Genomic DNA, 143,606 nt, shown 5'->3' with positions numbered 1-143,606 from the left:
TCCAGAGGACAGACCATGGCTGTGAGATACGTACTGAATGTTGGGGATGTACATGCTCCACCCCCAGCAAACACATGGGGGCTCCCAACCTCAGTCTGCTGGACTCAAGACAGCTCTGGCAGCTGAGCTGCTTTTCCCAGAAACTGACTGAACGAGCAAAGGCGATTACTGCAGGTTCATTGCCCAACAAGAAGGTAGCCAGGGATAACAAGCCATCCAGATCAAACATACCCTGCTCATCTGCATATAATTTGCATAGAGTCCTCAGTCATCTCTCCTCCCCTCCCTTCTCTGAGCCCAGCTAAAGGCGATTATTTATCTCTCATCTGAGTCTAGGTAGGCCAGAGACTGTACCACAAACCAAAAAAAGTGGTTTCAGGAATTGTGGTATCTAGAAGGGAACAAGCCTACACTTGAACTACTTCCTGCCTTAGGGCTGTCCCTAATAGTATCAGGGGCAGAGGAGGTTCCTAGGCTGTGCATATCCAGACTCCTCTGTGTGCTCTTCTAGAACTTGGCCTTGGGCTCTGCCTGCTAAGTTCATGATTAGGACTTGCCATCCCTGGTATTGGTTAAGCCCAAGAGCATCTTGGTGAACAATATGAGAGATTCAGAAAGCTCCTTCTTCCAGGGCCCACAAGGATGCCTAGGGAGCTTGGAGACAACCACAAAGCCCAGATGTACCAGATGGAGTCCATGAGTCCTAAAGGTGTGGACCATCCCTGGAGTCTTACTGATCAGTCTCTGGGGGATCAACAGCTTCACAGGGAACCTGTGGGATACAGAGCTCACCTTGATCTGCTAAACCTGCAGCAAAGAGTCACTGGTGACTGGATGAGAGGCTGGAGTTGCCCACAGAACAGACCATAGCCATGGGCACCTTCAGGATTGCAGAGGGTAGGGGGCACTGGGATCCTGATGGGCATCCCAGACAGAGCTGGGCAAGTGAGACAGTGACAGTCAAAGACAGGATCCCTTGAGCTCCCCACGAGGCTTCAGGCAGCTCCACGTTGGATGTTAGCTAAAGTCACATCTGGACCCTGAGCAATGAGGAGGAACACAGCCCAGGAACAAACATACAAACCCATGGCAGGCTGCAAAGCACACAGAGACCACTCCGAGCCCCCGTCTGTCTATTTGCAGAATGGCAGAGAGATTCCGGAAGGCTCTTCCCAGGGCAACATGCAAATCTGAGAGTTAATAATGCAAGTATAGGGGCTGGAGAGACAGCTCAGTGGTTAAGAACACTAACTGCTCTTCCAAAGGTCCCGAGTTCAATTCCCAACACCCATATGGTGGCTCATAACCATATGCAATGAGATATAATGCCCTCTTCTGGTGCATGTGAAGACAGAGTACTCATATATGTTAAATAAATAAATAAATAAATAAATAAATAAATAAATAAATAAATAAATGATATAGACATAGAATAACACAGACAGATGTGGAGGCTGGGCCATGTCAAGCCTCAAGGGTGCCCCTGTTGAGGCTACTGTGACTATTTTACTGAGCACAGTTGAGTTGGCTGCCTACTTGAGTGTTGGATTGAAGATGAAATTCTAGCTTACAGATCCCCTGCTCTGCCACGAACCAGCCCATGTCAGGACGAAGTCCTCTCTCCCCCACTTCCTGTGACAAAGGTGTCCACTGCAAGGCAGAGAAAGAAGGGAGAGAGAGCTACCCAGTCACATCATTCACAGCTTGGTATGGAGGCCCAGCTCAGATGGCATTCTGCCAGTGGCGGAGAACAGGGATCGAGCAGTGGAGTGGAACAGGAAGCAAGAACTCGGTCTGCATGGCCCTGAGTCAGTTCTCAAACTTGCAGGTCAGCCAAGCCATTTGCTTCTTCTAGAGAGAACCATTCCTGTCATTGCTAAACCCCCAGGGGTTGGAATCATCTTCTTGTTTGTTTGCTATTAATGTCACACTGGGCCTTGAACACCAGCATCCTTACAGAGTCCTGGTAGCTATAAAGTCTTAGTGGGTTGTTGTCAATGTTGTCAGAACAGAAGTAGTATTGACCAGCCATGTATCACCCTGGCTTCTTAAAAAATTTTCAGTTATTTTATTACAAAATGTAGCTTTTCTTTCTTTATTCACTTTACATCTCAATCCCCTCGGCCTCCTCCCAGTCCTACCCATACAAGTCCCTCTTCCCATTACCAGAGAAGGGGGAGTCCCCCTTGGGTACCACTCTACCCTGGCACATCAAGTTGCAGCAGGAGTAAATGCATCTTCTCCCGCTGAGGCCCAACCAAGCAGTCCAGTTAGGATAATAGGATCCAATGGCAGACAACAAAGTCAGAGACAGCCTCTGCTGTAATTGTTACGGAACCCACATGAAAACCAAGTGGCATAGGGACCCAGGTTTGGCCCCTGTGTGCTTTTTGGTTGGTGGTTCAGAAGAGTGGGGGATAGAGTTGAGTGAAAGGAGGGGCCAAGGAAGACCTACAGAGTCAGCCTGGCTTTTTAACTTGAAGAAACAGCAACTGGATCCCTAAATATATGTAAATCAGTAGAGTGGTGAGTATTTGTCAGCAAACATATTCTTCAGGAAAAGAGAAGGGGGACAAACATGGGATGCTGTCATAGAAGGTGTCCAGGGAGCTGGGAATGGAGCTGGGAAGACATTGCTGCATACAGGGGACTGAGATATGCGAAAGAGGTCTGGATCTAGAACCTTCCGGAGAGGTAGGTCTTCATTTCAGGGCCTTCTCTACAACACCCTGCTGACCTTCCTGATAGCAACACTCGCAGTATCATAGACCCCGCACGCAGATTTGAGAGAGCTGTCTGGGTTAGGGCAGCGACCCCAGTGTAGATGGGGCTCTGTGTGATCCCAGCTATGTTGTCCCTCTGGGTGTTCAGAATGAGCCAGCCTCTGGACATGGACAGCAGGGAACGCTACCTGAGGTAACTTCTCAATCTTTTCTTCCTCAGCATCCTCTCTGTCCTTCCCCACCACTTCCAAGTCCAACACACACACAAACACATACACACACACACACACATACACACACACACACACCAGACAAATACCACATACACAAACACAAACATGCACACAGCACACACATACCACACATCATATAAATACCACATACACACACACCAAAGATATCACACAAACAAACATACCACAAACACACCACAAACACCACAACACACATACCATATACACCACACACACACACATATATATCACATACACCTCATACAAACCCTACATACACAAATATATACAAACGTACACACTCACCATATACATCACACACACACACCACACATACATACACACACAAACACAACACACATACTATATACATCACACATATACATATCACACACACATCAACATTGTACACACAAACATCACATACCACATATATCACACACCATACACACCACACATACACATAACACACAGAAACACACCACACACACACACACACACACACACACACACAAAGCATACAGACTCCTCTTTTCCTTTCCTCTTCCTTTTAGATGACCAGTTTCAAACATCTCTCACATACACAAAATATACACAAACACACACATACCAAACACAAGCATACAGACTCCTCTTTTCCTCTCTTCTTCCTTTTAGATGACCAGTTTCAAACATCTCTCTCACACACAAATATACACAAACACACACACACACACACACACACACACACACACACCACACACAGAGACACACAGACACACAGACACACACACACACACACACACACACAAACCTACAGATTCCTTTCTTCCTCTCCTCTTCCTTTTGGATGACCTTGAACAGCCTGAGGAGGTCTAAGTCTCCTCATGACAGACCATGTGACCATAGCCTTCTTTAGGATGCTGAAACCAGTTGTGATTTCCTAGATGGGGATTGGGACTCTGCCCCTGATGAGCAGTGCCTGGGACACAATGTGAACACTGGAGATACACAGTGGTGCCCACCTAGAAGATGCTTCCAGTCAGAGGCTGGGAAACGTGACTTTAACCTGAGTGTGTGGCACCTCTACCACCCACAAACTTGACACCATTGAGATCTGCAGACTGAGGCTGGTCACAGGAGGTCCATGAGATGGGGTTATGGATAAGTTTACCGCATGTCTGTCAAACCTGTATGAGTACAGCCTTGCACGGGGTCCTGGGGTCCTCAGAGGGCTAGGCCTTGCCTGGAGAGTGAGGCCAAGGAGTGGGTCTAACATATTCCATAGAGGCCAAGAATACACACTCTAAACCTACTTGACCAGTCTGGGTGAACTTGTCCAGCATTCTTTTCTCATCACTAGAAACTGCGTGTGGCTTTTAAAACTTTGTGTGACGGTAAGTGTAAATGAATTCCAGGGCATCGTCAGTGTGTGACGTTCACACAGCCGGAGAGAGTCAGTCACATAGCAGGTCATCAGAGGCACCGCTGAAGTTGGGGACACAGCAAAGGTGCCAGGTGTCGTGGTCAGGGACATTGGGTGAAAGCTCTGAAAACTGCCTAAGACAAGAAGTAAATAGCACGAACTCAACTGGAAGAAACACATTCATCAGCGTTTGCAGAAGACAGGGCTATCTACATAGGAAAGCTGAATGGACCAACATCACAGTCACAGAGGCAAAAATTATCTTTCTTATTAGAAATAGCCAACTCAAGAATTAACTAAGATTTCACTTAAACAAGCAACAAGACTCCACAAAGCCACCCAGCCCTTAAACCTCACTGTGCATTTGGGTGTAGTGCTTGGTCTCCAGTTAACTTATTTGTCAGCTTAATTCACATGTCTCCAGACACTGAACCTGAGACAGTGGAATAATGCTTCTCTTCCCACGGTGCTTAGAAATGAGTTTTCTCTCCTGTCTCTTCATCGGCCCACCCACAACCAGTGGAGATTTCTCCACTAACATAGTTCTTGGCGTGGGCTTGTTAAAATGAATGCAGAGAGGCAATCTAAGTAAGCCATTGTCCTAGCAATTTCCATTTTAATGTCTTTCCCCCAGAATGCTTTGAGCTGGAGTGTTTTGGGCCTGGCAGATCTAAGGTCAAAAGGAGCCTCTCTGTCAGTAGAGCTCTTGACACAACTCAGGCACCTCCAGAAAATTAGCTCTGCACATTGGCAGGGTCTGAGAGTGGTCTGTAAACTCCAGATCCACAGCAGATTCCAGCGAGAGCCCACTTGCCTTATGCTCCCTGGAACCTGCTGGATTCTTTGGGAGCGGACTTAACACATGATGGTACTGAAGATGCTACCCACCAGCTCCTGGATTCCTACAGACCCCAGGCCACACAGCCTCCTGTTTTTCCCAGCCTGGGTCACCATCTCCTCCTCAGACAAGTCAGCCTCATAGTGATGTCTGCGATGGCTGTGAATACAGCATGTGCTGGTGATGTGGACTGACATCTGAGCGCTCAGCAGCGGCCCTCACTGAACATCTCTGAGCTGGCTTGCTTGGGGTGCTGGAAAGGTAGGAAGGCAGAGGGTCCAGGTCTTAGAGAGGAGGCTAAGGTTGTGATTAGTATGCTTACAATCATACTCTCTCTCCCTATACGGCTTTCCTCACCTCACCCATACCCCATAACCTGAGGGCACCTATTCCATGTCACAGTCTGTCTGCTGATCTCCAGTCACCCTCCAGGAGAACCAAGGGTCTCCTAGGTGACTTATCATGTGAGGGAAATGATCTTATATCTGCATCTAGACTGCATTTGTCCAATATGGCTAGGTGGTGGTGATGGCACACGCCTTTCATCTCAGCACTTGGGAGGCAGAGGCAGATGGATCTGGTTCCAGGACAGCCAGGGCTGCACAGAAAAACCCCGTCTCAAGAAAAGAAAGCAGAACTGTTCTGGGAGGTCAGGTGCCATGGAGAAGATGATGAAGCTCTTGAAACCTGGAGTTAGGGTGTCTCAGAGTATCTGAGTCCCCTCTCTGCTTCAGGCTCTGGATCCCAGAACTATGACCTCAAACCAGAAAGACACTGCAGGAGGCTGGAGAAGCACCTCTGTCCTTAACAGGTGGCCCTACCCCTGTTAAAGACCACCTCTTCTCCAAGGCCATGACAGCCAAGGGCAGTGCAGGGCTGAGGTCTGAAGACCCGGGTGATGAGCGACACCTGACCGCCCTGCTGGCTCTCTGTGTGGGGCAGGGCGTCCCAACTGCAGGACAGAAGCACAAGGACAGAAGGACCTCCCATGTCCATCTCAGAAACGTCATCCTCTCCTTCCCTGCCCATCACATGTATCCCAAAAACAAGTTCAGGAATCAAAACTCTCCGACAAGGAAAGGAGAGACGTACGGGGCGCCTGATGAACCTGAGCAGCCGCATGGAAACGCCGCACCCGACTCCATCCAGGCACAAGATGAATGAGCTTCTCGGGCTTGTGGTTTCTGAGGAAGGAAGTTTTTAAAGAGATCAAGAGCTTCGGAAATGTCCTGTCTCCTGCCTGAGAAACAAAACACACTCTCCTTAAACCAGGACAAGGCCAGCCCTGCCTCTCAGACCCTCTTGTCATCCACTGGGCAGTGAAGTCATTGCTCACGAGGAAACTCGGGATGTGCTGACCCTTACACCCACAGCCATTTCAGGAGCACTGCTGACCCCGCTGTTGTATGTGGTGTAAATGACTGTCCCGTGCTGTCCTCCTGTCTGTCCCCACAGTTCCATCTGATAGCTGAGGCCATTGGCTCAGGGGAAGGTGGTATGTATCAGTCAGGGTGGGCCGCTCTGCGCTGTAGTAACAAGTAAGCCAGTGGACTCAGTATGTCTCCTAGGCAAGGTCTCACCGACCCCCACATAGCAACTCCGTCTGCTGTCTACTCACATGGGACCCTGACAACAGCACAAGGGGAGGAGAGAGCCTGGGGTGACCCTGACTCTAACCCTAAAGTCTCTCTCCCCGACTTCACTGCCCAATCTGAAGCTCTTAATGGGTTGGACATGGTGTTTCCTCTCACCCTCTCAGAGCTGGTGATGACCTTCAGGGGACACGTAGGAATGAGGGATAGTAACAAATGACCAGTCTCCTACAGAGAAGAGCAGGGATCTTATGGAGTCAGACAGGGTTGGGCAAGCCCTGCTAGAGATGGATATAGGGAGATTCAGCACCATCCATCCTGTCCTCCCCTGCTGTGGGAACAGGTCCTCTCCCAGATGGCAGAACCCAAGAGAGCAGGGACAGCCGTGGGGGGAACATGGAACAGGAGCCCATGTGCCCAGTGCCCCATGAAAGATTCATCCCAGAGCCCCAGGGCCTCTATGGCAGCTGTGCAGCCTCCTTGACTAAATGGGACACATATCTGCCTCCCTAAAACTGTACTTGTTCCCAGCATAGCATAAGAGGGAGGTGGCTCCCTCTGGCAGCGTCAAGTAAGTGTCCCTGTGCTGCATATCAACATCTGCCAAGCCCAAGCCATGTGGTTTTTCCGTTTCTCTACTGACAAGCTTGCCTCGTAAAATCTAACATTCGGAGTCAGGACAGCCTGCCTTCCCCCAAAGGCCCCAGCCAGATCCAAGGAGGCATCCAGCCTCCTGCAAGGGACTCGAAAAGAGACAGCCAGGAAAGGAGAGAGCAAGAGCAGCAGGGTGACCCGGACTGACACCAATGCAGCTGAGCTCCCCTGCCGTCAGGTTGACCCAGGTCCCCAATGCAGGGGAGGAGTCACACAGTTGTGGTTCTTCTAGAAAGCATACCGCCCCTGACATCCTAGATCGACTTGGTCCAGCCTCCTAACCTGCCTGTGCCTAAGATTCCTCAACCCTAAACCAAGAGAGACTGTCCCATCCTGAGACATGTTCCTGACTGACCACAAAGGGTGAAAAAGCTCAGCTGACACTTGGTCCTCCATGGTGGTCATCTCAGAAGGTTCCACCTGGAGCCCATAAACATCGTCTTCAAATTGCCTGTGACTCAGAACTCAGTGTATACACTCACATCCTAGAAGCCCAGTGAATAAAGTAGTGTGATCGAGATTCCTGGTTGTCAGCTTGACTTTATCTGGAATGAGCTGCAGTCCAGAAATGGAGGGCAGACCTCTAAGAGATTTTCATCTTGGTTTGAAATGAATGAATCCGTAGTCCTGACTTCATAGGTAGGAATACACACCTCTGACCCGGATCTTGACAGAAGACACACCTTTAACCTGGGTCACACCTGCCAGAAGCCTACACAAGGACATGAAGAAGGAAGGTTTTGCTCTCTGTCTGTCCTCGTCTTGCTAGCACATCCATTCCTTCACTGGCATTAGAATCTACTTCTTCAGGATTCCAGCATCTACAGAAGACCAGCTGAGATACCCACCTCGTGGGACTGAGAAACTACTGGATTCGTGGACTTTCCATTCACCGCTAGCCATTGTTGGATTAGTTGAAGACATTTCCTGTTCATATATACATAGACCCATTCCATAAGTCCTGTGATGGTAGAAAACCTTGAGTAATACTAGGAAGGATGCCCTTGTCCCATGTGCCTAAGCTACAGCCATGTCCACTGTGGTTGGCCATCCGTCCATCACCCTTCCTGAGCAGACAAAGAAAAGAAACATGGGTGAGTTGGAACCCTGGAACATCTTTCTGAGGGAGATTCTGGATGGAATTCAGAAGAACCTCCCTCCCCAGACTGCAGATAGCAGCTCCTAAGGAATTCATCTCACTGAGCTGGAACTAAGACCCCACATATCATATCCTGGGCATTCCTGACACTGCCCACCCATCATTTTAGGGTAATCTGGCACTTTTGGTTTTACGAGGCACTATATCAGAGCAGCTTAAAGCAGAACAGTTTAGGGGCTGACAGGATGGCTTAGTGAATAAAGATGCTTGCTGCTGAGCCTGGCGAGGTGAGTTTACTCCCTCTGGAACCTACGGAGTAGACAGAACCCATTCCCAGTTGTTCTCTGACCTCCACTGGCATGCTGTGGTGTATGCACATATACATGGGGAGGTGGTGTTGGGAGACCCTAAAGCTGAATAATTCAAAGTCCATTACAGATGTGGAAATTAAGATAATTGCCCCTTACGATGAGGAGATGGTAATCTAAAATTGGCTCTAATCACCCAGGGAACAAGCAAGGACTGTCGTGATTTGTAACAAAGACACAAGAGAAGATCTCAGTGTCTGTGGGCAGCTGTCCTACAGGCTCTATGACAGTTTGCCTCCCCGTGGCTGCCAAAGTCACTCAGGCACGTGACTTATGAGTCTGAAAGTTGCGTGTGGGGATGGCAGGAATGGTGTGTGTGCACTGAGGTGTTAGGCAGTTCTCAGTAATTATAGGGTCCCTTTCACTGTGACGGTCAGCAGCTCAGGTTTTGTGACACACGTTGAGTAGGTGAGAATGGGGAAGGGGAAGGATGGTTGCCTCCCCACCTACTATCAAACAACTACTAGGTAGCCTTCACTCTTGAATCTGTAACTGCTGAGTGAGAAGGGACAGAGTTCTTAGGTATGCAGGGTGGAGTGAATGCCTAGCACCTCCTCTGCTGCCTCCTCTCTTATGCTGGCTGAGGACCCTGAGTCTCCACCCTTTCTTATGCCCATGGTGTCCCATTTTGTCCTTTTTCTCTTCCTATAGAGGTGCACAGAGAGGCTAGACCATCTGGTTCCAGCCTCCAGCTCTATTTCTGCCTCCTGATGACCCTGGAACCCGAAATATACCTCATTTCTTCATTCATTTGTACAATGGCCTATGTTTCTTTTCTCACAAAGGGGAGCCCCGGGAGAAAGGGAATGGTGGGGAAGGGAAGTTTTTCTGATAGACTTTAGACTCAGAGCAGCTCCTAGAGTGTAGGAGCAACTCAAGCCTTGTTGAAAAAATGGATGGGTGGGTGAATGGATGGAAGGATGGATGGGTGGGTGGGTGGGTGGATGGATGGATGGATGGATGGATGGAAGTTTGGATTGTGAATGGATGGTTGGATGGATAGTTGATTGGGTGCAGATGGATGGTTGGGTAGATGAATGGATAGATGGATAGATGGATGGATGGATGGATGGATGGATGGATGGATGGTCAAATAGTAGATCGATAAGTAGGAAATTATGGATGGGTGATTATAGATGACTTAAAGCCATGGAGGTCTGAGGGAGGACTGTGACCCTGAGGACAAAGACAAGCTAGGAACCAGGAAGAACAGGGATGAAGGTCGGGGTAGTGGTGAGTACTATGGATGCAGATAGTGTGCGGCCGAACAAGCTGACGGAATTGTGTAGCAAGTAGTCCATAGTGCTCTTAGGTAGTGATCTTGAGTGTGTAGCTGAATTATCCTTATGCCAATCCAAGTAATCAGCCTTGGTGGTCACCATCATCAGAACCTCCATGTTTCGAGTCCCATCAGAAGGACTAAAGGGGAGCCAGAGCCCAGATCTCAACTCATCCCTGTCCATTCCCCAAATCTGTTATACTCTGTTCATCCTTGAGCACAGTTCAACCAGTCAGGGACCTGAGGAAGGCAAGACATGAGATCCCTGTGTCCTGCTTTCCTCCGGGCCCTGGCTTGATTTGCTTGCATCGAGAGTGCAGTGGACTCCCACAGAAATGCCCTGTGTCAGTAAGGATCACGCTAACCTGTACCAACTGTACTGTTCATCACAATAGGCTGCCAAGACGTGAGCTGCAGTTGGCATAGCTCTGCTGGACACAGGTGGGGTCTTTTCCTATCTGAACCTTCAACCCTAGTTGCCATGAAGACTGTGATGCTTCAGCAAGGCTCTTGTGCCTGAGCCCACTATCATCTTCTCTATGTTCAATGAGATGGTTTTAGAAGAGCTGCCCTGTACAGAGTAATGTACAGATCTGTCAATCAATGTGACTTCAGTAAGCCCTGACTTCCCTGGGAACACTCAGTCCTTGACCTACTCTAGGGGGTACTGCCAACATCCTGACCCTTATATCTGTTGTGCTCTTGTCCTTCAGATGCAGCCCTCTCTATTGCTTATGTCTGGGAATCTGCTGCCCCCAGCATATTGATGGTCCCTAGTGACATCTGAGACCACAATCCCAGGCTGAAGGGACCTGAAGGATGAACACTGTGGCTGAATGAAAACTACAGAGGTGAATGTATGGATGAGTGAGTGAGTGAGTGAGTGAATGAATGACACTTTCTCACAATCATCATTCTGAGCCTCAAGCTTCTTGTTGATCTATCCACTATGAGAAACCACTTCTAGGTACAGGGCAGAGACAGTGATACTGCCAGACACAGCTTGCAAGACAGGATTGAGTAAGGTGTCCCATTAATATGTAAAGAATACACCGGTGCTGACGGGTGCCAGCGACAATCAAGCATCAAGAAGTGTGGGGTTGAATGGATACTGGGTCTATAAGCAGTGAGTGATTGGGAGATAGCAGTCTCCCAAAGAGGAAAACTCAGCCTCCTCACCTCATCCAGTGAGTCCTCATCACCTAGTTCCCCAAATGACCCGGGGACCTTGTGTCTGCATCAGAACCCTGGAAGGTCTGTTCACTGTATAAAGCATTGTCCTGTAAGAACGGGGGATGGTGTTGGGATCCCCAGGACTCTCATGAAAGCTGGGCGGACATGGCAGGCACTTGTTAATCCCATCCCTCAGGAGGCAGAGACAGGAGACACCTAAAGCAAGTCAGCTATCTAAGACCAGCAGGGGTAGCAAGTTATCGGCTGGGAGAGACCCTACCTTGGAGAATAGAATAGAGAGGGACCCAAAATGATGCTCCAAAAGAGAGTGACACCAGTGTCAGGCCTCCACATGCATTTGTAGACATAGAAGCTATACATGTACATATCTACATACCTATACATACATGAGCATTAATCTGCCCACGTATAACACACACACACACACACACACACACACACACACACACACACCAAAAAAATAAAAGAATAAAAGAGGGGGCTGGAGAGATGGCTCAGTGGTTAAGAGCACTGACTGCTCTTCCAGAGGTCCTGAGTTCAAATCCTAGCAACCCCATGGCAGCTCACAACCATCTGTAATGGGATCCAATGCCATTTTCTGGTGTGTCTGAAGACAGCTACAGTGTACTCATATACATGAGATAAATAAATAAATCTTTAAAAAAAGAAAGAATAAAAGAAAGGCACTGGTCCTGCCTTTGAGAGGCCACCATGCCTCTGTGTTAAAGGACATAAAAAACAAAGAGCTGTAACCTGTGATGAGCTGATATAAAGCCGAAGGGACATGAGAGAGCAGAGTAACTGAAGTCAGGCTGCTAGTGGTTTAAGACCAGGTGTTACAACTCTGAAGTGCTTTATGAGGTTCCCACAGTAAACGTGAGAGGTGCTACTGAAGACGCTGGGAAGGGATGCCATGGGATGTCCTGCAAAATCAACCAGACAGCAAGAAAGGATGCAAGAGGGGAGGGGTGGGACAAAGGGACAAGGCAGAAGGTTAAGCAGCCAGTGACTGTGCACAGCTGGTGTGTTTCTGTCTGAATTTCTTTTGAGACATAAAAGGACCAGACTCTTTAGCTAAAGGCAGAGCAGCTGAACAGAAATAAAATAAAAGACAAAGCTACAGGCTGCCTAAAACTCACTCTATAGACAAGGCAAACTCAGAGACCCACCTGCCTCTGTCTCCTGGGTGCTGGGTTTAAAGGCATGCACCACAGCTGCCTGACTTATTTATTTTTTTAATTTTTATTTACATTTAAATTTACTTATAATTATTTTGTCGTGTGTGTGTGTGTGTGTGTGTGTGTGTGTGTGTGTGTGTGTGTGTCCCAGTGCATGTGTGGAGGTCAGAGAACAACCTTGGGTGTAAGTCCTCACTGTCCACCTGTTGGAGGCAGGGTCTCTTATTTGTTGCTGTGTGCACTAGGCTATAGCTGGTCCACAAGTTTCCAGGGAGTCTCCTGATTCCCATCATGCTCTAGGAGCATTGGGAACACAGGTGCCCTACTGTGTCTGGCTTTTATATGGGTTACGTATAGATTTGAATTCAGATCCCCATGCTCGTACAGCAAACACTTTACCTACTGAGCCATATCCCATCTCTTTTTGAAAAGTCTTTGTGTGTGTGTATGAGTGAAGACACTCACTGTATTTATTTGAGGCAGGAGAAGAAAATGTCGACTTTATCTGGCAGCAGGTGGTCCCTCAGAAACCTAAGGCAGGAACATAGACCACTGCTGCTCGTTTGCTCAGCCTGCCTTTTATTATATTATTATTATTATTATTATTATTATTATTATTATTATTATTATTAAATTGTTTTGTTTATTTATATTTCAAAAGTTGCCCCCTTCTAGGTTTTCCCTTCCCCTTCACCCCATTTTTCCTCCACCCCACCTCTGAGAGAGTGCTCCCACACCCACCCACCCACGTCTACCAGCATCCCTCTTTCCTAGGCATCAATTTTCCTCAGGATTAGGCACAATCTGTGCAGCCAGACAAGGCAGTCCTCTGCTACACATGTGCCCAGTGCCAGGGACCAGCTTATGTATGATCTTTGGTTGGTGGCTTAATCTCTGGGAGCTCTGAGGGGCCTGGGTTAGTTGACACTGATATTTCTTCCTATAGGGTTGCAATCTCCCTCAGCTCCCTCAGTCCTTCTCCTAACACTTCTATAGGGGTCTCTAACCTCAACCCAATGGTTGACTGTAAATATCTGCATTTGTCTCAGTCAGCTGCTGGTAGAGCCTCTGAGAGGACAGCCATGCCAGGTTCCTGTCTGCAAGCATAGCATGGCATCAGTAATAGTATCAGGGTTTGGTGTGTGCACATGGGATGGATCCCAAGTTAGACTGGTCACTGGGTGGCCTTTCTTTCAGTCTCTGCTTCATTTTTGTCCCTCCATTTCCTTTAGATAGGACCAATTCTGGGGTGAAGACAATCACTTTAGACACAAGGACATTAGCAGATTTAAAAGGGAAAGGCAGAACGATGTATTCCATACAGATGGTGACCAAGAGGACAGCAGAGGTGACCACAGGTATGTCAGACAAAACAGGCACCCGGGAAAAGCGTGCCACAGGAGGCAGGAAGGACCTGGTGTGAGAGCATTGGGCAGGAGATGCAGTGTGTGACTATGTCAGCACCTGCCAGGTGAGCCCTGATGGGTGAAGCCTCTTTGGCACGAGTGAGGGCATCTCATGGCTGCTTACCCCAGCAGCAGATTGAAGAAGCCAAGAGCAGGTGGGTCAGCCAGAGAGGCTGCAGGAAACAGAAGATCTGGAAGAACCTGTTGTCCAAGTGGACACAGTGCCACCCACAGCCCCGGAGCACATCTTCTTCCTGAAGCAACAGACCTTCCCCAGGATTCATCCCCAAATAACCCACAGAACAAAGCCTTGCACAAGGGAGAGGTGTTACCATGTTCCCAGCAGCAGAGGGGACTGGGAGTAAGATGCATCTACCCATGACATGATCTTACATGGGGAAAACTCCAAATACAACCATAAATGTCAGGATGGGTGACCGAGGTCAGCAAGGCAGTGGAACAAACAGAACATGACAACCAGCCTTGTTCTGAGACGGCGACATGACCAATCCCCAAAGGAAATTAAGCAAAATTCAACTTTCAATAGCGGCAGAGACAACGACACGCCTAGAAAGGGACTTGGCCAGAGAGACTGTATTTAACCCTGAAGTATTTAACCCTGAAGGCTGCAAACACAGCAGAGAGAAAATATAAACATGTGGAAAGATGTGTGGTGTTGGGAGACTGGTGCTGATAAATGTCTTTGTTACCCAACACAATCTGCCTAGCCATCCCTGCCAACATCATGAGACCTCCTTCTCCCCCTTGCAGAATTAGAAAATAAAATTCATACAGAATTTCCAAGGACCCATGAAGCTCTTGGCGGGGGGGTGACTATAGGCTCAGATTTTTCAAAATCCTACTTTAATAAGGGTCCTTCAAGGCTTTACAATCCCTTCTAGCCCACCACCCACCAGAGGTAGTGGAAAAGAAGGGATAATAAGAAGCAGGGGTTTTTTGGACCTGTTTAGAAATTGTTCTCTGGGGCTATTCCAATCCTTGCTGTCAGCAATTCAATCCTCTAGCAAAACACCAGCACAAATCAGCAGTGGCAGTTCAGTCCACTCAGCCATCACCACTCACAGAATCAGCAACAGCACTTGAATCCAGAGGAAGCTGTGAGGCTCCATTAATGGGCTCCAATCTGTAGAATCATCAAGAAGCCACCAGAATATCACAAGAAGTTCTTTCGTGAGCTACTCTCTATGACATCAGGACAAACTAAGATCAGCAACGCGATGCAAGGCAAAGCAAGGCCAGAGCTTCATCCCACTGTCTGTGGGGTGGTATTTATACTCTTTCTAAACATCAGAAATCCTCTCGTGTGTCTGCTTCAGCAAAACATCCTTTTACTTGTCTGCCACATCAAAACATAAGACATAACTGAGTTTCCAGAGAGACCATAAGTTTCACTTTGGTGACAATTAACAAATCAGACAACACCCTCAAAGCTTCTCTAAGAATAGAAAAGGTTGGGGAGTTATCAGAGGGAATGACCCACCCCCAGAATGGAGTAGATGTGCCTGCAGACCATGTAAGTTATCAGTGCTAATTCCAAAATGTTTAAATGACTTCTGTCACTCCACAGAAAAGTAAAACAAACCACTCCAGTGAAAATGGGTAAAAGACTTAAGTAGATGTGCCTCTGAAGCTACGTAAATGGGCAGCAGTCACTCAAGACCACCAGTCACTAGGAAAGGGAAAATCAGAACCACAGTGAGCCATTGTCTTACCCCATTGGAGTGGCCATCATGGAAAAGTAAAACCAGAAAGTAACAAAAGTTAGCAAGGACCTGGAGAAATTTAAAAGTAAATTAGTGCAGCTGCCCTGAAATACAGTGTTCCCCAGACATCTATCAGCAGGCCTGCCTGGGACCCTGTCATTCCACTGCTGGGCGAGTGTATCCAGTGGCAGCCTCTGGAGTTCTTTTGAATGCAGCCCAATTATCCTGAAATTTGAATGTGTGAAGAAAACAATATGGTATGTCTATTCAGTGGAATATTATTCACCCTTAAAGAAGAAGGAACTGAGCAATTATGCTTACATGATTTGTTTAAAGTAGCCCAGACACAGAGAGACAATAAAATGTTGTTGCCAAAGACAGAAGGTGTCAGCTGCCCCATGGAAACAATGATTGTTGACGGCATGAACATATCCGAGTTAGATCTCACACTCCAGTGTGCGCACGGTTATCACTACTGTGCCTCACAGTAACAAATATTTAATATAAATCTATGTGTCTCAGGCACTGTGTTATACAGAGAGAAAGGTTAGGCAGGAGTCATGACATGAAGGCTTCAGCCAATGGCCTGGGGCAATCACAGTCCCTCACCCCCACCTAATTGTTAAAAGGGGGTGATTCTATCACTGTCAGCCACCCTCTTCAGATTCGCATAGCCCCTCCAGATATTTCAGGGTGTTCAGCATCACCTAGACCTTCTGCTAGGAGCCTTAGGTCCCTGTTGCCTAACAGGCTCTGTCCTTGCAGGACCTGGGACCCATTTCAATTAGCACAAGAGGCTAACATGTGGGGAGACACCACCCTTCCCTGGAAAATCTCAGGGCCCCATTTCTGTGAACTCGGTACTAATCAGGGTCATGATTGCTATGACTGAGACACAGCCTGTGGGTCAGGGAGGATCACTCCTGTCCTATGATGATTAGACCCAATATAATCCAAGAGCTAGACCAGGATAGCTCCCTGCCCAGTATCTGTGGAGCAGGCAGTCCCAAAGAGCATGAATTCTCACTGTGCCTGAGTGAGTACACTGTGAGCCATGGGGGACATATCAACTGTTCCAGGATCCAAAACTCCTGTCCCTTCCTAGCCATGCCAAGCTGAGTGGTCTTTGACTTTCTGAAATTGTAGTCCATGACAGAGCTTGGTGGCCAAGATCTTCAAAGACCCCTGTGCTGTGACTCACTCTGCCTCTTTTTCCCTCCACCAGAAGCCCCAGGGCTTTTGCACATGTTGTTCCCTCTGCCAGGAAAACCCTCCATGCAGCCTGCTTCCTTAACATGTCTAGGAGCATGTCACTCCCATGACCCTGTGGCTACAGCGAGGTTCACAGAAGAGCCCTGGATGAAAGGCTGGTTTCTCATTTGTCTTAAAGTCTCTGGAAGTGGAAAACTGGGTGATGAGTAACCTAGCAACCCATCCACAGCATCACACACTGGCTCAGGTAGAGTCCTGAGCTCGGCCTGGTTTGATAACACACTTAACACCACTAAGTCACCTTCAACACAAGGCCAGACTGTCAAGGCCTGGAACCCTAGTCCCCAAGGACTGCAGAGAGACAGGGATCACACAAAAACAAGACACCCTGTAGAGCTCCATCAACATCTGCATTCATGGCTACCTCTGTCCACACACTGGGGAAGGAGAGTGGTCAGAGGAGCAGATGTGTGGGAACTTATGAGTGACAGGCTGGCACAGTGGGCTGCTCAAATTTAAAACACACACACACAATCAGTAGGGGCTGAGAGAGGAGGAAGGGTTGCCATGAGTTCAAATCCAGCCTGGGTTATTGAGTGAAACACTCCAAAATTAAAGAGGGTGTCGAAGAGACAGCTCAATAGGTGAAAGACTCATGTAAACGAGAGAACCTATGTTCAGATCCCCAGTACTCATGTCTGGTGTGGGAAAAGGCTAGCATGTACTTGTAATCTCTGCCCTTATGTGACAGGGAGACAGATTCCTGAGATTCGCTGAACAGTCAGTCTAGTCACATCAGTGAGTTGCAGATCCAACAATGGTCCTGTCTCAGAAAAAAATGGTGTTAAGCAATAAGGGAGATACCCAACATTGACCTTTGTCAATGTACATGTGACAAATGTGCAGGTGGCTAGAGAAAAGGGAGAACGAGGAGCCTGGTACATGTCCTGAACACTGTCCTATCAAAGCTGGCCCAACCCTAGAACAATGTTTCTGCCTCCCACCCCAACCTGGCCTGACTCACTCTAGGACAGTGGTTCCCAACCTGTGGGTCAAAACCCTCTGGGTGTCAGGGGCGTCGAATGACTCACAGGGTTCACCTAAGACCATCAGAAAACACAAATATTTACAATATGATTCATAACAGCAGCAAAATTACAGTTGTGAAGTAGCAACAAAAATAACGTTATGGTTGGGGGTCAGCACAACATGAACTGTGTCAAATGGCCTCAGCATTAGGACGGTTGAGGACCACTGCTCTAGGCTCTCCAAGTGGGTGGAAGGAGAAGACAGTGGGAGGAGGGAACAGTCCCAGACAGCCTCAGAATAAACAACAGCACTGTCATCAAGGGCATAGGCAGCCATGCCAGCAGCTTTCTGCCATATACTCAGAGCCGAGACAGGTCCACAATTGCCGACATGGGACCACCAAACTCCCTCCTAAAAGGCCATAGTGATGCCCTGATAACAGTATTTCAGGAGGAAAAAACTGGGTCTGAGCAATACAGTAGTGCCCTTCTGAGCTCTGCGATTTCTGCAGCTCTGGAGATGGTGATTGGTGCTCTCTCCTCAACCCTCCAGTGTGCAAAGACCAAGGTCCAGTCCAGCCAGCCACAGGACTTTTCCTTCCCACCCCCCAGAACATAGTTAGACTCCATTGCTGAAGGAAAGTCATTATTGTGTCATGAACACATGGCCCCACTGAGCCACCGTGCTCGCTGTAAATCAAAGAGGAAATGGTACAGCATCAATCAGGGGCGATAATTGCTGCGAACCCTGCTGTGGGAGAGATGCAGGCACTGCTGCAGAGCCTCTGGTCTCAGCCGAAGTGATGGAAGCTCTATTCGAGCCTCATCAGGAACCCACAGCCTAAGCCAGTACTGCACAGCTGGAGTCCCCACGGCCAGAGGCTTAAAGTGTCACTCAGGTGAAACAGCCCATGGCTTTCATCATTTCCTTGTGTGCACACATGGAAGCAAGCCCATGGTCTCCGAGAAACATGCCTCACTTAGGCACCTGGAACTCCCAGGACCAGCGGTGGTGATGGTTAACCCTTTCTTCCTCTAACTATCACTCCTTCCCAGAATTCTTCCCCCCATCTCCCTGAAACCAAGGCAACCATCACTTCTGCATCTCCATCCCCAGACAGTGCTACTCCGATAAAGAGTCTGGTTGAGGATGTTAGAAACCCAAGGAGAATCCCCTCTTAAGGGAGATGCTGAAGGATGAGTTCTGGAAGCAGGAAGGGTCAAAAACAAAGATGATGAGTGGGTGGCTGTTGGGAATAAACCACATCTGGCAGGGAGAGCTGGTGTGATGGCTAATCTCGGCTGTCAATCTGACAGGCTTGGGAAAGAGGGAACCTCAACTGAGGAGCTGTCTCCGTAGGACTGGCCTGTAGATATATCTAGACAGGTAGATGGTCCTGGGCAGAATGAGAAAGGTCTCTGAATATGAGCCTGGAGCAAACCAGTAAGCTGCATTCCTTGGTGGTCTCTGCCTCAGTCCTTGCTTCCACATTCCTGCCTTCAGTTCCTGCCCTGGCTTCCATCGGTGATCAACTGTGACATGGTCAAACAAACCCATTCCTTCCCCCAGGTTGGTTTTGGTCACAGTGTTTATCATAGCAAGAGTCAGGGCTAGAGCCAGTGCCAGGAGACCCTGCACTGTTCAGAGCTGGCCCTTTGTCCCTATCCTTCCATTTGGGGGACAGTTGGAACATGAAGTATAAAGACAGATAGGTATCTCCTAGCAGGGTTTCTATGTATCCGATAAGGAAGAGTCATCCCCACGGCTCAGTGGGCCTCATTTCTACCCTGGGAGATTACCAGGTCTCTGCATTTGTCTTATGTCTGTCCTCGAAAGGAAAAGATAGTAACACAACTTCAGCAGGTTTCTTCCAACAGTACCACCTAGCCTTTAAACTCTTAAAACAGAAGGAATGCCTCCAGCCACATAGGAACTTGGGACACTTCCAGAACATCCCACTGAGTGCTGGAGATGCTCCAGGATGAGGTACCAACTAAGCCGCCTCATCAGGACCGACTGGGAAGGCTGAAACGCTACACCCCTTCGGGCTGCCACACCCCTTCAGGTTGCACATGTGGTGGGGGGGGGTAATAAGAGAACGGAAATTGGGTTGGGGCGTGATGCTGACCACTGGTGTCTTCTCAGGCTGAAAGTATTGTTTTGGGGGTGAGATGGGAGTCCCTGAAAGGCTGTTATTAAAACCCCCAACTGGTAGCTACTTAGGATGGTTCACTCCAGGCCACTTTCAGATGAGTGATCAATGAAATGGAATCCAGTAACAAGAAGGTCTCTCGTGAGTCATCACCCCAACTTACCCAGTCTCCCCATTTGACCTTGACCCTGTTCCCTATTCAACCTTTCCTGGCCCAGCACAGACAAGAACATGGCACTGACCATCCACCCGCACCCCGACTCCCAAGGGGACAAGGATTTGGAACTGCACCTCTTGGCTTCTCTAACCTGCCAGAATCTTTGAACATAAGGATCATGGGGACAGTCACAGCCAAGAGGGTAGCAGAATCTGCACTGTACAAGGAGCAGTGGGGGACCCTGGACAGTAAAGAGGCTTGAGGGGCTACTGATGAACTATTGATGGGTAATGTGGGGTAAGCAGCCAATAGCATGGAGATTGGACCATGAGCTTTAACCTAGCATCATGGTAATAGGTGGAGTCAGTAAGGGAGCATTGATGGGTGGCCTCTATGTGCACACTGCATTCCTGGGTCCAGCAACCCAGGGAACCCAGACTATTTTCAACAGTTACAGCTTCCTGGAGATATGGTGTATTGATGCTAGCTCATGCCTGTAATCCAAGGCAGGAGGATTGCCATGAGTTTGAGGCCAACTTGTGCTACACAGTGAGGCCCAAACCAACCTGGGCTACAGAGGGAGACCTAGTCTCAAAAAAATAAAAAAATAAAAAAATAAAAAAACCCAACAACCTATCCGTGAGAGGACTAAAGATTTGGAGATGACATACTGTAGACCATGAGCAACATTCTCAGCTTGGGGGTGACACTGGAGGGGACATCTGGGCCCAGAACTGGTAGTCTTCCACCACAACTAAGGTACTTCACCAAGGACCTTGCAGGAACTTTTTGGCTCTGCAATGGTCACACTTTTATTTATTGCTTTTATCCCTACCCCCAACCCCAAAAAATAGGCCCAAGGCTCAAAAGGGTGAATGGTTGAAACAAGGAGGGGAAAACATCCTTCATTGCTTTGCAAGAGGGTTCTTTTTCATTTCTTTGAGACAGGATGGCATATAGCACAGGCTGGCCTCCAACTTACTGTAGAGCTAAGGCTGGTCTTGGACTCCAAATCCTCCTGTCCCTACCTCCAGAGTGCTAGGATTGCAGGCCTGACCACCATGCTCACTTGGTACAGGGCTGAGGGCTGAACCCAGTGCCTCTGTCAGCTGAGCTACATTTTAAATAAAGTGCACTTGTTCATCTATAGGAGTCCTGTGGGGGGATGGGAGGATGCCTACGGAGGCTTAAATAGGGGGCCAGATTCCTCAGAGCTGGAGATTCCGGTGGTTGTGTGTAGATTGTTCTGAAGCTGTTATATTTTAATGTTAATTCCACTTCCCCGAGAATGGCTGCCTAGACTCAAGATTCCAACTGAACCTTCCCATTTCAATTAGTAAAATAAAGGAAAGCCAGTGACTGGGTGGGGTGAGGGAAGTAGAGAGGGCTGAGAGTGGAGGACCCAGGCTGAAGGTCATCATGGCGACATGGAATTTCCCAAGGACCAGCTAGGCCCAGGTGATATTAACTGGCGTTAAATAGCTATGAACATTAAGGATTTTATAAGTCTAGCATCTTATATGAAGGGCAGTTTGAATCTTTGTGTGTGGGATTTTGGGGTACAGAAATACCCCAGGACAGAAGCGGAGAACAGGCGGTAATAAACCACCAAGGAAAGGGAGTTGTGCGGATGAGTTGGGCCATGTTAGCTCAGACCAGGCTCCAGAGGTGTGCGAGGCTCCGTATCAGGGTCAGGCCTGAGGAGTGAGACCTCAGGGCCGGTAAAGAGATAAAGCGGTTTTTATTTTTAATATTTACTGCAACAGTTGTGAGCACCTGCTATAGGGCTAGGAGCCACACTTGGATCTTCTGGAAGAGCAGTAAGTGTTCTTAATAACCATTAGCCTTCCCTGCAGCCCTCTGCTATGCTGCTGCTGCTGTTGTTTTGACCTAACTGCCTATCTGAACCTTGCTGGCCTATCTGAAGACAGCATTGATTACCCTGTCTGTAAGGCCCATCCCAGAGAGATTGTTTATGTAAACAAGTACACACAAACCTGCCCCTCCCCCACACGCACGTGTTCATACCCCCCCCCCGCACCCCCCTACCCCGCACATGCACACACAAAATAGCAGCATCTTTAGTGCATTTTTATATATTGCATGATCCTAAATGGCTACATTTCGGCGCCCTCATTATTTTTAATGGCGCTGCGTCTCATTGTCAGATGTTTCATAACTTACTTAAGCAATTTCCCATCTCCAAACATTCATCTCCATCTTTTATTCCACACAGCACCATAATGAGTGTCTTTGTTCCAGGGTCTCTGTATACATTACAGGCTTTTTAATGCCTGCTTGGTATTCGGAGAGCATGATGTACAATCTCCTACAAACTACATCCTCTGTTTCCCACACTTACCTTGCCTCCTGAGTTGCCACCATTCTAAATAAAATGTTGCTGCCATGTATCTCTGTGAGTACTCTTGTTCCCTTTTGGGGATGAGTTTCTACAAGGGTAGTGCTGGGGAAACTTATTTTAACTTTAGCTGGTTTGAGCCCATTTCCTGAAACCTAAGGCCACCCTTCGAGGTGCTGAGGTTGTACATACACTATCTAAAAGGGAGACCAGGTGAAAGGGAGCCCATTGTTCCTTCACAAAGGAAGCAAGTGTCACATACAGTAAGTGGTCTTTCTAGATTGCATAAAGGCAGTGTGGTCGCTTAAGAACTTTATCGTTCAATTTTCACGATGATTGTGTAAGGAAGACTGATACAGATGTCTCTCTCTCCTGGACCATGTTGATGACACTTACGATGTATTTTTGTTCCACATCACATTGTCCCCAATGACCTTTGACCCTTTCCAGGCACATTTTGTGTGTGTGTGTTGTTGTTGTTGCAGTTTTCCCTTTGCATTGTATTGCTTTGACAACTGTAATTTGAATCAGATCTGAAAGAGGTCCAGAATAAAATATATTTTGATATTAAAAAAAAAATAAAATAAAAGCAGTGTGGTTGGTAGCAGGGTCCAGGCTGAGCAATCAAAGGAAGTTTCTGATGAAAGGAACCCAGGAGAAGCTGAAGACCCATACGGTGTATCTGTCATATGGATAAGGACAGTGTCCTGTTTGCCTCTCTGTCCTCACTCAGGACTGGAGAAGGTGCAGCTGATGATGAGGACTCTCCTCGTTGTCCTCTCACAGCCCAGAGGGGCTAGTTTGGGGTCTTCCTTCCTGTAGCTTTAGCTGTTATCAGGTATCATGGTCTGGATCTGTCAGAGTTTTTGTCACCCTGGGAAGAGAAAATCGCAACTGAGAAACTGCCTCCACTGGACTGGCTTATGGGCATGTGGGTGGGCATTGTCCCGACCGATTATTGATGGAGGAGGGTCTATACACTGTGGGTCGTGTCATCCCTGAGCATGAGGATGTAACTAACCTGTATAATAAAGGTAGTTGAACTTGAACTAGGCATCCAGCCAGAAAGCAGTATTTCTCCATCATCTCTGTTTCCATTACCTGCCTGGCTTGAGTTCTTGCCTCGGCTTCCCTCAGTGATAGACTCTGCCCCGTAAGCCTAGAATGGGATCTGAAGTGCTGCCTCGAAGCTCATGTGCTGGCGTGTTGGTCCCCACCATAGCAATGGTCTTAGGTAGGGTTCTAGCCCTACTGTTAGACTAATCCATCAGTGGATTATTCATAGCTTAACTGTGGGCTACTGGGAGATGGAAGATGCTTTGGGAAGTAAGGCCTGGTTGGAGAAAGTAGGCCATATGGATTAAGGGATATAGTTTGTTTCCACTCCATCACTCTGTGTTCCTCCCTATTCCTCCCTCCCTCCATCCCAAACAACAGGAAGTGAGCAGCTCTGCCCGTTCCCATACCCTCCCTGCTATAATGGTCTCACCACTGCCCAGAAACAATGGACCCAGTAGCCATGAACCGAAACCTCCCAACTATGAGCTCATATAGTCCCTTCCTACCTGAAGTGTTTCTAGAGGAGCTTATAGAATGAGCTTCGGAGTCAGGCACACTCACTCCATAGTCCAGCTCTGATCCTAAATTGGAGCTGTCTTGTCTGAGGCTATGCTAGGCTATATGCTGAGATGAGGGGCAGGGCACGCTGGGTTCACTTGTAGACCCAAGAGACGATATTGGCTCTTATGTGGAAAGACAAGCCAATTATAAATTTACTAGGGACTGCAGTCTCAAAGACACATTTGACCCAAGACTTGAAGGTCACAGCATCTCTTTCAGCCACCTAGGCTTCTCTCCTCAACCTCGCTACATAAGTAATGGAGCTTCTTTTGTGCTCTGACATGAATTTAATTCTCTCTGTGCTCCCAGCTCTGGTACTGAGGCTAAGTTGGAAAGGGAGAAAGGACTTAGTATAATCCCGTCAGCGAAAGCAGAAGATACAGCCCTGCGCAGAACCTGGGAAGTTCCTCAGACAACTTCCTTCAGGTGAAAATGGGGTTCTTGGCTTTGCCTTAGGAAAAGATGTCTAATATAAAGCAGAGCTGGAACTTATTCAGAAAGGGGTGGCAAGGCAGGTGAGTCTCTGAGTTCAAGGCCAGCCTGGTCTAGAAAGAGAGTTCTAGGACAGCCAAGGCTACACAGAGAAACCCTGTCTACAGTGGAAAAAAAAGAAAAAGGGAAAGAATAGTCCTTAGGGACTGGGGAGATGGTTCAGTGGGTAAATTGCTTGTGGTGCAAGCATGAGGACCTGAGGCTGGATCTCCAGAAGCCATGGTAAGCCAGATGTAGCAGCACCTTCAGTGCTTCAGAGAGGAGATGAGAGGTGGGGGGCAGCAGAGCCCTCTGCGGTTCGTGGCCGGCTAGCCTGGTATGTACCACAGTGAACAGAAGACCCCATGTCAATCGGAAGAGAAGCTGATGACAGACACCCAAGCTTGTCCTCTGATTTCCAGACTCATGAATATGCATATATTACACACACACACACACACACAGGAATGTAAGTGGGAAATGTTTTAGAATGGATTTGAAAGGGGGTGGGCTTGTCATGAGAAAACTACAACTGGCTGTCTTCACACTGGCTGTGTATATGGTCTTCCTGACTTCTGAAGTTATGACATTCAAAGAATTGTTGAAAAACAATTGTTATTTCCACAAATGAGACCATGCTGTGGTTTCTGGGGAGCCCTGGACAGAATTGCAGGCCGACAGATAAAAACAAGTCAAAAGAGTAATGGAAACTCTTCTTATATGTAGGTCAAAAGGAAGTTAAGATGTGTTTTGACTGTGAATGAGCTTCCTACTCTGTTCGTGAGGTTCTTAAAAAAAAATCAGGTTTACAGATGAGGAAGGAGGGAGGCTAAGAGATTTCACACAGTTCCAATAACTTGGCAGAGCACCTTGCAGGTCAAACTGAAGCCAACTAATTTTTAACATTTTTTTTTTTGTTTTATGTTTTCAGTTTTTAGTTTTTGGAGACAGGGTTTCTTTGTGTAGCCCTGGCTGTCCTGGAACTTATTTTGTAGACCAGGCTGGCTTTGAGCTCACAGAGATCCGAATTTGCCTCTGAGTTCTGGATTAAAGGTATGTGCCGCCACCACCCAGCTAGAACTGCTTAACTATGCATTCCTCTTGCCTTCTATTTAGATCTAAACTTCCTGTCAGGGGCTCAAAGATGGAGTGGGTAGGTGATACTAAATATTGAGAGACAACTTGGTAGGCTCTTTAGTGGCCTAGAAGACAAGTCCCTGTGCATGCCTGGCTAATGAAAGTGAGAAACCCCAGCTTACCTGTGGATGGCACTATCCCCATGGGCTGGGGTCCCCGACTTTATAAAACGGAGAAAGTGAGCTGAGCACGGGTCCCTCTCAGCCACTCCTGAACTTAAGGAACAGTATTGGTAGAAGCGTTCCTCTAACAGCAAACATGAACGGCAAACATGGCTGCACCTGAACAGGTCTTGCCCACCCACCTTCCCTCTCCCTTACTAAAAGCATTAGATTACATTTCTGAAGCTAACCACCAAGGTCTGTTCTTTTATTTGGCCACTTCCCTGTTCTTGACTAAACCACCAAGGTCCTTCTGCAATCAAAATTCATTATTCGACAACACGGGCTAACAAGTTCAATCAGGATTTACCAACTCATCCCAAAAGACTTCTTTTTTTTTCTTTCTCCTTTAAAAAACCATGCCTGTAAAAACACCTGTTGCTGTCTTCTCTGACCCAGAGACTCATCCCCACCCCCATCCTCACCCCTGCAGACACAATTGTCCCTCCAGAGTAATAAATCTCCTTTGTGCTGGGAATTTTGTGTCTGGGTGTGTTCTGTGCTAACCCTGAGGCCCCCATATGTTCACTGAGATGAAGGGAAGGAGGAATATTTAAACATAGTTGCTAGGACCTAAAAATCGTTGTTATTCTTTCCCTGAGACTTGGAGCTCCCAGAAAAGAGAGGGGGGGGGAGAGCTGAAATTAATTGTGAAGATTTGAGATAGGCTCCTGTCTTCAGAAAGAAAATCCCCCTCTGCCAGCCACTGTGCAGCCACTACATCTGGCACGATTCCATTTCATTCATCTCCAAACTAAGCTGAGGAAGCCCGGGGCACACTTTTAGTTTAAGGACATAATGGTGGGCATTTGTGGCGACACGGGTTTCCGGAGGCTGAGGCTGGAAGATCAATGTCATCCTAAGCTACTTCTGTTGAGACCCCCTTCTCAACAAAACCGCAAAACAAGATGTTGGGACTTATCTGGTCGTGTGCTTGCCTAGCATACACAAAGCTCTGGGTTAGAGCTGTCCCCCAACCCCAACACCACATAAAGGTGTGGTTCTTAACCTGAGAGTCGGGACCCCTTGGGGGGGGGGGTACTGAGTAAAATGACCTTTTCACGAGGGTTGCCTAAGACCATCAGAAAACACAGACAATTTTATTACGATTCATAACAGTAGCAAGACTACAGTTATGAAGTAGCAACAAAGATAATTTCATGGTGGGTGCTCATCACAACATGGGGAACTGTATTAACAGGTGGAAGGAATAAGAAAGTTTAGAACCACCGACAGAAACAGGCATGACGTGTCACCCTTACCACTCAGCACTTTGAGGCAGGAGGATCAGAAGCTAAAGGCCTTCCTTGACCATAGTTGGAGGCAGGCCAGGGAAACACAAGGCCATGAAGCTGTAAAATGTTACAACACACACTGTCTAGCCTGTTTCCCTAGCTTGACTCTAAGCCTTGTGAAAACAGAGGCAATGATCTCTGCTTTCTCAGTGGAACGTGATCCATGGGGCTCCCTTGACCACAGCAGAATATTCATTCAACTAGTCAGGATCTGGGGCCTTGAGCAAGCTTCTTAGCCTCTTCCTAGGAAGTTAAGTTAAAGTTGTTTAACCTTCTTTGAGCGGCTCAAATCACCAGGTGACATCACTGATCCTTCACTGTGTCCGAACTAGTTACTGATCGATGATCTTTTGATGTCAGAAGGTCACCTATGTATATACCAAGCTTCCGTTGAGATAGGTCACACATTTCTGAGAGCAACAGTCTTAGCAAGGTCCTGGGATATGGCTTCACCCAGGTGCCTCTAAAGTTTGTGTTAAACCCAAGTGTAGTGGGGTAGGGATACATTTCAGTGTGTAAAGTGCTTGTCTAAGTACATATGAGGTTCTAGGTTCCATCCCCAGAACCATATAAACCAGGTTCACCCCTATCACAGTGTCACTCAGAAAGTAGATGCAGAAAGATCAGAAGTTCAAGGTAATCCTTGGATATATAACAAGTTTGAGGCCAGCCTGGCCTACATGAGATTTGCCCACTGAACTTGTAGTTTTTATGTACACATCAACTATAAGTACGACTAGACAGAGCCCCACACAGAAACATTCTAACCTCCTTAGACTGAGACTAATCTATAATTCCAGGTCTTCTTGGTAATTTTACATACCAGAGGTCTGCTAAACCCAGCCAGGGTCTCATAAGATAAAAACAGAGCAGTTTCTGTTGAGATTTCTATATTAGTTTGTAACTTCCTCCCCCCCCCCCCCCCCCCGCAAAAGTTCAAATAAATTGAAAACACAACATAAACTGAACCCAGGAGAGCTTGCCAGTGGTGGCCTCCAAACACAGCAAGCCACAGAGGCCACAAAAGCTCAAGGTGGGGCGCATTCAGTGTGCGCTGGGTAGCAGCATGTCTCAACCCGGTGAGGCAGAAAACACTCATGCAACAAGCTACAAGAAAACAATGAACTTCTCACAAATAAAGCCCACAGGACAACACAACCTAGATCTCATTGTCAGCCAGTCAGCCAAGGCTCAGATAGCAAGCCGCCTGGGGCAAGAACTAACATAACAGTGCATGCATCGGCAACATCATAGATGTATGTGGTCCCAAAAGACAGCCTTCAGGAGGTCTTTACCTAGGGACTCACAAGTCACTGACTTATATTGTATACCAACTGAGGCATCTTCCTGGCCCCAACTACTTCTCAAACTGCAGCTCTATATCCCAAATGAGGTCATGTAACTGACTGCAGGTGTCAGAGACAATAAATAGCAAAAGGTTTCCAAGTACGAAATGATAAAAGTTTTTGAAATTCAAAATCAGGGGTCTAAATGAACCCAGGTGTTTCTGGCAGTGTCGGCTGTGTTGTCATGTGACTTTGGTCGCTTCTGAGCACACAGCATGTCAAGGGCACTGGAGTGCATAACTTGGGATCGTGCCATACGACCTAAACCATCAAAGCTCAGACCTGGGACTACTCTATGGCAAGAATTCCAGTGTTTTTATACTACATAGAAAGCTTCCTGCTTACAGAAACCTAGTAATTATAGCAAACAAATATTTTTCTATCATTCCTCAGTATGCATCATATTAATGTCTAGATATTTTGGTTAGATTATTGAACTTTAAAATTGCTAATTGAGTCCAGTTGGTGGTCAAGCATGCCTCTAATCCTAGCAGTTGTGAGAGGAAGGATGGTCTATGAGTTGGAGGCCAACCTAGTCTACAGAGCAAATTTCAGAACAACCAAGGCTACTCTCTGCTGGTGTGTGTGCGTGCTGAGTTACTTCACATTAAAAATCATTAAATCTCTGCAAAGCAACCTTCTCCACATAACTATATTACTTAGTATATTTTCTAGTGTGTGTCCATGTTCATAGGTATGTGCACAGGTGTGTACACAAATGCACACGGAGGCCAGAAGTCAACATCAATTCTTTTCCTAAGTCACTATCCACTTTTTAAAAAATGTAGCTATTATTGGGGGAGAGGGGGCCCGTGCTCAGAAGTTCTCTCCTTCCATCATGTCGGATTCGATCTAACTAGAGTCGCCTACACACATACACACAAAATAAATAAGTAAAAAATGAAATAAAATAAAAAATTAAAGTTAAATGTCATCCAGGGAAACTAAGCAAGACCCTAACTCGAAACTAAAACGAAAAGGGCTGTGGATATAACTCAGTGATAGTGTTTTACTTAGTGATGATGAGGCCCTGGGTCAATGCTTAGAGCTGAAGCGGGGGGGGGGGGGCGGGGGGGGGGAGAAATACGGAGATTTTTTTTTTCTAAAGGACCACTGGTGTTCAGTCCCATCCAACTCTGAATCAAGGATCTGGGTCAGACACCAGAAAAACTGCAGCCCAGAAGAGCTCATGTCAACAATACTAGCATCTTAACTGAGCTAGGACTGCCAGAGTTCGAGGCCAATCTGGGTCACAACTGACATCCTGTGTTTTAAAATGGGGGGGGGGGGGGGGGGGCGGAATCTGTTTCCCAAAAGGAAACGTCCCGCCGCGCTGTTTCCTAGCTCGAGTTTTCCTCCGCCACTGAAGCCCCTAGCCATTGAAAGCCCGCCACCTGGAATATATAGGGCTCACAAGTCTTGGAGGCTTCCTCAGTCAGAGGACCAGGGCTAGGCCTCCTAGAGATCTAAGAACCGGGATGTCAGAAACGAGCAAAAGCCCGTTTGTCCTCCCCACTTTTGCCTCAATACCTCGCAGCCGCCCTCTAGCTACAGCGAAAGTTGGCGCTCGGCCACAAACAGTACTTTCGCCACATCGTAGGAGGCCTCCAAAAAAAAGCAGAAATAAATTTTTTCATAAATACAAATTAGCTTCCCTAGATAAAATTAGACAACGAAAACTAAGGTCTACATAATTTTTTAGTGGTTCAAACGACTTGTGGCCGTGGCGAATCTGTCTCTATTACATCCGGAAAGTGCGGGCTTCCTACCGGAAGTTGCGTTTCCTCCATTTTGTGGCTCGCTATGGCGGCTGTGTTGAAGTTGCGAAGAGGATGCGGCGCCTTTGACTGAGGGGGTAGGCCAGGCGAGGCATCAGGGACGTTGTTCAGCACAGCAGCAGACCGGCCCGGACGTCGGAGACGCTGTCATGTACGGTGCGGGCGGGGGCCGCGCCAAGCCGGAGAGGAAAGGCGGAGTGAAGGAGGAGGCCGGGTCCGGCGGCACCGGCACTGGGGGCAACCGGGTGGAGCTTCTGGTTTTCGGCTATGCCTGCAAGTTGTTCCGCGACGACGAGCGGGCTTTGGCCCAAGAACAGGGACAGCACCTCATCCCCTGGATGGGGGACCACAAGATCCTCATCGACAGGTCGGTTCCTCCCCCCACCCGTCGACCCTCCCCTCCCTCGCCCGCTTGATTTCGCCTGATGTTGACTTGATGGCCAGGACCGAAAAGGGGGTTTTGCGGAGCCCGGGGACTCGGGGGCCTCCCTGCCCCCACGTTCCCCGGCGTCCGGGGGGAGGGGACGGTGAAACCGGCCCTAAGGCTCCGGCCAGAGCTGGCGCCGCGCCGTCGCCGGAGGGATCGACTCTGCTCCCGCAACCCCTCGAGCCCGGGCTGCTGCTGGCGACTCAGCGCGGTGGAAGCTGCCCGGGCCTCCCGCCCGCGCCGTGGGGCGGGTGCCGCTGTCCCTCCGCTGGCTGTGCGGGAGGGAGCCCGGGAGTGCGCTTTTGTTCCTCCGAAGTGCCACACGCTGAGGCCGTGGGTAGAAGCTTCTTTTGGACCCCGTGAGTTAGCCTGAACCGTCTCTGGCCGGCTTGACTTTTGGCGTCCGGCGAGCCCTTCCCCGCGGTTATGCGACCATTTGACCAACCGCGGTAGTGGGTGAAGTTGCTGTCTGTTGGAAGCCGGTCGACCCCGTGCGGACCTTGCTCTTAGGGGTAGCGTTCTTAGAGCTGGTTTCACTGTTCTCTAAAGCTGAAGGGTGGAGCTGGGTTTACCTTTGTGTTGTTTCTTTTCAAATCACACCCACTTAAGGGTGCCCTAAGTTGAGGGTAAAGGGTGGGAACATGGATTTCTAAAGGTGTTTGATTTGAAAAGGATGGCATTACATGATTGGGTGGTTTGCTCCCCACCTCTCTTCTCATTTTTTCAGTCCCTCTTTCCTTCTCCACCATCCCGAGTTTGGGTATTTGTCCTACCGTTTGGGCAATATTGCTTCTGTGGCCAGGACTGAAAGGCTAACTGTGAGCAACCATTAAGCTGTGGAGTGGTTTTCTCCAAGTGAAGGAAACCCATCGTTTGAGACAAGTAAAACTGGATTCTGCAAAGACTTGGAACTTGCATGACTGTAGGGATTACCTCTGAGCTGGCCAGAACGGACACGTTAATGACCAGTAGGCCTTTGCGAGATCCCCTTACATCTCCATTTGGGGAGAGATCTAGGAAGAAAGGACTTGTGAAGGGAGTGTTGCAGATCAGATCGGCTCTGGATCTGATGGTCCACTCTGCTGGAATGTGCTATGCCTTTGAACCTCGGTTGATAGCAAGTGTTGATGCTTGCCAGGCACTGGTGGTGATGTGTACTGTTAAAAGTTGGGCAAATGCTGAAACCTCTACTCCGAATGCAGTTTCCATATCATTCTGTGCATGACTTGAGTTAGATCTCCCAAAACTGGTGGGGAGCAAACACCACACATGTATATGTGTAATATTTGAAAATAATACATTTGTAAGTTAAGGAGGTTTACATCAAATTTAAACAAATTTTGATAATAAAGTGAAACCATTGGGGTTCCCAGGAATTTTTGGCCTTTTTCCTGTGGTGTACATTTTCCTTCCTTAATTTGGTCTCCATCACAAAAGTCAACATTAATAAATCATGCAAACTTTGGTTTGTCACTCCACATTCACCTATGCAACCTAAATTTGAGATTTACACTTCACTAACTCATTTACTGTCTGGCAGTTGTACATTGACAGCATCTCCATTGCGTCTCATGCTCAAACATAGCAGAAAGAGCTCTTCTTAGTCCTAATTTGGTAACGTACCCATTGGTTTTCAACGATGTGTCGTCATCCTGGGACTTAAAAAAGGGGCATACTGATGCTGCGTCTTCTGATGGTTTTGCCATGTTTGCAGTGAACCTCCTTAAACTGCATGTATATGTCACTGTTCCTTTGTATGTGTGTCTCTCTACCACATAACCCAGCACTTCTCTCCTCAGCCAAGTGGCTAGGGGCAAGCCTAGCCAAGATTTTACCTCCAATGGACGCAAGTTTCTTTGGTGAAGATCTCTCCTGAGAGTTCGGGACTAACAGGAAGAAGCGAGGAAATTTCGCCCGTTTGGTTCTGTCGGATAGGTATTTATGGACTCGGTCTGTGTGAATGTAAGCTGTAATATTTAACTACTGAGAACAGATATTTTTTTGCAAGTGGCATTGAATGGTTGGCCAAAGCATACATGGTAAGAATTGCTAGCAAGGGGGATACGTTTTTCTGCCCTAAAGGATTGTCTGCCTTTAGCTCTAAGTTCTGTTGTGCTATAGAGAGGTGCTTAGACTTTGTTACGATTACTCCAGTTTAAAAGTAGGTGAGAAATGACTAGCCACGTTAAGTATAAATCTGAAGCTTTGCATTTGTTTTAATATTTTTATTTCATTATTTTAATTGGTAAGTATGTGCATAGAGTGTCACACGCAACCAGCATGGGTGTAGACTTCCCTCCAGTGACCAGCATGTTCACATTACAGATACGACGGGCGCGGTCACCTGCATGACCTCTCTGCGTACGATGCTGAGTACGCCACGTGGAACCGAGACTACCAGCTGTCTGAAGAGGAGGCGCGGGTAGAGGCGCTGTGTGATGAAGAGAGGTATTTAGCCTTGCATACGGACTTGCTTGAGGAGGAGGCAAGGCAAGGTACTGCTCAAGAAAGACTTACTTCAGCCACACCTTTTTACAATTTTAAGTATTTAAAAAGTTACTCCCGTTCATTTTTATACTCACTCTTTCTGATATTATCTTGACAGTACCCAGTGGATTGGAAAAACAGGAGTCTTTGCGTTCTGAGAGGACCTCAGGATAGTTTATATGTAGAGCCACAGAGAATTTTCCCAGCTTTTGAGGGCAGACTGGGATTTGAAAAAAAAACAAAACAAAAAACAAAACTCTTTAATTGTTCTTCTTTAACAGTATCGTATGAATTAAAATCAATGTTCTTGTCTTTGCCTTAATGATCTTTAATACAGTTCTTAATCCCAAAATTTCCTCAGCAGGAAGAAATTTTCCATAAGAGGTGTATTCTATCTGTGGGTAAACACGTACCGGCAAAAAGTACATACTGAAAGATACCAAGTGTCATTTCCAGAAATATTTACTCCTCAAAAAAAAAAAAAAAAAATTGAAAAAGTGTATCTTATGCTTCACTGATAGGTACACATTAGAAGTGTATGAAGTTTTTTCAGTAAACTTCCATTTTTGTTAATAAGATTCTCATTTTTATTCAAGAGGAAGAATACAAAAGATTGAGTGAAGCGCTGGCGGAGGATGGGAACTACAGTGCCGTAGGGTTCACTTACGGCAGTGACTATTATGACCCATCAGAGCCCACAGAAGAGGAGGAGCCCTCGAAGCAGAGAGGTGAGGGAAGGAAGGCCCGTCCCTGGTAGGCAGTGACCAAGATACTGGGACACTAGTGAGGACCATTCTCTTGTTGGAGCAAAGCTAGAGTCTAGAAGCTGAGCAGTGAGAAGAGTGGAGAGACGGTAGTTCCTTCTTTAATTAGCTGCCTGGATCCAAAGGCTTCTTGCCTGCTTCTCTTAGAGTGAGTCTTACCAGGTTCCTCATCATGGGATTCTGCTTCTGCACTGAACACACATTCTTCCTATCTTAGTCATCGAGTCTTGACCAAGGCAGCTCTTATAAGAGTAAGCATTTATCTGGGGCTTGCTCAACAACTTCAGAGGTTTTTAGTCCAGTATCATCATGATGGGGAGCATGTCAGCATGCAGACAGGTGCTGGGGCAATGGCTAAGAAGGACGTACTGATCCTTAGGCAGAGAGACAGGCAGGCAGGCAGACTGGCACACAGAGAAAGACTCTGGGCTCAGCATGGACTTTTGAAAAGTCACATCCCACCACCAGTGACACTCTTCCTCCAATAAGACCACATCTCCTAATCCTTCTAATTCTTTGAAATGTTATAGGAGGTGACTTTAAACCACTTCCTGGTGACTAAACATTCAAATACATGCGCCTATGGAGGCCATTCTTATCCTAACCACCACATTTCCTTAGTGTCTGTGTCCATTCTGGTGACATCTGAATGCCAGTTTTGCCTAGCAGTTGTTAATATTCCTATGTCTCCTATGGACCTCTTTCTGCGCATCCTTTTACCAGCAGAAGCATCCAGTGGAAAGACACCTAACGGGCTTGTTGACACTAAAGAAAAGACAAGACTGTTAGAATAACATTAAAGTTTGAAGTCAGCGCCCTCCTTAGACTAAGGTGGCAACTTTAAACATAAAAAATAGCGCTGTCAAAAATTCCAAGCACGTAGAGTGTAAGCAGAGTCCTGTGAGCCCTGAGAGCACCACGGCCACATTAGCTGTTCTCAGTAATGGTGATGCCACTCAGTGACTCTACACATGTACAGCCACACACAGAAGAACGTATTTTTAAAAACAAATAAGTTGGTAAAGACTCAGTTGGCTATTAAGGTGGTTTTTAGTACTCAGAATTCAGAAAAGGTGTAGTGTAGGACCTTATTCAATAGGTAGCAAACAGATGTTAAATGGACATGATAAAAAGAGACTTAAAAATGTGTCTTGATTACTTTTTTTAAAGAGGGTGCTTTGCTTGGGTGGAGATGACTTGATTGTTTTATAGTTTGGTGATCAAATTTATTTTTCCAGACTTTAGTTACCTTTGTTACTATCTGGGATCCACAGAAGTAGTTGGAGGTGGTTTTGATGCCTCTGTCTTAAACAAGAAGTAGCTCAGAGAGAAAATCTAGGGTTTATCCTCTGCATGCTAAGAAAATTATCCAGTTAGCACAGAGCAAACTGAAATACTAGATGTATGGTAATGTCAGAGGACGTTGATGACTTTAAGATCATTTATCAGGGGTCTGAGAAAGTTGGTAAATGCATTAGATGCATGTCCATGAGGATCCATGTAAAAACTGGAATATGATAACCAGAGCATCTATGGGAGATGGGAAGTAAGATGTGAGTACCTGTTCAGTAGCTTGGAGACTTCAGAAACAACAGTGGAAGGCAAGAACTAACACCCAAGGTTGTCCCCTGGTGTCCACATATGCACTGTGGCAAGCCCTAACCCACATTTAGACACACAGTTAAAGAACATTTACTGAGTGTCTGCTAAGCATTGTGTTCTAGGGGAAGTCGCCATGTAAGTTAGCTCCCTTAAACACCAGGGAAGTGAGCTGGGCTGCACTAAAGCAGACAGAGACAGTTGGAAGAGAAGCCTATGCACAGAATCCTGGAGTTGAACACCCAGGCTGGAGTCCACACTTCCACCTGCCCCAGAAACATGCTCCTGTTGTTGTGTCTCCCCTTGCCTCTTTGGAATCAGTGAATGGTGATATTCAAAGGGTGGAGCAGTAAGCTGGAAGGGTTTTCTAGAAAGAGTAATGTCCCAGTACAGAGTCAGGGGAAAAAAGCCCACAATTTATCCTTGTCTGCTGTTGGTTGGTCATCATGCTGAAGTGTTTTTTTTTTTTTTTTTTAACAGAAAAAAATGAAAACTTGGAAGAAAACGAAGAGCCTTTCATCGCCCCTTTAGGATTAAGTGTCCCGTCTGACGTGGAGCTGGTATGTGTGCTTCTTCACTGGCCTTCCCCCTGTGGTTAGTTGCTGTTGTCTGTGATGCATGAGAATGTGAAGTAAAACACAGCCACTGTTGAGATGCTTTGTGCTGCAAGATCATTTGTGAGTTAGAGGAAAAAGAACACAGCCCACTTACCTCTGAAGAAACATGGGTGTCAGGTGTGGTGGTGCACAGCTATCATCTTAGGGCTTGGGAGGCTAAGGTGGGAGGATGGCAGGTTCTAAGTCAGCCCGAGGGCTCCAAACTGAGACCTCATCTTTGAAAATGAGGAGGGGGGCTGAAGGATTGCTTTCTGCCCTTGCAGAGGACCCAGGTTTAATTCCCAGGGGCTACACCAGGTGACTGACAGCTCAGGGAACCCATGCACTCTGCCCCCTCAAGCTCCTACACACATGGTACAGATGACTATGAAGGTACACACACATATACATAATATACTTTTTAAGAACATAGTTTTAGAACAAAAAAAGGAAGGGCAAGGGAAGAGAGGAAGTGGAGAAGCTGGTGCGCCAGCAAGTTGTGTTGGGTCTTTGTGGAGTTCCTTGGGGATCTCTAGGTCTCCTAGGAAGCCAAGGTGTAGCTGAGATGCTGCCATCCACATAACAGTTGTGCTCAGGGCAGTCTTGTGGTCAGCAAAGTTCCTGCTTCTGGCTTTATCTGCTATGAGTTGTAGAGGCACTTGCTCTTTGCTGCACATTCACTGGACACTCTTGAGTCCGTGTGACGTGTTCTGGCCACCCTCCCACAGATGGGTAGAGCAAAGGGAGGGCTCTGTGAATGCACCTGCTTGTCTCTGTTGGTGCTTCATTTGATAAGCCATTTCACCAGTCCCCTTTTAAATTAGATTTGAAACAGCCTTATGTGACCCAGGCTGGCCTCAGACTCAGTGTGTAGCTGAGGTTGGCTTTGAACTCCTGATCCTCTCTCTTCCACCCCACCCACCAAGTACTGTTGTAATAGGCATGTGCCACCAACCCAGTGTTTCTAAGTTATGTTTAGAAAGGGTTTCTAGGGGTCCATGTCAGGAAAATACGTTTTCTTTGACATTATTTTTATTCCGTGGCAACACAGTAGATCATCAGGTGAACAGGAGACACCATGAACTACCCACAGTCCTTCTGACACTGTCCACTCTGGTGTGGTCACCCTCAGTTCAGCATGGACTTGAGGTTATTGCTCTTCCTACATCCTGTGAGGGAAGGTGGTGCCTGGCCCTCCTTTTGACATCTTTTACAAATCTGAGTAGAAATTTCTGTGTGCTTGCTGTTACCTTTGTGTCCTGTTTTCTTCTTTTAACTGTTTTACTTTAGTGAGAGCTGAAAATGATTACCTGAAGTGTTACTATCTTATGATTACCTTAAGAGTTACTATGTTTTACAGTAATACATAGTTTTGGTTTGTTTTGCTTTTTTTTTAAATATTCATTTTAAATTATATATGTCTGTGGGCATTTGTGCACATGAGTGCAGGTTACCTCTGAGGCCAAAAGAGGGTGTAAAATTCCCTAGAACTGGAGTTGCCTGATTTGGATAAGATCAAGCCTGGCTCCCTGGAAGACAGAGTTCTTAATCAATAAGCCATCTTTCCATTCCATATTTGTTCTGATACTATTTCTGCAATTCGAAAGCAAACTATTATATATTAGAAGTCCATTGAAATTGAGCCTAAAGAACCATTTGCTATGTCACCTGTACTTAATATTAAATACATTTATTTAAGATTAGCTTATGGGATCCGTGCCCCCTTCCCCGTTTTGTTTTTTGTTTTGTTTTGAATTTGGTTTTGGTTTCTTTGAGACAGAAAAATCTCTACATTGTCCTGGCTGAATTTACTATGCAGACCAGGATGTCTTGGAATTCACAGAAATATGCTTGCCTCTGTTTCCCAAATGGGATTAAAGTTGTGTACCACCACACCTGGCTGTTTGAAGTTTTTGACTGTGTGTATGGGGGTGGAGGTGGCATTGTTCACGTGTATGCAGGTACTTAAGGAGGCCAGGCAAGTGTGAGCCTGAAGGTGCTGGGACTCAAACTTGGGTCTTCAAGAAACAGTATGTGCTCTTGATGCTGAGCCATCTTTCCTGCCTCTACCCCATCTTTTGAGACAGGTTCAACTTATACACCCTGTGTCAGTCTCAAACTTGGGGTCTTCTTTCTTTTATCTCCCAATTGTGAGGTGGTGTGTGTCTCTGTGTGTGTGTGTGTATACACATATGTTCTTTTTTAGTAGAGACTACAGGTCAGCCTCCGATTCAGGAACCATTCACCTTATTTTTTGAGACAGCGTCTGACTGAGACCTGGGCTCAGCTCTTGGGCTAGATTGGTTAGCCTCAACCCTTGAGATTGGTTCTTTATTGTCTGTTTCCCCAGGCATTTCAGGCACATGCCACTGTGCTCAGCTTTTCACATGAGTGCTGGGGATTGAACTCAGCTCCTCATGCTGTGCGACAAGCTCTTTATCTACCGAGTCTTCTCCTCAGCCCTTTTGTTTTTTTGACACAAAAGATTTTTTTTAATGTCTGTTCAAATATAAAAACGAAGGGCCTATCTTAGTTAGGGTTTTCCTGCTGTGAACAGACACCATGACCAAGGCAGCTCTTACAAGGACAAAATGTAATGGGGCTGGCTTACAGGTTTAGAGGTTCAGTCCATTATCATCAAGGCAGGAACATGGCAGCATCCAGGCAGGTACAGTGCAGGAGGAGCTAAGAGTTCTACATCTTCATCTGAAGACAGACAGAAGACTGACTTCCAGGCAACTAGGATGAGGGTTCCAAGGCTACGCCCATAGTGACACACCTACTCCAACAGGGCCATACCTCCTAATTGTGCCATTCCCTGGCCCAAGCATATACAGACTATCACAGGTACAATAGAAAGTTGATGGCTTAGTTCCTGTTAAAGATCTAACTGCTGTGTATAAGGTAAACATCTCTAAGCTGTTTAATAGTTAACTTGAACCCACAGACAGTTAAGGGAGCCTTATTCTGTTCCCACAGTTCTCCAGTATCATGGTTTACAAGGTCACTGAATAAAGTGTATGTGGCTTGTGAAAAAAGCCTGTTTGAGTCCTTGGCTGAGTGTCTCCTCCCCCCACCCCATTGGATAGATGGTAAAACTATGCCATGTTGATGGCAGACGGAACACAGCCTTTGTGGTGGAGCAGTATTCAGCAGTAGTTCTGGTTGGTGACTAAGCATAGGTAGTGGATTGCTTATGTGGGTAAGTGTTGCTGTGGCAGCTGAGGGTAGGAGACCTTGACATAGAAAGCTGGGTTAGAGGTAGGTAAGGAGGCATGTGCCCTCGGAGCTCTTGGTTTATGTGAGCTGTTGGGTAGAACCTACTGAACACATGACACCTATGTACTTACCTGTTTCCTGCTGCTTACCTCCCACCCCTCATGCCGGCATGACTGACTCTCCAGCCCCTGATTCGTGCTGATCTATGCCTATGAGCCTGTAGACCCAGGCCTCTCCAGATGATCTGACCTGACCATGGATTTTGAGGGAGTGTTGTTGTTTTTTATTTTTTGTTTATTTTGGTTTTGGTTTTGGTTTCTCTGTGCAGCCCTGGCTGTCCTGGAACTCACTCTAGACCGGGCTGGCCTCTGCCTCCTGAGTGCTGGGATTAAAGGCATGCCCTACCACTCCTGACTTTGTTTTTTGTTTTTTAATGGTACCTTTATGGATATGTTTTTTTTCTGCTCTAAAGGAAGAAAAACAAAATCTGTTCTTTTCTCCAAATATGTATTTATGTATCGTGTCGTGACATAGTATAGCTACTTATCTGTCTCTTTCCCAGGTTTCTAAAACCCTGTGTCCTTCTCTGAGTACCACACATGAGCTAGCCACCTGTTCCTGCTAGCGATGTTGCCCTGTGGAACCTTGTAAGGTGAAGTGTGGAGTCCTATTCAGCCCATCTGTTCACTCTCTCCTCAGTCCCAAGAACTAGAAATGTCAGACATGGGTGTCTGCACCTAGTCTTCCAGGTGCTCGGATTCATAGGCTTCCTTCCTTGGGAGTTAGCATTACATCTTACTGGGTTTGCAACCCACCACTGGTCAGGCCTAGGGGCACAGAAATTGTGCTGCTCAGCAGGCCTGTTAGAACATGTTTCTGGGAGAATACATTGAGCAGTAGGAAAGGAGAGAGGGAGCTTATTAGACATTGTATGTAACATTTTAGTTTTCATGGGACAGCAGGATCTTCTGTCGACATGCTGTGCCCCAGACCTGTGTCAGTGCATCTGTGCTTGTTTGTGTTCCTCTCTGGAAATCCCAGTCTCATGATGTAGGTAAAACCCTGGGCTTTCTTGACTGTTGTCCATTCATCTGTGAAAGAGAAGGGGCCCTCATCTCTGCCCCTGCCCCCTTGCGGGCAGCTCTAGCACCAGGTCTTGTATCTGTGTGTGATTCTCCAGATAATTTCCACATCCTGCTGAAGTTCTGTGGCTCTCCTCTCCTTTGTGCCACAGGGTTCTGAAGCTTGGTTTGAGAGAGCTCATTTCCACTCACAATTGATGGGAAACAGTCGCCACATTTCCTGCTAGTTTTCTGTGATTGTGTCTGTCTGTCCTGTGACTGATCTGGCACTTACTTATTTGGACCTATGGGCAAAATGTTTTTTTCTCACTGAAGATGCAGACTCCTCCTTACTTACCACCTTCCTGCTGAACTGTCCCTTCCTGTTCTATCCATAACTTCTCATAGCTCTTGGGAAATCTATCCTTGGGGGCTTCCTGTCCTGTGGCTGCCACTGTCCCACTGCCTAGCTCTTACTCTGAGTTTAGGGCCAAGCTGGTGGAGTTTCAAGGGAGAATGCTTTCAACATAGGACTTAGGCAGTGACATGTGAATGTGATGGGTTTGTTGATTTGAGTTTTTAGCTTGTTTGCTAGTGAAGGGGAGTTGTTTATTTGTTTGGGCTTGTATGTGATTATTTAGTGCCAGAGTTCAAACCCAGAGCTCCATGGTGCTAAGCATGTGCTCTGCCATTGAGTTGTACCTTAGTCCTTACTAGCTAGTGTTGATGCTGGTTTGTTTTTTTTCTTCTTCCTTTTTTTTTTTTTTTTTTTTTTTTTGTCTTTTGTTTTGTTTTGTTTTTGTGGTGTTGTTGTTATTTTGTTTTGTATTTGAAATAGGGTTTTAATATATGGCCTTGGCTAGCCTGGAATTCATAGAGCTCTGCCTGCCTCTGCATTCTGAGTGCTAGAATTGAAAGCTACCATGCCAGGCTTACTAAGTATATTCTTAAAATAGTATTCTGTAGTGCTGGGATGATAGTGATGCTTTTAAATGAAAGAGAATGTAAGATCTGCACGGTAAAGATGCTAATCCTGTGATAAAGTACCTGGACAGGAGCAACTTGAGTGGGAAAGGGCTTAATTCTCACACACAGTTCAAGGTACAGTCTATCCTGGCAGAGAAGGCAAGAGGGCAGGAGCTTGAAGCAGCTGGTCACATTGCATCTGTGATCAGGAACGGAGAGGGGGTGAATGTATGCTGCTGTGCAGCTCTGCCTGTCTACTGTCAGGGTATTGTGCCACCCACATCAGGCAGGTCTTCTACCTCTGTTAACAGTAATCAAGGTAATCCCCAATACTCATGCTCAGAGGTCCATCTCTCAAGATGATACTAGATTCTGTCAAGGTGACAATTAGAATTAACCATTATAAATGGCTTTCTCTGGGGGTTTTTATGTTTTATTATCGTGATAGCAGATCATGAAATATGTTCTTGTGATATTTGGGGGTTGGCAAGATGTCTGAGCAGAGGAAGGCACTTGCTATCAAGCCTGACAACCAAAATTTTATTCCTGGGACCCATGTGATAGAAGAAAACTGACTCCTGCAATTTATCCTCTGACTTCCACTAGAGCACTTATACATATACGGAAAATGAAGTATGAAGGAAAACAAAAACAAAACCAGAAACTAAGATGCTTTGTTTTGGGGCAGTGGATGGTTGGTGTTGTGTTTGCACTACTGTAGTCACAGTGTTACCATAGCAGCTGCTTTTGAGACACTGAAGCCAGTAGGTTGACCTGGTCCACCAAGAGCCTTCATGGTGCAATCATGCCTGCTTCTGTAGGACATGCTGAAGTGATCCTTGATCCTTGACATGTTTATAGAATGGCCTATTTTGCAAATGAATCTTTGTTAAGCCAGAGCTGATAAAAATCTGCATCAGGGCCTGTGTCCCAGTGCATACTAGATTTCCTTTAACATGGAACTTAGTTTATTCAGGAGCCAGATAACTTTAAAATTGTAGGTACTGCTCTTTTTTCAAAACTGCTTTATTATAATTCATCTGTTTGGTGGTGGTGGGGACACCGTGCACCACAGCATCTATGTGGAGGTCAGAGGACAGCTTGCAGGGGTTACTTCTTCCCACTATATAGGTTCCAGGGCTTAAACTCAGGGACTCAGGCTTAGCAGCAGATATCTTTACTCATAAGCCATCTTGCTGATCTTGACATTTCTTCTTTGTAAAGTAAGGAGGACATTATTAATTAGCAACTAAATTTGAGAAATTAGCCACTTTCATTTTATAAAGGTTGAGGTCCTAAGGTTATATAAGCATTTTTCCATGTAATTTTCTAGTATAAAGTCTGTTGATATTAAAAATATTGTACATGTGTGCCACAATACATACACAAATGGAGATCAGAGGTCAGCACTCAGAAGTTAGCTCTCTCCTTGACCACATAGATTCTGATCATTGAATTCAGGTTGTCAGACCTGGTGATAAGCATATTCACTACTAAGCCACCTTGCAAGCCATGAAATATTTTATTCTAAAATCGGAACAGTAAAACTGAGCTGTTTTCATTTTATTAAATCACATAACTTATTTGTGCATGTGTGTGCGCATACATATACTGACTGCATGCCTATTTCTCTAGCCACCAACAGCCAAGATGCATGCTATCATCGAGCGCACAGCCAACTTCGTATGCAAGCAGGGAGCACAGTTCGAGATCATGCTAAAGGCCAAGCAAGCACGAAACTCCCAGTTCGACTTCCTGCGGTTTGATCACTACCTCAACCCCTACTACAAATTCATCCAGAAAGCCATGAAGGAAGGACGGTACACGGTGCTAGCTGAGAGCAAGAGCGAGGAGAAGAAAAGTACGTCGGCCTGCCCCAGGGTGGGGAGGGCGGTGTGGAAGTGTGAAGGTCCCCATGCTCAGAGAATCGTGACTGAAATCCAGACTTGAATTCTTGTGCTGCTGATTAGCTCTGCTGGCTCATCGGTCTCCATTCTCAGTCCATACTTTCCAGATGGTTGGAATATGGTTAAATATCGGTGAGAGCCAAGTGGTCATCCAGGCTGCAAACATTTCCTCTCATTTGGCTGCCTAACAGTTTGCAGAGGGAGGGTTTTTCTGCCAAGTGCCTGCACCATAGTGCATAGAACAGGAACTTAGAGCAACATGTTCACAAGATGCTTTCTTTGTCTTGGATTACCTATCTGAAGCTGCTTTTAAGGGTCTCCATTCCAGATTCTTAGGAAGCTGGGTGTCTCCTTTTTGAGTGCCCCAGGGGCAGCTCCTAGCCATGTCTTCCATTGCACTTGGTGCCTACCCCTTGTCCTTGCACACACCAGCAAACACCTGCAACAGCTGTGCTTCCAGTCGAGCCTGCCTGTGTAAATCTTAACTGTACATAGCTTCTATTTTGGGGGGCATTTTGGGGTTTTGTGGGTTTTGGTTTGTTTTCTGTTAATGATGTTTTGCTTTCGTGAATTAAGGGGTTTGCTTATTTTGAAGAAAAAAAATTCCCATTATAGCTTTCCAGTCAGTGCCAAATGGAGGCTGGGAAGTTGAAGAGCAGACACTCCCTTCTCTCTGGCTTTTTTCTCAACAACTTGTAGAACCATGAGGGATATTATCCCATGGACTTTGTATACAGATAGTCAAGGGAAAAAAACTTATGTAGGTTTTTCCACAACTCATTTGTATTCATTTTCCTCCCTCCTTTCCCCTCTCCTTCATTTCTCCTCCCCCTGTGTAGACCTCACTGCCTCAAACTCAGACCCAGTTCTCTATAGCTCCCAGGTGCTAGGAATAAAAGCCTGTGCCACCACAGCCAGCCCATGTTGCTCTTCTTTAATGTTATTTGTATTGTATGTGGGCCTGTTCTTACCATGGCATTCATGTGGGGTCAGAGGATAAGCTGCAGTAGTCATTTGTCTGCTTTTACCAGGTGGATTCTGGGGATCAAATCCACTGGCTCCCAAAGTTAGTCAGTCTGTCTTTTTAATTTTAAGATTGATCTGTTTGCTTAAGATTTATTTCTTAATGGCAGACAGTAAGTAATGATCCACACCTTTAATCCCAGCACTTGGGAGGCAGAGGCAAGAAGATTTCTGACTTCAAGTCTAGCCTGGTCTACAGAGCAAGTTCCAGGACAGCCAGGGCTACACAGAAACCTTATTTTGGGGGGAAATAAAACTATATATTTGCATGTATGTGTTCATGTCTTTTTGAGTCTATGCCACATCTGTTTGGGTGCCCATGGAAGCTAAGGTTTTGAGTCCCCTGGAGCTAGAGTTACAAGCAATTATGAGCTGCCTGGTGTAGGTTCTCTGGAAGAACAACTAATGTTCTTAACTGCTGAGCCATCTCTCTGGCCCCATGTTTATTTTGGTCTTTGAAACTGTGGCTAACGAACTCCCCCGCTAGCCTTGACCTCTGGTCCTTTTGCTTCCACTTCCCAAGTGCTAGGATCAGTTACAAGTATCTTCTACCAAGCAGAATCTCTTTAAATATGATCTTGATGAGCATATTTATAGAATATAGTGATAATACATGTTAACAATTAAACCAAAATGAAAAAATTTGGGAGTAGACTCTCAGGCTGGCCCAGAGACTTGTGGCTCTCCTCCTGCCTCTGCCTCTTGAATGCTAGGATTACAAGTGTATACCATCAAACCTGATACTCAGTATCTTGAATTCAATTCCAGAGTCTGGGCCAACCTCTGACAACGAAGAGGAAGATGATGAGGAAGATGGGAGCTACCTGCACCCATCTCTCTTTGCTTCCAAAAAGAGCAGCCGCCTGGAAGAGCTGATGAAGGTCTTTATCTCTTCCCTCCCTAGGCTGTTTTGTTTACACTGTCACAAAATTGCTGTTCCTTTACGTTTGGAAACACAAAGCCTGCCATTTCCTATGGTTTAGCTGTATTTTTTTTTATCACTGAGGTGTCTATATTTCTGTTCCATGTGGTGATGAAGCGTTTGTTTTCCTAAGTTTCTATATTACAGGTCTCAAAAGCAAACAGATGCTGTCCTATTATATAAATAGTGTCAGTGAAGATTTGGAAACTGTTTTGTTGCGTGGATTAGAATTTAGTAGGATTGGATTTTCTAGGTTTTTAAAATGTCTGTTTCCTGAAGCCTTGGTTTCCTTCATAGACAGTTCCTAAGTACATGCTTTTTACCTCCAGCCCTCGTCTTTATGAGACTGCTATTTGTGATGTAGAAGACAGAATCTATGGGGTTCTCCATAGTCACAAAGTGTAGTTGATGTCTGGGAGAAATGTCTCTTGATTAAGCGGAGGGTGAGAGCTGCTGATGAGAAGCTCCACTAAGGAAGGAGTTTGAAGTTTTGTGAGTTTGTCATGCACACATGAGTTGGTGAGTGAGTTACTGTCTGGTCTTGATGCTTCTTCCACTCTTTGCCTAGAAGTTGTTCTGGAGATGAAACCCACTTAGTTCCTCTAGTACTCACAGCCAGCTGGAGCACTTGGCCCCAACTGGACAGGACCTCTGTGTGTGTCCCCAGCTTAAATAACAGTGGCTCTTGGCAAGAAGGTTGTGTTTGGGTGTGTGCTGTCACAGGTGGTGGCCTGTTCAGGGGAGGAATTGAGGATGGTCGTTTTCAGAGGGACAAGAAGAGTTAGAGGAGCCATGCTGGAGCCATTAGGCCAGTATTGAGCAGGCAGCATCAAAGCAAGTGTGTTTGTGGGAGCGCTCTTGTACTCAGGGGTGGTTCTGACACCGGATGAATGTATGCAGTCTTGCCTCCATGGCCTCCCAGCTCCTGGTTTTTTCTTTTGGGTCTGTCGTGACTCTGCCTCTGCAGTGGTGGCTTTCATTAGATCTGAATGTGTAGTGAGGTTTTCTTAAGGTGTACCCACAGGACTGTAAGGTTGAGTTTCTTCTCAACAGCAAAGTTGTGCATGGTTCAGAACATAGAAAATACTAAGGCCACGTGTCTTCTCTGTCCTTAGCCCTTGAAGGTGGTGGACCCGGATCACCCTCTAGCAGCCCTTGTCCGAAAAGCACAGGCTGACAGCTCAGCTCCAGCCCCACCCACTGCAGATGGCACACCTGCTCAGCCCTCTCAGGTGGAGTACACGGCAGACTGTGAGTACCCAGAGTGTCCTGTTGTATGTCTAGCTTGTAGTCACCACCCCACTCCTCATGTGCTCGGGAATCCATGTGGTGCTTTCACTCTCCAGACCTCCTCTGTGGTCTGGGAGAGAGGGACCTGGACGGCATGTTTGCCTGGCTTGTGGCTCTGAAAGGCAAGGGCAGAAGAGTAAGCAGCAGCCAACCCCACTTCCCAAAGCCACAATGGCATCTCCTTTAGCTCAAGATTGGTTAGAGCAGCAGGGGCTGGGAAGTGGCACCTACAATTCAAAACCTTGCTGTGCTGAACAAAGCTCAGACCTGTTAAGACTGACAAGAGCAGAGACTGGGAGGATGGCACAGTGTTCTGTGCTGTAGAGTTGTTTGGTACTCTGAGAATGCCCTGGTATCAGCACAGGATTAGACAGACAGTTTTGTTGAGAACAGCAAGCTGGGATGAGAAAATGTGGGGTCATTTGTCACAATTGCTGTGCTTGGACAGTCAACCCTCTGTTTCTGTAGTGCTTGGTTTCAGTGATACCGCTTGCCCCCAACAGATAGGAAAACCCAAGATTTCTCTCAGAGACTCGAGAATCCTGCCTGGGGAACTTGTAATACACTGTGAATGCTATGTTAATAGTTGTTCATGCTGTATTGTTCCAAGGTATTGTGATAAGGAAAAATCTGTGCCTGTTCAATACAAATGCACCCTTTCCTTTTTGTATTTTGAATCCAAGCTACTTGAATAGTGGGTGTGGGACCTAAGAATAGAGAGAGTCGATTATAATGTGCAGGGGATTTTTTGTTTTTTTTTTTTTCTGGAATCTTGTGGTTGCTGCTCTTTTGCCTTTCTAAGCGTTGAAGGGGAGTACTCTGGAGAGTGATCAGAATATCTGACCCAGGTTCAGGGTCAGGCCTCATTGCTGTTCTGAGGCTGCGCATCATGTGAGTGTTGTATGAAAGAGGAGCCTTCAACAAAGATGGTCAGCCTATGCTGTGGTGCCTTACTACAGATTGCATTCCTCATGTGAAGTGAGATGCCTGTGGGATGGAGTCTTGTACTGAAGAGGAAGCTGCAATTAAGGATGAACAGTCTGTATAATGCTAGCTCCTCTGCACTTCTTTCTCTACACTAGGCAACACAGATGTGGCGTTTTGATGTAATAAAGTGACAAGACTGTAGAAAAATCAGTTACTTTACTGATGTGACAGCACAGGCCTTTATAATCTCAGCATTTGGGAGGCAGAGGCAGGTAGATCTCTGAGTTTAGTGTGAGCCTGGGCTACCATATTGAGACCTTAAAAAAAAAATCATCTATTTCTGAGTGAACCTTGTGAGCATACCCTAGAAACCCTGGGCTGGAACTTAGACCATATCTTTAGATAATGAAGTAGATCCTGTTGCAGGGCTATGTGTTATATGTCCTGCACATACCCCGCAGCAGCAGTCATCCTTGCAGCATCCTGGAGGTTACTGCTGGCTCATGTGCACACTCAGGAAGGGGTCCAGGTGCAGAGCCTGCCTATTTTTCATGCCCTGTGTAGCCCCAGGGAGAGCTCATGAAGGACTTGATCAATGGCAAAGGAGGCTTTGCCAAACAGTCTGGTTGTACTCCAGAGAGGGAATGATGTGCTGGCACCCACCCCCACCTCATAGATGCCTGTTCCCTGCTTTTTTGGGGTTTTTAAGTGTGTTTTCATAGAGTTAGGGAGGTGAGGTATGTATATGTACAGGTGTGGATGTTGGGTTCTTTCCTGGGTTGGATTACTCTCTACCTTACCTTTTTTGAGACAGGATTACTCACCTATTTAACTAGACTGGTTGGCCAGCAAGCCCCAGTGATCCTGTATTTACCTCCCAGGCACAAGTCACAACACCCAGCTTTTACATGGGTACTAGGAATCCAAAGTCAGATGTTTATACTTCCACAGAAGCCATCCATCTTGTCCTTCCCCCACATTCTTGTTCCAATACTGTCTTGAATTTGCTTAAATTAAATCATTGTCTATTCATGTTCCTACCATAGAAGAGAACAGTAGAAATTGGGGATAGTGAAACTAATTCTATCATTAAAGGGTGAAGAGTTATACACAGAGGTCAGTTGTGGTACACTGTACCAAGACCCTGTGGCCCAAGCAGGGTGGTGGAGCAAGCTGACTCATCACAGCCATGTGGTGATTCATCGTGTCCAGTCCAGTAAGAACAGTGGCCTGAGGCAATCTTGCCAGTGTGGGATATCAGAGGACCACACAGATTCAGGTCAGGGGGATCCACATGTGCAGACACATGGCTATGTAACACAGCAGTACAGCAAACACAAAGTGAGCCAGCTTGGTAAGCCAGGCATATATCGGCCTGGAGAGCCATCATGACCCTCCTGGCCCCTCTGACCACAAAGCCTTGCACATCTTTCATATTCATTAACAATCCTCTGTGTCAACCTCTATCAGCCAGACAAGTTGCAACAGAAACCAGGCACTCACTTTATGCTAACATTGCTACCCAAGGTCCCACAGTCACAGGCATTCCCTGCTCCTGTCCTGTCGGCTAAGTAGTAAGACTTGGTGAACACTTGCCAAGGCAGGAGCAAGGTTACCGAATGACAGTGATTGTTCACATGTATGCATGAGTGTCTATCCAAGTGTCATTCCATCCCACTCTGGAATGGGAAAGAAGGAACTCCAAAGAATCTGTTAGATTTGGGCTTGATACAAACTGGGATAAACCATAGGCTTATCTGTCTGTAGGCAAGGTTCTGAACATTACAATCAATTACCCAACTGGGAAACCTTAACAGTAAAACACACTTGACAGCTGTAGAATATGAGGCTGGTGGGTAAAGTGCTTGCTGTGCAAGCTCGATCACCTGAGTTCTACCCCCAGAGCCTAGAAAGGTAGAATAGACTCTACATGCACACAGTAATGATAAGAAAAGGAACAGTGGGGGAAAGGTTGGTGACACTCTGTACAGGACCCAGCAGTTTTCTCTGTCAACACTCAAGCAATCTAATCACTGTATGTGGATAAATTTACCACAAAGAAACTAAAGTCAACAGCCATGATTGGTTTTCCTCTATTTGGCTGCACTTAAGTACTGTCCTAATGGTTGGCTACAAACGAAGTTCCACCCAATTGAGCAGAGCCAGCGCTGATGCAGATGACCAGCAATGAACCAAAGAAATATCAAAAATTCCGTATTCTGGCCACTTCACAGTAGGTGATGAAGCCTTTGCCAGAGATTCAGGCTCAGGCAACTCTAACTCTTACCTAGCCATAAGACAGGAGAAACAAGCTGAAGCAGATACCCACAGAGACATAGTACAGAGGGAGGAAAGAGTTCTAGGCAGGTACCTGGCAGAACTGGAGTCCTGGAGAGACCAAGGCTATTTCTATCTGCAGCAGCTCTACAGCCAAGGATGCTGAGATTTTTCTGATGGATTTTGGAGTTTCATTGAGACCCAGATTCTAAGCTCTAGCCACCAGCCTGGCTTTGCTGTAAAACAGAAGCCACCTGTTGTGTCCAGTGATTTTCTTGATCCTGGGCAAAAGGCTGTGTAGCTCTGAGGGCTATGGTCCTTGTAGCTGATAACAGGAGCATATCTGAGATCTACCAACCCTATGTCTATCTGTTTGCTATCACCAACTCCAGACATCCAAATAACCCACTCTTCCTTATGTCCAGGACAGTTCATCAAAGCCTGTTGTCCTTTTTGGTCAGGGGCAGTGTGAGCAGGACTAGCCCTCATGAGAGTAGAACACAGCAAACCTGGAATTACTTCAGAACCACAGGAAGGACTGTGGGGTCCTAGGGCCCTGTCTTGAATCTGTGTGGTCCTCTGATATCCCACACTGGCAAGATTGCCTCAGGCCATTGTTCTTACTGGACTGGACATGTGGCCGTGAGAGAAGAGCTGGGTGGAGTTGCTCCTCCTTCCTGGGTTCTGGGACCAGACTCAGGTTTCTAGGCCTGCAAGGAGGGAGGGCAAGGGAGTGTCCCACCCTTGTTTCTTTTGAAGAGCTCCTGTGTGCTCTTCTCCACCCTTTCAACTCTGGGCCACAGCTGCTCCTTGGGCTCCAGCAAAGCAAAGCATGTCCCCCACCTTCCTCATCCTCTATCCCAGTCAGGGTTTCTGTCGTGGGAAGCAGGTGCCCAGTGTTGCAGCACTGTAGTGTAGGCTTTTTATTTTGTTATTTGAGTCTCAACAGTTTCTTTTCCTCCTGTAATTGCATGGTAGCTTTTTAAAGCACTTGGCTTTTTATCCAATTTTTCCAAAGCATTCAACTTTAAATTCATAGAAACAGCAATTCTCTTCTTATTTAAATTGTGTGTTGGCAAAAATTTAACCAGATACATAATTACAGTAAGGTTAACTGAAAAGAAATTGTTTTAGAGAAAATCTGGTAAAAAGCAGAATCTCAGCCTTCCAAAGAGGAGCCCACTGCCTGGTGTGTCATGGCACAGGCTGCCTGGGTCATTTGGAACCACTGCCCCTCAGGGAGCTTCTATAGTCTTAGCTTAGAGAACCCAGCACTAGCTGGCTCTGCAGAGGAGAGCCTGAAAGTAGGTACAGCTAGGGGTCAAGAGCAGTGTCTGGAAAACAGCCAGTTTGAGCTCTGTGGCTGTCCAACAGATGGGGTAGTTCTCCTAAGGAGAGACCGTGGCAGGAAGAAGAGCCATCTACTTTAAGCCAGTCGTCAACATTTGATTACATCTATGAATGCTTTGTTTGTTTATTTGTTTAAAGATTTACTTATTTATTTCATGTATGTGAGTACATTGTCGCTGTCTTCAGATACACCAGAAGAGGGCATCAGATCCCATTACAGATGGTTCTGAGCCACCATGTGCTTCCTGGGAATTGAACATGGACCATTAAAAGAGCAGTCAGTACTCTTAACCACTGAGCTATCTCTCCAGCCCGTTTTTTTTGCTTTTAATGAAACTATTAAGGAAATGAGGAAAATGTTTAATGTACAAATAAGTTTGATAGTTAGATGGGAAATAAGTGGCAGTCCTCTCAGAGCCACTTCAGATAACTGAGGTGAAAAATGAGTGTATGTCATTTCAAAGGTTTTGTTCGACTGTTTCCCAGCTGTTGTGCAAGGGCTTACCTAGGGAGGCCCCACGGTGTATCAGGGTAAAGTTGAATTGGAGGCCATGGAAATGTCATACTGTACACTGTCGTGAGCATCTTAACCAAAGGGCCTAAATGAAGAAACAGACATCACTGCAGTGAAGAGGGAGCGGACAGGCAGTGGTTTTATCAGTGGGATTATGGGGGTAAGCAGGCAGTGTGAATGGAATAAGACTCTTAACATGCACATCCAAGCATATCCCGTTAGTCTTAAGTACCCACTTAAGACTCAGTCAAAGGCTGAGGTGCCTCTCTAGCTATGTGGGTATTTTGCTCCCCTGCCTACCCCCTGAGCACTGGAGCTTGAGTAGAGCTATCTGCACTGTTGCGAGGCCCGTAGAGTGTTTGGCTTCTGAGGAAGTAGAGATGCTGGAGAAGAAGGCCAGCATAGGGTGGAAAGGCGGACATCTGTGTAGGTGTCTGAAGATGCACAGTGTCATTGAGAACTGGGAGAAGGAAGCTGAGGTGGAGCAGTGGCTGTTTACCCGCTTTGAACAGCTCCTTTCCAACAGACATGAAGATTTTTGTTTTGTTTTTTTGAGACAGGGTCTCATGTAACCCAAGCTTGCCTCAAACTCAGCCTTGTAGCAAGGATGGCCTTAAACTTGCTGCTCTCCTGCCTCCATCTCTACAGGCCAGGATTGCAGACATGCACTGTCACACCTGGTCTTAGGTGGTGTTGGGGACAAACCAAGGGGTTCATGCGTGTTAGCAAAAAACACTGTCTCACTGAACTGTACTCCAGCCTCAAGTGTTCAGGTATATTTAGGGTCCCACTACTGAGTGAGTTCTTCACAGCTGTGACATTCGTGTGCAGCTTTAAAACTGTCTTGACAGCCAGCTGCTGTCTAGGCACATAGCCTTGTAGGTCTCTGTTAGCAATGCTAGTGGCTCTTCTTTCCTTTGGTGCTTACTCAGGAGCTCAGGATACACCCCAGCTCCTGTGGCTTGCTTTTTACTATTTTCCCAGATTTGGGCAGCCTGGGAAAAAAGAACATCTTAATTTTTAATTTTATAAAATTTCTTCTAGAAGCTCTTTAAGTGAACATGTATAAAATTAACAATTCTTAACTTGATGGTGAACCATTTTTCAAGCCCTGTTCTATATTACTTGGCTACTTAGCAACAAATCCTTATAGAAGAGTATAATTAAATTATGTAAGAGGCATTAATGCGGAAATATTGTCCATTGTCAGAGCCAACAATGCTTTTGTGTAATGTTCTATAAATAAAGTATTCCTTGGACTAAATTTTCTGTGTGCATACACGATTGCATGTGAGCAAGGGTACGCACGTAACACAGTGTTCTTGTGGAAGGTCAGAGGACAATTGTGTGTGGTCAGTTCTTCCCTTCTACCTTGGCATGGGTTCTCAGAATCCTCAGTGCATTAGGCCTGTGCACAAGCAGTTCTGCCTGTGCATTTTCTGAGCCCTATCCTAGCTTAAATTTTATTACTGTATTTTAAATTTTAATTTTACGTGTTATCACATGTGCACTACAGTACATGTAGGGTGTTCCAAGGATAACCTGTAGCAGTCAGTTCTGTCCTTCTACCATGTGGGTCCCAGGAATTGAATTCAGTAGTCAGACTTGGCAGCAAGCCCCTCCACCCACTCCACCATCTCACCGTCCCTGTCCCAGTGTAACAGGTGAGTTGCTGCTGACCAGCATTTTCTTTTAGTTGTTAGTCCAGAGAGGTAGGAAGAAGCAAGGAAGGTACAGCATTTCTTGGCATTCGTGAGCTTACTTGAGGCTCAAGCCCACGGAACTACCTCGACACAGAGGAGAGGGATGACCTGCAGCTGCACTAGGTAGCGTGGCTTATGATGGGAAGATTTTACTGGAGCTCATTCACAAACCCTGAGATCTAGACTCAGTACTGAACTGTAAGTGTAGCTGTTCACTGCTCAAGAAGCCAGCCCTGAAACATCTCTTTCTAGTTCAGAGTAGCGATCCAGTGGTCAGGTTGTAGCTCAGAGGTGAAGCACTTGCATGGCAGGCACGGGACCCCAAAGCAGCCCCAGCACCAGGAGGTGCTTACATGGTTTTGTGTGAGAGGAATGAGTCCCCTGAAATCATTTCCTTCCCAGGGTTTTATAGCTCAGTGGAGAAGCCCTGGCCTAACATGTCCCAAGGCCCTGGGTTCACTTTCCCTTTACTCACCGCTGATTCCTAGTTTCTGTTTGGAGTATTAGCTTCATGTTGGGAGAGCATGAGGAATGTGTGTGTTCTGTCTGTAACTGTAATTCCCACTTGCTTAGCCTCAGTTCTGTGGCTGACTAAATTGTTTTTTTTTCCAGCACAGTATCTCCAGTTGAGTTCCATATTTGATTTGATCTTGGACATTTTGAGTCTCATCCACTGTTTTTTTAAGGGTTCTTCAGAGGTTTAAGTGAGAAACAGATGTGCACTGGTAACTGGTCGGGGATACCTGGTAGCTACTGTACTCAGGACTCGGGAAGTAGAGGCAGGAAGCTCTTGTATTTAAAGTCAGCCTGGCACATACATAGAGTGAGACTGTTTCAAAAGAAAGAAAAAGCCAGCCTTCAACCTTCATATAAGAGAAAACCATGTCTGGATCAAGGTGAAAGATTTTCAGATAACAGTATCTGTCCTTCGGAGTCTTGTGAACCAGAGCCTGTGTAACTAACCCTTGACACCACAGAGAACCCTGGGCTGGTAAATACCTGTGTTACTAGTTGACTGGTTTTTGTCAGCTGGGTCTGATGCTGTTCTCTTAAATTCCTTTATGTTTGAACGTGTTGGCTACCTTTTGACATACATAGCACCACAGCATCTACTGAGCCACATGCACCTACAGCAATAGTGACGCAGCCCTGTGCTCAGGAAAAGGCTTCAGCATCCATCGTCTTCCTACCCACTAGCTACGTGCTCTTTGCACCTGGGCACTTGGAATGCCTCTGCCTTCAATGTTAGTCGCTTAGTCAGTCTACATTTTCCATGTGTGCTCATGGTCCCGATTGTTGGATACTTTTAGTACCACTTTCTGGCTGTTGGTCTGTGCCTCATTTCCCTGTGAGTGTCCTGTTCCCTGATTGTCGCTTGCCTCTCTTTGGCATCAGGTGATTGTTTCTGTCTTCTGTGGTCAGTCCTAGTCAATGCTGCATTGATTCTGTGTTTATGTTTCAGTCCTCTTTCTAAGCTGTACTGTCGGCTCAGGATTAGAGCTAATTAGAACTCAGAAGTAAACATTGCCAGACATGTCACCACAGACAACATAGTTGGACAATAATAATATTTTGGTATAAGCCAAGAGGTAGAAGCAGGAGGATTACAAGTTCTACATGAAACACTATCAGAGAAACAATACAAAACCTCTTTGTAGTCATCAGGATTTGAGAACCACGTATTTTCCATATTGTAAAATAACTATTTTTCTTGTTTTTTTTTTTGTTTTTTTTTTTTTTTGTTTTTTTTCTCTTGAGTTGATTTAATATATGAATGGGGTCTAGGGCCTGTGAAAAAACAGATGACAAGCCCACACTGACCCCTGCTTGACTGACAGTGCCTGATTATCTCTACTCACTTAGCTTCTGGCCTAGCTTGTTTCTGTCCCTGTGATAAGATATCCTGGCAAAAAATACCTGGAGAGGGAAAGGATTTGTACAGCTTCCTGTTACAGATCCCAATCCATCACAGCAAGGAAGGCACAGGGGCCAGAGCTTAAAGCAGCTAATCACAGCAACCCCACCTTATGGAACAGAGAGCCGGCTATGCCTAGGGAATGAATAGTGCTGCCTATAAGAAACCCTGTCTCAAATGATAAGGTGGAAAGCAGTTAAGGAGGAGTCACTGAGGAAGGTACATGCATTGGCTTCTGTTTTCCACATGGATGCATGTGCTCACATGCACTTGTGTAGGTTTTAACTTAGTTCAGAGAGGCTTTTCTGGAGGAAAATCTAATCCAAGGAAAGAAAGATTTTTCTAAACAAGTTGGATGTTGCAGATGCATCTGGTAGCCCAGATGTGACCTTCATGCACAATTGCAGAAGTCATTCCAGTTCCCATTTTCAGGCTGGTGATGTCAAAACTAGTCTTTTCTTGAAGACAGTTGTTTTTTAGTGTGTGTGTGTGTGTGTGTGTGTGTGTGTGTGTGTGTGATTCTGTGGTGTGTGTATGTATATGCATTTGTGTGAAGGCCAAAGGAGTTTAGAAATGCCTACACAATCACCCCCTTTAAGACAGAGTTGGAACTCACCAATTAGGCTAGACAGCCTGGACAGAGTCCCAGGGATCCATCCTCCTTGTACCACTTTCCTAACCCTGGGCTTATAAATATTCACCACTGCACATGCATTTTTTTTTCTATAGGTTCTGGGGCTGGAACACAGGTCCTCATGCTTATAGCAAAAGCACTTCATAACAGAGTCATCTCCCTGGCCATGGAGACATTTTCTAAGACACTAGGTTGTCTGGAAGCCTCAACAGGGCAGATAAACTAGTATGGCAAGTGGTGTATATTTTCTCAGATACATATATCATAGTGCGCATGCCCTATTAGCAAGACCTTGGCAATTGTCTGCTGTGATGGGATATCTGCAAATCAGTGTGGTGAGCCGATGAGTTTTTTATGTACTTGCAGAGATGAGAAGGACAGAGACATTTCTCTATTTAAAAGCTGTAGGCAGTGTATTATTATAAGGAGTTTGGAGGCTACTTGACTTTATTTTTACCCTCTGCAGTGGAAGATTCTGTATTAGAAAGTGCTGACTGCTTTAGACTAGGAAGGGCATCTTTTGGGAATTCCTGAGAGTCAGGTACCTAAGTTCAGAGGATGAAGCAAGGAATCTAAAGAACTGAGCTGACTGCATAGAAAAGAGGAACGTGGCTTCTCAGCTCTGTTTTCATCTTTATCACCTCTGGAGACCCAGAAGGTTTGCAGTATCCACTCTGTGTGACCTTTGCTGTCCTGAGAAGGAATGACTCAGCAGTGACAGTGACTAGTATTAGTGTCAGCAGATGTGCTCAGGGCACCATGGCCTCCCCTGAGTGTGCATTTTTAGTGTGAAGGAAGCAGGGCCTTGTGGAGGCAAGGGAGATCACTCACCTCACAGAACCTGCTGCAGCATACAGATAGCAACAGGCATCTGTTGTCAGGGAGAAGGGGGTGTGGAGTTGCTCATTGACTCTCAGATTACTATGGTAATAACCATCCTGACACTGGTTCTGGCAAAACACATCCATGAGAAATGACAGCTTTTGGCAGCAAGCCAGACTTTGGTGCTTCAGAGCAAGCCTTCCCAGGTTACTTTTTGTGATGGTCTCCTGTGGAAGTGGCTAAATTACAGATAAAAGGAAGTAAGTGGTATGACTAGTGTTGAGACTCCTGGATCGCCAGTTTGGTTGTGCTGAGAGTGCAGGAGGTGAATAAAGCACACTGTTGGCAAGCTGGCTGGCTGGAGGTGTTTCCTGAGAGACCGCAAGGGATGGTGAAAGAAAAGTTGGACACAACAGTGGGTGTGTGGCTGTGTCTCCACAGTTGAATGAGCTGATAGAACTCTGATCTAATCTGGAGTTAGGTTCTTGATGACTATGAATATGACAGCATTATTGGGAGGGATGGAAAGGAGAAGATGAGACCTTTGAAGGACATGGCGTTTGTCCCAGCTTCTTTCCATAGTCCTTTCTGTGGTTCACCATAGTGTGAACTAAGCAGCTCTGAAACCATGAGCCAAGATGACTTCATTCCTCCCCTATGGACTTTATACCTGGGGCTCTGGTCACAGTGGTGTGGGTGAGTGCAGCATTCATTACAGTGGTGAGGAGATCTGTAAGATATTGGGGCGCAGCCACGGATATCACGAGGATAGAAAAGAGAGTGAAACCAGAGGGAAGGATTGCCATAAGTTCAAGGCCAGCCAAGCGTACAGAGTGAGACCCCATCTGAAAACAAAATCAAGAAGAGCTGTTACTCCACTGACTTTTTCGGCTTTCAGGAAGACTTTGAAATTTGCAGATTCCAAATGTAAAAGCATTTTTATGAGATTTTTAGAAAAAGTTGCCTTTCTGAAACAAAACTTGTGGTGTTGAGAAAACAGAGACGAGTGTTTCTGTAGAAAGTACCAAGATTGTAGCCCTTGTCCAGGGTTGTCAGCTGAGCCACAGTGGGCTTCAGCGGCCCATGTCTGCATAAGACCTGTTGTGAGTGTAGCCTTGGTCTGAAGATGATTTGTAACAGGGTCACCAACCTCGAGCCCTATTAGATGAGGCTAACTCAAGAAGAGTGCCACTCTCCTCACTTGCACAGCCAGGCTGATGGCAGTATCAGTCCCATGGCAGCACACGCGTGTCTGTGGTTACCCAGCAGTCAGGAGACTAAGATGGGCAGATTACAAGAAGGAAAAACTGGCCGTTTGTCTTCATTTATCTCACATCATACAAGGAACTACAGAATATCTTTAGTTTACCTGGAGTTACACAGAAACACAATCTGTGTTTTTCTTTTTGTTACATTGTAATTTGTTTTGTGTATCTATATATATGTAGGTATGAGTGTGTCATGGCATAAAAATGGAACTCCAAGGATAACTTGTAGGTCTCTTCTACTATATGGCTCTTGGAGATCAAACTCAGGTTGTCTGGCTTAGCAAGCCTTTACCTACTAAGCCATCTTTCCAGTCCCCCAATATCTGTCTTTCTACAGATGTTTATCAACCTCTACTCTGAGTCCAGAATTGTGAGGTAACTTACCTAAGTATCCATGTGGCACTTACCCACAATGTCTGAAGACTACAATGTCAGGAAGTTTTTATGTTACAATTATATCTTTGAGTGTATGTTCATTCCCTAAGATGGCCGTGACATCACTGGTAACAGTCTCACGGAACCCTCATTGACCTACACAGTGTGTGATTACATTCTCCTTTTCCCTGTTTTTATATAGAGCCCTGTGCACTTTAGTAGAAATGTGTTGTGTTAAGAGGCTGGCTTTGCAGTATACCATTCTTTTGGGAAACACTTGATATTGTTTTTCTGTTGTTGTTGTTGTTCTGGTACTTCCATAAAATATTAAGCTGTTAGCTTCATGCAGAAATGCATCAGTATATTTGGGATGTCACAGGAGAGTACATACTACAGAAATCCATAAATGCCAATGTCTGAGGGCAAAATAGGTAGGTGGGGGGTGGCAGCGGCAGGATTAGCGATCAAGCCGAGTTTGCCAGTGGTGCTTGCTAACTAAGAATCTAACTAGGAATGTGCCAGAGGATGGTGTCTGGATGAACTCTAGGTGCTGCTGAGGTCTCGTCAGCCATAAACTAGCACAGCAGTTTTCTCAGACAGCAGCAGGAACCCTTCCAGCACATTCTGCTGCTCTGTTGGCAGTTGGCAAGAGACAGTCAGGTGCTCATTCAAAGGATCTCCTTCATTGTGTCTGCTTTCAGAGTTGATTGATTTGTCCTGGGTAGAAATTCCCAAGTACAGCTGTGTTTGCCAGCCTGTTCCTCATCACAGTGCTGTGTCAGCAGCCATGTGCCCCACACATTTAGTAGATGGTTTCTTTAGTTCTTTACATCTTGATAGGAGCAACAGCCTCACTACTATTTCATTAATGGTCCTGATCCCATGACTCCATCTTGGAATCTGTTCTGTTGTTCAGATGACTCACCTTGTCAGTTACATGTACTGCTGAGTCTATAGTACCCAGATGACTGACACACATCTTTTACAAAAGGGTAGAGGACAGAAAGAAACTTGAGAGGGAACACAGAACTACGCCTGGTGATCCCGGCCTTAATGCCAGCTACTCAGGATGCTGAAGAAAGAGAATGTCAGATCAAGACCTGCTCTACAGAGTGAGTTCCAGGACAACCTGGGCAACTTACTGAGAATATGCTTCAAACTAATACTAATAAAGGAAGACATGGGAGACGGACGTCTCAGTGGAGAGCACTTTGTCTGAAAGCATGAGGACCTAAGTTTAAACCCCCAGTTCATGTATAAAAGCCAGACATGGCTGCACATGCCAGTAACCACAGCGTGGGGTTGGAGACAAGAAGATCCTAGGAATTCACTGGCCTGCCAGCCTAACTGAAATGGTAAACTTCTGATTTAGTGAGAGACCCTGTCTCAAAACAAGAAGGCAACAGAAGGTGACACTCAGTGTCCTGCCCTGGCCTCTGATAACCACATTCTCACATGCATGAGGCGCATACATACCACACAGAAAAATAAATTAATTAGGAAGAGTGCCAGAGTTGTGGGCCAGTGTCAAGGAGCTTCACACACACACACACACACACACACACACCTCTTTGTTTAATCACCAGTTTTGGGAGAAAGTATCAGTAATATGCTTCCTCTTTGCTGTAAGCTCAAGAATGTTATGAATAGGGTAAGTTGTTTCTCATTTCTTTGATTATAATTAGTATATGCTAAGTTTTTGTTTTAATTAAAGTAGGATGTATCTATACTTTGAAAGTCAAATGCATACTTGTTGGAAAAGGTGTCTGCACTCCACCTCCCAGAGCCAGTCTGGGTTCCAGGATTACTTAAAACATCAGTCTCTGATGTTGGGGCTCTTCTCACCCTTGCTGTGGCTACACCTCTGTGACAGTAATCCGACTTCACTCGCATGTGTCCCTCAAGCTTTCTCATGCCCAGAGTTTAACACTCCAGCCTGGTGGTGTTTCTTTTGGTTGTCTTTAAGCCTCTAGAGGAGCAGAACTGGTAGAAGGTTTTACCTAAAAATATATTCTAAAAGAGATTCATAACAAAAGCCTGCACGATGGGAGCAGGATCGTCCAACAGTTGCTCTCTGTGATGCCAGAGAGAGTGAGAACTTGGTAACTGCTGAGTGCATGTAGCTATAGCTGGATGTCTCCACAGTCAGTGTGGTACTGAAGACCTGGAAGATTCCAGAATTCTTAGTCTTCAGTATATTTTGGAAGCATCAGTAAGGTGCTGAGATGACAGTCACAGCAGCAGCAGTAGTTATTTGGACTTAGCAGCAAGAAACAAAGGGAAGTGACTAAAGAGATGGCTCAGCAGTTAGGAGCAGTGGCTTCTCTTCCAGAGGACCCTGGTTCAATGAGCTACCTGTAACTCTAGTATTAGGGAGCTAACATCTTCTGGCTTCTGTGGATACCAGGTATGCATTGATTCAGACACATATATGTAGGCAAAACACTCATCCATATAAAAATAAATACATCTTTATAAGAGATAAAGAAATGAAAGCACATAGACATGCAACACTGTTTTGTCTCAAACACCTTTATGTATCTGCTATACCCGTAAGAAGGTGCTGCTCACTTGGTGGATGGGTCACCTCTCAGTTAATTCTTCCTGGAAACGCACTCACAGACCTTCCCAGAGGCATGTTGCTTACTTGATTATGTCAAGTTAATTGCCATTAAGTTGAGAAGATTAAGCATCACAAGTCCACCCCAGACATCTTGACCCACAGCCACTTTTTATGTCATGCTAAGTTTCCAAATTAAGATAATACAAAGTCACAATTCATCATGATGTGATGTAAGTGTACTATGTACAACTGAAAGCATCAGTTCTTCCCCCAGAGCAGATGTCTTCAGGTTATACCCTATAACTTAAATCTGATCCACAAAGTAGCCACACTTAAGTTCTGACATTTTCTTAGTGTTATATAATAATGGAATAGGAAAAGAAAGAAAACACAAATATCTGCTTACTAATGCATACATATAAAGCCCTGAGCATTTTAACAGTGTAAGACAGAAAGATGCATGGCAGTTATATTGCTCATTTCTGTGATTGGTTACTTGGTCATAGTTGTTTATATTTTTATACTGCTAGCTCACATACTCAGCAAGTCCTGATTCTTTATCTGTGGGAGTAGCCTGAAACTTACTGCATAACACAGGAAGGCTTAGGATTTATGTCCTCGCTGCCTCAGCCTCATGAAAGTTCTGGCTCATTTACTATCCTTCCTGGATTGAGTTGTTACAGTTTCAGACTTAACTCAGAACATGGTCACACTAAGAAAGTCTCTACTCTATTTTCCATGGCAGTCCAGTTTCTCAGTGATATCTAGATCAGTTATTTCTGATAATACTGTAACTCCTTTGTTACTGTTGACTCAGGAACATCAGGAGCTGGAGTAGCCAGGGGAAAGTCTTAGTTTCCAGTTTAATTGAACCCATTTGCCTCCTAACAGAAGCACCAGAACCAAGACATCTAGGCTACCAGAGCATAAAATAGTAGGAACAGAAAGCAAAATGTTGCTAGTGGGCTACTGGGGGTATTGTTGAGTGGTACTGTTCCCATTTCTACCCCTTGATTCTTAGATCCTTGAGTACTGGCTACAGGAGAAACTACCATAATCTGAACACTGAGTCAGAGCATATGCAGTCTTCTAGAGGACACTTTGCCACAGCCCTTCAGGCTATTGCTACCTACTTGGTGATGTAGCTGTGTCTTTAAAAGGCCCTCCCACCATTTTGTAAAGCCAGCTGCTTTAGTTGTTCTCATGCATCATCTCCATCCTTGCCATTGTGACCACTTTGGGCAATGACAGGAGTGGCCAGGAAAAGGAGTTGACTTCTGTCTACAAAACAGGCCATTCTGCTTACTTGTTGACATTATCCTCTGTTGATGTCACCATTTGATGAGCATTTACACAGGACACAAGTATCTTCACTTCATTTTGAAGAGATGTTTATATTCCTCTTCCCCAGATGTCTGTCTCGCCAATTTTCCAATCATGCTCTTTGCAAGTCCCCAGCTGTTCATCCAAACTACTGGGAACCCTAGGCATCAGTGTATAAATTGTACATCTGTCCAAATAAAATCTGTATGGCCAGCAAGATAGCTTATTGAGTTAAAGGTGCTTGCCACCAAGCCTGATACCCTGAGTTCAATTCCCAGGACCAATATAGTGGAAGAAGAGAACTATCTCCCACAGGTTGTCCTCTGACTTCAGTGCACACTAGTAGCATGCATTAATGCATGCATAGAGAATAAAAATAATACTAAAAATATAAAACTCTGCCCTGCCCAAAGTTGTGCCTACCACAGGATTTTCCATCACTGTGTCCTTCAGGGTTGTCCCAGAAAGGAACTGTAAAAGTACAGCTAGCTATCTACTTCCGGTGGGTGGTCTCTACAAAGGGTAGCGCTATTAATAAGCTAGGCCTTACTTTTATTCTCTGTAGTCATCTAGTCATGAGGCAGTGCTTGGGGACAGAAGGCATTGTTGGAGTCGTAGGAACCATAGGCATTTGGGTAACTTCACTTAAGACCTGCTTGATCTCAGTCACATAAATATCACTTCCAATTGATGTTGGTTTGCTGCTTTGCATGTCCAGCTTTATGGCTTGGCAGGTAATGCCTAGCCTGTGATGGGCAGGCAATTCAAGTCACGTGGTAACTTAGTAGCCCATTGTCAGATTCTTGGTTTCCACAAAGCCCCCAAAGCCGGCCAAGAGCAGTCTCTCAAAATCATTGTCTGTAGGTGAGAACAAGGCCTTGCTCCAAAGTCCCAAAGGCTTCTTCTGTGATTCACCTGTACAGTCCTCAGAGGCTCTAAACATCACCCCCCTGTACCACTGACACTGCAGTAGCAGCAGGTTTCCTAGATCATGTGTTCCAAGTGGCAAAACAGCTGGGCTTGATTACAGGTATTTTTTTTGCTGTTATTTTGGACCCATTCCTGGTACCACAGTCTATATTAGGTATGGTTCTCTTGACAAAAGAATAGAATGTGCATATTACAAGATGATTCACGGGACTAGCACACACTGGTCTGGGTAGTGTCATAATAGCTGCCTACCCACCAAAGACGCTGAGAACCAAATATAGGTGTGCAGCAGTCCACAAGGCTGCTGGTCCATCAGTCACTGTGCACCTGTATGTTGGCTGTTGGAAACTGTTTGGCAGTCGACCACTCTAGTCTGGGGTTTCCTGTGGCTTCTCCATCACTGTATTAGCTCCTGTGTTTAACTGTTAGGGGTTCTCGTTTGTTCGCTGGGATACATCCTCCAGTAACGAGCTACAAGAGACTATGCTGGAAGATAACGTTTACTTCAGTCCTTGGCTAGATAGTGGGGTGGAACTAGAAGTATGGTGTGGATGTGTTTTCCCTCCAGTTTTGGAGTGCCCTGTGCTTCCACGTCCCACCCTTGCCCTTGGCTGAGACTGCCTGTTCTCTCCTGTACGACTGGAGCATTCACCAAACAGTGTCCATGCCAGTGCTGTGTCAAGAATGCCTGCACAGAGCATTTCCATTCAGCACTGGCACTCTAGAGAACAAAGCAGATGGGAAACAGGGAAAAGACGGCAGGCCCTGTGTCTACAGTTTTGTTTTCCATGGGACCCAGTCTGAAGATGTTCGGTGGAAATTTTCAGAAATAAGCAACTCAAAAAATTGAAATCGTGCACTGTTATGAGTTGTATGATAAGATCTTGAACTGTCCCTCATCTTCCCACTGAGACTTGAATTGTCTTTTCGCCCAGCTGATCCAGGCTGTGTATGCTACACTACCCCCTTGCTAGTCACTTAGGAATTGTCCTCATTGTTGTGTCAAGGGATTTATATTCAAGTGACCCTTTTAAAGTCATCTGGCACTGCTGCATCATTGTGCCTAAACCACCAAATGCCTCACCCATCACAAGAATACTGTTTCATCTTAAATAATACCATACCATGATGGTGTGCACAGCACAGTGGCATGTTGGGTAATTAACCCTGTTCACCTGACTTCTATTACTTTGATTACTGTAGTCGTTCAATTCCATTGATAACTTCTATTGTCACTCTAACTGACTAATTTGCAAGTTAAACCTTTATGAGTATTTGTATGTAATAATTAATAGCTATGCATGGCTCAGTGTTGTTTTCAGTGGCCATACAGGGGTTTCCAACCAAGAATTCTAGGGAGATTAATAAGGGGTTGACCAAAGACTTAAAGAAAGCTGGCATGAGCTGGGGTGATGCTCACAGAAGCCCCAGCAATTGAGGAGGAAGGAGCTTGTGGGTGCACCTCCCAGACAGAGCTTGTCTGAATACTGAGCAGAGGTGTAGGCAGGAGGCCCAGGACATAAAACTGGAGGCATGGCATTTTCTAGAGCAGAGCTGCAGGACAGAAGGGTATAGATGAAAGCCCAGTGCAGTTCTGGACACAGTTGGTTTGGAACATGGATGACCTGTCCGGGTAAGAGTGCTGAGGAAAGAGTTTTTAGACAGATGCAGCCCATGACTGGAGACAGGAGTAGAATGCAAGCCGTTGGCCTCAGAAAAGGCTGAGTGAGGAGTGCCTGCCAGCCAGCTAGAGGTGGGAAGGAGACTGCAGGACACAGCAGTGGGAATGATGCAGGAAGGGGCTAAAGACGTAGTGTGAATGGTGCATAGCCTCAGGGCAGAGTCAGTGGCCCTGCACCTTCCTTCAGGGTACAGCACCAGGGACAGCCAGAAGGTGGGTCACTGCTGCCTCTCAGAAGCTCTCAGCTGGTGACCTGTGAATTTTTGAATATGTCTCCTTTAATGTCATAGCTGTGTCTTAGGAAAGTCTCAGAATCCTCAGCACACACCTGCACCGTGCAAGAGCTGAATAGCTCTGGAAGATAATTAGACAGAGTTGTGGCGTAGCTCTGTTTTTTGAGAGTGGCGGTCCAGCAAGCATAAAGCCCTAGCTTCTGTCTCCACCACTGTATATACTTGAGTGTGGTGACACTTTAATTCCAGTGCTAGGGAGGTGAAGCCTGGGTGATGAGAAGTTCAAGGCCATTCTCCACAAAGCAAGTTCAAGAAAAGAGTAAAAGATGGTTAGGCGGATGGCACCAGCTTTGCCCTGGGTTATTGCACATGTAAGCTTGTGAACAGCTGGAAAAGTTCTTCCAAGTGCCTCCATGTTAGCAGCTCACCTTCCAGTTACTGTCTAGGTGGCCTGGGCACCTGGTGCAGTTTCCCTGTTGGCTCATTTGGTGTGGGTTTTTGCAGTCCTCACAAAATACATTGATTAGCATACTTTGTTTACTTAAAAATCCAGTCCTGGTCAGGCATGGTGCTTTGTTCCTGTAGTCCTGTCTCCTCCGTAAACTGAAGAGTGCTCACTTGAGATCATGGTTTAGAGGCCCTTCAGGGAACAGAGCAAGACCCCATGTTGAGATGGAGAAATAAGTAGTGCCCTTGGAAAGTTCAGTGTATCATGCTGAGGTAGCAAGACCTCTGGGGATAGCAGCCTAGCATCAGTGAACACAGGCTGCCCTGAGCTAGGTACCTGCACTGCATGACTACACCACCCAGACGTTCTGTAGTAGGTGACACGTTGTAAAAGTTTGTTGTTGTTGTTGTTGTTCAGGGTTTCTTTTATGTGCATGAGTCGTTTTCTGCATGTATATGTGTGGTGCCTTTGGAGGCCAGAGAAGGACTTGGATCCCCTGAAATGGGAGTTATATATGGTTATAAGCTGCCCAGTGTGGGTACTAGGAACTCGACTTGGAACCTCTGCAAGAGCAATATGTACTCTTGTCCACTAAGCTGAGTCTCTAGCACTTCCTCTTTTTCTTGTAATAAAGAGCATCTTATTTAACCTCATGACTTGAGTGTTGACTTTTTGGATAACGTTGTGAGCTGTATTTGACTGGACAGCCCGGTAGTATTAAGTGCATCTACATTGTTATTTGACTGATTTCCGGCACCCTTTTGATCTTGCAAAATATAAAACCTTAAATAATTAGGTAGCTTTTAACGCAAACTAAGCTTTTGCAAAGATATTACAAACATAATACTTAAGTTTTATGAAAGATTTCCACAATAAGGTTTAAAGTAAGATTATAAAATGTCAAATAGCATATTTATAATTTATATTATAAAATCAAAAAGCCTGTGAGTATAGGTCATTTTCATGTGTGTGTGTGTGTGTGTGTGTGTGTGTGTGTGTGTGTGTGTGTGTGGTGTGTGACACTTTTGTTCTTAGTGTATGATACTGGTACTAATAGGTGCTTGGGACCCTGTGCCTTGGGCTCAGCTGATGACAAGACTATAGAATGTTGAGCTATAGATTCCAGTACTACAGAGTGTGTAGCCACAGAGACTCTTAGCCAGGACTGGGCTAGTGTGAACTGTTGTCACTGCGCAGTATTTCAGCACTGAATTATATGAGAACAGAACAGCTAAGCTCTATTCATTGAGCATCAGGAGCTGCCAAGAACTTGTCACTGTTTCTGAGATGTGCTGCCTTTGGGGAAGTAGCAGGCCCATAGTCTTAGCATTGCAGGGAATTACCACAGGTGTGTGTGTCCCTGTACACATACCAGAGGCAGAAGTGACAAAAGTGGTGCCCTGTGTGATTTTGGGGTAGCAAGACCTAAAATCCAAGGGACAGGATGAGCTAATAAGCTCAGTGTCGTTGAGAAGCCTGTCTTTCAGGCCATTTGGGGGGATTGTCCTTTGCTTTGGTGCCCTGACAGGAAAGGGCAGGTCCAGCTTCCTCCCTGACACTATATGGGGCTCTGGGAACAGCATTGTGGAGAAGCGGATGCATAGTGGTTACAGCGTGGGTTACAGTCTGTGGTGCCAGGGTCCGAGGTGCTTTATGCCAGTACACTACCTCCTCTGGAGTCTTTCTGAGTGACACAAGTGTCCTTTCAAGTCTTGGGTGTCACGTGGAGTAAGAGGTCTGAGGGAGGCAGGTGACCACGAATGTTGTTGATTAAGTTGTGAGTGATGCTGTGTTTATAGGGTGGGTCTCCAAGTTACTGAGTTGGACATCTTGTCAGTACAACATGGTGTCTCTTGACCAAACAAACACTGAGTGTTCAGTGCTGGGAAACAGGTGCCAGTGAGGCTGTCTTGCCAGCCCTGCCGTCTGAAGAGATATATAGTAGGTGTCCCTGTGAACAGAGGTGGAAAGGCACTGGGCCACATATCCCATACAAATTCCTAGTTGTTGCTATTTCTATGTGCCAGAGTCTGCTATGTAACACTGATGTGGGTTGGTATTGGGGATTTCATGTGTATGACATGCCTGATAAAAAGTGAGTCAGTCCAGCCACAACTGTGTCAACAGCGTGAAAATATATACACATTTTCCCAGTGTGAACTAGAAAGACTGTCTCCTCCCCTCTGGGACATTATAGTATTCCACAGTGTTTTACTGTGCCACTGCGAACAAGTCAAAGTCAGAGTCCTTCATTTCTATCCTAATGAAGAGGAAATTAATTCCCTGTGTAGCCAGCATTGCTATTTATCTGCAAGAGGATTAGAAATGAAAACCCAGTTAGTTCACTGAGCTTTCTGTGCTCGGTGCTGGATTTGAACATTTTTTCAAAAAGATGAGTTGAGCTAAAGAGTTGGCTTCGAAGTACAAGCACTTGTTCTTGAATAGGATGTGGGTTCGATTTCCAACACCCACATATCAGCTCACAAATTCTTTATCTCCAGTCTGGGTGGGAATCTGACCTTCTTCTGACCTCTGTGGACACCAGGCATACACATGTACAGGAAAAACACTCATGAATATAAATAATAAAAATAAATCTATTAAAATTTTAAAGAGAATAGGTACCTCTTAGGACTGTTGTTAGCACATCAGGTTGCTGTCCTTTGTGCATAAAGTGAGCTGGAGGTTGATAGTGGCCACTGCTGACTACAGGAAAGGCCAGAGGTAGTTGGAGAGATGGCAGACTTGTGAGCTGAATATAGCAGCCCCATGGTGTGCATGGACAGCCGTTTCTAAAGTGAACAGGGGGGTGAAAAAACACTCCAAAAACTGCAGTTGGGGTTGGAGTGAGGGAGAATTAGGGAGTTGTGCTGTATGAGCAGGGGTATCTGATCAACCATGAGGCAGGGCCGTCCACGCTGCGCTAAGTGTATGAAGGAAGAAGGGTTATTTAGGAAAGTACACAACACTTGTTAACATTGGCTGTCCTGTGCCTGTCTGTCCGTTGTTCCAGATACAGGAGCAACGTGTGGTTGGAATGGGTGGAGTGGATGCTGCACTGGGTCAGGGTCTCTTTCTTAACCATCTGCCATCCTGTTGGATTAGTGGTTGTCACATTGCTATGTTCAAATAACTGACAGGAACAGTGTTAAGTGTTTCAGACGGTCTCAGTCCGTGGTGGAATGTGAGAGCCCAAGCCAGTGGCTGTTCATATTGTGGGACAGGAAGTAGAGAGCCAGCCAGGCCCCACCTCCTAAAGGTTCCACAACCTCCCCAACTGACACTATAAGTGGGGGAGCGAGTGTCTAAAACATGAGCCTTTGAGGGACATTGTAGCTGGCTTACTTGTCATTGGCTTCTTGCTTACAAACCCTGTTTCTTACAGCAACCGTGGCAGCCATGTACTACAGCTACTACATGTTGCCCGATGGCACCTACTGCCTGGCACCACCCCCACCTGGGATCGATGTGGCCACTTACTACAGCACCCTTCCTGCTGGAGTGACTGTGTCTAGCTCACCTGGTGTGACTACCACTGTACCACCGCCTCCTGGGACCACACCTCCTCCACCCCCAACCACAGCTGAATCAAGCAGCGGGGTTACCTCCACAACCACCACCACAAGGTACGCGTGCCACCAGCTCAGCATGATGGCTGCTGTATCGCACCAGTGTTGTTGATCTGGGGTGTGTCTGGATCACATACCTGTGTCTCCATAATTAGCATGGTTATCATTCATATATTATTACCACACTGTACTCGCAGCTTTTGGAAGGCTGAGACAGAGGATTAAAAGTTTAAGGCCACACAGCCAAGTCAAGTCAGGCATTCTCTGAGGTCATAGCCATCCTGATCTGTATAGTGAGCCAGTCAGAGGTACACAGGGAGTGCCTTTCTCGAAAGAAAGTTCAAAGCCAGTTAAATAATACATATAGTTGTTTTATTCCTATATTTCTAGAACTGGGGAAGCATAAGCAGGAGGATCAAGAGTTCAGGGTCATCTATATAATTCGCTACAGAGTAAGACCTCCATTTCAGTACCAAAAATGGTTCTTAAATGGTGAAATCTAACCAGATTTGTAAATGTGGCTCTCAGGACTGATCCCATATCTGCTCCTGCTCTTGTGTCACATTTGAACCCTCAGCTGGGCGGTGTTAGGTGGAGTGAACTGGTTAGAGCTCAAAGGGTTTCATACAGATTGAGGGGAGGGCTCCAATGGCAGAGGGACAGGAGTGCCGTGTGTGTGTGTGTGTGTGTGTGTGTGTGTGTGTGTGTGTGTGTTATCTCACAAAGGCTGCTGAAGTGCTTGACTCAACCCCCTCCTAATCATGCAAGAAGTCAGATGTGGGCTGTAGTGTCACTCAGAAGTAGATCACTGGCCGAGCATGTGGGAGGGGTTTGGGAATGATTTCCAGGGCCATTGCTAAGGAAATAAATACAGCGAAGGATGTTGAGCCATGTTCTCGCCCATTTTAATGACTTTTCCCTCTTTTGTTTCTAAGAAGTAGCTCATAGTTAAAGGCAAGTGCTAATAGGAGGAAGACTTGAACTCGGCCCTGGGACTTTGGACCTCATTCTTTCATCTTCACTGTCCCGGTTTTTTGTTTGGTTTTGTTTTTTGAGATAGGGTCTTGCCTATTGGGCTTACAAGGTGCCGCCCACACAGCTTCCTGCATTCTCATCCTGACAGTGGTGTTCTGGGTCCTGTTAGTGCCAGGAGCTGGCTTCATTAGGTTAAGGAACTTCTTGTCTTTAGACGAAGAGTCTTGCTCTTACATGGCTGTGCCCGAATGGACCCTCCAGCTGCCAGTGCCAGGCTCAGGCCATGCTGAGTTCAGGGTTGCTCACCGCCTCTTCTCCACAGTGCGCTTGCTCCCGTGGCCATCATACCCCCGCCCCCTGACATCCAGCCTGTGATTGACAAGCTGGCAGAGTACGTCGCTAGAAACGGCCTTAAATTTGAGACCAGTGTTCGAGCCAAGAACGATCAGAGGTGAGGTGAAGGGGTTTAAGTGTTGGGCTGGGGTGTTTGCCTGGCATTTGTAAATTTCAGTAACAACATTTGCTTGGCATTTATAAATTTCTGGGATCAAGCCCCATGTTGTAAAAAAGTCAAAACGTTAAGCATATTGGGTATATGAGATGGGTTTTTTTTTTTTTTTTCATTTAGCATTCTTTAACCCTATAGGATTCCTTAGGATTCCTTTGTGCTTTCATCTTTCCTGGAGTATCTTTTGGTAGACATGTTTTTCTTCATCTTATTAAATTACCTAGAGTTGGAGAGGTTTTTGTTGTTGTCTTTATTGTGGTAACAGTGTAGATATTTGAAAGGCTGGAATTCACACTTTTCAAGTGTCCTTATCCCCCATGCCTGGCAGTATGCATAAACCATGGACTGCGTCTTCCCTGTGATATGACCCTCAGGGGTGGGTTAGCCCTCTGCCCCATTCACCTGTCAGTGGATAGAGCAGGACTGAAGCCATGTAGAATCTGTGGAGTTCTGCCTAGTGTCTATGAGCTGTCCAGGACAGTGCAGGCCACATGTGGAAACACTGAGGGCTGCATGTGGGTCATGTTGAGTCACCAGATCCTTCCCTGTTTACAGATTTGAATTCCTTCAGCCTTGGCACCAGTACAATGCCTACTACGAGTTCAAGAAGCAGTTCTTCCTGCAGAAGGAAGGAGGCGGTAGCACACAGGTATGTGCTGAAGGTGGGGGAGGCATGGAGCTCTGATGACAGGTGCAGAAGGGACTCCCTCTTTACTCTGAGGTCTGCATTCTGTCTGACCTATCCATCACTCCAGGAGGTGAAATTGTCTTGGATCTGTTGAAACATCCACCCACTTACGCCTCAATGATCATTTGTCTGGTCCAGAATGTTCCCAATAAAAAACAGTTGCTTTAAGCATCAGAGACTACTTTGACAATATTGAGAAGGGGAGATGAGACATGGTTTTGTGTAGTGTAGCCCAGGCTAGCCTCAGTTCCATATTCTCCTGCCTCTGCCTCCAAAGTGCTGGGGTTGCAGGTGTGCCACTGTGCCCAGTTTACTTTTGACTGCTCTGTAGTGCACCACATGGTGCATATGCTGGAACTGCCCTCCAGGGGTAGAGCTGGACTCTGGCTGCCACAGCACACAGTCCCTTGCACTGGGGGTACTTTGCCCTGTCCCTGACACTCTTGAGCTTATGCAGAGACTGAAGTAGCTAGTTCTTCTGTGGTCAGTGGGAGATTGTGTTTGGAAGGTATCCTTAGTAACCAGGCTCCTAAAGAAAGGTGGTCCTTCAACATTTTAGTCTGTCGTGTTAGAAAAATACAAGTGGACCTGGGGATGTAGTTCAGTGGCAGAACACTTGCCTTAGCATCTCAGAGGCCCTGGGTCCATTCCCCAGTAACACACGCATGCATGCACGCACGTACACACACACACACACAGAGAAATGAGAATGATTAGAAATTTGGAAATGCAGTTATTACAGGTGGGTTGGGAAATTGAGTGTTTTTGATGTTTTATTTTGTTTTGGTTTGGTTTGGTTTTTTAAGAGATTCATGTAGCATAGACTGGCCTCAGACTGTCATATAACAGTGCTCAGTGATATTTCTCCTTTCAGGCAGCGTCAACAGCTGAAGAGGCTCCCACAGAAACCGCTGTTGAAGAGTCAAGTGAAGCTGGAGAGGACGGCGCTCCTGAGGGTATGGCAGAGACTGGGGGAAGAGGCAGCGGGAAGAAGGAGGCTGGGTCCAGCAAGAGCACCGTGGACGGGAAGCTGGTAAAAGGTGCGCTGTCCTGGTGAAGCCCAGGCCTCACAGGCTTCCCTCCTGAGGGACAGGACTAGGTACCTCAAACCATGGGGGCTCATTGGACTTGCCTTCTGGAGCTGCTTTCTTCAGACATGCTCACTTGTCCTGCTTTTCCAACATGGTGTTTGGAACCCAGTAGGTACAAGCTAGTCGGAGGACCCATCAGCTTTTAGCTTACATCATTTAGTGGATGTGTTTCTAAATTTTCAAATAATGTTTTATCCTCCCCCTAAAACTGTTCAGTTGTGATTCTGGGCTAGGCAAGTGCTCTCCACTGGCTTCCAGCTCTAGCTCCTGTACAAACAATTGTGATGAGGTTTGTTTTCTTTGTCCAAGTGGCTCCCGTGAGCACCCTTGTCAGCTTTCTCATACTCTCTCCTTGCCGTGTCCCTGACTAGATGATGTAGTCTAGCATATATATAAGTGGCTGGTGCAGTGGAAGACAGGAGAAAGGCTGCTTCTGGCTGGTTAACAGAGCCATGTAGTAGAACGTGAAGAAGTCATAGGTCCACATGCTGGAAAAGAGACCGCAGAAAAGGGTATTGAGAGATAAGTGAGCTCTCTGCTGTGCTTTGGTGACAGGTGGCTCTAGTCATTCAGTCTGGAGAGGTGGAGCATGTAGGGCTTTGCTTCCCCTAGGGCTTGTGGTTACTAACTTTATCTAATGTTGGCTTTTTGAGATTGCAGAAGAACAGGAGCCTTGGGGAGCCAATGGCTAGTACAAGAGTGGCAGCAGTAGACTAGCCTCGGCAGAAGAATGGCTAAGGATACAGGCAGCAACCTCCGAGAGAGGTCCGAGTCACAACAATCTGGCTGCCACTAGAAAAGCACTCTTTAGAAAGTCAGGTGACTGGCTACCTCCAGCCCTCACTGAAATAAACAGAGGTAGAAACCAATCAGAGCAACAGTTTCTGCACCAGAAGGCATTCAAGACACTGTCCCATGCTGGAAGGATAGGCAGTCCACCTGGGTCTGGAGGAGGAGAGAGGACAGTGATCCCAGGACAGCCACTGTCAGCAAGGAGAAGGTGGGAGGCTGGGACTAGCTAGAGGACATCCATGATGTGCTTATTAACCAGGGGGCATCCTCCAGACTGGTCTTGCCTGGGGTACCTGTGGATCCACAGAGAAAGGAGCACCAGGCCTAGCTGCTGCACCAGCATGCCCTCTCTGGCAGGAGAAGCCTGAGATGTGAGGACAGGCTGCAAAGTGTTTGCAATGCTCCTCCTGCAGTGAGGCTGGAAGAGACAGGCCTGCTCCTCTAAGGTGCAGGACGCAGGAGCGCAGCCCTGCTGAGATTCTGAGTACAGAGACTGAGCCTTCAGCCCTGAGTATCGAAGCAGATCCATAGGCCATTACGTTCAAAGAGTTGAGACTATCATAAAACTTAGCCACTGATAAGCTGACAGCTCCAGAAGACTGTTGAGAAATGCTGCTAGGTTTAGCATGATGACCTCACCAGGGTCAGATTGACTAGAAGACAGGCTAAGGAGTTCTCAGAAGTCTCAAAGGAAGGGACAGATGTGGAAGAAGTTCATCCAGGTAGAAACAACTCCTAAAGAGGAAAGAAAGCAAGTCAGTGCCTCATTTCTCTGTACATCTGAATGCTAGAACAGAAGACTATATGCATGTCAGCACCCTGAAGTCCTTAGTCCACAAAAATAAGGATGTCAAGAACATCAAAGAGCTTTTCCCTGGATTCTATCCCCTGCACTGCTGGGGGGCAAAAAATTCGATAAAATACTATTCTGAAACAAAGCAGCACTACCTCTTTATGTTGGGTGAACCAAAAAGGGGGGGGGGGGGGCAGGCAGAAAAAAATTAAATGAATATTTGAACTGAAAAACCTAGAAAGTGAGTTGGGTTCGGTACGGTGTGACCTGAGTGTGTTCCATCCTTGGCATGAGGGAAGAAGGCATGGGAGGCAGAATGGAAAAAGACAGAAGCCCAGCACAGACCTAGAACCCACCCTGCACAAGTGTAGGCAGGGTTTCAAGTACAATTCTCCTGATAGAACCCCTCAAAAAACCTATAAAATGTTTGTAAGGAAAGCAGAAACAAGGAACTAAAAGTTAAAGGCGAGATTACTGAGAAAGTAATTTTTTAAATGATCAGTAAAATATGTTGTGAGTGTTCAAGAGAAAAAAGAATGCAGATATGAATGCAAAGTTGTAAATCTTTTTTAAATACACAAAGCATGCTCATTACCTTAAATGGAAATGAACTCAAGTCATGGAAAAATACCATTTCAAAGAAAACATAAATTGCCAAAATTATTTCAAGAAAAGAAGAGAAAGAAAACCTGACAGATTTTTAGTCTGGCAGATTTTTTGAAATACTGGTTGGTTAGCAGCCGCTAGAATCAGGCAAGAGGCCAAAACAAATTAAAGTCTGGCTTAATTCACCCTGGAGAACCAGACCATCTCTGTCAGGAAAGCTCCTTCAGAGCGTTCGGGAGCTAGGGAGTTAAGACGCTCTCGAGCTCAGGTGTTGTAGCCCTGTGCTCAGAAGTTTAAGACCTCCCTAAGCAATATAGCTAAGACCTCATCTCCAAATGCGCATATATGTGTACACACATGCAGCTATTACCCAGAGGTAGAGAAGGCTGGAAAGCCATGGGTGTACTTCAAGGACGCACTTCTGGACCCAGTCCTGAAGGTCAGATGTGCCAGAAGGAACGGGTCTTGCAGGCAGCAGCACAAGGGTGGCCATCTCAGCTTGAGCATGGTGCCGAAGGGCAGGTGTAGGTGGATCATACAAGGTCTTGGCCATCTGGAGGAAGAGCTTAGGATCAGTGGTAATGCAAGCTGTGGTGTGCAAATTGTATAATTGGAGTACTCCGGAACTCTCAAGGTTGTTGGCCAGACTGACTTACCTGGAGAAGCTTCCTGACCATGGCCTCTTGGTTCTTGAAGTGCTGTGGGGCATGGAGCACTCATCAGTACTGAGTGAGGCAGGGCATCTAGACACACAGGTTAGGTGGCTCTTTAATTCCGTTTCTGGGCAGGTAGTTGGGGATAGTGGTGCTTTGGCTCTGTGTCTGACTGAATGCCTCTCCAGACTGAGTGGCAAAGTGCTCTACGGACTTCTGTTGTCATGATCTGTAGATCTGTTTCCTTTTCTGAAAACAGTATGTGTTCTTAAATTATCTTGTATTTTAGTATCAATTCATAAGTGAGTCCATTAACATTCTGTGTATATCTTTCTTTTTAAAATGTCCATGATTCTCTGCTTATTAAAGAGACCATGCAGGCAGTAAAAGATTTGTTTTGTTAAACTTAGTTTTGTTAAGGAACCTTAAGAAACGTGCAGAAGCAGGACATGGCATAATAACCCACATCACCCCACCAAGTGCTCACCACTTCCTTCAGCAGCCAGCCCTTGTGCTCCCTTGGTGGTTCTGCATCTCTGTCTGTGTCTTAGATTCTACTCAGAATCTTCTGCACCAAATCATCTTTGCAGTGTTAGCGGAGCTGTCTTGGCCATGCTGTAAAAGCTGAGAACTTTAGTATTTGGTCAGCATTACAACACCCCAGCAGCTTAAAGTATGCTGTGCTTCTCACTGGTTGCAGCATAGATCTGCTCTCCTGACTCTTGGGCATTAAAAGGAGTGTATGTCACAGTATGTGTTCTGTTTAGCTCACACGGGGGTGTGGAACATAGAGCAGTAACATGAGGAGACCCTCAACCCAGCAAGCACATGGCCAAGTGGCCTGCTCTGGAAAGCAGTGAGTTACATTCCCAATAGAACCTGTCTGTTTCCCACAACCCGCTGTCTTCAGTCAGCCAGTTTTCAGCGCACTGGAGCTGCCCCTTCATCGTAGTTTCTTGATGCCTGTCATAAGTGAAGGCTACCAGCATCTGACTGTATTCAGGTGGCCATTAGAAGTCTTTCAGCAGAGTGAGTGACAGAGGAACTTGCTGTTGACAAGCAGATAGAGCAGAAGACTTTCTCCTTTAAAGATTTAAAAATATGTGTGTTTTTTAAATTAAGTGTTCCAGTGTTTAGGACTTGGGAGTGTAACACCTAAGGTTTTGTTACACTTTGAAATGTTTATAATAAGTATAGAGCAAGGTCTGGCATGGTGCTTGTCATGTTAACTGAATAAAGAAATGAATTCTGTATTCGTTTGGTTTCAGTTGTTTTGGTTTGGATTTTGCTTGAAGAAAAAGACCTTTTTTTAAAAAAAAAAAAATGTAGTCTAAGGTTTTCTAGGCACTGTATCTTAGCCATGTCATGTGCCTACTCCTACCAGTTCAGCTGCATGCCAGATTCTATTAAAATATATGTATTTTAAAAAAAAAATAGCAGGCAAACAAGATGGCTCAGTGGGTAAAGACTGAGGTCCTGAGTTTATACCACAACCTGGGTGAGAGGAGAGCCAATTCCCAGTTGTCCTCTCACCTTGACTTGCATACATATTAAGTGTACACACTAAAATAAATATGTCTTAAAAAGGAAATGACAAAAACTGACCATTTAAAACTCGGTGTTCAGCGGGTACGTGTTTGCTATGGCAGTACTGTTGTGTTGCCCTGCTAGGCAGGCTTCAGACAGCACACCCAGTCTGATGCCTTGCCTGGGACACATGTGCACACTCATACTGTACCTTCATGCCATCCCTCTTGAAAGTGGTAGTGCCTGTGACAGGGTCTGCACTCTGCCTCTGGTGCCTGAAAGTACGTCACAATTGTCACCTTTTTCCAACAGCTTCTTTTGCTCCAATAAGCTTTGCCATCAAAGCCAAAGAAAATGACCTACTTCCCCTGGAAAAAAACCGAGTCAAGCTGGACGATGATAGTGAAGAAGATGAGGAAAGCAGGGAATGCCAGGAAAGCACAAGCAGTGTAGCCAACCCCAGCCCAGCTGCAGCCCCGCCCTCTGCGGTTGTAGAGGAGAAGAAACCGCAGCTTACCCAGGAGGAGCTAGAAGCCAAGCAAGGTTTGTCGATAGCTTTTAAAGTTCTTGAAAGAAAGAAGACAAATATAAGGTTTATGTGCTAAGCCAGAAATTTTAAGACTTGGAACTAAAGCCTGGAGCCATGCAGGAGCATTCTGAAAGTCCTGTGCAATGCTGTGGCACTGTGCACTCCTTAGCTTGATGCAGTGCCCTTGGCAATCTGTACTCAGAGCAGCCTAATGCGCTAAGCGGGCGGCTCTAATGGAGACGCACTTTGTACTTGGACGACAGCCCCAGGGTGAGACACCAGGCCTGGACTCCCAGCTCTGGTTAATGCACCACACTGGGAGAGGCCCTTTGTGAGACTGTCTTTCAGCAAAACCGTCAGCCCTTGATGATGATGCCTGCCAGAGCTGATTTCTCTGCCCTGGTTCATCCTCATGGGTCACAGCATGGCCAGTAGCATATGAGCTGGGACTGAAACTGCTACAGTGCTTGCCTAGCCTTCTGGGGACATCTGCCCCTCCAAAATAAGTCATCTTCCTCAGTGAAGTGGCTACTCAGTGAGTGCACTTGTGCTTTTACCTGTTCTAACTGCTTTTCTTGGATTGTGTTTCTGGGTATGCATGAACAGACCGTACAACCCTGACTAAAGGACTCTTGAAGCCAGTGTCCTCCAGACAAGAGCATGCTGTGGGCCCACAGATGCCCTCCCTCAGTGCACTTTCAGTCACACTGGTGTGTTTGCGCCTGCTCTCCCTGTGTGTGAGCTCAGCAGTTTGTCATCCCCTCTGGATTCAGACACTTGCTACAGGGCATCATTCTTTGCCGACTTGGAGTGTGTTGGGCTCCTGTTCATGAGACCCATTCTGTGATTTCCAGTGTTCAGCCCAGCTTTTGCCATCATGGAACCCCTTCAACCTTGCTGCCTTTGAAAATAAAATATACCTCCCCCAAAAAGCCATAAGTTTATTTTCTCAGAATGTTGGTCTGTCCAGGTGTCTGCCTGCTTTGAGGTTAGTATTGAGATGGCAGTGTTGTATAGCCAGAAGGTGCCTATGAAAATCAGAAATAAAATGCTGCTTGCTGTAGACTCTGCCTTTCTTGTTTTCTTCAGCAAAACAAAAACTGGAGGATCGCCTTGCTGCCGCTGCCCGAGAAAAACTAGCCCAGGCATCCAAGGAATCAAAGGAGAAGCAGCTTCAGGCTGAACGGAAAAGGAAAGCTGCTTTGTTTTTACAAACCCTAAAAAACCCTCTTCCAGAAGCAGAAGTTGGAAAACTTGAGGAGAATACTTTCGGCGTTGAGGTACGCAGAACGTCCCGACGGCATGCTTGAGTTTGTAGTAGATGAAAGTTAGTCTGGACCCACCCCTGGCTTTTTAGCCTGAGTCAGATGCCAGCAGCCCAGCACCTGCCTCCAGCATAGTCACAGACTTTGCTGAAAGCTTTGAGCCTGTGAAGAGACCCTGTGCTAATTACCCTATAAACGGACCAGACTCAGGCTGCAATCTCAGAACTCATGGGTGTGGATCCTAATCAGGAAGCCCAATCCATGGCCACTCATGTAGAACCTCAGTGGTTGCAGCCACATCATTGAGCTTACACTGAGGACAGAGATCTCAATGCCAGCACCTGTATCCTGTATTATACTGTAATTATTTAAAAGGTAAACAGCAGCTACATGTGTCTTTTCTGGGTTTAGCTCTAAGGTAGAACACTAGGGTATGGGAGACCCTGAGCTCATCCTCAACACCAAGAGGTCATGGAGAACCTAGGCAGCTCCTTCTGAGTGCTGACCATGAACAGTATCTTCACACAGTACCTTAGGATGCTCTTGTGTGGAGGGATGGGAAGCGGTACCTAGCTCCTGGAACCCTCAGTGTGAACAGTGTTGGTGGCGACTATGTGTAGTTCAGTAAAAATTCTAGTCATGCCTATCTGTCTCATAGTGTCTTTAAATCCTTTATGCTTGGTGTCTTAGGGTCTTATTGCTGTGAAAAGACACCATGACCATAACTCCTATAAAGGACAGCATTTCATTGGGGCTGTCTTAAAGTTCAGAGAGTTAGGTTATCATCATGACAAGGAAGCATTGCATGCGGCACTTAGGTAGACATGGTGCTGGAGAGGAGCTGAGAGTTCTGAGCCCAACCCCAATGAGATACTTCCTCCGAGGCCATACCTCCCAATTGTGCCACTCCCTGTGAGCTTATAGAGGCCATTTTCATTCAGACTACTGCACTTGCTTTCCTTCAAAGTGTAGGACAAGCACTTTGCTCTTGTTTGCTATAGTTGGAAAGAAGAAAGGGGCTGAAATCCCAGGTTTCACGGTTGCAGTCATGTGCCACCGTGCCTGGCTCCTTCACCCCTTTTACCTTTAGTTACATTGATACTTGTGAGGACCTTTGGAGTTTGCAGTGTCCCTATGGTTCAAGTTCCCCATCTCCTGGATGTCCACACCTGCTGTTTTAATGGTCCACCTAGCATCTTTTTGATGGTTCTGTCCTCGGAGTAACCTCTCTGCACTGCCTTTCCCAGAATGAGCTTTTAAAAGAGGTGGCAGAACCCCACTAGGGCACTATGACCCCATTTCCCAGAGCCCCACAGAGATAGACTGTCTTTTGGTCCCTCAGACAAAGCCAGTTTCTGCAGAAATGGAGGAGCTAAGTACACACAGCTGGGGGCAGCCATTATGCACTGTGGCCCTGGATGAGGGCATTTATGAGGTGCTGTGGTGTAGGGCATGCAGGAGAGGGCAGGAGCTATGGAGAGACATGCGCAGTGAGGAGAGGAAGCTTACCAGGGCCTACCTGGGTAGGGATGTGTGGAGCCTGATTGGATCTCTTGTTGTTTCACTATCCTTTGTACAGTGAACAGAAGTTAAGACACATCTGTAAGCCTGGAATGTAGCTCAGTTGGGACTGTGCTTGCCTGACATGCACAGGGTTCTAGGCTTGTCCTTAACACATATTAGCATACTGTAATCCCAGAAGTGCAGAGAGTGGCAGAAGGTTGAGAAGGTCTGGGTCATCCTTGCTATGACAAGTTCAAAGTCAGTCTGCACTACACGAGACCTTGTCTCAAAGTTGGAGTGAATGTTAAGACAGGACAGGGTGAAGGTAGAGATGCTTGCTGCTAAGACCATTAAGCATGATACCCACATGGTAGAAAGAAAAAGCTGACTCAGTAAGTTGTCCTCTGACCTCCACACACATGCACACACAAAGAGACATACAATAAATAAAGAAATGTAACAAGGTTGACTGTGTTCTCAGAATCTGGCTGTTTTAGTGGGAACTCAGTCTATCAAATTCGTTTGTCATCAACCTGCTGGCACCTTCTCTCAGAGTGGCTCCATTCTTGTCTGTCAGCTTTGGCCCTGTCTGTAATCCATGGATGTTTTGACTCTGGAATGGTCTCCCTGGTTGTGTGTGCACACAAAGATTATCTCAGCAGAGCTGCTTCAACCAAAAGGGTGCATGAGGAGAGCAGTTGGTGAGAAGTGTCTGATTGCTTTGAAACAAAAAGGCTCATAGTAAATAGTCTCTAAATGATAGTCAAACCCAAAATGTTAATAATCTCAAGAAACTTGGTGGAATATGCTTCCCCTGACTTTGCCAAGTACCTTGATATATGTACTTGGCCTACAGATGGTAGCATTCACCCATTTAGCCACATAGATGTAGGCAGGAGTTCTTAAAAGCTCCAAAAGGATATGAGAGAAGGTCACAGGTGGTACTGCTAGATCTGTCAGGGCTGAGACTAGCTCAGCCAGCTCCTCAGGATGGGTAGGTACCCACAGGGCATCATTCCACCATGCATGTGTAACATGGTTCTTTTGTACGTACTGGTCTGCCCAATGCCATTGGTCCTTAGAAATTTTACATATCCAGGTATGATTTTAAGTGATGTCTTAAAGCATACTCATTGATACAGAAAAATATTACTGGATGAATATGGTGGCCCACACCTTTAATCCCAGCATTCAGGCAGATGTCGGTGAGTTCTAGGCCAGCCAGGGCTACATAAGTGTGACCCTGAAAAAGAGAGAGAGAGGTTAATGACACACTAAATCTTTAAGCAATCTGTACAATAGCTAAGAATAGTGCATCAGTGATGATAAGCCTGTCTGTGGTTAAGCATAGTGGCCTAAGCAGCAAGGAGCTCAGGGAAAGGCTGAAGAGATCTTCCTGTCTGACAACTGCAGATAAATAACTGGCAGCTTTTCACTGTGAGTTAGCAGTTCTGTAAGAGTCGTATGCAGGAAATACTGACCAACTGCCTCCAGAGTGGACCCAAGCAAAGCCAGAAGATATCGCCCACCTATGTGCAGTTGCGGGTTTACAAATGCATGTGCACACCACTTCTGACCCCATTCCATCCCAGGCAGGGCTCCAGACAGCTGGGGCAGTACGGGGTGCTGATCACACAGCATCTACCTTGACATTTCCATAAACCTTACTGTTAAATCTTCCAGTCACAAAATGAGAACAATGCAGTATTCAATAGCTAGTTAAAACTACATTTCTCCTGAAAGGCCAGAGAGATTTTTGTCTTTTGAGACAAACTCACTCTAACCCAGGCCAGTGTAGAATTAACTTTGTAGCCCTCAAACTCAAAGCAGTTTTCTTATCTCTGCCTCCCACATGCTTCAGTCACAGGTTTGATCCAGTTCACGCAGCAAGGGGATTTCTATATATATAACCACTGAAAGGTGGTCTTTCCTCAGAGACAAGGGCTATAGTGTTCTGCTCTCCATTGACACCCACACATTCACTTTTCTGTTTCCAGGAACCTGGTGTCATGCCCTGTCCTCTGCTGGTTGGAGGTAGAACTCTGCCCATGTTGGAGGGGAAGCCTTCAGAAAGGCCTTCAAGCAGATGCAGAGACCCACCAAGAGAAGAAGAGAGAGAGAAGAAGAAGAAGAAGCACAAAAAACGGTCTCGAACGAGGTCCCGCTCCCCCAAGTACCACTCGTCTTCCAAGCCCAGGTCTAGATCCCACTCAAAAGCAAAGCACTCCCTGCCCAGTGCCTACCGGACAGTGCGGCGGTCGAGGTGGGTGTGCTAGGACTAATGCCCTCTTGTTCCTGTCTGCCCTACACCCTGAGCCTCTTCCTGGCACTCTGTAAAACCAGCAGAATTTTAAATGAGCACAGGCTGGAGTGTGTGTGTCCTGCACATCCAAAGGTCTTTCAAAAACCATTGTTGAGGCTTTTCAGAGCTCACCAGTCACTGCAGGTTAAATGGTTCATTTATGCTTCTTATCTCTGCATAGCTTACTTACACTTTACTCTTCACTCAAGGTGCAAGCAAGAGGATCTCCAGTTCGAGGCCAGTCTAAGCTACACTGGGGTTGTAGCTCAGTCAGTATGTCCTGCTGCAGAGCTTGAGGACTTGAGTGAATAAGCCAGGGGTGGTGGTGCATGCCTCTAATTGTAGCATAGGGGAGGTGGGTACAGGTGAGGCTCATTGTCTAGCTAGTCTAACCTACTGAGCCAAATCCAGGCCAGTGATGAGTCTTGTCTCATAAAATAAGGTGAGTGGGATTGGTATGGGGGCATAAACCTTTACTCCTAGTACTCAGGAGACAGGCAGGTGGGTCTCTGTGAGTTCAAGGCCAACCTGCTCTATGTAGCAAGTTGTAGGCTAACTAGGGCTACATAATAAGACCAGTGTCAAAAATTAAAACACAAACAAAAAACCCACAATGAATGGCTACTGAGGAAGAACACCCAAGGTTGCCCTCTGGCTGACACACACACACAACCAGTTTGCCTCTTCCACCAACATTTGTAAAGAAAGGAAATTGTAGGTGAGCATGGTGATACTTGCCTATGATCCCAGTGCTTGGAGGAAGGAGGATCAAGGTATTCAAGACTATCTTTAACTGTATAGTAGATTTGAGAACATGAGACTGCCTCCTAGGGAGTGGGGAGATCGGTGTTTTACAAGTTATAAAGTGAGCACATGTGTTGAGTTGTAGAAATCCATAGGCTGGAGTTCTTTGTGTGATGTTCTGTGCTGAGTGCTGACTGAAGAGGTGCAGACGCCCTCCATTCAGGCTGTGCTCAGATGTTCTGCAGTGTCTGAAGTGAGCATAAATGAGGCACCAGTGTGCATCTGTTTCCTCTTCTCCGCCTGCTGCCTCTCCAGTTTACCCACAGACCCTCTGCATAAGGTGCCAGGTGTCCAGTAAGCAGCTCAGCATTGCTGGCAACAGAATTATAGACTTGTACTTGAAGGGTGCCAGAGCATACCCCTTAGTTTTGAAGGCTTGAAAACGAAGCTCAGCATTTGGTGGTGTGATGGAGATTGAGAGCACCTGTCCAGCCTTTAGTTCTCCCCCTGCCCTGGCTTTCCATGGTGTCCTGGGCTCTGCTCAGTGACCTCACACATCCAGCATTCATTAATTCCAGGTGCTCATCTTTCTTCTGGGGTGTCGTCAGCACTGTTCATAGATCCTGGTGTCCTATGTTCTTGGATGCATAGTGCACAGTGTTCTCTCTGATGTCCTAAAAGTGGAGTGCTTTCTCCTTTACCCACACCACACCCAGGGTTGACAAGTGTCTGACCTCCTGTCTTCATTCGGGGTAGGTTTGTCTTCGTGAAGAGTCTTTGGCTCTAGTTCTCGGAAGTGCAACACTTTGAACTGTTATTACGCACACGCAGAAACCTTGCTACTTCTTAATTAAATGGACAGTTTTGCTGTCATACTTTAAATTTGTTTTTTAACATGCCTAGAATTTGTGTTACAGATCCAAACCACACAGGTACACAAATCCATCAGCCTCATGCTGGCCAGTCAGTTCTCCTGATTTCCTCTACCCCAGGGCTCGAAGGGAAGAACAGTTCCCTCATCACTCCCAGGCCCTTGCATCTTAAGTGTCTACAGGTCCAGGGAGCAAAACCCTACTCCTTAGTTTAATTCTCAATTAAAAGACAAAATGAAGCTGAAGTTTTTCTGACCACTATTTCCTGACAGGCTAATTTGACCCTCGGTGAAAATGTTTTACAGTGTCAAGCCTGGTTATTCTAAAAGCCCCTAAACTTCTGTTTTTGTAGCTGAGGTGGGACCAGAAAAGAAGCTTTTGGTTTATCTGGTTAAATAACCCAGGCACTTTCCAGCAGGAGTGTTTGGTTTTACAGTTTAGATAGAATACCAAGGCAAGGTACAAGCTTGCTGCCAAGTAAGCATATTTGCTCTGTGGCCCCCTTCTAGCTGCTGCCTGTCCGTACACCGAGAGCTGGAATGCAGCCCCTGGAAGGCACCATCCTCAGCTGCATGGCGGGCCTCAGCCTTTATCCACTTGTCCTTGCAAGAGGCTAAAGTAGAGGCTTGTGCTTTATGGGATAGGATCATGTGTTCCCGAGCTGAAAACAGAGCTGCTTGCCCACCACAGGCCCTGCCAGCACTCTTGTTCCCAGGATGGTAGCAGTTGGAAAGCCATGGTTGTGGCAGGTGCAGTAGCCGTGTCTATGATTCCTGCACTCACACTTCAGAAGGAGAAGCGAGTTTGTCTAGCGGCAGCCTGCTGTACGTACTAAGACAGAGAACAACACCAAATGAAATGTTGCAGTTGTGACCGAAACAGACAAGCAGGCTCCAAACTACTATGAGCTCTTGACATTCTAACCATAGTGAAGAAAGTGCTGGTGGTGCTGTTGTTATCTTGTGTTTAACTATTCTTTCAGGTAGAGGAACCTATTACCATGGTAACATCTACAATAGGACATCCTTACCAGGCCTGACACAGCCTAAGTGGTCATTTTAAATGACTGCTAGCTCAAACTAAAAATGCTGCAGTTGTTGGCATCCTCCTGTGGTAGCATACTACAGCTGAAATGCATAATCTTCTCTATAGTAAGTGGCTCTGGTCCTACATAAAATTCAAGACAGTATGATTTTTGTTTACCCTGTGATCTGCTCGTAGGACAGAAGCTTTGCTTACTCCATATGTCCAAACTGTAGGTGGCTTTGGATCTGCAAAGGCAAGTTCTTCATAATACAAATCTTTAGTTTTATAACACTTAGTACCTCAGAAAGCATGGTAGTTATGAGGATTTGAGTCAGCACTGACCCAGGGGTAAATCTTGTCCGTGGTGTGACTCCTGCTCGATCTTGTGCTGTGTACAGCTTTCAGTCTTACTGAGGTAAAGCAGCAGGTACATAGGTAAATTACATGTAATGGTGTGGGTATTGCTGAACTGGCTTATACCAGGGAAGCATGAAGATATGCTTACCTGTTAACTTCTGAAGACACTTTCCCCCACTTCGAGTGTTGAGCTGAGTGTCTGAACACCAACCATTGGAGGGGATCTCTATGATAAAATACATTCCTTAAGGATAATTTCATAAATTCCTTCAAATGAGGGAGGGGTGCAAGGTAATACCATTTTTTTTTTGCCTTTGCTAGTTGTATTTAGCATTTGGTAGGAAAGCTGGCAATGGTGGCACACACCTTTATTCCCAGCAATCAGGAGACAGAGACAGTGGATCTCTGAGGCCAGCCTGGTCTGAAGATCAAGTTTCAGGACAGCCAACACTACCCAGAGAAACCCTGTCTCAAAAAACAAAAGCAAAAGAAGCAAAAAAGCCACAGAACTTGTACAATCACTGGGGTTCTATAAAATTGACGTTCTAGTTTAGTTTTAAATTGGTGGGTGAGTCTTTACTATCGATTTCCCAGTGGTAAACTATAACAAACTAGAAAAGGAAATTTAATCTCCCAAACCTGTCTTTTAAAGGAAGAAAGGGAATGGTTGGAACTTCCTATGTTCCTGTGGGTGTAGGGAGTAGTTTTATGTTGGGGTAAGTGACCTGTGGCCAAACCAGGCAATGTTCAGATACCTGCTCTTCACAATGCCAAACCTGTGAATGGAATGAACGGGGGTAACTTGACCCCAGTGCAGCTAACCATCCTACCCCATAGCCTGTTCCCACTGGGTTAGATCCACAGCCTGGCTGCCGAGTCACCTGTTGATGTCCCACAGCTGTGAGAAGTCCTGGAGCAGTGAGAGGAGCAAGGGAAATGGTTTGTGTGGGTACAGACACTGGCATTCAGACAGTAGTTTGGAGTTTTATCCTTAAAATTTTTCTGCTTCCAAGAGCAAAGCATTATGGTCATTCAGAAAGGGATGTTCTTTGTTGCGCTGTGCCTGGAAGTTTTTAATTGAGACCAGTTTGTCTCCTTTAAGAAGGCCTATGGTGACATCACACTACTGATTTACTCGTCGGCTGGAATTCCTGGCTCTCGCCCTGTCCTGGCGTCAATATTAAGAGCCTGGTTAACAGAATTAAAAGCATTAAGGCTTATTTAATTAAAGTGAAACCTACAGAATTACTGGCTGTTATTTGGTGCCCTGTTCTGAGCAGGGCTTCTTTCCCAGAAGAGTTGAACTCTACTGGAAACAGCCACTATGCTTTGAAGAATTCATAATACTAATGGCCACTGCAAAACAGTATTGTACATCAACGTTTTGAATCTGCAGGCATTTAAAACTAACTTATTTTTCCTAATTGTTGAGTTTATTGTAGAGTTCTATGCTAAGCATCCATAGGTGCTAAAGCTTTGAGTGAGCGGAGCTTTCTCACGGCTCTGGTAGCACCCAGCCCGGCACATTTCATTCTGAATGTGAAGTATGTGCCTCCGACCGCAGGCCCTCAGCCTCCCCAGGGATCTTGAGTGTGGAGCCTTGTCCCAGCAGCTCGGCAGTGGCGGCAGCACAGCAGGAGAGTTATCAGGCAGCCTCGGCCTCGAGCAGCTTTGACTCCTGGAGCTCTTTTGAGGGGAAACCTGGTAAACCGTCAAGGTGTCTGACTGCCCCCACCTCTGTAGTCTCTGTAGCCTAGGGAAGGTCTGGGGAGGCACGCCACCTAGACCAGCCCTGCTGGAGAGGCCAACATGGGCTCATGGGGGCCAGGATGTGACCAGAACTTGATTCCTGAACAACTGTATGTTGTTTTTATTGGGAGGGAGGAATTCATTCTGCTTAGAATGATTCAATGAAGAACTTTTTCAAATTTGAAATCAGATTGCTCTCTTGATATTGTTTTTGAGTAGGTTGTCATGGAAACGAAACAAAGAGAGGAGTTTGGGTTTGGTAGGGCTTTTTTCCCCCTAAATTTCTGCTTATTGCAGATTTTCCTGAAATAGCAGATGGTCGGAGAACTAAAATAAAAGTTTCAAGCCATCATCGAGGAACCCTTTATTAAGGACCTCCATACCCACAAAGGGTGAGAGGGACTTGAGGGTCCATCTTGCCATTTGTGGTGTATATCCTAGCATGAATCAAAAAAGAATAAGTATTCCTAGATGGTTTTTGTCCATAAAACCTCCCGTAGACTTTAAGTAGTCAGACAGTCATGAGGGCATCATGTTTTGAGCAGATATAGGGTTTGGGCTTCATGGTAGTGAGTCTGCAGTATGTGTTCCTGATGCCTCCTATCACATGGTCTGAGATGAGTGACAGGAGGAATGGCAAGGTGCAGCCTGCAGCTCTTGGTTTCTCAACCTTTAGTTTCTCCCTACTGCCAGTATCTAGGCGCCTTTCCCTGCCTGAGGGTAGGAGCGGCTTCGGGGAGCTAAAAGCCTCAGGCTGGGAGAGAGCACAAGGCAAGAATAGGGAAGCTGGAGCACAGCCTTCTGGAGACCTGAGCCTTGCTGTAGTGCAGGCGGGGTGGGGAGAGGTGCTGTGCCTCCAAACTGGTGTCAAGATGCAGGGCCTCTATAAAGATCAGGGCTCGTCTGTGCAGCCTGCATCTCAGATGAACCTTTCTCGCCTCATGCTAGGGAGGTGCACACTACTCAGACTAGGCCTCAGACAGAGCTAAAGTCTACCTTGTTGTCTGTCTAGGTCACGGTCTCGGTCCCCAAGAAGGAGAGCTCACTCCCCTGAGAGACGAAGGGAAGACAGGAGTGTCCCCACAGCCTACCGGATGAGCGGCAGCCCTGGAGTCAGCAGGAAACGGACCCGTTCCAGGTAGGCTACCATGTCTCACAGGGAAACACATGTCTTGAAGTCTTGGTGTCTGTCTCCTGTGTGAAACAGTCGCAGATAAGGAAGGGTGCAGTCCCCGTCTTCAGTAGTAGTGTCTCAGGACCATGTGGGTTCCGGGGCACAGTTGTGTCCATGTCTGTGGAGCCTTCCATGGCTTTTCTCTGGACCCTGTTCTCCCTTAATAGCCTAAGGCCCTTACTATCTCTACTGGATCTGCCCCAGTCCCTCTCAGCTGTCTTCAGGGAATAGAAGTCAACTAGGAAAATACAAACGTCTTGTCTCAGTGTCCTGCTTTGTCCCCAGTAATGACCACTAGAGCCTGGGTGCTGTGTGATGGTGAGTGTGGCAGAGAATAAGTCGAGGCTCTGACTCTGGACCACTTCTAGGTGTCTTGTCTTCATTGTAAGAATAACAAAGAGGTCAAGCCAATGTGGTTATAGAGCAGAAGTCCTAACCACTCAGTTTAAACCTGGCCCCTGGTAGTCAGGGACACCCCTTTTACCCTGTGAGCCATAGTTTCCTGGCACCTCCACCTAGTGAGAACCCCAGGCTGCCCTGCCCTCACTTGTCTATCACACTCAGAGCACTTTCTCTGGCTCTTGTCTAACTTTGGGAAACCTGTCAGCACTCTGCGGTACCTGCCTCTGTCTCTGTAGTGCACGGCCTGAGGAGATCAGCTTACAGAGTGAGGAGTTACTTTGATCAGCTTCAGAGGTCTCAGTCTATTAGTACTGTTGTTTTGGGCCCATGCTGAGACAGTGTATTGTTGTGGAAGCATATGTTAGGGCCAAACCCTTTGTCTACTTATCAGGAAGCAAAAAGGAAGGGCTGGTCCCTCTTGAAGGTACTAGTCCTTCCCTGCAGTATCACTCTAGGGACAAAGTGTTTTATGTATAGGCCATTGGGAAAGGTTGAAATCCAGACTCTGGCTGCAGTGGGGTAGCCACTCCATGGGAGCCATGCTTCCAACATGGGTACTGCCCTGGAACATCCTCCTCTGTTTCTAACAACTAGTGCCACATCATGGATTGCTCTAGTTCCCAACTGGACAGGAGTTGTCATGAGAAGAAACAGCTAGAATCTTTCAGGGACAGACCCAGGATTACAGGTGAACAGTGCACTTCCGAGCCCCAGCTATTGCCCACTGTGCTACCATGGGCATGAGTAGAGTGGTGTCCACAAAATCCCCGCCTCTGGAGACACCCTAAGGAGAAGTAAAACAAAACAGCCTGTCAGCTGGTCACAGGGTGGGCTGTTGATTGGGGAGAGACCACTTTCCTTACCCTGAAAAGCCAGCAGAGGAGCTATGGGGTTGATGAGTGTCAGCAAAGGTTTGCAGTACAAGTTCACATTTATAAATTACATCCCAGCCTTCGTAATCCTACCAGCTATTGCAATACACAGAATTCATTCCTGAAGCAAGTGCTTTAACATTTGAAGTTCATCATCACCTTTGGTATATGTAAAGGGCATGGTCTAAAATTAATTTTTACAGCAGAAGATCTTTCTCAACAGAAGAATTCTTGCTTTGCCCTCAAATTAACCTTTACATTCAAAGGGATATGATGGTAGAGGGACCACTGGCTGGGGAGCTATCCCCATCTTAGGCATGCGACTTCTGAGGCTTCTGGTCCTTCTGCTAGAGCACTGTCTTCCTAAAAAGACAGAAAGAGGCAGACAAATGCCCTGGGGGCCTCTCAGCTGAACACTGGCTTCCCCAGGAGTAGCCACGGAGAATGAGCAGCTGCTAGCCAGTGTTCTCCAGTGCAGGCCTGGAGCTGCTCCACTAAGTCCAGCTTCTTTAGTCACGTATCAGACAGTCTCCTCCACACTGCCGTATCAGCAGATGGGTCCGAGGCCTGTGCTAATTCAGTTACCCTGATACTTGGCATCACCCAGATGGAGGGTGTGCTGCTGCCTGATCCTGCACAATGGGAAGCATGTTCCTGCAGACTGACTACTACCTGCTAGCTAAGGTGCTAGGGATTCTTTGGTTTGATTTGGTTTGGTTTTGGTTTTGGTTTTTGAAAACGGGTTTTTTTTCTGTGTATCCCTGGCTGTACTAAAACTCACTCTGTAGACCAGACTGGCCTCAAACTCAGAGATTTGCCTGCTTCTGCCTCCCTGGTGCTGGGATCAAAGGTGTGCACCACCACTACCCTGCCCACTAACTACGGGTCTTACGGTACTGAGAGCACCTCACACATTTGGTCAACAGCTCACTTTGGCTGCCTGTCCACTCCTGCTTCCCTCTGGCTCCGCCCACTACCCTTCCTTCCTACATTGCAAGAGTGCAGCTCAGCAGTACTGCAGAATTGTGGTCCTTGGCATGGAATGAGCGCCTTAGTGGTGATGCACATGGTCCCTCAGCGACAGGTGCCTCTGACCTCTCTGAACAAGCAGCTCACCTTCCAGTGGACACTGCCACATTAGTTAGTGACGGCAGGAATGGGCTACTTTCTGGTCCTGTGTCTCTGTTGTTGCTGGCCCCGCCCTTGGTCATCACTGCTCTGTTGCCTTATTCTGTCTGTGACAGACTCCAGGTGCCTCCAAGCCAGTTGTCACCTTGTTCTGTCTCTGGCCTTGGTGCTCCTCATACACCACTGTCGAGACTCCCACTGCCTTTCCTGACCCAGCTCTGTCTTTTCGTTTTATTTTTATTTCATTATTATGTGCATGAATGTTGGCATTCGTGTGCATCACATACATGCTCGGTGCCTGCCAAGGCCGGAAGAGAGCTGCTGTATGGGTGTGAAGAATTGAACCCGGGTTCTCTGGAAGAACAGTCAGTGCTCTTAATCTCTGACCCATCTCTCCAGCCCAACCCACTTTCTCTTAGTGAAGGTTTGGAAATCAGGCTTTGAGCCTGATGCACATTTTTAGTGTGCAGTCTGGTAGACAGTGCCGTTGAGCACTCAGAAGGTGGGGAAAGAAGCATCAAGAGGTCCAGATTATCTATAGCTAAGCAAGTTCATGAGACACCAAAATTGGTAAAGCATGACCGCAGCCGGCAGCATCCATACACTGCATGAGTGTGCACAGTGAGTCGGGTTTCACCAGAGTCCACGGAACTCCCACTGTAGTCAACAGGATGCCTTGGTTCTTAACTGACGGAAGGAAGGAATCCATAGGAATGGCATCTTGCCATTGCATTCCTGCTGCAAAGCACTGCATCTGGCATAGTATTTGAAGTTAATGATTGAAAGGCTCTCACTGTGTGCCAAGTGTTACTCATTCAAGGTGACCTTGGAAAATGAGAAGATGTGCATACAGTTCCTTCAAGAACTGGGGAAAACATGGCTGAAAAGCACTGAGGGTGGGGATGGCACCTGCTGCCAACCCTTCCAGCCTGATCTCTGAAACCCACGTGTTGAAAAAGAGAACTGACTCTCACAGTGTGTCCTCTGACCCCCACATGTGAGCCTTGGCGCACACACAAAATAAGTATATATCTTATAAGTATATAAGAATTAAATGTTTTAAAAGATGGGAGGAAGCCAGAGGTAGTACACATGCCTCCCAAACCAACACTCAGGAGGCAGAGGCCGGCCTGCTGTACATAGTTCCAGGACACCAGCTACAATAGTGAGACCCTGTCTCAAAAAAATTAATTAAAATAAAAATATTTTAAAGTAAATGAATAAAAGCTGGGAGGATATAAAACAATAAAAATACTTCTTTCAAAAGAAAAGAGCAGATCAGGAAGGGGAAGAAAAACAAATGAAGCAGAGGGTTGGGTGATGAGCAGGCCAGGCAGTCCCAGGTTTGTTTATAAAGAGGTGGCCTTGGAGACCTGGGGCTGTGAGCAGGGCTGGGGTGAAGCCAAGGCCTCTCATGGCTAAACAAAGCTCTCTACCATGGAGCTGTGTCCCACTCTACGAGAGACAGTTAGGACCTGGGACATAGCTCAGTGGGCTCAGTCTTGGGCATAAACAGGGCCTGCCTGTAGGAAGGAGGCAAGTGACAACAGGAACAGAGGGTCATCTCTGCTACATGGCCACTTTGAAGCTAGCCTGGACTAAGTGGAACTTTTGTCTCAAAAAAAGAAAAAAGAAAAGACACCTTAAAAATACTAACAGGATATTTTAAAAGGCAGGGAAGATACACTTCCCAGTTCTCATGGCAAGAGGGTCACAGCTGACTCTGAGGCAGGTGTTTTATCATCAGGATGTGATGTTCAAACTGTGCAAAATAAAGTACAGTGATGGCTCTTCCAGTGCTTGGACGAAAAACAACAGAGTACAGGGCCCGCAGATAACACACACCAGAGACTTGACTTGCAGCCATGGCCAGGGGCCCAGGGCACAGCACTGACCAGGACAGTGTGCCAGAGACCTGGGACGTATGGGAAGCCACAGGTGTGTTTGCAGCACACTCCATGTACCCTTGCTAGAGAAGTGGTCACTGGGAAGGAGTCAGCCATGCTTGAAAGGGGTAATGTGGAAGTATGGCCTTTCTCCTGTGCGGGTGCCAGCCAGGAAAGAAGTAGTTTCTGTAATGGCTGCACTGTTCTACAAAAGAAAAGCAATGTAGGAGCATGGCCAGAGACTGGAGAAAGAACTGGTCAGGGACAAAGCAGAAGCCAGGAGATCATGAAAGTGAGACAATGCAAATAAGACACAGAGCATAAGGAAGCAAAGCCAAAGGTTGTTCCCAGGATGTAGCCAAAGAATTGATCCATCTGGGTTACGTTGATAAGCAGGAAAGGCCTACAGACTTGTAAGGAAATTCTGTCTTTCTGAGAGATGGACAAGAGTCCCAAACTGACAGAAGGACAATCATTTGATTGGTCTTCATGTGTTTAGGAAAATCCAGCTTAGGAATTGGAATTTACATCTTAGAATCTTGCTCCGAGCTCCAACGTGTTTTTCCCTGTGAATCCAGCATGCAGGAACCTGGTAACCACTCACCCACCCACCTTCTCAATGGAGAGAAGAAGGGCACTCCCCACTCACCTCAACCATATTGACTAATGCCTAAGCTAGCAAGGACACTGCATATCGGTGTTCACACACCAGTACTCTGAGAATCAGCCTCTCCTCAACTCTAACGAATGGTAGTGCTCACAGCGCCTGTCCTCTGTGCTCAACGGACCCAACCAAGCCCAGGTAGATCCTAGGCCTTCTGAAGAACTGGCAGACAGACTGAGACCACGCCAGTCAAAGAACAAAAGTGGAGGACTTTGATCTCCTACATCTCCATGGAAGGTGAAGTCAAGCTTCATGATGAAGCACTGACTGCAACCCCCTCAGAGCCCACGCTGTAGTTGGGCCTGTGCTTAGACCACAGCACTGAAGCAGCTCAGGGGGACCGGAGAGGTCTCTAGTGGGCTGAGAAAGAACAAACTACACATGTTAGTTCAGTTTAGATCAGCTCTAAATGTACCAGAACCAGAAAACAGCGTGTGTGAGACTGCTTAGGACGTAGCAAACCTGCTGAGCTGAGGAGATGGCTCTGTCAGTAAAGTACCTGCCACACAAGAGGAAGACCTGAATTCTGTCTACAGGATGCACATAAAAAGCCAGACAGGTAGCACATGCTTAGAAACCAGTGCCAGGGAAACAGGCAGGCCTCTGGAACTAATCAGACAGAGTTCTGAATTTGAGACCAGACAGGGCTCCACAGTGAGGCCTTGTCTCAAAAAATAAATAAATAAAGTCAATAAAGTCAAATACCTGCCTCCAGGGATAAGTAAGTGACCAGGTGGTTAGTCCCCCATGAAAAGGACACCCACAGGGCCTGTGTCTGACCCAGAGGCCACTAATGACACATAGAAACACATTAATTAGTGGGGTACATTTAGATGTTACTGAACATTGGCAATCAGGAATAAAGGAAGCCCAGTGAGTTTCTGCTTTTGCTTAGTGTGAGTGGGTGAGGGTGTTTGCCGGCCCGTTTTTATAGCTGCAGGCACAGCTTACTGTTTCTTACAAGTTACAAGTACACCTGCGGGACTTTGTAGCTGCTCTTTTCCCCAGAGTGCACTGAGGTCAAGAAGCAAGGAGATGTTAGGTTACCAAAACTGCACATAGGGCAATGTTAGTTAGTGTCAGTGTAAGAACAAGTAGACAACACATGCCCATTTTTCAGGAGACTCGGGAGCACTGCAGAGCCCCACACACAGTGGTATATGGGTTGATTCCTACAGAACAGAGGTCACGATTGAATGTGAAGGGTAGCATAAGGCTGGAAATTACACTAAGGGAATATTCCAGAACAACATGCTGCAACGTTGCTTTTGGCCACTCAGCAACAGAATAGAGGGCCAAGTTGCAAAGTGCACCTCTGCGACTTCAGAAGTGAGCAAACTGCTTGGCTCCTGCAAAAGTTAGACATCTTCCTCTGTGAGATCAGACCGTTAAGATTAAACTGGGGCCAGTGAGATGGCTCAGCAAGTAAAGGTGCTTTGTTATGCAAGCCTGGCAGCCTGAGTTTGATCCCAGGACTCATGAAAGGGTGGAAGAATGAGAAAACTATCCAATGCACACACACACCAAGCTCACAGTTCTGGCTAGGAAGCCTTTCACTCTCACTCAGTATATAGCTACACAGCCTTGGCTAGCTTTGCAGTCCTGACCATCCTGGGCTGCCCCCTCTAAAACCCAGCTCGTGTGTGTGCACAGACACCTTAGCCCAGAAGCTCTCCCTGCATGTGCCCTGCCCAGTATCTGAACCATTTCCACTTAAATTCCTGCATCCTTGACAAAGGACACCAGGCTGCCATCCACAGCTCCAGCCTAGGGACACTGCCTTCCAGGAGCTAAATCTCAGTCACAAGCGGGTGCCCTTCTGGACTTCACTTATAACTGACGCTTTGCTGGACTCCCAACGCAGCTGTGCTCCTTGAGCCTGGCAGTCTGCTCTTACCTGGGTGGTGCACAGAAAGCCAGGCTGCAACTCTGGATGGGATGGCATAGCTGGCCTCACAAGGGCCTCTGTGCTGGGTCTGATGCCCTTGCAGAGCTCACTGACTCACTGCTGGTGCTTATCAGCCTGCAGACACCTGTGGGCACTGGAGTTGAGGATGAGGTGTGGGGCATTTGTGGAGTCTGAATGCTGCAGATCCCAAACATAGCTTCTCATTAGGCAGGAGTATTTTTCATCATGGCACCAAAGAAATGTAGGGGCTCACACAGCCTAATCCTAGACAGGTGTGACCCACCATAACGGTTGATTCAGCCTTATCAGTATGATTGTGTAGACAGGCTTTGGTAAGCCCTTCCTGGAGGATAGAGGTCTGAGACCTCTGTGATTCCTCTGGAAACCCAAATACTGTAGAGCTGGGTCCGTGGTCATCACAGGAGAGAAATGGCCGACAATGATTTACCAGTATTCCCATTTAATTGGTCACACTAAAAGATAGTGCTGCGCATGGAGGCTGCCTGGTCAGTGGCCTGCAGCCCAGGAGGGAGCAAAGAGCCCTAGGAGTCAGTGATAAATCTGCACAGCATCTCAAGACGGACTTAGTAGGAGATGGAGCGCAGACTGGCAATGAAGCGTTCTGTGTGCTGGGGGTGCTCTAAGAGAATATGTGATGTGTTTACCAAGTCTGCCCACCATGTGTTCGTGTGTGAATACATCTGTACATGGTAGAAAGAGCTAAGCAATGCCAGAGCCTTCGGAAGGAGTGGAATGGGGCTGGATGTGCTTGGGAGCCCTGTCCTGTGATGTGAGTAGGGCAGTGGGCAGAGCTGAGATGGCACTGCGCATATCAAATGCTCCCTGAACAGGGCCCAGGCTGCCTCCTGTGTTTCCATCTGGTGAGGCTGAAGTTTACAAGATTTGACTGATAATTTCCTATCCTTTAGCATGAATGAAAAGGCAGTATAGACTGTCCTAGAGCTTTTCTTTGGTGGTTATCTTGGTATTTTTAATGCAAATAGATCATTTATTGTACATTAAATGCCAGACATTTCTCTAGGAGAAAGCTTCTGGAGTACAGAGGCTGGCTTCTAGATGGTTCCTTTAACACCCAGTAAGTACCCTGTGGATGCCCAGCTCAATTGACTGAAGGATTACAGCTGTCTAAGGCGTGCATATAAGGCTGAGATGTACTCAGCTGGTGAAGTACTTGCCCAGCGTGCACGATGCCCTGGATTCAGTTTACCTGTACCATACACACCAATCACGATTGTGCACCCTGTAATTCTAGAACCTGGAAGGTGGAAGAAGGAAGATCAGGAGTTTAAGGTTATCCTCAGCTTCACAGTTAGTTCAAGCCATCCTAGAATATGTCTCGAAAGAAAAAAAAAAAGGTCACATATTTGGAGAGGCCCCTTGACACAAGCTCAGACTGCTTTCTTGTGCCCTGACGAGCACTTCCCTTTTAGGAGTCCCCATGAGAAGAAGAAGAAGCGGCGCTCACGGTCTCGCACCAAGGCCAAGGCTCGGTCACAGTCAACATCCCCGAATAAACAGGCAGCACAGCGTCCCTCGGCCCACTCAGCCCACTCAGCCAGCATCTCTCCTGTGGAGAGCCGAGGTTCCTCCCAGGAACGCTCCAGGTAACCATGACCTCTGGGGGGCTCTCAGTGGGCAGGAGCAAGGGAAGGGCAGTAAGGCCTGACAGCACCCACTGTGGGTGCCTCCACCCATCCCCACCCTCTGCTATGCAGGGCTTAGTGGGTCTCAGTGACAAACAGGATCTCAGGAGTTTATTCCTTTTGGGATTGCCTTAAAGTCTGGGAATCTTGAGTGGTCCACAACTCACCTAAGGGTCAGCATCTGAAAGGCCCCATCCTAGAGGGAATGTAGAAAGCCCCAACCACTAGGCCTGGGTGCTATCCACATCCACAGAAGTCTTACATGGGAAACAAAAGCCACTGAGGCTGCTGGTCCCAGTGGCCTTGCTGTAAGTGCCTCTTTCCTTAGCCTCCTCCTCTTTGGAAGCATATATATAATGCTGGTGTTAAGAGTGAGTTATTTTCATTTTATGAGGCACTTGAAGTGGGTATACAAATGCATGCTCTTGGGATGGGAAGGTGGCTGGGTGGGGCAGGTGCTCACCGCATAAGCACGGGGACCTGAACCTGTACTCTACAGGGCATGGGAACTGCTCTCAGATTTTGCAGGTGTCTGAGTCTCTGTTCTTTCCTCTACATTAGGGGGGTTTCTCAGGAAAAAGATGGCCAGATCTCCTCAGCAATCGTCTCCTCTGTGCAGAGCAAAATAACTCAGGTAAGATGGAGGTGCTCCCCCTTCCTTTCCACCATTTATAATGCTATTTTTGCCTCTTCTGCTAAGTTTCCTTCTCGCTCCTAGTTTCACCAGTACTGACTCAGTCAAATCTTGTGCTGGTCACCAGCTGGCACTAGGTCAGAGCCTAGCCGGAAGGTGAAGGAATCACTTCCTGGGAAACTCATTTTCCAAAGGAAGCTCATGTCTTTGTGGGGTTACAGTTATGCTGTGGAGTCTGACTCTCCACAGGTGACACATCCTGGGCTCTGTTTGTACCCTCCAACTACATGGGGTTACAGTTGTAGGAGGTTTGTGGCAAGACAAAGAGGGTGACTTTAGTCCCCGTATGGCCTGGAAAGGGTTCACGGCTGCATACATTACTGGAAGGCGTGACTTGGTGCTGGAAGCTCTGCCTCCTGTCTTCACCATGGCCCACTCACAAGTCTGGTCAGCAGGAGGCTCAGATTTTCTTCGTGTCTCCCCACACAGGATCTCATGGCCAAAGTAAGAGCAATGCTCGCAGCTTCAAAAAACCTGCAAACCAGCGCATCCTGAGACGGCAGCCAGGCGAGCAGCACGGCTGTGGCCACAGGTGCTGGGATACTGCTCAGAGCAGCCACAGTCCAGAGTCAGAAGCCGAGCTGAAGCTCTGTGCCGACCTACACACGGCTATCCAGGTTCTCCAGCCCAACTCCCTGAGTCAGCCGGTGGCTTTTGTAAATTTTTGGTGACATTTTCTGTTTCAGATTTTTGACCAGCAGTCTCTTACCTGTATATATGTAAATATATCATGTTTCTGTGAAAATGTATTATCAAATAAAATGGGAGGAACACCTTTTCTAGCTAGCAGCCTGGGGCGGCTCCTTCCTTTGGCGTGTCTGTCATTTAATGTGCCTGCATGTAGGGCAAGCAGGCTTCCCTCCAGCAGTGCCTTCTCCCTGCCTGTGGAAGGGGCATGCTCTGGGATGTCCCACCTGTGCCCCTGAGGGCTCTGCCAAGCCAGTCATGCAAAGGTCATCCTGACACTCAGGCTCTTGACTGCCCCGAGAAGAGGCAAGTTTGTGTGTCCCTCCCTTCAGGAGGCCTTTGCTCTCGAAGTATTCTCACGCTAAGCACACCGAGTCCTGACACCAGGAATGAAGACCTGCTGGCCTAGGCTGAGACCAGAGCCCATTTTCATCCCGACACTGAGCTTGCTCAGCACTGTTCTGTGCTGCTCAGACCTCCCTTTCAGGTTCACCCAGCCAGAAATGGGCTCTCTCCTCCAAGCAGTGGTCCTCACTGTGGGCTGGTGCTTCCATCATTACACGCAGGGCTGTGTGGGCAGGGCAGGAAAATGGGTGTCCATGAGAGATGCCACCAACAACAGAGAAGACAGGACCACCCAAAGGCAACTGTTGGGCTCCTCCATTCTATACCCAGGGTACCTGGTCATCTCAGCAGGCTGGTGGCAAGCTCTGTGCTTCCTCGGATGTGTCGGCTTCAGTGCCCAGACCTCTGCCTCCTCATCCCTAGTGGCTGCAGCCACAAATGGTGACCTTTATAATCCTATGTGCTGAAGATGTCTTCAGAGGACTCCCCGACACTGAGAGTCCCTAATCTGAATCTCTGGTTCCCAGGCAGCCACTCCTCCCTGTCCACAGCACAAACCTCAGGAAAGAAACACCACACACATGCATGTGCGCACCTCACCTGCCCACAGGGACCACAGAGTTCAGGATAAATATAGGGAGTGAAAATGCTGACCAAGGGGTGACAAACACTGCCCACACTCTCCATTCTAGACTCTTGCAGGCAGGCAGATACATGGAGGGGACTTGTTCTGTTTGTTGGGAGTAGACAGAGTCTCACCACCTGGCCTTGAACGCAGAGATCTTGCTTCTGCCTCCCAAGAGCTGGGATTAAATGTCTGTCAGCACCTGTCTGTTTCGTTTGTAGATTTTTTTTTTTTTTTTTTTTTTTTACATTTGTGTTCAGCCTCTAACTCACTATCTAGTCAAGGATGACTTTGAACTCCTGATCCTCCTGCCTCCACATCCCAAATTGTCAGATGTGTAGCACCTTGCCAGGCTGAAAAGGGCTCCTTTTAATTGCTTATTTTAGTGATGGATAAAAAGAAGTGGCCAGTCTGTTCTACATAGTTCCAAACCAGCCAAGGCTGCATAGCGAGCACCTGTCTTAAAAGGATGGGGAGGCACAGAGATGCCTCAGGGGCTCAGCGGCTAAGAGCAATGAAGGACTCGGGTTCAATTTCCGTCACCAACGTGGCAGCTCCTAGCTGTCTGTAATCCCAGTGTTAGGGAATTCCATGGCTTCTCTGGCCTCAGTGGGCACCCAGCACACACAGCACATCAACATAGACAACACACACACAAAGTAAAAATAATTGTACTTTTTAAAATCCTGACAATTCATGTTGCTCTTACATGATCTGCTTACTGGCTGTTTTATTTATTACTGAATCGTGCCCTGTATACTGTGACAGTGTCAGGGTGCTGTCCAGTGAGCCAGGGCCTCTGCTCAGTGCCAGCCTGTGGTTCCATGCAGTCCCCTTTCGCTGCTGTGTCATCTTTCCACTGTGAACCAGGACTAATAGTGTCAGTGGAGAAAGTGTCACTCAAGGGTCCACGTCACAAGCAGTGCCAGCCTCTCTCTGATATGACTGTGCCTCTTCTGTCACGGGAGGGCACAGTGGGTGTAATAACTACTTTTCTTCTTTTGGAATTGTGTGGGATTCTGTCAGCTCCTGACTGAATGAGGAACTTCGCATACCTTTGTTTTGAGATGCCAGGACCTAGGGTGGTGCCACACGGGGACAGGTTCAAGAGCAAAGCACTCAGGAGCATGTGGGTTGTGTTTGGAGTACTCACTTGACCGGGACCCCCAGTGGCTTCCTCCTATAAGCAAACATTAAGCGAGGCCAAGCCCTCTTCAGAACAAAGCTGCCTGCCCCCTGCACACCCTCCTTTGTGACTTCCTTGTCTGTAGGGAGCTGATCCAGGCTCTCACTGCTACAGGCTGCTGGCTATTCCTGTGGTGAAGCCTCCCATTCCCCCCAGACAGACATACCCATCAGTGAGTGGTCCTGCTGGCCCCTGACAGCCAGTGATCACACTTTTCCGTTGCTCAGGTTCAGGGAACAGCTTTCAGTGGGTACAGCCATGTATCCAGAAGGGACATTCAATCCCAAGTGATGCTGTTGAGGCACTGTAACCCGAGAAAGTGCAGGAGATTGGGTACAGATATCAGAGTTCACTGCACTCCATGATAATCAGGGCTGGTGATTACACTCGTGCCCCCGGCCCTGGACAGGGTCAAAGAGCCTATGTCTCAGGCTCCCCTGTGTTCACTGGGGCTTGTCATCTTTGCTGTGGGAAGGTCCCCTGAAGGACAGTTTACATCACTTCAACAGCATGAAAAGTTGCTTTAATTACAGGCTCATAATCTCTTCAGCGGGTGCAGTTTAGGGAACCATGAACATCTGAAGTGGATTTGGGAAAGCATTTGGGGGGCTCCCCACTCACCCACATCTCGAGGCAGAACAGAAAGCCTCTGTGTCCTGCCCAGGACAGATCACATGGCGATGAGGCCAGGATGGGTCCCCTCATCAACCTGGAAATGACCCAGGTTCCCTTTTGGGTACAGTCCTCCCAATTCAAAAGTATGTGCAAAACAAAGTGGCCATGTGTGGCCTGTGACCCCTGGGCTTCTGAGGGTGCTTTCGTTGTCTACATACAAACCTCTGGCTCCTGGGAAAACATAGTACCTGGCAGCCAGGGGCTCAGCATGTCCAGAGGAGGCTTCACCGTCCTAGCCATGGCCTCTGCACCAGCCAGGAACATGCTTCTCACAGAGATGCCTTAAGGGATAGAGACGAAAAACACAGCAGCCCCAGATCTGTACACGCCCCAGAGAGTCCCAAGAGGGCAGTGGGAGGCCATCAGACAGTAAAGTCCATTGACCACTGGAGCCTTCAAGAGCACTCAGCAGGTGCTGGGACTGAAGAAGCAGGAGAGATGGGGCACAGAGGACACAGGCAGAGATGAGTAAGGAGAACAAGAAAGCCATGGGGAAGGAGTGGGGCGTCAGTAAGAGCTAGCATTCTGCTGAAAGATGAACAAGGGAGGGAGAGAAGGACCAACTCAGAGCCCCCAGTTGCATTAAACACCCAGTGCCTAGACTGTGACCCCTGAGTCCATTTCCCAGGGACGGGACTCCCTGGAGAACTGGCTAGCACCAAGGCTGGGCAGGAAGAGCATGGTTGGAAGCAAGGCTCAGAAGTGCTCCAAATGACTGACATGCTGGTATGCGGAGCTTACCAGAGGAGCCAACTGAAGAGTCCTCACAACAGGAGCAACATAATTAATGTCGCAATAGATTCTAGCGTGTGAGTCAATATCCGTGAATCTATAAAAGACAGCAAAGTAAATGGGAAAGAGACAAATGGGGCGCAGTCATCCCTCACACCTACTATCCTCAGGTTAGCTCACAGCCAGAGGGCAGATGGCCCTCAAACCCAGTCACATATCACTTAAGGGGCTTCTTCCGGGCTGTGTGTGCTCCATCATTTGTCACCATGTGGACATCACCAAGCATGTTTAAGACAGCTACATCACTGTACAGAGACTCACATGGGAAACTTGGGACCTGCTCCCCCACCCTCCTGAAGATGCTGGAGCACCCCTCTCACGGGGAGTTTGCAGAAACTTCTTCCTGAGGGCTGGACCCAGCTGAATAACATCACACAGCAAAGACAAATACTGACCAGGTGGTCAAAGCCACCATCCCCCAAGGTAAGTCACAAATTCTTTCCCCACCCATCCCCAAGACAGGGATTCTCTGTGTAGCTCTGGCTGTCCTGAAACTCCCTCTGTAGACCAGGCCGGCCTCAAACTCAGAGATCTACCTGCCTCTGCCTCCAGAGTGCAGGATTAAAGGCACATGCCTCACTGCCTGCCTAAGTCAGATTCTTGCCTAGTGGAATATAAATGTTGCCATGATTTCTTTCTTTTTCTGCAAACTCATAGACATGGCAGTTCACCTCAGAAAAAGCCCAGCCATGGGCTGATGGTTAGAAAAATATAAGCCAAGTCCTAGCTAGCAACATTGCACCGGACAGCCCCTTGTCCCAAACTGCCAGGAGGAGACAGTCACTAAACATCAGGTCCTGCCTGGATAAAATCTTTGGCCTGACATTAGGAGAAGCATAGGTGTTAGAGCCATTCGTTAAATCTTTTAGGTTTAGCTTTGTTTTGTTTTTCCGAGACAGGATCTTACACGGCAAATTCAGGCTGGTCTAAAATTTGCTATGTGGCTGAGGCTGGCCTTGAACTTCTGACCCACTTGCCTCCATCCCCTAAATCCTGGGATTATAGTCATAGGCTGTGATACCTACTCTTGGTTACATCTGATATAAGGGGCCCTTAACTCCCCATGAGTGGTGGTAGCATATGTGGTTATGATAGAAGTTGGTGACAAATCTTGGAACACACTATTCTGTCTCCACAATATTTCTATGACTCAAAATACCCTAAATTTAGAATCTTACTGGGGGGGGGGGAAGCACATGAGGACAACGCACATTCCACGCCTGTCAAGTAGGAAGGCTGGTGCTCTGACTGCCTGAAACGAGAGCATGACCCCAGAACTGTCACCCGTGACGATTTCTTCCCAAGCCACCTGACCTGGGCCTCAAGAGTACATCAGGAAGGATGGAGTTGTGGCTTCGCTGAGACAAGTAACCTTCATTCCACAGGAGTAAGGCAGGCATGGCACTGTTGGCAGGGAGCCTAGTAGGTATGGTTCTGCCTCAGGGCTCCCATGACTGGGTTTCAAAGCTCACTTCCAGAATGCCTCATGATTGATATCCTGTTATTTCCCCCACAAGAGATAGCAGTAACACCTGCAAAGGCGGTTGTTAGACATTGGCTTTAAGAAAGGCCATTAAAAAAGGAGGGCAAGACATTTCCTTTCTTGTCATTGTTTGGAATGAATAGTTCTGGAATAACATGTTAAGAGACATGTCGGATGTGACGGCCACATTGCTGGGTCAAGAGCTCTGTCTATCAGGTACTTAGGTGATAGGGGAAGGAAGTAAGTCACCAGACTTGGCCCGTGGGTTGGTAGCTTGCTTGCCAGGGGTGTCCAGGAAGCCTTTGAGAAATTAAGTTGAGGCTAGTGCTGGGACTATGGGGGGGCACACAGCAACCAGAAGGAGGCAGAATAGGTCCCGGGATTAGAAACACAGGGGGGACTTTCAGGGGCCTTTGGGTATGAGACATGGCCAAGGAACTATGAAGAAAGTGAAGGGACATGGCATGAACCCAGAGGTGCACCCACAGCCATGGGAGTTAACAGCACATGGTCTCTGTTGACGGTGGAGTATCATTCAGTCTTTTAAAAAAGAAATAGGAGACTCTGACACAGGCTACAGCATGGCCAAGCCTTGATGTGCTTAGTGAGACAAGCCAGCCAAAGAAGGAGGAATCCTGAAGGGTCTCAGTACTGTGAAGACGCTGGATCCCCAAGTCCAGAGAGAGAAGACAGTTGGAGAGTCAATTTCAAATCCCCCAACACAGTGTAAACTCACACACACACACACACACACACACACACACACACACACACACACCTTGGTTAGGAAGCTGGAGAGATGGATCAACGGGTAAGAGCAGTTGTTGCTCTTGCAAAGAACCTGGATTGGATCTCCAGAACCCACAGGGCCGCTCACAAGCATTCACACCTCTGGTTTCAGGAGACCTGATGCCCTGTTTGGCCTCCTCAGACTTCTGCATGCTCCTGGTTCACATAAATGTCTGCAGGATCATGCGTGTGCACACACGCGCGCGCGCGCACACACACACACTGAGAAAATATAAATAAATCTGTTTTTAAAAGTTGGGTCAGCAAGATGGTTTGGCAAGTACTGCCACCTTCACACAAGCCTGACAACCTGAGGTTAATCCCCCAGAACTCGCACTTCGGAAGGATAGCGACTCCCACAAGTCAAGTTGTCTTCTTATCTACAGATATTCAGGACTCCAGAGAGCAGCCAGGGCTGAGCACTGGGAAGCAGAGGCAACAGAGACAAAGGCTAGACAGCAGAAGCAGGGAGAAGGGGGAGGAGTTGGCCAGCCAAGGCTGCCAGAAAGGCCGGGCTGAGAGAATTCTGAGATTTCCTGAAACCTTCAGGCACCAAAGAAAGATCCCAACGCATAAGGCCAAGCTCTGCAAGATCAGATGCTAGGAAGCTGAAGTTCCAACACCTTATGAGTAAGCGCTCAAATGGTGCCCGCTGCTTACTGCCACTGGAAGCTGGTTACATCAGCTGCCAAGTTTCAAGGCAGTGGTTAAAGCTCAGAGCAGTAGAAAATCGAGAACCTAAAGTATCTGGCATCTAAAGCCTGGAGCAATAGGCCACCCAGCTCTCAGGAGCTATAAATCTGTGGGTCTGCCAGCCAAGCCCCTAAGCTTTGGGAACTTTGGGGCTCAGATCTGTCAGCCCTAGGATGGAATATCATGATTCCTGTCAAAGTGAAGAAGGGATGGCCAAGCGGGTGCTAACAATGACGTCACTGGGCTCCCGCCCACGGGTGCAATGTGAGATGGGCAAAAGGCAACACTGGTTTAGGTGGGGTCCACTTGAAGGCAGCAGCTGCCTACTAAACCCACCCCTACTGTTCCAGGACCAGGCCCAATCAGATGGGAGAGAGGGAGAGCTACTTGGAGTGTGGATGAGGTGGTGCGGAATGAACGGGAGTGGAGTCGGGCAAGGGATGCTTTTTAGAGACAAAGCAAGCATTTGCAGAGAGATGGGAGGCATAGGCTTTCAGCGAATCAGAAATCAAGACCCACCCACCAACCCCCACAAAGCGGGTACAAAGGTCCTGTGGCAAGAATGCAGCTGGAGCCCATCAGAAGAGGTCCGGGGCTCTACCGGATGGGGGAAGCAGGTGGGAACAACCAGGGTGACGTCAGAACAGAGCAAGGTGCCACAGGCTGGAAAGAGGAGTTTGGATTTGTCTTCCAAGCAAGACAGAGCACCTTTTGCGGGGTGTGATGTGGGTGGTGACATCTCAGTCATCTTTGGAACGGATGGCCTTGGCTCTGATTCAGCAGTCTGCCTGTTGGAAGCCAGATTGGGTAGGATGTGCCTTGGGGTTGGGACCAGTGGTTCTCAACTTTCTGAATTCTGGGATGGGAGCAAAGGACCACAGACTCACTGGTTATAAAGAGCCAGCTCCAGCTCTAAATAGTGCCACTACCTTGAGGTTGCTGTTTGTGGCCACATTATGCCCTCGGCCCCCCTGGTCATGTGACCAACTCTGTTCCAAAATATAATGTGGCAGCAGCAGATGGAAGGGGGTTCGCGGCAGACCCTTGCCAAGGTATTCCCCTGAGAAATCATGCCATGGGAGGGACCTGGTGTAAAGGAGGTGTGTTTGGAATGGAGGGGAGGGCAGTGAGGACCTGGAGAAGGAAAAGAGGCAGACAGAGCCACGGGGCAGACAAAGGATAAAGAAGGACAGCAAGAAAGAGAGCCTGACCAGGAACATGTGAGAACACACACAGACACACACACACACACACACACACTGGGGGAGGGGTAAAATGGAGGATAGGGAGGGTGGGGGGAGAGATAGAAAGGGGCTGGGGTACTAATCTGTTGCTGGGTCCCTGGGAGGGGTCTAGTGAAGTCTGTAAGCCAACAAACTCTCCAGCGGCTTCTCTTCTGTTCTTTTGTCTGCTTGCTTGGAGTTTTGTTTAAAAAACACTTTCAAAACACTATAGCCAAGTTGGCCTGCAGCTCACCATCCTCCTGCCTCTGCCTCCCCAAAGGTTAGGATTTCAAAGCCCTGCTACCCTGCCCGGCCTCCTCTGCTTTTACCAAAGCACTTGACAGTGGATTTGAGGATGACCCGGACAATCCTCAGTGAGCTCACCTCAGGTTTTTAACTCAGTTATAACTACAAGGACTCCTACCCAAGGTGGGCCTGGGAGAGCACAGCTAAAATTCCAGCACTCGGGGCTGAGGTAGGACACAGTTCTAAACAAAAAAAAAAAAAAAAAAAAAAAAAAAAAAAGATTCCTGTCCAACTAAGAGTATTTCTGTAGGGTCAAGTGGACATTTGCCATGCTATAGGAGACCTGGAAGAAACTCCCAGAGCCAGGCAGGCAAAGGCAGGACACCTTGAGAGAAGGTGCCAGTTAGAGTTGGCAGAGTCCAGAGGGCAAGTGTCTGAAGCCACAGTCCCTAGAACCACCCATGCCTGAAGCTGTTTTTTCCCATTTGCTCTGCATTTCTCTGAGGTTCCTTCCCACCCAGGACAGCACCCAGGAGAGGCCCAGAGACTCAGGACAGAGAGAAGATGAGGCCTGCAAATGTAATGTTCCCTCTCTTCTCGTCTAACAGGTGAGCATTGATCTTCTCAATGGGGACCCAGCTTTCATCTAATGCCTCGTGATACTAAAGTCATTCGTTAATATTGTAAACCTGACAGGATCTAGGATCACCTAGGAAACAAGCCTCCCAGCACACCAGTGAGAGATTATTTAGATTAGGCTAGCCTCTGGGCACACCTTGATAGGATTGTCCAGATTAGGTTAATTGAGAGAGGAAGGCCCATTTTTAACTGTGGGCAGTACTGTCCCACGGGTTGATTGGGAGTCTGTGCCACATAGCTGAGCGCTCCCGAGATGTTACTGTCTTGTGGCCGGATGTCTGGGCACTCGCTGGACCACAGGCCCTCCAGGGCTTTCTCAAATCAAGGTCCTAAACCCCAACACACACACACACACACACACACACACACAGTGTCTGTGCCTAACTCATATCCAGCTGTTACTGCGAGCACATGCAAAGTCTAACCTTCTCCCCAAACCACCCACACCCGAAGAGCATCAGGGACAGGATAGGCACCAGCTGGGAGTTGAGGGACGGAACTTTGCCTTCAAAGCAGGAAGCCACCCTCTCCTTTAGGGACATCACCTGAACCTCAGTTTCCCTGTGCAAACAATAACTAGACTGTAATCCTGACACCAAGGGACTGCAGAGACCGTGGGAAATCCAGCCGCTCCTCAAGGTGACTTGAGACTAAACTGGGGAGGAACGGAGATGGGGATGGGGTGCTGGTTTTGAACTCCGCCCCCTGACCCACCCAGTTTCCAATCCATCACTCCACAACGTCTCCCGCTTATTTATTATTTTTTATTATTATTTTATCATTGTTTACTCCGGACCTCGGTTTCTTTGTATACAAATTGGAAACTATGGTTTCCACCTCTTAAGGGTTGTGAGAAAAAAAATTTCATCTGTAAAGTGCTCAGCGGGTGCCATATCCCAGCTAATGTTTGCTATTCATAGCCTCTTTCCGTCGCGGCTCAGGGAAGTAGAACGGGTCCGGCCCGCCGGAAGTCTTGGGGAGGGGGGTTCACTCCCCGCCCCTCAAAACAAATTCTCACACCTGCTGCAGACCCTGAGCAGCAGAGGTCAGGTGCTTCCTGACGGACTAAGGGGAAAAGCTGCTCCGCGCCCCGTGCTCCATACAGGACTCAGGTGTGCCCTCGGCCTCCTCTCCCATCCTCTGCCCCTACTCCCGCCCACTCACACTCATCCCACCCCACGCCCCCGCTCCCTCCTTCGCTCTCTTGTATCACACTAACCCCCTCCCCCACCTCCGATCACACTCTGCATCGGGGTGCTCACTCCCACTCGCCCCAAGACTCTGTGGCCCGCGGGCTCCCCCGTGTGCCCATCATGCGCGCTGCGGCGGCGGATCTCCAGGTCCCGAGCGCCCCGAAACTAGACTAAGCTTTGTGGCTGGCGACCCGGGGAGCGCGTCCAGAGGACCGCAGGGAACTCTAGAACACTCGCAGCCGGTTCTGCCGGCTCCCCGCCTGCAGCAGTGCTCCCGCCTTCGGGGGACGGCAAACCTTCCGAACCTTCACCGGGTCCCGCCCGCGCGGGGGCCCCTTTAAGGGAGTGGGCGGGGCGGTGCCTTATTAGCATACATTAGCATGGCCCTGCCCGGGAGGCGGGCGGGCGCGCGGCTCAGTCCCGCGGAGCGGAGCGGTGCGGGCGCGGAGCCGAGCGGGGCGCGGAGCTGGCTGCTGGCGGGTGCGGGGACCCTCGCCACCCGGCCTAGGAGAGCGGGATGGGACGCCGCCCGCGGGGACCTGGATCCCCTCGGGGACCTGGCCCTCCACGCCCCGGGCCCGGGATGCCGCCGCTGTTGCTTGTACTGGCGGTGGCGGCCCATGGGGGCTGCGCAGCGCCCGCGCCCCGCGCGGAGGACCTCAGCCTCGGGGTGGTGAGTGTGGGACGCGGGCACGGGACCCTGAGTCTCTCGGGAGCCGAGTCTCCCGGGCTCTCACGAGGTGCAAAGGAGAAGGGAGACTCTCCCTTGTTCCTCTCGGAGAGGTGCGCGAATCCCGGGCAAGGGGGGGGAGGCTTGGGGGGAGAGACCCATTTCCAAGACAGAGAAACTGAGGCTGGAGCTCAGGCTGAGCGGGGCGCACGCTTGCAGGTCTAGGAGGACGTGGGTCCCTTTCCCGCTCCGTGCGGTCCTGCGCCGCAGCCGCGGGCGCCCCGGGGAGGTGGTCGCCTAGTCGGAGCCCGGTCTCTGGTTAAATGCAGCTCCACGGAGACCTCTGGCGGGGTGACCAGCGTCACCGACGCCCGGAGCGGTGCGCCCCGCGAGCTTCGCGGCTGGAGTGGGGAGGTCAGGGGCGCGCACCCAGGCCGGGGACGCGCCTGTGGGCGTCCGGAAAACCTGGGGCTCCCGAGTTTGCTGACGATGTTAGGAGAGCCTCCTGCGCGGCGTGCGTGCCGCGACCCCGTCTCCTTCCTCCTCCGCGGGAGCGATCGGCCTTGTCCCGCCGGTGCGGGTGACAACCTCTGCCGAGTCAAGCCCGCTGCCGTCCCTATCCCGCCAACTCCCACTGCCAGAGCTTAGCTGGGGACCCCCTGCTTGGGGGTCGGGGCACCGGTTCCTTCCCACCTCGCGTCCGTCCACCCTCCTGACTGAAGTCGGGTTTGGAAACCCGCAGGAGACCCGGAAGGTTTCGATCAGACTTTATGGCTCCGCAGGCCCGCGAAGCCCTCTGCAAAGGCGCGCGGTGGATAGAGCCCGCTTTCGAGGGGGAGGAGGCCCCGGCCTGGGCTCCCGAGATCTGGAGACCCGGTCAGGGGCGGCTTCCTGACCGCCACAAGCCAGCCAATATCCTAATGGGGTCCTAGCAGAGTCCGCTCTCCACGGGCGGTTGGCAATGAGCACTCCCACACCCTCGGGTCTAGGCAAGGTGTCATGGAGATTTCATGCTGGCGGAGACATTGGGGAGGGAGCCACCCCCTATTTGCCAACACTTGCCCCTGGATCTAAAAGAGGGGCTGATTCTGCCACCCCCAGGCATCGGAGGTGGCAGTGGCCCCGTGGTTTCTCTGCCCACTTGCAGATATCTGAGGGTCCCCTGAGGTAGCTTCCTCCTACCCCAGTGGCCTCTAAAAATAGGAGTTCCTCATATTCCCGATCCTAGGCTTTCAGAGCTGGCTTCCGATCCCATGAGATCCAGTCTGGGTGAGTGACAACAGAGCCCAGACCCTGTCTTCTTTCAAGCTCTCAGGGTGTCTCAAAAGGGACTGGTTAGGGGACAGGAGATATAGAGGTGGAGTCAGAGAGGGAGTCCCTGCCGGTCCAAGTTCTGAATCAGGCCCAATGCACTTAGGAAGTTTGCAGCAGCCGGACCTCGGTGGTTGGGGTGGGGTTGGCTCCTCCCCCGGCACCTGTGGGCCTCATCCGACTTTTCCCCTCCTCTACTGAGTTCCTAAGCACCCCCAGAGTCACCAGCCTTCTCGCACTCTGAAGATCTCACTAACCAGGGTTTGTGACTCCAGGCTTGCCAGAGGCCGCAAAACCCTGTCGTCCAATCCTGGGTAAGGCGGGAGGGTGCTGCGGGCAGTCCCCTGCCCAGGACAATACCCTCCCGGGTGTGGGAACCCGGTCCTGCCCGCCTCTCCTGTGGTGATGGGCGCGCCCTCTGGTGGCTCTCTAGGGAATAACACCTAAGAGCTTGGGGCTCAGGGGCCCTGAGCTCAAAAGATGGGCGGGCTTTGGGTGGGAGCTTTCTGATGCCCCTCAGACCGCCCTCTGCGGGCTGTTGAGCGTATTCAGGTCTGGATGCCTCTGAGGAGAAGGACGCCTTTGTGTTTGTGATCAGTCGCTGCCAGACACCGCTGAACCCACGGCTGGGCTGGGAGGGGCGAACGCCTGTGAATAAAGCCGAGAAGAGGCCCCCCAGGCCCCCTGGAAGGACACCCAGGATGTGGTTCCTCACAGCTCAGTGGGCCTTGTTCTGTTACTCGTTTCTTAAGTGGTTGCACACAGCGAAGTGTGCAATCCCAGGGAAGGTTCTGGAGAGTGGCGTCCTGGCGGCCTTTTCAGTGTCCAGCTGGGTAGCCATGGGGAAGTGGACAGTTTTCAGACAGCCAGGTCACACACGCTGCAGTTTTTTCACCCACCGCCTGTCTTGGAGAAATGTTTCAGTCGCTGCCTGGCTCTGCAGCTTCTTGCCGTCCATCACCCCCTCATCTTTCATTTACAAATGTCATTCCACTCAGCCTGGCCTGGCTCCATAGTGGATGTTGCGTTACCGTGTCTCTCAGCAGCACCAAGCCGTCGTGGTATCTGATGACCCATGGCTGCTAGGGGTCGGCTTGAGAGCCCCCTTCATGCCAGCGGCAACGGGAATGATCCCAGCAAGTTTCTACTCCCGACGTCTCCTCCCTTATCGAAGTCTCTCCCGCTACTGGCACCACAGGGCAGGGCAGGTTCAGAGCTTCATTGCAAATATACCCACAATGGAGGACTAGCTGCTGGGACTAATAAACAAAAGACCCTAGGGGTATGGGCAGTAGTGACAAATAGAAGTGGGGACACAGGGTCTGCCTGTGTGTCCCCCCTCTTGAAGCCTAAACCACCTCCCTGTGCCTCAGCTCTCTGCATCCCTTCTGGACCAAATGCAGAAATTCCCCCTGATCACCATAGATGTGCCCCGGGAGCCACAGTTGTTCACTGTGGATCCAAACCAGGTGATTAAACAGATTGAGGTGATATACTCGTTGCAGCTGCAACAAAACTGAGGCAGGAGGATAGTATTAAGGCCAGCATGGGCTATAGAGAGAGAGAGAGACTCTTAACAAGTGGAAAGAGGGCTTAGAGGTATAGTTCAGTTGCTTGAGTAGCATGCACGGAGCACTGACTGCCAGCTCCAGTGCCACCAGATAAACCAGGCATGGTGACACGCTCCCGTGATCCCAGCACTGGAAAACCGAGGGGAGAGGATACGGTGTTTAAGGTCATCTTTGGCTACATAGAGCTCAAGGCTATTCTGGATATGATGGTGTATGTGCCTTTAATCCTATAATCCCAGCGCCCAGAAGGCAGAGCTCAAGACCTCCTCCATGCAGGGAGTTCCAGGCCAGCCATGGCTACCTAGGGAGACACCGTCTTAAGAAAACCAAAGATGAGGCTGTGTGTCACTTTCAGTTGGGGTCTCAGTTTGTGGTTCTCAACCTGTGGGTGGAGACCCCTTTGGGGGTCAAATGATCCTTTCACAGGGGTAGAATATCAGATATCCTGTGTATCAGATGTTTACATTGTTATTCATAACAGTAGCAGAACTAGGGTTCTGAAGTAACAATGAAACTAGCTTTATGGCTGGGGGAGTCCCCATGACATGTGGAACTGTATTAAAGGGTCACAGCATTAGGAAGGTTGAGGACCACTGGCTTAGTTTTTTGTTTGTTTGTTTTTTTTTTATTGCTGTGATCAAGGTAACTTCAAAAGGAAAGTGTTTGTTGACCTAGCCCCAGAGGGATAGAGTTCACCATAGCCAGGTTGAAGAACTTCTGCTGGAACAGCCGAGAGCTTGTGTCTCAGGTTGCAAAGAACACACCAGGAATGGCAATTCTTTTGACACTTCAAGCTGGGTCCCCAGGCTCACACCTCCTAATCCTCCCCAAACAGCATCGCCAACTGGAGATCGAGTGTTCATACGTATGAGCCAGGCGTGGGGTGGTCACGTGCATCCAAACCACTGCAAAGGTCTTTTGTCTAGTCCCCGAGTTCTGTCCTAGCACGCATGCACACATGCACACACACACACTAGGAAACAGGTCTCAATGTGCCCTGCTTTGTGCTTTGCTTCGGTTTGAGACAGGGTCTTACTGGATAGCCATGGCTGGCCTGAAAGCCACAGAGGTCTGAGTGCTAGGCTTAAAGGTATGTATACCTGGATATCTAACTTGGGACCCTTTTACCTAGACCTGGGCTGGGTCCCACGCTGCTGCTTACCTGCTCTGTGGTCCAACAGATCACAGGGCTTCAGTGTTCTTTCCTTTCAGATGGGCCCATAGGAGCAGGTTGTGCTTAGGGAGAGGAGGCTAGGGAAGTTCAGGAGGCTTGAAGGGCATTCTCCAGTGGGGACACTGCTGGGGGCTTCTAAGGTGTATTAAATGCCTTTGGCCTTAACCATAAACATGCAGCTTTTAGTAACACTTGGCCTTGCATCTGCGCATAAGTCAGTTTTGCCCACACATGAAGGAGCAAGATCTCAAGTGTACTGGGCACCTGGCTTGCAGAAAAAGTGGGGTGAATGTGTGGTAGGCACACAACCTGGCATCCCCTCACAGGTCCAAGCCTCACTCTGGGCCTGTTTTCAGACCCTTCATGCATTGATGTCCTCATCCTTCCTAGACTCTTGGGGCTTAACTACTTCCTGAATCAAAGCCTCACACCTACTCTTCCCAGCTTGAATGTTCTTCCCCGGGCTCCTTACCTGGACAACCCTGTGTCTACCCAGAACAACTTCCCTGGGCGTCCATCTAACTGTCCCCTTTGTCATATCCCTCCCTCCCCTTGCAGTGGTTACAGGATAAGGTCAGGAGCCAGCCAGCCCCAGTTCTGCAGTTATGTGCTGTGTGACTGGGCCCGTGCCCTGACCTCTCTGTGCTTTCTCGTTAAATGGGGTCAAAGGAGAGCACAGAACACAAAACCAGCGCACACAAAACCAGCGCCCACCGTCCTCCACACGTCCTGGGGGTTGTGTGGTGCTTCTGCAATAAGAAGCATTCAGTGGGTCTTAGCTCAAGGTCACTGGAGCAAGTACCAAAAGCAGGACCAAAGCAGCCTGTGACACTCTTCCTCCATCCTCCCCTCCACTCTGCCCACTTCCGGACAGATCTGCCCTGGTCTGCCTAGCATGCTTCGCAGCCAGCCCTTGGCACAGTCGGGAATACCTGGGCATGGGCTCACTCCGGCTACCTGCTAGGATCTATCTTTATAAAAGGGCCATGCGGGGGCTGCAGAGAGGCTCACCTGGTCAAGCGCTTGCCATGCAAGCATGCAGACCCAAGTTCAACCCCCAGAACCTTCTGTTTACAGAGCTGGTCACGGGCCCAGCGAGATGGCCCAGCAGTTAAGAGCATGTCCCTAACACCCACATTTGATTCCCAATACCTATAACAGGTAACTCACAATTGCTTGTAGCTCAGGAGATCGGATGCCTCTGGCCCCTTGGGCACCTGTACTCATTTATACAGGTTCAACCCACAAACATTAAGAAATATATATTTATGTTATATATAAATATAAACTTTGTATGACCGGACATACTTGTATTCCTGGCACTAAGGAGGCAGAACTGGGAGTGGGGATGGTCCTTGGAGCTTTCTGGCCAGATATTCTTGCCTCCTTGGTGAACTCCAGGTCTGTTTAGAGACCCTGTCTCAAAGGAGCCGAACAGTGCTCCTGAGAGTAACACCCAAAGTTGTCCTCTGGATTTCGTACGCATACATACTCATGTATCCCGTGTACTGTCTATCTGTGGACAGGTTACCCGCTCATCTGAGCCTCAGTTTCCTCCACTGTAACTGGGGCACACACTGGTGTTGCCCTGCCAAGGGCCTGAGGAGTTTAATGGGAAGAAGATAGGTGTGAGGAATTGGTAGCCAAAGGTGGCACTGCCCATGGACTGAATTATGTATTAGTAATTATCACCAAATACATACACACACACATCAGGAGCTGGCCCTGCTTCTGACACTGGTAAAAAGGACAAGAATCTGCATTCAGCTTCTGGGCCTCAGTTTCCCTACCTAGGAGCTGTGGCCGGTAGTATCTGTGTGCCTCCTGCTGGTGGGTCCAATTAGAGAGGGCGGAGGAGTGGCTGTAAGCTTTACAACCATAGCCCAGGTGCCAGGCAAGCTCCGCAGGCTCCAGGGGCCACCGATGGCACCCGACCAAGGCTGTGGGCAGAGCAGCCCAGGTTCCAAGAGATAGTTGGGTAAAGTCAGCACCCGGAGCTTGGGCGGCGGCTGCACTCTATAAATTTGCTAAAATCATCTGAAGGATTTTAACGCTGTATATATTATGCCTCGTTAGAGCTGTAAAAAGATGCATATTGTGTCAAATGGTGATAAACGCAACAGCAAGATGGGAAAGAGGAGGGGGCCCGGCACTCACTGACTACGTGTTTACGTCTGTGCAGGAATCCCTGACTGCCCAGCCAGCTGACTCAGTCCTGGTCTGCAGTAATGGTCCGGTTCTCTGACTGGGCTAAGAGGAAAGGGTATCCGCCCTTGGGGGTGGGGACTCCCCTTCTCCTGGCCCCACCCCTTCCCCAGTGGCCTTCTGGAAGGTTCACCCTGAGCCTCGCAGCACCCGCCTGCTGCAGCCTCCGTTGCCCTGGAGACAGCGGTCTGTCTCCGTGGCGACAGTGGAAGGAGGACCAGGCAGGCAAGCAGGAAGCCAGCGGCCCAGGACAGGGTGTGTGGTCCCGGCTGTATAGGTATTAGGAGACAGGGGAGAGAAAGCGAAGAGGTCCTACCTTTGGCCACCCTGTTGCAGACATCGAGGTGGGGAGGGGCTTGTACACCTTCAAGAGTAAGAGCGGGTCAGGTGAGGTGATAAGGGGACTGGCTCGTTGCTAGCTGCGAGGTGTGGGTCAAGGCTGTCTCTTCTGCAGAAATTTTGTCCTCTAGGTGGCTTTTGTCAGCCTAGGCAGCCCTAAGTCCCCTAGGCTTACCGACACCTCAGTGGCCGGTTATCCTCATTTGACATTTATTAGTCATTAGTCCCAGATGATAATATGAACCTCTGGGTGTTTGGGGTTTACCTGCCTAGAAATGTCTGAGCTGGCTGCCCAGGGCTTCCCTACACCTATACTCTGATGATGTGGGAACGCTGTCAGTGGCTGCCTCATGTGAGTCTACACCCAAGGCCAGCACTGACAGTCACCCACCCACCTCCCCAAGCCAAAGCCCACTGTAGTCAGCCTCTCTCAGGACTTAGGGCTGTGAGAAGCACCTTGGTTGGAAACAGGGAGGGGGCTACCAACGGACAAAAGGTTGTGCTTTCTCTTGGTGGGGGCTGGGCATCTGAGATTGCAGGTACAGTGTTCCCAGCCCCCAGCTGTGTTCTGTTCTAGACAGGATTGGTCCAGCTGCCATCCCAGCTTAGGGGGAAAGGAGTGACCCTCCCAGAGGACCTCAATCCTTTCTGTTCCCCGTTCATGTTCACCCGTGGGAGACGGATCCTTTCCCACTGAGGTATTCCATGTATGAGCTGAGAAAGTCCCCCTGGAGCTTCCCTGAAAGAGGGAATAGCAGCCATGAGGCCTTGAGCCCCTGACTTGAGCCTATGAGCTTGTCAGGGAGTCTTGAAATTGTGTGTGTGTGTGTGTGTGTGTGTGTGTGTGCGCGCGCGCGCGCGCGCGCACACACGCTAACACTTGACAATAACCAATATAGTTTTTTTGTTTAAAAAAATTAGTTGAGAGAAGTCAAAACAGGATCTTTATCCAAGCTGGCCTCAAACAGAATCCAAAATGGGACAGTAGACAGATCTTGGCCGGCACCCAGGGGTGTGGCTCTTACGTCCAGGCTGCCATGGAGAATGTTGCCCTGTCATTGAAGGTCCTGCCCTTCAACCTTAGAAGCAGGTCTCTGGCATCCTATACACCCTGGCGGCTCCCTGCCTGGCTGCTCGGAGGGTTGGAGTCGGATGAATTTTGAAACAGAAATCCCAGCAAGGGTACATGTTATCTGGGGAGGGGACCTGGGAGGCACACTGCCACTTTATGCAAATTACATCATTTAGGCTGGCCCTCCTAGCCATGGGAGCTTGCCCCTGATTAAGGCCCTGAGGGGTCCTAGGGAGATGAAGGCCAGTTCTCCCTACATCCACTGGTCTCCCAAGCAACAGCCTTCAGTCAGCATCAACAGCTAGCCCAAGTGACAGTCTGAGTAGCATCCTCAGGACCTGGAGGGCCAGGAAAGGATATGAATGGGTTGATTTTTTTTTTTAATGTCTATCAAAAAAGAAGCGGGTTACTGGATGTGATGGCACACAGCTTTAACGCCAGCACTGGGAGGCAGAGACAGGAGGATCTCTGTAAGTTCAGGGCTAACCTGCATAACAAGTTGCAGGCTAATCAGGCCTACATGCTAAGGCAGTGTCTCAAAAGGAGGCAGGGGTGAGCTGCTGGATCGATGGCTCAGTGGTTAAGAGCATCTGTTCCTATTGCAGAGGACATGGGTTCAATTCCCAGTAATTGTGGGGGAGCATTCGAGACCAGCCATAGCCTCAGTTCTGGGCATCTGATGCCCTCTTCTGACCTCTGTGGGCAACCAGCATGTGTGTGGTTACACATAGCCATGCAGAAAAGACACTCACAAAATAAACCACACAATTCTAATTTAGAATAATTTTTTAAAAAGATTTATTTCTTGTATGTGAGTACACTGTCACTGTCTTCAGCCACACCAGAAGAGGACAACAGATCCCATTACAGATGGTTGTCAGCCACCACACGGTTACTGAAAATTGAACTCGGGACCTCTGGGAGAGCTGTCAGTGCTTTTAACTGCCGAGCCATCTCTCCAGTCCCCATAACATTTTTTTAAAGAATGCTTATTTCTCTTGGAGAAGACCTTAATTGGGGTCCCAGCACCCACATTGGCTGGAGTCTTTTACTTTTGGCTCCAAGGTGATTCTGGCCTCTGGGGTCACCTGCATTCATGTGTAGAAACATACAGAACCCGATAATTAAACTTCTCTCTCTCTCTCTCTCTCTCTCTCTCTCTCTCTCTCTCTCTCTCTCTTCTCTCTCTCTCTCTCTCTCTCTCTCTCTCTCTCTCTCTCTCTCTCTCTCTCTCTCTCTCTCTCTGTGTGTGTGTGTGTGTGTGTGTCAGGGTATCTATATAGCCCCAGCTGTCCTGGAACATTCTCTGTGTAGACCAGGCTAGCCTCCAGCTTTCAGCGATCCACCTGCCTCTGCTTCCTAAGTACTAGGATTAAAGATATGCACCACCACACCTGGGTAATTCAACATTAAAAGAAAGTTGAGAATGCTTGCATAGCATACACAAAGCCACGGGTTCTAGCCCTAACTCTACACGAAGCCGGCTTGGTAGGACTTGCCTATATATATAATCCCATTCCTTAGGCAGCAGAAGCAGGAGAGTCAAAGATCAAGGTCATTTTTGGCTCTAAATTTGAAGCCAGATTTGACTCTGTGAGACCCTGTCTTAATAGATAGGGGTAGCTGGGTATAGTGACAGACACATTAACCCCAGCGCATGGAAGGCAGAAGCAGACTCTGGGATTTTTAAGGCCAACCTGGTCTAAAATCCATGATGCCAGCTGAGACTATACAATAAGACCCTGTTTCAAACTGTGCGTGCATGTGTGCGTGCGTGAGTGTGTGTGTGTGCGTGTGTGTTTAGAAGATATGGAAGGAAATTAGTTTTCAGGGTTGGGCCTCTTGTTTGTGCCTTTCTTGAAAAGGAGGGTGGTTTGGGTTCAGAGCACCCTGCCCTACACAACCTTCTGGGTCAGTTGGAACCTGCCAGATGAGAGCCTCAGGCAGGGTGGTTGTCACAATCGGCATGTGGACTCCAGCGCCATCTGGTGGTTGCTAGCAAATATTGCTCCTGCTCATGCTCAACCATATCTCAAGCATCCTATTTATTATCTGCGAATAAATCAAAGGACAGGGATGTGATAAGAGCGGCCACTGCTCAAGAGACATTTCCCCTGCAACAGTCATGAGCTTGGGCAACTGCCTTTCAGGTGGGCTCTACCCCAATAACCTCTCTCTCTGTTCTGTGTCCCCAGGAATGGCTAAGTAGGTTTGGCTACCTGCCGCCTGCAGATCCTGCGACAGGGCAGCTACAGACACAGGAGGAACTGTCCAAGGCTATTACAGCCATGCAGCAGTTTGGCGGTCTGGAGACCACTGGCATCCTGGGTCAGTTCTCCGGGAGGCACCAGGAGGCTCCTTGGTTTCATCAGGGCTGTGCAAGCCCAGTCATACCATTCCTGGCTGCTCAGGGCCCTGAAATTAGCCACTCAGGACTCAGACTGGCTAGAGCCATGAACTTGAATTCTGGCTTAACCTGGCTGGGGATGGGGGAGGGGCTTGAACACACCTGGCCTTGGGGCCATCAGCCCTGAGGGAGCTCTGGGGTCTTCACTGGGGAGGTGGAGTCAGGCCTACTTGCTGACCTATGTACACTTCATAGATGAGGCCACTCTAGCCCTGATGAAGACCCCTCGCTGCTCCCTTCCGGATCTGCCCCCTGGGGCCCAATTGAGAAGGAAGCGTCAGACTCCGCCACCAACCAAATGGAGCAAGAGGAACCTTTCTTGGAGGTGCGTGGCCATGGTGGGGGTGTCCCAGGTTAGCATCTCTGTATCCTTCTATCATCCCTGGGGCCACACCAGGTCAGTGAGCATCCTACCCCTGCGTAGACTAGAGGGTGGGGCAGGCCCTGAGAAGCCGATAGCCCAGGCCATCTGGAAAGCTATGATTTGCTTATTACTCCTGGCTTCACATGCATTCATCTCTTGGAGACTAGAAAAAAGCAGGCAATAGGGGACACTCAAGTCAAGGAGAGGCACCCTCCCATTGGGAGGTCCAGAAAGGCCTCAGGGACAGCTGGCCTCCACTCTGACCCTGACCCTAGGGTCCGGACATTCCCACGGGACTCACCCCTGGGCCGGGATACTGTGCGTGCGCTCATGTACTACGCCCTCAAAGTCTGGAGTGACATCACACCCTTGAACTTCCACGAGGTAGCGGGCAGCACGGCGGACATCCAGATCGACTTCTCCAAGGCTGACCACAACGATGGCTACCCCTTTGATGGCCCTGGCGGCACAGTGGCCCATGCATTCTTCCCTGGTGACCACCACACGGCAGGGGACACCCACTTTGACGATGATGAGTCATGGACCTTCCGTTCCTCAGGTGCATGGGGGACCTGTCCCAAGCAGGTGGGGCCCTGGGCCTGGGCAGTCCCCACAGTAGCAGCCGGAACCTATAAAAGGTAGATGAAGCTGTGGCCTCCCCAAAAAGAGTTCCACCCTATTCCACTCCTAAGCTAGCCACTGGCTGAGACCTGTTGGGTTCTTATAGCACCGATCCACAAGGTGTCTATAGTAAGCTTGGCGAACCCTGTCCAGTGCACAGGAGCCCGCGCCTTTCACACAGGGTATAGGGGTTGGTACCCACTGTATTTGAACCTCCTGGAAAATCCTCCTAATCCTGGGATGCCTCCCTTATAGTCTGGCATTAAAAGGGCTAGCTCCCATAGCATGACAACCTAAGAGATCCCTGGGAAGCTCCTTCTAGCCACACAGGGCCTTATAGGAGCTCGGCACAGCCTCACATGGCCACAGCATGCATATGGCTAATTTGAGTCCCCAGCACAGCCAGGATGCAGACACCCACTGAGCTCTGTCCTCGCCATCAGTGAGGGGGTCCTTTCCTCCCTTGCTCATGTGCAGTTTCTGTGTCCTCAGATGCCCATGGGATGGACCTGTTTGCAGTGGCTGTCCATGAATTTGGTCATGCCATTGGTCTGAGCCATGTTGCTGCCCCCAGCTCCATCATGCAACCTTACTACCAAGGCCCCGTGGGTGACCCACTACGCTATGGGCTTCCCTACGAGGACAGGGTGCGTGTCTGGCAGTTGTACGGTGAGTGTCCCCAAAGTCCAATATGGACCACACGGAGGGTGGGGCTAGGGACAAATGCCCCAGGTATATGTCTAGAATACTGTGGGCACATGGTGTCTACAGGGATGGAATGGAGGAGGGAGGAGAGGGTGTGGGACACAGGCCTCTCTGCTTTCTAGTACTGATGCCTCTGATACTTAGAGCCCTGGCTGTTCCTGAGAGGTTTGAAGAGTCTTGGACTCAGTGAAAATGGACCCAGACCTACTAGGCATGTGCTAAATTAACCATCTAATCATTATAAGTAAGGGAAGAATAGTAGCTATGCGGTTGGCCCAGGTCAGGAAGCTTATCCTAGATAGCTCATAAGCTTGACTATCCCTACAGGATCAAGGAGGAACATTTTGCCAAGGATAGCCCATAAGAGTGTGAAGATATCCCTATAGGACCAAAGTTCAGGCACTTTGCCCAGAGTAGCCCACAGAACCAAGAGTCAAGGTAGGTTGCCAGGGTTGAGCCATGACACTGAGAGGCAGGCAGCTTGCCTAGAACAGCTCCACAGGACTGGAAACAGCCAAGGCGGGAACAGAGTCTGGCCCAAGGCCACTCCCCAGACACAGTAGGTGTATCTGTCCCTGTGCCCATCTGGAAGATGGGGCCCAGGGAGGAAGGATGTTTGGCATACAGAGACATCATTCTGCCCTGGTAGAGCAAGCCTCCAGCCAGCCTCCAACCTCACCCTGCACCTCCCTAACCTCCCCCCATCCCATCTGAGTGTGGTTCTTGTTTTGTTTTTTATGGTGGTGATGTTTTTGTTTTTTGCAGAATTGTCTTTTTTTTTTTTTTTTTATTTGTATGTGCCTGAAAATATGTGCGCCATATGCCTGCAGGTCCCCACAGAGGTCAGAAGGGGGCACCAGACCTTCTGGAACTAGAGTTACTGGCAGTTTGTAAGCCACCATGTGGATGCTGGGAACCGAACCCAGGTCCTTTGCAAGAATAGAGTAGCAAGTACCCTTGTCCACCGAACTATCTCTCCAGCCTGTGTGTGGTTTTCTTTTTATGTGTGGGAAATTCTGGCCTGAATGTATGCATGTGCACCACATGTATGCCTGGTGCCTGCGGATGTCAGGACAGGGTATTAGGGTCCCTGGGACTGGAATTTCAGGCAGTTGTAAGGTGTGTAGGTGCTGGGAACCAAGCCTAGGTTCTCTGCAAGAGCAGTCAGTGTACTGAATGGCCAAGCCATCTCTCCAGCTTGTGTGTTGTTTGAAATGCAGTTAACATTCCCTGTCTCCAGGGGTGCACATGTGTTAAATTGGCACAATCACGGAGTTCTGCAAGCACCACCCTACCTAAGTCCAAAACTCTCACATCCTTAAACTAGCCCCAAAGAGAGCTGTCTCAGAGGATTGCATGAAGTGAGACACTTTGAGGAAACGGAGCTGTACAGAATGAGGCCTTCCGGGGGTTTTGTGATTTTTGGTCCTCCCCACAAGTGCAGTATTTTCAAGGTTTTTCCCTCACAGGAGTCAGATTGAGTTTCTTTTCTAAATGAGCCCAGCACTGAACACTGGGTAACTTCCCTGCCGGGCTCTTGTGACCAGTGCTGTGGACATGGTTGCAGAATTCATGTAGCTCTCCCGCCGTCCATCTTGCCATAGTGTCCACCCAGGAGTGTGGCGGTTAGAGACGCTGATGCCTTGGATAAGCTCTTGGGACATAGCATAGTTCACAGCGTGCTGTGGTGGCCTGCCCCACCCCGACAGCCATTTAACTGAATAGAAATGGCCGGAAATCACCTGACAGTCTCACAGCACGAGCCCCGCACCCAGGGCGGGATGGACTAGGACCCTGAGTTGAACACAGTCTTTCTGTCTCCACAGGTGTGCGGGAGTCCGTGTCCCCTACTGCCCAGCTGGATACCCCAGAGCCCGAGGAGCCACCCCTCCTGCCAGAGCCCCCCAACAATCGGTCTAACACTCCGTAAGCCCTGTCCTTTGTCACTATACCTTGGCCAGCCTGTCCTTGTCCAGTGCTGCCCATTCTGGGCACGGAGCACCCAGTATAGCCAAGGATACTGGGGAAGGCATTTTGCATGTGCTGACTGGTCCTGGGGGACACTTTCTTCTCTTAAACTTCTCAGTAGGAGATGGGGAGGGGAGGGGAGCTGTTACCCCAGGGAGCTACAGTGAATCTCAAATTGTTCCTCTCCCATAACCCAGGACCTTGATCTTGCAACTGGGTGTCTGGTCTGTCACCAGCGTTTGTTTGTGGTATGGAAGACTTGGGGTCTTATATTAGTTGTCAGTCCCTCTGCATTTTTTCTGAGAGCTGAACTTATCTAGTCAGTCTCCCCTCATGCTGTGTGTCCCCCACTCCCTGCACACATCCATACCCTGTCCTGTGGCTGGGGCTGTCAGCACAGCAGCTGGATTTCCTAATAGAAGGACATTGTTGAGTTTCCATAGACCCAGCAGCCTTTTGTTACTTAGCCTGTCTCTTCTCTTCCATGACCCCATACCCCACAACCCCACACACTGCCCTCCTTGCTGTGCCCACACACATTTTGGGTTTCTGCTTCTTGGTTCTGTGATGGATGGCGCCATACCTTGCCTAGCTGCACACCATGAACTGTCTTTACAATCAAAGTACTGCCCTGCTTGTTCTGGGTTGGTTGGTTTGATTTGGTTTTGGATGGACAATGTCTTTGTAGCCCAGGCAGGCCTTGAACTGCTGCAATTTTTCTGACATAGCCTCCAAGGGCTGGGAAATGAGTAAATATTCTCTACCATTATTCCCTATCTGTCCAAGTTTTATTGTTTTCTTTTTGTTTGGTTGTGTGTGTGTGGTTGTTTTGTTTGGTTGGTACTTTTTGTTTGGTTTGGTTTTGAGATAGTCTCATCTATCCCAAGTTGGCTTCAAACTCTCTATGTAGCTAAGGATGAAGACAACCTCCTGCCTCTATTTTCCAAGGGTGGGATTACAGCTGTGTAAGCCCAGGACTATGCAGTGCTGGGAATCAAATCCTGGGCTTTGTGCACGCTGGGCAAATACTTGACAGCCTGAGCCACATCCCCAGCTGTGATGGTTATGTGTATGTATATACACAAACACACATATATATTTGTGTATGTATATTGTATACACACATATATTAGTGTATATATGTATACACTTATATGTAAATATCTTTAGTGTGAGTGTCGGCTGTGAGAACACACATACCACAGTGTATGCAGAGGTCAGAGGATAGCTCGGGGGAATGAGTTCTCTCCTTTTAGCCATATTGATTCTAGAGACTGAATTCTTGTTATTAGGCATGACAGCAAGTACTTCAATGAACTGAGCCACCTCAACTCACCCCATGCTCTTTTCAGAGTTTTACCGTGTAATCCTGGCTGACCTGGGACTTGCTATGTAGCATAGGCCAACCTCAAACGCGTGAACACCCTGCCTCTGCCTCCCACATACTGGGATTTAGGGATAAGCCACCTCACACTTGGCTTTTATTCTCCTTTAATTGATAATTGAACCCTGAACTCTGCATGTTTTGGACATTCTACAACTGATCTGTATCCCCGTGAGAGTCACTTTTCTCCTCCAGGCCCCTCCCATGTGGTCCTCTAGCTGGGTGGGTAAGTGTGTGTGACCCCTGCCTGAGGGTGCTGTGCCTCGCCAGAGTGCAAGTCTCCTTATGAATGTGCACGCTGCTGTGTGGCTCTGCAGGTACTTTCCTGGGACACCCTCTGAGCAGAGCCCGAGGCCAGGCTGCCTCAGCAGATTCCCTCAGGTCTCCATCAGGGTGCCCTCTGCTGTGGATCACCACCGGCTCCTACCATGGCTCTACCCTCAGTCCCCTTTGTATATATAGGCCAGTGCTCTGGGGATCCATGCTTGCACACTTAGGATCACTCAGCCTCTGGAGTGTGACACTGGCTGGTCTGTAGTGTGGGCCAGCAAACACTTACACCCCAACCCCACTGGGCTCTACATGCTAAGACCTTATCTACCCAGAAAACTAAGGTGTTCTTACTTCCTGGCTATTTAAAAAAAAAATGTCTCTCTTTGAGGATATGTGTATTACAGAGACTGGGGGCATTGGATCCGCTGGAGCTAGAGTAGCAAGCCATTCTGGGCCACCTGATGTGGGTGCTAAGAACTGACCTTGGTCTTCTGCCAGAGCAGAAAACTTGTTGGTTGGTTGGTTTTGAGACAGGATCTTACTATGTAGACCAGGCTGGCCTTGAACTCACAGAGATGATCCACCTTCCTCTGCCTCCTAGTTGTTAGGATTAAAGGTGCATGCCCCCATGCTCAGCTAGCAGAAAATACCCTTAAACACTATGCCGTTTCTCCAGCTCCTTTCCCTCATGCATGGCCACTCTGCTGTATGTGGCTCTGTAGGTAGTTTCCTGGGAGGCCTTATTTTAGACAAGGCCTAACTGGAGCCTAGTTTATATGACTTCCTAGTTTATATGCCTTTCTTCATCCTACATAGGGCCCCACAGCAGACCAAAGAAAAGATTCTAGTCTAGCCTAGAGAACCATGGAGTTTTCTAGGGCTACTCAGAGAAGAGGGGGCAAGGAATACTTACAAGAGGGTGGGTGTTATGAAGGCAGCTGCATTACTGAAAAGCCCACCCCAATCTGGGTGAGAACTCAAAACAGCATCCTTGAAACTGTGTGATTGGCAGGTAGCTTAGCCATTTGGAGAGGCTTCTTTCCCAGCCATCTTCTATAACTTTAGGAAGGGGCCCTCTGAATCTTGTAAGTTTCAGGAACTTCTTGTGACTTGGGAGTTTTGTTTTGTTTTTAAATAGCAAGAATCATCCCTCCTAGGAAGGTTTTGAATGTTTTTCATTCCCAGGCCATTATAACCTAACACCCAAGCTGACCAGGTCTTGGTGATCTTCCTGCCTCAACCTCCAAAGTAAAGAATTACAGGCATGGTGTGTCCATAAACCTGAGTTAAGCTCACATTCTTTGCTTTTGCCTTTTAGTCATTCTTATTGGTCTGTTTGCAGTTATTGACGTTGTCTAATGTTTTAGGTTTGGGGGAGTTGGCTTTGGTGTTTTGAGCCAGTCTCATATGGCCTAGGCTAGCACCAGACACATAAAGTAACTTTCTTAGGCCTTAATTCTAACTGACCTTGTTTGCCTGGTAGGCACTGGCTACCTTGTGGACAGAGGGTTGTTGTAGGTCCTTCCAGAATGCTCACCCCCATGATTCTGGCAGTAGCAGCTCACCCAGCTACTCGGGTTGGATGCTCTCCCTCTCAGCCCATCTCACATTCTGCCCTGCAGGCCCCAGAAGGACGTGCCTCACAGGTGCACTGCCCACTTTGATGCTGTGGCCCAGATTCGTGGGGAAGCATTCTTCTTCAAAGGTAACCCTGGGGTCCTGTGGAATGGACGGATGGATCCCTATAACCACAGCAGGCTGTGGTAGCCACCTTCCCTTTCCTCACCCAGGCAAGTATTTCTGGCGGCTGACCCGGGATCGGCACTTGGTGTCCCTGCAGCCAGCTCAAATGCATCGCTTCTGGCGGGGCCTGCCGCTGCACCTGGACAGCGTGGACGCGGTGTATGAGCGTACCAGTGACCACAAGATTGTCTTCTTCAAAGGTGAGTGACCTGCCTCCACGTGCGTGTCATAGCTTGTCCTGGCCTCCCTCGGTGTTGTCCAACCTGCCTCAGCATCCCCGGTACCCTGAGCCACCAGTCTGAGAGCAGCTGTACTCTAGATGTGTGTATTGTTGCCTATCCGATGGCTTGTCCTGTAGAGGGTGTTGTAGACACACAGTAAGCAAAAAAAAAAAAAAAACCTCTTCCCATGGGGTGCAGGTGGACATCTGATGTTGAAAGGGATGAAGAGTCCTACACAGAGGAAGGAGTTTATTTGCAGCAGCATTAGAGGTGATGGAGAGAGCAAACTAAGGCAGGCAAAGGCTATCCAGGCCCTGCCATTGAGCAGAAACCCAGGTTTACAACTAATGTGAAGACCCCAGGCAGAGACAGCCCCTCTGAATGCAGAGAAGTAAGAGAGCAGCCTGGGCCTCAGAGGCTGTGAACTACAAGGCAGATGGGAGACCACAGCCCTTGGCAGCAGCCTCTGTCCAAGCCACCTCACCCTGTCCCTAACTCTGAAGAAGGACTTGTAGCCTTCAGGGCTGGACTTAGCAGAAAGTATCCACATCTATGCCATAGGAAGGAAGTACATTCCTATAATCCCAGCACTCAGGAAGCTAAGGAAGGAGTGTTAAAAATCCCCAGCCAGCCTGGGTTACATACCAAGACTTGCTGGCAAAATTCAGAGGGTTGGGGGACTATGGATATCATTTCATTGATTAAATACTTGCTTCTCACACACAAAGCTCTAGGTTTGCAACTCAGCACCGTGTTGATTCCAACATTTGAGAGTTAGAGGCAGGAGGATTATCAATTCAAGGTCATCCTTTCCTTGGCCAGAGAGGGAAGATGAGCATGCCGAGGTATGAGCCTCCTAGGCCCATGCACAGGTAGAAATGGAACTTTTCCTATCCTAGCTATGGGACAGGAACCTGGGGTTCATATGAGTGTCTGTCCCCTCGGCTCAAAGATGCTGGTGTCTCTCCACTTGAAGGTAGTACCAGTCTCGGGGCTCTGTGAGGACTCCAGGCTGCTGAGCCAGCATGACCTCGGGTATTAGTTACTTGTGACAAATTACTGGACAAAAAAAAAGCAACTTAGGGAAGAAGGTCTTATTTTGACTCCGGGTTCTAGGGCACTCAGTCCATCCTGTTAGGGAAGGCGTGGCTGCAGGAGAATGAGGCAGCTGGCTACATTGTATCCTCAGCTAGGGAAGAGGGATGCTGGCACTCTCAGCTTTTATTCAGACCTGACCTCAGCCCATGGCTATGGAACTGCCCACATTCTAGGTGCTGCCCACCTCAACCCAATCTGAAATATCCTTCCCAGGCATGACCAGAGACTTGATTTTATACACTATCAAGTTGATAATGTTAATTATTTATTGTGCTGCCTTTTCCCCCAGGCAGGGTCTCACTGTTTAGTCTCTGGCCTAGATTTACTGTGTATTCCCAGGATGGTTCAGTTTTTTCTCAGTTGAGACCGAGCTGTGATGTAGAAAAATTAAATCCCGGCCTGGGGTTTCTATCCTGCCTTTGGTTATTAAGTTCCTGGGTAAAAAACACAGCCTTTATATTTTTAATAAGCCTTAAGCAACACAATACCTGGCAGCTGCCTACCCTTATGTTGGCAAATCTACTTCCCTATCAATAACCCCAACTTATTACTATTTGCTGTGTCCTATCTGGGCTGCTTTTAATGGTCTTCTAATTGGACATCCCTCAGGGCCACATTCTCTTGACCCCTCAACCCATGGCAGTGGCTTCTCTTTTCTCCTCTCCTCCTCCAAGCCTGTGAAACCTCAACCCCGCCTATGTCTCTTCTTCCCAGCTATTGGCTGTCCGCATCTTTATTAACCAATCACAGTTAACTGAGGGCAGGGTCACTTAGCTAGAGTCTTTGTGAGGACTTTCTCATCTCTGGGGGAACCAGTTTTGGGGACCCAAATTAGCATTAGACTACAAGCAGCATCAGGCCAACCCACTACAGAGCTGGGGAGCCCAAGGCTAGTGATTCCTAAGCACTGGCCCCGGAGCCAATGAGACCACCACAGTGACCGTACATGTCGTCCACAGACACCCTCCCTTGCATTGTGGTGTCTTTGGTCTCCAATCTAGAACATCCCTTCAGGTCTTCAGCATCTACCACCCCAGGCGCCATCCCTCCTGTGCCATGTTTCCTATAGATTAGAACTATCATCCACAGACATCCTGATCCATTTTGTTTGGTGGTGGTCTAGACATGGTATAGACACAGAATTCTTCATTATGTTACCATCTTGTCCTGGATCCATCCCACACGCTGGAGCCTGCCTGTTCCCCTGATGCTGCCTTGCTCCAGCCAGCATATCTATCTTTGTTCCCACTGAGCCCAAGGGTTCTTCAACGATTTAGTTTAGTGTCTCACAGAGACACCGCATCTCACTTGTAATAGGGTATGGTGCTCTGTACCTTGGAAGTTCAAGCTCATCCTTGGGCTACATAGTGAGTTTGAGATTAGCCTGGGTTACAGGAAACCCCGTCTTTAGAAGGGTTTAAGATGTATTATTCGATTTAGATTAAGATAGATTATTTGATTAAGATATATATTTAAGGTATACACACACACACACACATATATGATGGATCAGAGTTACAGGTATCTTGGTTCCTTGTCTCTAAGTGGCTGTCAGAAGAGAACCTGATTCTCGGGCACTGGTTATCTGAATGACTGGCACCAAGCAAAATAGTAGGTGCTCAATAAATGTCAGGCACAGCTTCTTGACATGATGACACGGGGTTACTGCTTTGTCCTGCCACCTGGGCAAAGATGGGGGGTGGAGCAGTTGGGAGAAGTCAAGACTGGAGCCTTTGCCGCAGCCCATGGCTCTTTCTCTCACCACCAGGAGACAGATACTGGGTGTTTAAGGACAACAACGTAGAGGAAGGGTACCCAAGACCCGTCTCCGACTTCAGCCTCCCGCCAGGTGGCATCGACGCTGTCTTCACCTGGGCCCACAATGACAGGACTTATTTCTTTAAGGACCAGCTGTACTGGCGCTATGATGACCACACACGGCGCATGGACCCTGGCTACCCTGCCCAGGGCCCCCTGTGGAGAGGTGTCCCCAGCATGTTGGATGATGCCATGCGCTGGTCTGATGGTGAGCACCAGGCGGGGACAATGCTATCCAGCATGGCCCTTGTCTGTAGATGGGTTTGGGGGATGGGATTCCCTGAATCACTGGATACCCCACACAGACCTGCGTGTGAGCTCTGAGGGGTCCAAGTCCTCACCTGTCAAGCTTTGCTCCCTCCCTCTGCCCACCTCGACCTGCTTTTCACGCCTTGACGCACTGGACTTTCCAGCCTTTGTATGTTTTCCTAAGAGCGCAATACCCTCTGCACCCAATACTAAAAGAGATGCTCACAGAACAGAGGCTGCGTAAACTCTGGCAAAGAAGAGTAAGAGTTGGCAATCCATCTCTGTCCTAGTTTCCTCTAGCTGTCCAAATTAGGTTCATGTTTATGACAGGTGTGGCCCAGACAGCCTAAGATGCCCTAAGCCTGCTCCCCACCCAACCCCTGAGCCAAGCTCTACCCAGCCCTGTTGTCCCATGGACAGCGCCCCCCCTCACCTGCACATGATTGAGCCAGCATCTCAGCCTTCCTTCTCCTCCCCTCTTACAGGTGCATCCTATTTCTTCCGAGGCCAGGAGTACTGGAAGGTTCTGGATGGCGAGCTGGAAGCAGCCCCTGGGTACCCACAGTCTACAGCCCGGGACTGGCTGGTATGTGGTGAGCCGCTGGCGGATGCGGAGGATGTAGGGCCCGGGCCCCAGGGCCGCAGCGGGGCCCAGGATAATCTGGCAGTATGTTCCTGTACTTCAGACGCACACAGGTCTGCTCTGCCGTCTCTGCTGCTGCTGCCGCCACTGCTGTGGGGGCTGTGGACCTCAGTCTCTGCCACAGCATCCTGAAGGCGGCGCTGGCCTTGTGGATCAAGGAGCTAAGGGGGTCAGGGACACACTGGCCAGTAGTCAGCAGGACGTGTGCTCCAAGCCCCAGGTCCCTCGCTCCTTTCGTCCTCCCACTGAACCCAGGGGTGCTGTGCCATCTGCTGGAGTGGTCTCCAGCTGGGACAGGCCGTCCCACCAAGTGGCATCCATGCACCGTTCCTACCCGGAGCAGCCAGAGGCAGGCGCTCCTTCCCTCTTCTACACATCATGCTGCCTCCTTGCACCTTGCTGGGCTGTCCACACCCAGCTGTCACAACCCCGGGATGCCATGTCTGCACCTGAGCTGATGGGGACAAACGGGGAGGTGGGTTCCTCGTGGTATCCACTGGGGCCACCGTGCCTGCTTCACAAGTGAGAGCTGATGCCCCCCCCCCCCCATGGGGAACGTGGTAGGGAAGGGCACCTACCCAGAAGTCTGTCCACTGTTTGCAGCAGCCAGCGCCATATCTGCTGGTACAGGGGACCAGTCACACTCAGGATCTGCCCACAGGTACCCAGATGCTGGCCAGGGGCCTTGCTCCAACCATCAGGAGCACAGCCACCTTTCTTCTCATCCTAGACAAGCTAGACGTGGAGGCTGTGTTCTGTTATCTTCCTCACGGTGGCCAGGAGAGCATTGTGGGTCTCCCTCGGGTGCTGTTGATTGGCGTGGGGGGGGTGCCTATAGACATCTCTTCATCTGTCAGTTCCCATTGCTTCAGCAAGATGCCCCATGTAGCTCTGGACTAAGACCCTGCAGCTTAGATTCACGGCTGTGCCCTCTCCAGCTGTGAAGGGGCTTCTAACACCTGGAATAAAAGTGGGTGTTCAGTTAGGGAAGAAGGACAGTTGGGGGAGCACAGGGTAATAGTGTCAGAGTCCTGGGGGGGGGGGGTCATGAGAGTGTCACCAACCGAGTTGGAGATGTAGGAGCTTGCACGAATTTGCTGCCCTGGGTGACAGACCTCTGTGGTCCAAAAAGGGCTCTGAGCTAGGAGTGAGGTAGAGCCCAAGACAAGATGGTGAGCTCCAGGAAGGATCCACCAAGTTCAAAGGCTCTGGGATGAGATGGGCCTGAGGGACAGGGCCACCCATGTAGGCTTGGCTGTAGGGTAAACAGTTTCTGTCATTGGGCACGAGATGAAAATCAGTTGATCACACACATGTACACACACACCTCTCCCCCTCCCCAACTGGCCCAGTCCCATCTCAGGTAAAGGTTTCCACATACCCCAGGCCAGGTTTAAGTGTTGTCAGGATGAGTGAGCAGTTAGCGGGACCTGGGTTTCTACCTTCCTCCCTTCCCCAAGCCTGGCCGCACCCTACACCCACCTGTCAGACTAGCAGGAGTTGGGGATGGGATCTGAGGTTTCCATGTCATGGAAGCCACCCCACTCTGCCCTCATATCAAAGCACGTTCCTATGATGTCCCATGTTGTCCACCAGCCTGCAGGACACAGCTGTCCTGTACGGTAACAGGGAAGGTACTAAGAGTCTTTGTCACATAGCACTGAAAGCCAGGCCCGCAGGCTGGAGCTGTCTAGATGCTGGTGTCTCACTCATTTTAAAACCCAAACTCTTAATAAAAATTTTGTACACTGGACAGGTTGACAGCTCAGTGGTAAGGCTTTTGGGTTTGATCTCCTGTACACCACCACCAAGAAAAAAATTCTCTGTACCTCTGGTCTTGGCATAAATGGTCAATGGGAACAGAGTTTTCTGAAACACTTTCCCATGGCCTGCCTCCCTCCATGGCTGCAGTCAGGGGTCTCTCGGGGAGAGCAGAGTAGGTAGGTGCTGATAATACAGACTCCCGTGGGCTATGTTCTGCTGGGGCCCCTGTGTTTTATGATGTTGAACACCCTTACAGAAGCTTCAGAAAAAGAGCATCTGCCCCACCCCCAGGTTCTTGTCTATGACACAGACTCTGGGTACATACTGTCCCGTGCTTCCTATAGGACATCACTCCCCCTGAGGGTGGGCTATTCAGAAATCCTGGGGGACACCAGGCCATCCTATTTTGAGGTTCTCTCATCGTCTTTACATGGCCCAATCCCAGCCTCTCTGGGCAAAAAGCTAACACAGTGCCACGTTTCCCACCCTGCTGCCCGACCCCTGCATGTCCTGCTCAGCTTACCTGAAGCTTCCCGAAACCACAGCCAGCTCTTGTCCTGCAGCAACGTCCGTCGTGATACCACATGGTGTCCCTTTTCCAGACAAATTGCTGCTAAAACACATATTTCTGTTATTCTGACTTCTGTGGTCTGTGAATCCTATGCTGAGCTGGCCCTCTGCACTTGGGTGGATGGTCCTCTTGTGACCATGGTCAAATTCCAGGAGAGGTCTGAGGACTTACCCAGGGAGGACCTAGCACCCAACAAGGGTAGTCATGGACTCTTCAGCCTCTCTACCAAGTTCAGAGTTCTCTCAACTGCCCTCCCATACCCCGCCTGGCCCTTTCCATTCCTGCATCCGGGGGTCTCCCAGGGAGCACAGAGCAGATAGGTGCAAATGTACCTGCAGGCCGGGTCCTGCAGCTAGACAGGAGGATCCTCTGCTGGGGCCCCTGTGTTTATGATGTTGCTGCATGCCTCCCCATACAGGCCAGGCAGGGGGTGCTGTGAGTCCTTCCGTGTACCACCTGGGCCGGCAAGATGGTTCTGTGTGTTCAGGAGCCCCATGGTAGGAGAGAGCAAACGCCTTCATAATTACCTAGGAACTTCATACATGTTTCATGGGGTGCATTGTCACAACCATACAAAATGAATGCCATGATTATTTTTTCTTGTTAAAAGGTACCATCCTGAAGGGCACTGTGGTGCGTGCTCACTACTTAGAAGCAGAGGCAGGTGGCTCTCCGTGAGCTCCGAACCAACACTGACTACACAGTGAGTTCCAGTTCAGCCAGGGCTACACAGTAAGGCCCTGTCTTAAAACACACACACACACAAATGTCACCCTGCAGACCACGTTTCACGTTCTTTCCCAGCCCCAAACAATCCCAGGCCTATTACCTTGGGATCAGTTTGCCAACTTGAAGGGGCTGGGTGGCCCAATATAGTCTTTAATATACAGAAAGGTATCATGCCAAGCCAAGCAAATGCATCAGAGATGGATCCAGAGCCACACTGCCCAGGTCACCCCAAGAACAGCCACAGTTCTTGCACACTTGAGGTGCTGCAAAGACACACCCATAGAGAGTAGAGACAGCTGCTTCCTGTTCCAGACGAGGGAACTGAGAGCGGGGTGGGGGGTGAATTTGTATAACCACACAGTGGATGCCCAACCTGCAGGCTCAGGACTCTCTCTCCCTGTTGCCCAGGCACCTGGCAGGTTAGATCTTGAGAAGATACCACGCTGGGTGCAGCATCTTCCAGAGCTGTCCTGGGGAGACCCTTCCCCCAACACCCAGGGGCCTCCTTTGGGCCTGTGTCTCCAGTTGTTTCAGGCTCTCCTGTGACTGTCTCTGTCGTCTGTCTTCATCTTTCTCCCTGTTTCTGTCTCAGGACCTAATGCATATTGATGCCTAGAACAGTGATTCTCAACCTTCCTGATGCTGAGACCCTTTAATGCAGTTCCTCATGTTGGGGTGGCACTCCCTCACCCCACCCCCTGCAAGCATAAAGTTATTTTGGTTGCCACTTGATAACTGTAATTTTGCTGCCCTTATGGATCATAATGTAAATATCTGATATGCAGGATATCTGATATGCCATCCCCCAAAGGGGTCCCGACCCACAGGCTGAGAACCAATGGTTTAGGCCACTACCCAGTTGGTACCTGTGGTTACTGTCTTCGCTGACTTCTCTGCACTGGAGTCCCTGTTTGGCATGAGCATCCTATAGCTTTCTCAGCATTCAGTTCTTTGCTCAACAGACATCACTAAAACCAGACAGAATGGAATAAGTAGACGCTATAAGCATACATTAATTCCTAAGCTAACGGAGCTAGGGTGTTTTTTTTTCCTACCCAGCGAAATAGCTGATATTCCCTTCCAGCTCTGGCCCTCCCCAACTCTTGACTGCCCAGGGACTGGGAGTGAGACTGAAGGGCCCAGAGGCTAATAGCTACGAGCTATGAGAAACCTATGGCTCCCTGTTAGCTAGGAGGCTATTGTCTGCTTTACCCAGTGTTCCCAGCAGATGGCAGCAGCAGTAAGCAGGTGAGCAGCTCTGGGATGAGAACTTCAGCTACTGTGACAACTGAGTCACAGCTCTCAACAGCTAGTATGGTCACGAGTGTCTGGCCTAGGATGGCCCTGTCAGCTTGATGGCTCCCAGGAAGTCTTAGCAGCAGTTTTTCCTGTCTGGTTTTTCCCTATAATCTTCTGCCTCAACTCTCGGCCCTGTCTTGCCCCAGCTCCCTCCTTTGTGCTAGCAGCTCAGCCTACCCTAACTGCGGGTCTAAAGAAAAGTCCTTATAGGCCTGATAATGCAATGCTAAAGAGTGCCACAGAGGGGTACATCCCCACTAACCGGAGCGTGAACCTCAGTCTTACTTATATAGAGAAAATGGGGGTTTGACAGGGCCTTTTGTACCAATCCCAGCAGCCCTTCAACAGAAGAAGGACCATGTTTGTGCCGAATCACAGACTTTCTGAGGGACCGCCTGTTCTGCTCCTGCTCCTGTCTGGGTGAAATTGTCCCAAGGTCATCAGAGTTCACCAAGCTAGTCAGGCTCACGGGGCTTGTCCCCAAGGCTAGTGGGGGCTGTCTGGGGTAGTCATGACTGGAGTAAAGTCTTCAGCTTCCGTCCACTGCAGCTGCTTGGATATTTGCACAGTGGGCCCAGTGTCCAAAACCAGCTGGCTGCCATGAGGGTGGTGTGGCTGACTGCCCACAGGGTCCAGATGACAAACCAACATTTGTTTCCTTCAAAGTTTTCCCTTTGGGAACCAAGGAGTCTCCGAGACTTTGAGAGGGTGCGTGAGGGGTTATGGGTCGGAGCACAAGGAACCCCAAACAGCTGTCTGGAAGGTCTGTACTCAGTACGGACTTAATGCCTTCTAGTCTCTAGCCTATGAACTCTAGTCTTTCCCCGAGACAGTGCACAGACACACATGCAACCAAAATATGCACACACATAAAATTAAATAAGTAAAAAAATTAATCAGTGTAGCTGAAGGGAGGTTGCCCCCTGCCCTTCACAGGTGCCTAGTGGTGGCCCCTTAACAGTTACAACGACCTTGCAGTCAACATCTATGGTCCATGGAGTAGGTGGCATGACCATAACGGGACATGGGTAATCAGGAGACACAAACAAAACCGGGCCTGGTGACCAGTGTTCAGCTGGAACTATCCAGCCTAGAATCTGAGCTGGTCACAGCCAGGTAAGGCAGCCTTGAGGGAATGCTAGGACAGTGGCTCTCAACCTGTGGGTCGCAACCTCTCTGGAGACTGTATATCAGATATCCTACAAATCAGATTTTCATTACAATTCATAACAGCAAAATTACAGTTCTGAAGTAGCAATGACAATGATGTCATGGTTGGGGGTCAGCACAATGAGAGGAACTGTATTAAAGGGTCACACATGAGGAAGGTAGAGGACACTAGGCTAGAATAAACCAGATGTCCTCTGCTCCCAACCTGCAATTCCTGCTCTGGTCCTCTTGGACTCAGGCCTCCTAGTCTCAAGCTGCAGTGGCCTCCTGTTGTGCCCTACCATAGACACAATACATACACACACAATACACAATATATACACATATATACATGTACACAATATGTAAACATATATACATACATACATACACATACAATACACATTATATACATATATATATACATATACAATACACACAACACACACCAATACACACAATATACACATACACATACACACTTCTTTTAGTTTCTATAGAAACATGTTCAGCTCAGCTCTGCCCTGAACTTGCTGAGTGGTGCCTGTCTTTGGGTCTCCCTTCCTGTCTGGAAGAAAACACTGAGAGAAATCCCCCGCCAGCCGGCCACCCTCTTCTGACTGCTGTTCTTTGAACGTCTGCTTTGCTGTGCAGTCAGTCCCACACTCCTCAACTCGGGCAGTCCTGCCTCAGCATCCTAAACTCTGGCACCAGGGGGGTGCAGCACCAAATACGGCCGACTTGGTTTTTGTTTGCTGAGATAGAGTCTCTGGTATCTGAGAGTAGCTTCAGTGCTCTGTGTGTAGCCCAGGCTAGCCCTGCGCTGACCACCCTGCATCCACTTCCCAAGTGCTGGCATGACGGATCTGCAGCTTGGTACTGCTTGCTAACTCCTGCACTTCCCTTTACCTTCATTTCGCTTGTTTTGTTCTTTCTGTTTGAGATGTCACTTAGGCTCCTCTGCAAGCCATGACTTGCCAGCTGCTCTCACACGTAACAGTGTGATTCAGGGAGGGTCTGCTCGTCTGTACGGAGGGTGACAGTGTTATCCAGACTGCTAGTACAGGGTAGCATGGTAGGCCTGGCACGGAGAGCTGCTCTTGTCACCGAGTCTGGAATGCATACTTTCTCACATAAAATTAGGATGTGTGGTAGCCTTCGTGGCTCGCACCTGTAACCCCAGCACTCGGGAGGCAGCGGCAGGAGGATTGGCACGTGTTCCAGAAATCTGTTCTAAAAGCCCTAACTGCCCAGGCAGTGGTGGCATGGCAGATCTGAGTTTGAGGCCAGCCTGATCTATGGGATGAGATCCTGGACAGCCAGGGGTACATGGAGAAACCCTGTCTCAGGGAGGAAAAGAAAAAAGAAGACCCTAACTAAACAAAATTGAAGCTTGAGAGATGGCTCAGGGGTTTAGAGTGTACACTGCTTTTACACAGGACCCAGATTTGGTTCTCGGCACATACACGGGGCAGCTGGTAACTCCCTATAACATTAGTTCCAAGGGAGCTTATGCCCTTTGGCTTCCTTGGGCACTGCACATGTGTACCCACAAAGGTACACACACACACATGCACATAAATAGTAATCTTTTTTTTTTAAACGGGGGAGGGGAGGAGGTTAGTGGGGGAAGGTCGGGTTAAGAGAGATCTGGCTTGGGAGGAACACGGGTACAGAAGCCACTCTGATTGGTTCTGTCCCAGGGCCCTGAAGCGGTCCAAGTCCACCAGAGTGCTACCTGCACATCCAAGCATTTCGCAACTGCTCAGGGTCAGCACTGGTGTTTGTAGAGCATCAAACCCACCCCAGGCACAATACGACCTGTAGAACGTCTAACACACATGCTCGCACACACGCCTGCACACATACCCTGGCCTCCTGGATGAAAGGAGCAGAGGAGGGGGCTCAGTGGTAAAAAGAGGCACCCAGGCCTGAGTCCTAAGGAAATGCATGTGCTTTAAGCCACCAGGGCCCTGGTGGAAGGGAGGAGGGTCTGGATGGTAAGTGCTTGGCATACCCAAGGCTCCCCTGCAGCAAACAAACCGTGTCCTGTCTGGCTCCAGTGCAGCAGGGTGTGGGCTCTGGGCAGGGACTGGTTATTAGTGAAGCCCACAGTAGCCTAGGCTACCGTTGATTCCAGGTGCCTTTGAGCCATCTCACCCTCCCAAGACCCTGCCTGTCTTAAGCAAGGGCTGATGAGATGGCTAAGTGGGTAAAGGTACTTACTTGCTGCCTAAACTTGAGTTCTGTCCCTGGTGAATGGAGAGAAAACCCAATAAAGCCATCCTCACACCTACACACACACACACACACACACCGCCTCTGCCAACAACGCCATTGTGAATAAAAATAATAATGAAGAGAAACTTAGGTGAAATAAGATTTAAATTGTGAAAATAAAAACAATATTAAATGCAGACACGAGGAACTGGGAAAGCTGAGGTGGGAAGATTTATAGCCTCAGGCCAGTTCAGAGGAGTCTGGGCGAGTGTGGTAGCTTAGCTGGAGACTAGAGGTTCAGTCTTGAGTTCAAGGTCACCCTGGGCTACATAACCAGCCCCAGTTTTGAAGACAAGTGGATAAAAACAGATAAAAGACACCAAGTTCATTGTTAGTTTTCTGCATAGTCAGTGCTATCACTTCCTTGCCGTAATTTTTTTTCTTTGCCATAACTTTAGAGCAAGACACAGACATGCCTATTACTCACCAGCACTCCGCATCTCTCCCTGAGGATGAGGACATCTTGCCATATAATATCACTACCACTTCTCTCAGAGACTCCCTACTATCTGCGTCTGCCCAGATTCAGAGCGGCACAGTTTGTCCGTCTGTAACAGTTCTGCAGACCTCAGTAAGCCCCCAGACCTTAGCACAGTGGACTCCATGATGGGATTATCACTTAGGCTGAGACACTCAACATGTAGACAGCACCACCTGCCAAAAATAAAAACAAAACAAAAACAACAACAACCCCCCCAAAAAAAAAACCCAAATACTAATCCAGCAAAGGCGATCATTCTGGGAAGACCTCTAAATGATTATTAACCTTGCTTTTTGGCTTCTATAGTTCTGTTTCTGGCCAGTTGTGCTTGTTAACTGAAGTGTGTCAACTCAGAACATGATTTTTGTGCTTAAAAGCTCACCCTGAGGAAGGCTCAGAGCTACCCTGGGATCAAACACCCAGGGAAGTGGCCAGCTGGCTACTAAGTACTTTCTATTGGCTTAAACTCATGTCTGAGCAGTCTTCTCTGATGAATACCCCACAATATTTTTAGGTTCCATGGAGATCCCCAGAGACCAGACCTTGAGACAATGGGGAACTCTGAGCCCCTTGGAGCAGGGAAGACTGTGGTTGTCATGGAGCTCATAAAAGGAGCACAACCTATGATATTCCAGGTCCCCAGGACTCCCTTTGCCCAATCGCTGCTTAATGCTTTGGAGGAGTCCGATACTTCCATCCCAAAAGAAACAAATTATAAAGTCATTTCTCAAGGTAAGTCTGTTTAAAGACCCTTCTCTTTGGACTTAGGAGTGCTTGAATGCAGCGGCCGATCCAGTGTCCGGGATCTATGTGAGATGTCACCAGATTCCCCCTTGCTTGTTCAGGTGCATGAATGTGTGGTTGCCGCCCCTGGCTGTCTTTACTGTGTGTCTCGCTGGCCATCTCTCTGGGTTTCTGTCAGTTCTGTTTCCTGTATTGACCAGTGGCTTTCTCTGGACACACACACACACACACACACCTGATGTCCTCCCTTGCCTCCTCTTGTTGGGGCTCCAAATCCTTTGGCCCTGACACATCACCCTGAAAAACAATGTCAATGAACCCTCCACCTGTCCCACTCCTGCAGAGCTTGCCTAGTTTGTTGCTTGTTCATGGTCCTGTCCCAGTGGCTTCCTGTGTGGAGGGAGGGAGGAGCTAGGCCTCTCATCTAGGGCCATCGAGGCACAGTGCACACAGGGGTGAGGAAACAGTCCTCTGTGTGCTCTATGTTCTCCCACCTGCCCCAATCCATCCCAGGGAAGGGGATAAAGGAAGCTCCACCGTCTCCTCTCTTATGGATTATGTCTCCTTTGCAACCAATGATCTGTGAAAGTAAAAAACTCGAAACCCTCCAATCTTGAACAGTAGAAGAAAAGTAGAAGAAAATAGGCCCTAACCAGGCAGGGAAATCAGGACACTGCAGCTTGGACAGAACAGATTTCCCCTTCTGTCCATCTCAAACTAAGAAAACTTTAAACTTTTTGCTAAGTCCTTTTTAGAAGGACAAGAGTCCAGCTGCTAGACAGATTTTCTCTGCCACCCAGTCAGCCCCAGATATTATGGGGGGAAAAGTTATAAAGGTTAAAACATTTTTAAGTTATAAATAGGTCCCAATTGCTGGAGGTAGCTCAAAAGGCATTTAACAATAGTGAACTGATTGAGAGACAAGAACTTTTGCATAAACCAAAAGCCCCTGCCACCTCTGATGAGATGCAGTTAGACTCACAGATTCCCAGGAAGATTTGGTGTCTTACCCTCTATCAAAAGACTATCTCTTCGATGAAAGTGCTGACCCCAATTGAAAAAATGCAGGTGGACAATCTTTCAGATTTGCAATGAAGAGTCCAGGGGGTGTGAGCAGAGACTGAGCTCCCAGGACTCTCCCAACACCAAGTTGCTAGAATTGTTCAACTAACCATTTCAGCCACCCCCATCCAGATTAAGCAATACCCAATGAGCCTGAAGACCCAAAGGGAAATTGCAGTCTTCATTGCCTAGCTTAGAGAGACAGGCATCTGGGTGTCCTGCTAGTCTCTCTCCTGTCTGTGACTAAAGCTGGAATCTCTGGTTCTCATGAGTCTGATCCCTCCAAAGAAGCAGTTCTCAACCTGTGGGCCACAACCCCTTTGGAAAACCTATATCTCCAAAAATAGTTACATTATAATTCCTAACAGTATGAGTTACAGCTAGGAAGCACCAACAATGGTTGGGAGTCACCACAGCATGAGGAACTGTATTAAAGGATCTCAGTAGGAGGAAGGCTGAGAACCACTGCTCTGGAGGAGCAGGAATTCTCCATCATGGACCTGAAAGATGTTTTCTTCAGCTACACACTGGCAGAGGTGAGCCAACCCACCTTTGCTTCTAAAACCCAGAGGAAGGTTACAGCGGGTAACTTACCTGAACCAGATTTTCCCAAAGATTAAAAAACTTCTCCAGTCCTGTTTGATGAGACACTAAATGCTGACCTCCTGCCTGGCCATCAGAGTGGTGGTTCTCAATCATAAACCCTTTGGAGTTGACATCCAGCATATCAGATATTTACATTATGATTTATAACAGTAGCAAAATTACAGTTACAAAATAGCAACAAAATAATGTTATGGTTGGGGGTCACCACAACATGAGGAACTGTATTGAAGGGTCGTGGCATTAGGAAGGTTGAGAACCACTCCATCAGAGGTTTCCTGGGACTATATTCTTACAGTACATAAATGACCTCCTCTTAGCCACTAAGCATAAAATAAATTGTAAAAGGCCCACTGAGGGCCCGCTGCAGAAGTTATGAGCTTTGGGATATATGATATTGGGTAAGGTAGCCAAACTTCGTAAATTAGAGGCTACCTATCACGGCTACTGGCTGAGCGGAGGCAAAAGGCACCTGCCTCGGCGTGGGTTCGCTGCCATCCTTCAGATTCCATCTCCAAAGACTAAGAAACAGGTTTGAGAGTTCCCAGATGTGGTATTGCTGCCTCTGGATACCAGAATTTTCAGAAGTAGCAAGGCCACTATACACCAACACAAAGGGGTCTGACAAAGGGGAGCACTGTGCCTCTAATCTCTCCTGTGACTAAACAAAAGCCATTTGAGGTTTTAGAAACATCTCTGACTTCTGTTCTGGCCCTAGCACTTCCCGGTGTCTCAAAACCTTTTTTATTTGTTTGTCCTGGACACAAGAGACATTACAAAGGGGGGTTTAACCCAAACTTTGGGGCCATAGAAATGCCCTGTGACATACCTGCCCGAACAACCGACCCTGTAGCCACAGATGACCCACCTATCTAAGAGCTGTGGCAGTTACTTCTAGTCTACTCAAAACAGGCAAGTTAACTCTGGGTCAGGATCTTATACTAACAGCACCCCATACCACCAAGGCCCTCTTCTGAGGATCACCAGAATATTGACCATCTAATGCCCATGTGACCAAGTAACCAGGCTTTACTCCTCTGCCACCTCCAATCTGGTTTGAGAAACCCACCACCATCAATCCGGCTGCCCTCTTGTCTGATGACGATGCACAGGTGCTCATCCATGACCGTCATGAGATGGAAGGTGAAACCAGGTATGTGGGAGCTGCCATGGTTACTTCACCTGAAGTGATTTGGGACCAAGTCAGGTACCTCAGCCCAGAGAGCAGAATTAATCAACCTGACCCAGGCTCTTGGATAGGAAAAAGGAAAGTCCACCACTGTATACACGGACAGTAGGTATGCTTTAACTACCAGCCATATCTATGGTATCTCTATAGAGAAAGAGGGCTTCTCACCATCAAGGGAAAAGGAAATCAGCTTGTCCCTTGTAAATGATATTTGACATCCCCAATGAATTGCTATCCTCCACTATTGGGGATATCCAAAAGATGACTCCTCTGGGACAAGAAGTAATCAGCCACTGACCTGGTTACCTGACAAATGGCCCTAAGACGAGTGAATCCTCTTGATGTTTGAAGACAAAACCCTGACCTGGTACTGACTGAGACCCCATGGTGAAAGCAGAGGACAATGATGCAATAAGAATGAACAACTCAAGTCCATGGGCTGTTGAAGATGCCACAGAACCTCATTCTCCCAGAAACCACTGGCAAGACTGGTAACCGACCTCCTGCAAGCTATTCATCTGGGGTCCACAAAACCTGAGTTGCTCAGACCAAGTTAAGTGGTACCTGGAGCAGACAGACTGGCACAGGATGTCTCATCAGATGCCAAGGTTTGTACCCCAGTAAATCAGAAGCAGAGAGCTCTTTCCAGGGAAGGAGTCCAAATGAGAGACCAGCACTCTGGCAAACACTGGGAATTTGAGTTTATTGAGATCTGGCTTACCAGGGAAATTTTTGTAGATTTTCTAGTTGCTAGTTTTTTCCAGGTGGGTAGAAATGTTCCTCACCTAGATTGAATCTGCTCAAATAGTAGCTCAAAAGCTCCTCCAGAAACTGGAGTCTCAATTTGGCCTCTACCTAGCAATGGGAGTCCAACAACAGCCCAGCTTTCATAGCCAAAACCTCTCAATTAATAATAAAAATCTTTAGGGATAGATTGTAAACTTCACTGTGCATAGAGAGCTCTGAGATGGTAGAAAAAATTAGTAGACATCAAAAGAAACTGCAAAGGGTGGATAAGCTTCCTTGCTTTGCTTCGAGCCTGCTGCACCCCAAAAAGGGAGGGACTTACTCCCTATGAGATTATGTTTGAGAGAACTCCCCCACTGTTTCCCCAGCTCAGAGACCAGCAGGTGGAGAAACTCTATAACCATTCCTTTCTCAAGTCACCTAAGATGTTCCAGTCCTCCACAAAGGCTACCACGAGACTATCTGAGAGACCCAGCTGACTTCTAAGTATTCAAGTCTGGTGATACGGTCTGGGTCAAACAGGGGGCGCTGAAACCAACTTGAAATGGGCCTGCATGGTGATTACCACTGTGGTAGCTGGTTTTATACCATGCACCCACTACACCCAGGTCAAGGGAGCAGAAGCCTCCAGTGATGACACCAAGTGATTATCTCCACACTATGGACCCACTAAGGTTTCATCAGACCCCAGGCCCTTCTACTCTCTGCCCATTTATCTCCTGAGTCCTGTGTTTGGTATGAATATAGGAACAGGGTACAACCGCCACCACTCCCAGGCCTGGACCTGGAAACTGAGGAAGATGGATACAGGGAATGTATTAGCTGGCTTGACTGCAGACCAGCAACCCAGATTCCTCTTGACCTCTCCCCACTGATGCTCTCTCTAAATGTCTGGTTGTATTAAAGAGAAGATGTGGGAGTTCGTGTTTTTCAGGAGAGAGTACAGAGTTTACAATTCTACAAATGCTCCATGGCTTGCCCCCTCTCATTGCCAAGGATG

General features: G+C 48.1%; 2 protein-coding genes across 6 annotated transcripts; both read left to right on the top strand.

Moving 5' to 3' along the window:
• The first annotated feature begins 30,435 nt into the window (after nucleotides 1-30,435).
• Nucleotides 30,436-98,354, top strand: SFSWAP (splicing factor SWAP). Of its 5 annotated transcripts, XM_080941085.1 has the most exons (19): nucleotides 30,436-30,777; nucleotides 33,163-33,332; nucleotides 33,921-34,052; nucleotides 36,168-36,247; nucleotides 43,165-43,390; nucleotides 45,228-45,340; nucleotides 46,497-46,632; nucleotides 69,020-69,260; nucleotides 70,501-70,629; nucleotides 71,242-71,335; nucleotides 72,249-72,330; nucleotides 77,149-77,379; nucleotides 78,455-78,645; nucleotides 82,131-82,396; nucleotides 86,999-87,151; nucleotides 88,196-88,321; nucleotides 96,670-96,843; nucleotides 97,444-97,516; nucleotides 98,006-98,354. In XM_080941085.1, the coding sequence occupies exons 1-19, from the start codon at nucleotides 30,560-30,562 to the stop codon at nucleotides 98,069-98,071; spliced, it is 2,901 nt and encodes a 966-aa protein (XP_080797211.1). In that variant the 5' UTR covers nucleotides 30,436-30,559; the 3' UTR covers nucleotides 98,072-98,354. The 5 variants fall into 5 exon arrangements, with proteins under 5 accessions (XP_080797211.1, XP_080797208.1, XP_080797207.1 ...); XM_080941082.1 differs by lacking the exon at nucleotides 86,999-87,151; XM_080941081.1 differs by lacking the exon at nucleotides 86,999-87,151 and having other exon boundaries at nucleotides 72,249-72,414.
• Nucleotides 98,355-108,669: 10,315 nt separating this feature from the next.
• Nucleotides 108,670-130,192, top strand: MMP17 (matrix metallopeptidase 17; the record flags this gene model as incomplete). Its single annotated transcript, XM_080941463.1, has 10 exons — nucleotides 108,670-108,825; nucleotides 118,690-118,822; nucleotides 119,097-119,226; nucleotides 119,541-119,824; nucleotides 120,379-120,555; nucleotides 122,418-122,517; nucleotides 125,839-125,921; nucleotides 126,007-126,159; nucleotides 129,047-129,304; nucleotides 129,831-130,192. 10 exons carry the CDS (start codon nucleotides 108,670-108,672, stop codon nucleotides 130,118-130,120), a joined length of 1,764 nt encoding a protein of 587 aa, XP_080797589.1. The 3' UTR covers nucleotides 130,121-130,192.
• Between the last annotated feature and the right edge of the window lie 13,414 nt (nucleotides 130,193-143,606).

The sequence above is a fragment of the Micromys minutus genome (genome assembly GCF_963924665.1).
Source record: "Micromys minutus genome assembly, chromosome: 29".
Taxonomy (NCBI): domain Eukaryota; kingdom Metazoa; phylum Chordata; class Mammalia; order Rodentia; family Muridae; genus Micromys; species Micromys minutus.
This window is presented reverse-complemented; position numbering and strand designations above follow the sequence as displayed.

What these genes read in the sequence shown, in the direction of transcription:
- SFSWAP (XM_080941085.1), top strand. Translation starts at nt 30,560, where the DNA reads ATGTACGGTGCGGGCGGGGGCCGCGCCAAGCCGGAGAGGAAAGGCGGA. An exon ending in CAAGAGCGAGGAGAAGAAAA is followed by an intron (nt 43,391 to 45,227) that starts GTACGTCGGCCT and finishes ATTCAATTCCAG; the next exon opens with AGTCTGGGCCAACCTCTGAC. An exon ending in CGGACAGTGCGGCGGTCGAG is followed by an intron (nt 82,397 to 86,998) that starts GTGGGTGTGCTA and finishes CTCCGACCGCAG; the next exon opens with GCCCTCAGCCTCCCCAGGGA.